General features: G+C 38.3%; 2 protein-coding genes across 7 annotated transcripts; one reads left to right on the forward strand and one right to left on the reverse strand.

Moving 5' to 3' along the window:
- Positions 1–23,103: 23,103 nt before the first annotated feature.
- WDR17 (WD repeat domain 17) lies at positions 23,104–102,133 on the forward strand (the record flags this gene model as incomplete). 6 transcript variants are annotated; one of them, XM_080928898.1, is made up of 30 exons in its annotated part: positions 23,104–23,169; positions 34,674–34,802; positions 37,468–37,651; positions 39,931–40,165; positions 41,723–41,970; positions 43,861–43,983; positions 47,426–47,610; positions 52,076–52,244; positions 53,427–53,518; positions 55,494–55,576; positions 57,125–57,211; positions 59,402–59,566; positions 61,354–61,556; positions 63,728–63,877; positions 63,964–64,094; positions 64,384–64,509; positions 65,724–65,879; positions 74,220–74,284; positions 76,997–77,129; positions 78,328–78,419; positions 82,492–82,591; positions 83,220–83,359; positions 85,483–85,503; positions 87,370–87,505; positions 89,194–89,335; positions 89,654–89,756; positions 95,299–95,400; positions 97,086–97,184; positions 99,837–100,020; positions 102,014–102,133. In XM_080928898.1, 30 exons carry the CDS (start codon positions 23,104–23,106, stop codon positions 102,131–102,133), a joined length of 3,969 nt encoding a protein of 1,322 aa, XP_080785024.1. The 6 variants fall into 6 exon arrangements, with proteins under 6 accessions (XP_080785024.1, XP_080785026.1, XP_080785028.1 ...); XM_080928900.1 differs by having other exon boundaries at positions 87,394–87,505; XM_080928902.1 differs by having other exon boundaries at positions 39,931–40,161; positions 41,770–41,970; positions 87,394–87,505.
- A 9,066-nt stretch (positions 102,134–111,199) lies between these two features.
- On the reverse strand, positions 111,200–120,261 carry SPATA4 (spermatogenesis associated 4; the record flags this gene model as incomplete). Its single annotated transcript, XM_080928612.1, has 6 exons — positions 111,200–111,348; positions 114,795–114,911; positions 118,328–118,548; positions 118,668–118,786; positions 119,153–119,282; positions 120,053–120,261. The coding sequence occupies 6 exons, from the start codon at positions 120,259–120,261 to the stop codon at positions 111,200–111,202; spliced, it is 945 nt and encodes a 314-aa protein (XP_080784738.1).
- Between the last annotated feature and the right edge of the window lie 13,837 nt (positions 120,262–134,098).

Here is a 134,098-nt window from a genome sequence, read left to right on the forward strand (position 1 = left end):
TTCACTTGACACAGATGGTCTCACTGGATTTAACAAGAAGGAACTCGTGGTGGACTCAGGTTGGCTGGGTCTCTGATAGTTTAATGAAGAACTGGAGGGCTTGCAATGGCTTGAAAAACAGAAAGTTCTGCCAACTGTTGGCTTCTGAGCCTGGGAAGCAGTGGGGGAGTTATTTTTTTTGAATAAAGTCTCATGGGAAAGGGTTTAAAAGCCTCCCTATAGGGAGTGGAGCAGGCTGGAGCAAAGGCAAGGAAGGAGGCCTAGCCATCCTTTGCTGGACTCTAATGAGAGTTTCATTAGAGGTTTTGTTTGGTTGCTTTTTATCCTGCTGCTTTTGGTGGATGTTTGTTTTGTTCTATTTGTTTGTTTTTATCTGCACAGAACTCTGAGTTCTGTCTGCAGAATGAAGTTTTCAATCTATGTCTAAAGTTTTAGCTATTAATTGAGATGCTTTGGCTATAGAAGCCAAAGTGTTGGACCTCATTGTTAGGGGGAGGCTCAGAGAACACTTCCTCTAGGAGCTATTAATCTACTGTTTGAACAGTTTCATTCTGGTGTGGAACACACTTACCCACACAGAAAAGCTATGTATGAAAACTATCAAGTGATTTTGCCTTCCCCCAACAGGACAGCTCATGGTGATGTCAGTTTTGCCAAAGTTCACTGGGTAGTTGTTTCTCATTTAGACCCATTCCTGGGTGCTTTAGGGTTTTTCTGCTGTGAACAAACACCTTGACCAAGGCAACTGTTATTTAACTGGGGCCGGATTCCAGGTTCAAAAGTTCAGTCTGTTATTATCAAGGTGAGAACATGGCAGCATCCAGGTAGGCATGGTGCAGGAGGAGCTGAGAGTTTAATATCTTGCTCAAAGAAAAACAGAGAACACTGGCTTCTAGGCAGATAGGATGAGTTTCTTAAAGGCCCCTCCCACAGCAACACACTCCCTCCAATAAGATCATACATATTCCAAAAAGACCACACCTATTTCAGTAAGGCCACACCTATTCCAACAAGACCACACCTCCAAATAGTACTACTCTTTATGCCAAGCATACCCAAACCATTACATTCTACTCTCTAAGTCCCACAGGACTGTTCAAACATGTGAGTCAATGGGGGCCATACCTAGCCATAGCATAATAAGATACATTTAGTCCAACTTCAAAAGTTCCCATAGTCTATAGCAGTCTTCTTAATAATGTTAAAAGTTCAAAGTTCAAAAATCTCTTCTAAGATTCATCCAATAGCTTGACTGTAATCCCCAAAGCAAGAAAGGAAAACAGCTGAGCAATCTCCAAATTCGGCATCTCTATGTCTGATGTAAATTGGTCTTCAGCTTTTCAACTTCTTTTTCATCTTTGTTGACTGCAACAAACTTTATTCACTTGAGCTTGTTCCACTCCATGTTAGCAGCTTTCCTCAGCAGATATCCCATGGCTTTGGCATCTGGCATCTGGTATCTTGGGGGGGCGGGGGGGGGGAGGTCTCCAAGGCAAATTCAACATTAAAGCTTTTTGCTCCAATGTCTGGGATACACACATGATCTTCTGGGCTCCTCCAAAGGACTTGGGTCACATTTCCAGCTCTGTCCTCTGTAGCAGTCTAGGTTCTGGTTGACCTCACTGTTGCCGCTGCTCTTGGTGATTATCCCATGGATGATACTGGCATCTCCAATGCATTAGGGTCTTCAACTGCAACCTGGCTTCACCAATGGCCTCTCATAGGCCCTCTTCGTGGTGCCAAGCCTTAACTTCATTACATGACCCCTTAGGTCCTGACTGTCAACTGCAACTGAAGCTGCACATTCACCAATTACTTCCTTGACCTCTCACATGACCCCTTTATACCTTCAAAACCAGCTCCACTTTGGTGACTCTTACACATTACCAAGTCCAGTATGAGGTACAACCTTGGCTATTTCTGGAACACAGCTTCTTTGTGCTCTTAAAAAACACTTCTCAGAAGACTTTTCCTCAATAAGGCTGGTCTTTTCTTAATCACTGCTAATTTCTCATCTCCAACTAACCAGCATCAATTGTCCCAGTAGTTTTTTTCTATTTTTGACTCTAAATCCAGAGTCACATGGCCTAAGCTGCTGTGTTCTGCTGCTTGCTGGAGGTAGACCATGTTCCCTTCTTTTATTATATTATCACCAGCTTTCTGTTTTTCCCTCACCTAAGCTTGGCTGTCCTAGAACTTGATCTGTAGATGGACCTTGATGCCAAGAGACCTGCATGGCTCTGTCTTCTGGGTGCTGGGATCAAAGATGTGTACCACTGCATCTGGATTTAAGCTTTCCCTACTTGGAAATATTTTTTTTCAGGTTGGAATAGAAAATACTTCCAAGTGATAGTCTATCATCCAGTGAAACCAAGGCAGGAAAAGCAACAGGACCATGGAGGAACAATCCTATTGGCTAGCTCTCAATGGCTCACTCAGCTTGCTTTCTTACATAACTGGGACCACCATCCCAGGAATACCACTCCCTACTGTGGACTGGGCTCTCACTCCATCAATCAAACAAATGCTGAGTGGTGGTACATGCCTCTGACCCCAGTCCTCAGGAGGTAGAAACAGGTGGCTCCCTATTAAGGCCAGCCTGTTCTATAGAGTGGCCAGAGCTACACAGAGAAACCCTGCCTCAAGAAAGCCAAAAGGCAGCAAAACAAAACAAACAACAACAGAAAGAAAGAAAATCTACATTATAAAATCCATTAGCTTTTTATTTTGTTATCATGAAAAATATAAAGCTATATGCTACTTTCACATTTTATATAGTATATTGGAGAGACCTTCTTTCTGGCGAGTGTTCTCTGAATTGAAAATACTGTGCTGTGGCACAGAGGCAATGCCCTGAGGCTTACTTCTTTAACATCTCTGCAAAGCACACCCAAAGGGAGTCAGCCATACTCTGAACAAATGTGTATGAAGACTGGATTTTTGCTTGTTGTTACAATTTTAGGATTAGGAAATTAGGTGAAAACTTAGCTTCCCTTCAATCTTGTGACATTAACAGACTTTAACCTTGAATTAAAAATAAGTGCTGGCAGCCGGTTTTAAGCAAAGATGGCTGTATCTAGGGACTCGAGGTCTTGTGAAATATTTTCCACAAGTTGCTCCATCTGGGGTTCCCAGACACAGCAACATCTTGGTTTGTTTTCATAGCAAAATAGCTCCAGGTAGACTTTCTGGAAGCAGATGCCTGAACTTTGCTTTTACCTTTTGTACTGTGTTAGCATATTTTATGTACTTCTCAATGATGAGCTCCGTGTACTTAAAATGTCAAGAACTAATAATGACTCAGAAAATGTCATCCTGAATGACTGGCACCTCCCCCCCCCCCCATGAGATGGGAACATCACATCAAGTATTAGCTGAATAAAAGACTAAAAAGCAAAGTGAAGCCATCATCCTTTAGAGAAGAGATCTTATTGTTTCTCTGGATCTATCTCTGGTTGTAGGTGTTTAAATCTTCTGTGGGAAAACTATGGAACCAGACTATTAGACAAACAGCCCAGCTGGTAATGGTGCCCACTAACAAACCAGACCACCACGCTTCAGTTCTGGGGGCTCAAATAGTGAAAGGGGAAACCAGCTCCCACAGCTTCTCTGGCATGCACATGTGTGTTGTATGCGTGCGGTTTTGGACATGGGGGTGCACATGGACATATGTCAATAATCTTTTGTGCATCAGTATTTTCTTTGTCTTTCAAAGCTGCCTGCACAGCTAGGGACCGCTGGGTGTGGGTGTCTCATTCAGTTATTTTCTTACATAGAGAGATTCTTTTTCTCTTTAGATCAAGAATGCATTTCTCTACTTTGAAGATAAGCCAATTCCAGAACTTGGAACATATGTCCCCATGACGTTCTTGTTTTCTTCATTGTAGTGCAGACAACTGACATCTTTTCCCTTGGTCAGCCACACCAGTTTTTCTCCCAGTCTGTATCCTTATACCCAAACTCCTAGACACCATTCTTTAAGAAAAAGGTTATTTATAAAACTAATTTTAATGGATTCTCTTGCCCAGGAAAGATGTTTATATTTTACCTAAATGCTGAGGACTGTGTTGGCTCAATCTGGTTTTTCTAATTTAGTAGTTTTATTTTTCTTTTTACAGACTCTGGATCTTTTCATATCTGTGGATAGCCACATTCACCTTCCACAGAAAAGCAAGCAAGACATAATCAATTAAATTCACGATGTGCTTTTCCAAATGATGTTCATATTGCATAGTTCGCCCATCTTCGCTTCTGTCTTACGAAATTCTATTTGCTTCTATTTCCTGAATTATCTGAAAGATTTTCTCTAATAATCCCTTTTCCGAATCAACCCATAGTATCATTACAAAACTACATTTATACATAAAGCTATATGTATAAACTCTTACAAATTTTCAAGATATTATATGCCATTTAATTTTCATTCATTCATCAAACACTTATTTGTTGGAGGCCTGTTATTGTTAATCATTTCATTATGGAGTAGGGCAAACAGTTGTAAAATATAGTCTTAACTTTTGACAAACTTACTTTCTACAATGAGAGTTTACTTTTAAGTAAATTCTGACTTACAAATATAGCATAAGTGATTCCGAGGAAACAGAATCTCTGGAGAATATGTTGGAAGAAAATGGTAGGAATATGTATTGTGAAGGTGAGCAGGAATTATTTCCAGAGATTTCCTCTAGTGAGGGTAGATAATTATTCTACTTGACATTTGATTGACATGCAAATATCATAAACCAAATACATTTTGTGAGATAATTTTTTTTCTGAAAAATAAAAATCCAACAGTTATGTATAAGAGTCTGAAGATGAATGTAGAAAGGTTCATTGCCAAAATTATTTGGCACCACCTTACTCTCTTTAATAGTTGTTTATTGTTCCATATCTGATATTCCCACCTTTCACTATTATTTAAAAACCTTTCAAATGAATTAACTTGGCAGACAATTCTACTAACCAAAGGCTAAGGAATGTCCTTAGACAGCATCTAGTAGATTTCCCAGGTTTGTGTAACCTGCTTACCTGGTGTTCTGTGACTATGGTTTGTTAACTACTTCCATGGTGGAACACACTGTTGGGAGCAATTTGGATCCATGTTCCTTGGATTCTATAATGATCTCACACTGAACATCTGCTTACTCCCTTTGGAGTAAATACTATGCTTTTACAGGTCACTTTCAAATACACAAAGGGCTAGTTCCTCTAGTGTGTTGACTATAAAGGACCTAATTAAAGAAGCTACTTTAGAAATATAGACCCTGATTACAAGAGTAACGGCAGTAAACATTTGCTTCCCACCAGCGCCCACAAGGCATTTGCTCACGGCACGGACAGATATATTAATTACATGCAGGTGAACTAATCAAAACAATCGCATTCACAGATGTGGTCCGTGGGGCTACTTGAGCCTATTCTGCCCCTGTCGTTTAAAATCTCAGTGTACACACTCTATTTGAAGCTTCTACCCAAAGCTTAGGAATCACATCTTCTGCACTGCAGCCTCGTTGCTAGGTAACCAACTTGCTCCCAGAGCTGTTTTCAGAGGTCACCAGGGACTTCCGCCTTCATGTCCCATGTGCTCCAATCAGACACTAGTGTGCTTGTCACGTGCAATTATGGGGCGGGATCCAGAGTGCTTGTCTGCCCCACCCCGCACCGTGGAGGGAGGGCGGAACCCACCTCTGGCTCAGGGATGTTCAGGGCCGCCCCGCCCCCGAGAGCAGAGTGGGCGGAGAGGAGGGCGTGGCGGGTGAGTGGGCCGGGGCGGTCCCTTTGGCCGGTCCTGCTTCAGTACCTGCTGTTGTCCATATCTGCAGCCGCTGTCTCCTCCAGGTAAGCCTCAGGTGGGGTGGAGATGTAGGAGACTCTGGTCAGCACCCAAAGAGGAAGATGTTTGAATGAGTTGGCTTTGCGTCGGTGACCGGGGCTCTGAGCCTCCTGCAGTGCTCGGCAAGCCATGATGCCTAAGAAGCTAATCCCAGGAGTTCTGCAGCCACACACACCTGAATATTACAAGGCAGAGTTAGAAACAACATGTATATGGATTCCCCATGCGTGGAAGCTGAGACTGTTTCTAGACACATTTTTGCTGTTATTTCTAAGGTTAACAAGTACATGGGTGTCTAGAGCCTAGAATGTTATAACATCGGTGTGCAAGGCGTAGATTACTTTCTCCCTTTGAAATGGTTGTGCCAAGAAAGCTTAAAAATATAAAATAAAATAACTGTTATAATAGAAAGGCCAAACTAACCCCAAGAAAAGATTATTGTATATTAAGGAGATCATAAAATTACTATATTTTTTCTCTTACCAATATATCCATATTTTTGCATGTAAATATTCACAGGAGCAAAATCTATGTTTCATCGTGTCACATTTATTTCATATAAATGCCTTTAACATAGGTTTGAAGATAAGTTATATTTCTAACTTTCTCAGAACGAACTATCCTCCAAAGGATACTAAGAAATGCACATCCACTGTTTAAGAGATACGAAGTATTCGATTTAATAATATTATGTTGTAACTGCCAATGTTAACATTAGTATATCATTTCTAGATTACAATGGCCACAAAACTAGTTAGATACATGAGAATTTATGAGGATTTTGAAACTTGAACTAAAAACGGGGGAAGTATTCTGTACATTTTTTGGATCATGAATTCTCTTGTCATTATTTCGAATGAGGAGAATTTAACACCAACACTGGTGACTGAACCCTATAAATATTTCTTTATTCTGCAAGGTGCTGCAGCAGCCTGCCTGTGCAGTGCCATGGCTACAGTTCTATGCTGGGAGACGGAGATCTGAGGCTGTCTGACGAACCTAAGGAACTCTCAAAGCTTGTCCATTCAAGAAAGTTTGGACAACTTGCTCTAGTTGATTATTTATGGGCTAATCTAACAAATGGTAGTTTTAGCACATTAAGAATTCTTGGAAAGTTTCCTAAGCTGAAATCAACTAAGGATCTATTTCAAACGACACTCATAAAAGGAAAACATTTTTTGAGTGAAATCTACAAATATATATATATATATATATATATATATATATATATATATATATATAAAGACTAGTTGGATTTTTAAAATTTGTGTTGATTTTGACATCTCCTTATATTGATTAATAAATAAGATGCATAAACAATTCTGGGAAAATATTATTTTTAGTTGTCTTTTTAACAACTTCATTCTTTTTAATTTTATAATTAAAAATGTCATATTGGAATTCTAAAATACATTTTATGACAGCATATAATAGCATCATGTATAGAAATCTACAAATGAATTTAGCTTAGAAGATTGAATTTAAAACCCATCTGCTCTAAATATAGACTACTATAATAGTTAGGTTGCTTTTGTTATTGTTTTCTGTAAATGACTTTAAAGTCCTTACTTAGCCTGAACAGCGGTGGGCCAAGAAACTTTTTTATAATAATTCAGAGAAGAATATGGCCATTTAAGGTTATTTTACTTATATGTCATGTTTGCTTTAACTTGCTGATCCATAGAAGGCCAACATGAGTGGCTACAGTGTTGGTACTAATAAAATTATAAAATTTCTAATGTAACCTAATTTTTTGCTGACACATTGTAATGAAGGCCACACTGATTGCTCCATTAATCTGAAGGATTAACATTTTTGCTCCAACACTCAAGATCTAGTTGAGATTTGACATATGCAAGAAGGATCGCAGTAGCTAATATTATTTGCATGAACAGTTTAGCTAACCATTCCTGGCGATGCCATGTCTATGCATAGAAGACCGAAGAATTAGCCATGTGATTTCCAGTGTATTCTCATAGATGAATATCCTATGAAGAATCTTTGTTTTCAAATAAACCTTATCAGGAGATAGGGAAGGATATTTTACTAACTTACTAATCGTGCGCCTTCACTTGTGTTAGAAGCACAATAACCAAAGTGGCAATTCCAGTGCCCATGTCTACACAGTGCCCTTTGATAATACCATGGCCCTTATTCTTCCACTGATAATGAGACTGTGCCTTTGAGATTGGAGAACGAGCAATTACATGTGATTGCCTCCAGAGAATTTTAGAAATTTCCCTAGAGAAACTGCTATAGAAACAAAACCTAGAGGACACCGGGTTTCTCATCTGACATCAGTTAAAAGTTCCAAGAAGGACTCAGCTCTCTTTGGGCACTGCGAAGCTGTTAATTCTGTTAAAATCATTGTTAGTGCTGTGTGTCTGACATGAAGCAAGAACTCTCTTAACACTGAATTTGAGAGCCCCAGAGACAGGCTTCCTAGCACAATGTGTGAGCAATCACTGTGTCGGTGCTGAAGGAACAGTGGAGTGGAGCCCTTAGGGATGGCACAAACTACCCACCCATGAATCCTGCTGCAGGTGGGGAGGGGAACCCCGTGCCTGATGGATTCCAACCACAGGTGACACTCTAGTTTTTTTAAACAACCTTCTGGATTCTCTGGCTCTCGAGTAATTTGAGACAGAGACAGATATCCATCGCCAGCTCTGGCAATGAAAACAGAAATTGGAAAGTGCAGCTGAAAGTTGTAGGGTGGCCACGGCTGGAGGAGGGTAACCTGCTGATGTGGAGCACAAGAAAGGTTTCAGGGGGCTCTTGATCTTCAGGGTCAAAGGTCTCAGAGCAGAGTCTGAGAACTGTTAGCACTTGCTTACACTTACTGCTTACTTACTATACACTTACTACTTCCAACTACCCACTGTCACAGCCCCAGATGCCAACGCTGACAGAACCAAACACTCCTAGAGCCAGTATTTGAAAAGCTTATTCACCTGAGGCTTCCATCCAAGCGGGGCAGAGAACCGCAAGCAGCCTGTTAGGGACCGTTGCCAATATAGAGAGAAAGCAAATTTAATTATCATTTTTAGAAAGGTTGAAGGAAAATTCAGTCATTTAAGACTTTCTAGACGTTGCCAAAAAGCAAGGGGAAGGGACATGATGACTTTAGAGCCACAGCTGACTCTCCATGCTGTCACACTAATGGCTATGTGGACTAGATCCCCTTTGCAACGATAAAGATGCTGCTTTTATTACCTACCAAATACTTAAGGGGTATGGCTTGCTGGGCTCCCTCCAACTCCTGGAACTCTGCATTCCAATTTATAAAACCCAACAACACAGGGACAGGCAGTTATATGTCCTCACCAGGAAGACATAGCTCATCAATCAGTGTCATTTGCTTTCTCAGGGTTGCCTGATACATATCATGTTTAGGGAAACAGTCCTCACATGTCCTCGCGTGTCCCTGAGTGTGTCAGAACATTCAGTGCTTATTTTATATCAAATGCGCAGAGATGGGGAACTCAGAACAGAGTTCCTTCAGTAGATTTCCATGTACTTCAACTTACTGTTTACTTCTTTCATATTCGTGACACCTTAAATTATGAGCATTGGTAGTTTTCCAGGGATGCTGTGTAAAGTAAGAGACATGTCATACTATACGTGCAGAAAATTGTAATTGGAAAGTAAAAAAAAAAAAAAAAAACATTGATTATAGAGAACACTCATGTTTAATGTGGTATAAAATAGCTTTATTTTCTTATACAAATATCTGCACTGAAGTCTTAAATTTTGCGTAGTTGTTTAATAGTAGTTTACATTTAATTCTCTATCTCAATCTATATTTGAGAAAATCTCAATGGTAATTGTAATTATACAGTGTTTTATTTTGAGATAGAATCTCACACTGGCAGTGAGCATGACCTCACACTGGAGCCCAGGCTGGTCTGAAATTCTCAGCAATCTTCTGGCGGGAGCCTCTGAGTGTACCGATAGGTCACCTTACCCTTCTACCTACTAACTTTGTAAGATGGAAATATGATGAAAGATTTGAGGGAATCAATCACTTCAGAATCTACGATTCAAGGATATGTAGAGTCCAGATATTCTATGGTTGAGGAACAAAGTCATTCAGATTGGCTCTCAACATTAGACATGGAGACTTGTTCTAGAACTGCTTTGGCTCCAAACTTCTATTCCTCTTCAGTCCATCTCGAGAGTGGCAAAGACTGCTCTTGATACTGTTTTCTCCCTCACTGTGGTTATCCCAGTACGAATTCAAGTGTTTTGAATAGTTCAGGTTTCCATTGCTAAAACATTGGATGTGTCTCACAAACAATATAGCATGTGCCTGGTCTCATCTTACAAGACTTCTTACCTAAAATACTAGTCAAAAAAGCTTCCCTTCCAAGATCATCATAACTTGTGAATGAAAGGAAGCAAAGCTTTGCCTTCAAGTCTTTTGTGATTGCAATTTGGTCCTTCAACCCAGTGTTAAATTGTTTAACAAATTAAACAACCAGTTTAAATTGTTAAAGTGAGATGTGCTTAACATCCAGGCTTGTCACTTGCTTTGGTCATAACAGCCTCTGTAACCCTCTTTCTAAACTTTCAGCCAGCAGCATTAGCATTCCTGAGAGCTTAATAGACAATAAATCAGCATATTTTTAAATCGGAAAATTTTAGCAAGTTGCCCATACAGCTTATGGTTTTTGTTTATTTGCTTGTTTGTTGGATTTTTTTTTTAAACTAGTCTCACATAACTAGTAAGGTAGAGACAGGAAGGCCTCTGGGACTCACTGATCCTCTGAACTTTAGCCTAACTGGGGAGCTCCATGCCAATGCGAGACTTTATCTCAGAGATGTACCTCAGTCCTGAAAATGAGTGCCAAGACTGTCCTCTGGTATCCACATACACTCACATATGTGCAGGTAAACCCATGTAAACACATATGTGCATGTTCACATTAAAATATTTAGTTGTATGGTGAAAATAACGAATTCACATTTCTAGCTCTTTGAATTGATTTTTACTTTTCTGGTTGAAACCAAGTGTTAGACCTCACACACAACTCCCGGATCTTGCTGATCACATTGAAATTTGCAGGGGTTTGTGTAAGTGGTTACCTTGTGAGCCCAAACCAAAACCATTTAATAACCTTACTCTTTTCTACTCACCACCTAATCCTGGATTTCAAAGGAGGCTAATGCTACACTCATTGTGACCTATTTTTATCATCTAAGCTTTTAAGAACATCACGAATTGGCACACACTGAGAATGCTTACACAAAATGTTGTGTCAAAGCATCTAAAACAGAAGCTCAAGAATGACAGAGATGTAATTCTGTAAGAGATTATTCTTTGTTCTTCAGAGATACTAGATGGACCTTTTCTGATAACTTGCCTGCACTAGTTGACCTTGGTCAGTAACTCTCTAGCTTTGTTTCACACATAAATCATGTGAGGAAAGGCTGACATTGCCCACCTATGGTGCTGACTCATTAGAATTAATGTGAGCCAGGTAACTTCATTTGCAGCCAATTTCTAACTAAACTGTGCTGCGAGTCGCCTGAGACACACATATGGTAATTAGCTGATTTAGAGAATTATAAAATCCTCTTTATGTTTAATAACATATCACCATGAGGATAGTAGTTATTTGGAATAATGAATACTCAAGACAAGAATATTTTACATTTATGAGCCAAAGAATGATTAAAATTAGTCCTTCCAATTTTCTATAATTTTCAAATGTTTTAGAACACAGTAGCAAAATATTAGTTACATAATTATTTTCATGTTTCTCTTTACATTCATATTTAAACACTGCTTTGTGCTATTTTTATATCAGCAATCATCTTATTATATATTTATACATTTGAACTTCCATATATAAATAAATATATATATTATATATTGATTGACTTCTTTGATTAATTATGGCTAATAGCTAAGTGTATATATATACATATGTATATAAAACACTTGCTAATTTTGTTCATTTTATGCTATGAAACTACAATATGTCTTATTATACTGTATATTTAATACCTGTTTTATTTTATAAACATTCTATAAAACTAAAAGACATATAAAATAGTAACTTCATTGATTTTATTGAGTGAATATTCTTGCCTAAGTAATATATATTTATTGGTTGATGAACATTTGTTTAAAAAAATATTTGAAAAGTGGTCAATAAAATTGTAAAGAGTCAAAAGCATATTATATTCTCCCAAATCTTATCACCCAGAAATAGCACACTATTTTGTGATCTGTATATAATATTTAATGTTTGTGCACATTTCTATACATACATAAAATTATCTCAATAATATGCTAGTTAGGTTACCTGCTGACTTTTTCCAAATAAATTTACTTGTGACAGTTCTTTGCATATTAATATACTTTATTAAAATGTTTCCATTAATTTAATGGCACACTTTAACATACATTTTTAAACAATCCATTATTTCATAATTGTTTGTAAAATACCAAATAACTTTGAATCAAAATTTTCTTAATAGTCTGAATTAGTTTCTACTTAAAAATAAAAGTGTTTATCTAATGATTATATATTAGATGATAAATTATTATAAATTATTATCTTCTTTTCCTGAATGCCACTATCTATGGAAACAAAACCTAATATCTGACCGTCTGTAGCTGACCCTGTGCCATTTGTCTTCTTTCTAACTTCACTGTCTTGTGGTCCTCACAATAATGCTCAGGGTTCCCTACTCAATATTTTTAAAAAGCTACACTACCTCCATTTTCCAGATTTTTGTTTTTCTTAATCTCCAAAAGCCTAGCATTTTTGTTCAAATACGTTTAGCAAAAAAAAAAAATAAGAACATTTTTTTCCAAGTTGTTGTATTTATAAGATTACTTTCTGATCTTTTCCTTTGTAGCTGAATGATATTTACTCTATAAAACAGTAACATCACAACAGTTCTTCATTTAAATCTATGGTGACTTAGCTCAGATTTTATATCTGCTTTCTTTTCTTTCCCACTTGTTCTTTTTGTTCCAGCCTTAGTCTTTGAACCTTGTTGCCTCACACATGAAACATACTACCTCTGTAACCCACTAACTCTTTTTGACTCTTTTATTTTGTGGTAGAATTTTACTAATTGCCTAGGCTGGCTCAGAACTGTTCTATAACCCAATACAAGCCTCAAACCTGAGATACTATTATGCCTAAACTACCCAAGTAGCTGGGATTACAATCCCCACCAACAGGGCCAGTTATATCTATGGGTTCTTAACTAAGTATAAGTAATGAGTCCAAAATGAATTTCCTCCAATTGCATGCAACATTTAAAATATATTTTTAAGCTCAGAAAACTGATGTATGAGGGAGGACCATGCCATGAAGCACACATGGAGATCAGGCCTGAAGCAGGCCCTCTGTTTGCTGTTAGGGGTGCATATGGCAGACTGCTTGGTATATGAGCTTCTGGAACTCTCCAGTCTCTTCATCCCATCTCTCTGTAGCAGCACTGAGATTATAGGACCTGCTGCTGTGCCCAGCTTCACATGGGATCTGCGGATTTGAACTCAAGTCTTCACGCTTGTGTGGTGAGTGTTTTACTCACTGAGTCAGCCTCCAACCCCTTTACAGGTGGTGGTGGTGATGTTATTTTGCGTATTCCTACGTCGAGGGCATATAATGAGTTATAAATAATTAAATTTATACATTCTTTCTGGGATTAAGGCTTTAAATTTTTATCAGCATTCTCTTTCAGTGGCTCATTTCAGATATATTACCTTTCAAAGATCAGCTGTTACATCAATTTTATTAATTATCTTTAGTGAGAATTCTTCTTAGATTATAATGTAGTGCTGAAATATTATTTTCACCGAGATGATGCTATTTTGTGTTATTTAAGTACAAATGAAGTTTCTTTTAATTGGCGACAGCAAAAAATTCAATTTGTATTGATATCTCACATAACTAAATTTGCAATGACTGTGTTTGGCTAGCCTTAAGCTCACTATAGATCCCGGAAATAAAAGAAGAATAAAATCCCCAGGCCAGGCACCACAGGCCCAAGCAACCATGGTACCACCTCCCTTTTAATCCTTGGACTAAGGCAATTGCTTTCAATTATACTCTTACTTCATATGAGGCCTCTCAAAATGTTCATCTCCGAAGCATACTAGTTTTTCAGTGTTTTCATTTCTTTGATTAGTTCTTTCATTCCAGTTTCCATCCTTTTTAGTGTTTCTTCTACGTATTCCTTAGCCTCTGGAGTTGTTAGAAATTACACACAAATGTTTCTCTCTACCTGTTCTCCATCTTTGGGTCTAAACCCCCAGTTCTGATTTAGTTCTGGCAGATATCCTATCTACTATCTGCACTCAGTGTATCTGCTCTAAGCTGGAGCTTGGTTGCTTCCCCAGAGGTCTGCATGGGGGAGACTCTGTCAGCAATTGGGCATTGCTGAGACACAGTGACATCTTCAGATTGCTAGGCTCATGATTGGAGAGAACAATGGGACTGTAGCCCCCTCTTCCTGCCTATCTTGTCTCCTGTCCATGGGGTACATTGTTTGGTTTACCCTGCTTCAGCCCGCCTGTGATGCTTTTAAAGAGCAGCAGAGCCAAGCACTCACTGGCAAATAGCATCAAAACTGTAAATGCAATAAAGCTGGCTTGGGAGCTGATTCTCCCAGGAACACTCTGCAGAAGCTGGCACACTGTCTTAATGAAGCTCTAGTCTATATATGAAATCCCTTCTAAATATCAGATCTATAGAACCTTCCTTGAGTCTCCCCTATTCTTCCTCTTCCCTATTCAGTGTTACGAGCTACAGTATTTGCCATCATCTTAGCCTCATATCTGTTGGTCCGTTCTCACAGGTACTCTTTTCTCTTTGTGTCATCACATCGAGGATGTGAAAAAAGAATGTTTATCTGAAAATTTAAACCTCTTTTTGATACAGCCTTCTTGACTACCTAAAGAAGATGAAGTTACTTTCCCCCTTTCTGTTCGAATGTCTGGTCCATACTCTTGAAGTAGCTGCTCCTTCATACCATACATACATGTGTTTTTGTCATTAGAAATGAATTCAAGGGCACATACATAACAGAAATATTGACTAAACCATCACTCCTATATAGCTCAGTAGAAGAAAACAGTGTGTTCGAGAGTGGTAGAATTGTGGCGAGCCTGTAGTTTTCTTGCCTGTCTATCTGGATACAGTAGTTGGTTTTGAATCATCAGTGTCTAAGGCAAAAGTGTAGGAGAACGGCTCCACAGGTTTCCACTTATCACTCATCACCAGAAGCAGGATTAGATGTGCGTGTTTCACCTGAAAACTGCCTATTGAAGATATAATTACAACCGCTTTAATTCATCAACATTTCTCTTTGGAAAATGGTTAAAAAGCCTGTCTTCCTAAGATGGGTTTAGTTCCATTTATTACCAAAATCCTTTGAGAGTCTGTTGGAAAGGGAATGTCCAACTGTCAATGGTTATTGGTTATTGATTAGGTAAAGCACAGTATCTGCTGTGCATTTCGTTTTTGTGCTGTAAATTTCCCGAAGTAGGACTTTGTTTCCTCTCTGCTTGGTGTCATCGAGAATTTTCCTGGGGGCTTAGCCATTACACATGCTTTCTATTTACTGAAGGGAATGGGGTGAGACAAAATGGTGGAGGGGAGCCTCAGAGATTCACATATTGTTTTCTTAAACATGCTTTGTTAGGACCAAGATAAACGCATGGCCAAGTACAGTACGTGGTGGCAGAAACTTTACTGTGTTGTTAAAGAAAGCAATGCCTGGATTTTTGTAAGAGTGTATCCAGGAGTGCTGAACCCAGAAGGTAAAGGGGGGAAGCTGTATCTGACATTGTTGATGACTATTTTCCCATCATAAACTACGTTTTAATTATGTGCTGTGCTACCCTTAATGGGGTTTTTTAAATCATGGCTCATGTTCTGGACCAGCGTTCCCCAGTTCTTGGCTTCTTATACAAATAATGGAAATAAAGATTCACACGGATTTCTAAATATAACAGGGAAATTATTCAAAGCACAGCAATAGGAAATTCAAATTACACTCAGAGCAGTGGGCCACATGGCTAATACTCAAACACCCAATGGCGTAGGGTATTGTTTGAGGCCTTCTTTCAAGAGGAGGAGTTTGGTTACTAGTGCTCCTATGATTTAGTTGATTAGATGCCTTATGCAATTACTTTTCTACTATACCTGTCACTTCCCAAAATGCATCTGATCTTAGTAAAATGCACCACTGATTATGCATAAGCATATTATAATAAATAGAGGATTCTTGCAAAAACTCAATTGAGGTTTACTTTTCTATGAGTGCACCCAAAACCAGTTCAAGTCAGATCAGGCTTTCTAGTCTCCTACTCAGACATGAAGATACTTTTTCTCGGGATAGAATTTCTCCAAGCTTCATTGTTTTCAAGGGGAAGAGAAACATCCCGTTGTTCAGGGAGATGTGTATGTGTATGTGTAACCTGGTACAAGTAGAGGTCTACGTTTGCTAGGCATGTGCTTTACAGAGAGGTGACTAGACAGGCCTCACAGGTGAAAGAGCTAGCTGCAGAGAAGAGAATTTAACCTCAACCAAGTAGAATCCTAAGCTGCTATCCATGTAACAGTGAGCATGCAAAATAATAACAGATTGAACAAAAGGGAAACTAATTTCTCCACCATATTTTAAAAACATGGTGGAGGTAGCAAGTCTAGGTGTTCATGGGTTCAGATTTCTTCCAGTTTGTTGTTCTGTCTTGCTTTGGCTATAGCCTTCAATTGGATGAGCCAAGATATTTGCTTGGAGCCTCCTAGGACAGGGCTAAGTCTCCAGGGGCAAATGGTGAGGTGACAGGGAATTCTCTCTAAGTGGGAATGATAGGCACTGTGGTATTTATTATGGAAATGTGAATATATTTAGCATAGAGCAATACATTTTCTTTAATGTGTAAATTTATTTTCTCTGATATTAGATTCATCTTCAGAGGTGTCCGAACGTTTGTCATAGTGACATGGTGTTACCCTCTAGAAACGTGTTAGTGCACATTCGTGGCTATCCTAAGACATACGTGGGCTGAAGCTGCATACATAAAGCATTCTACAAAACGCTTTACTGAGAACATTTTCAATTTCTTTACTCTGAATTTTATGAAACAGCAAAGGCTAAGGTGTGTTTTACATAGGGAAGTACACCCTAAATAAAAACTAAAACAGCTTGTTATATTTCCCTGCTGAATCAAACTGACTTTCATAGAAAGCAAATGCTTTTCTCTGATGTTTGCTAGAATGTACTCATATGTCATGTAGAGTATCTATCAGGAGTTCAAGACAGATTTCTTTGGAAAAAAAAGGAAATCATAGGGCTCTTGTAACTTCATTGTATAATATAATAGCTCAAAATAACAAGTCTGTGGCATATCATAACGCTTGCTGGATATTTTACTGTTCTATTAGCATTAGTATGTTATTACCAAGATGTAAGTATTATATTATTTTTGTTTGTTTCCAATAGTTTTAGTTTCAAATGACTTAAATATTCTAATAAAATTTTGCTGAAATTTTGAGAGATGATCATTTAGTTAAACTTACAATTAAACTTCTGAGAAATAGATGACTAAACATTCCTTAAATATTTTTAAACTAAGACAGAAGTCTAATTATTTGTGCAAATGATGTCACAGCATCAAGACAATTTATTAACAACATGTCAGTTTAATTAGTGTGTTCTGTCAATGGGGAATTACAATACAGTGTTCAATTTCTAGTCTGAGATCTTATGGAAGATTGCTGAGGCTCTTCCCCTGAACCCAGGCCCACTCTCGTCTGTGTCAGCCTTGTACAGAAAAAGTTTCTTATAGTGCATCAAGCAGTGACAAACATCTTTCATTTTGGTAGAGGATAAGTCCCAAGATATTTTCATGAAGAAAAAACAAACCAGGAGATGGAATTTAGGAATGTGGGTGCTTGTTTCTCTCTTCTCTCTCGCAAACTGAAGAACTGGTTTTCAATCAAAGGGCAGAATTTAGAAACATGTACAGCTCTGTAGGGCTATTAGCATCAAAAGGAAGTTGGACTCCACACATCAGTGCCATTGAAGGATTCTCCCAGATTCTCCCCCAGCCTTTCCCAAGGCTCCTAGTTGAAGGTTGGCGGAAAGGTTGTGAACACAAACACAGACTCAACCTGGTTACTTCTAGGAATTCCAATCCAATATTGTAGTTTACACTTTACATTTAGGAATTCAGTGTACTTCTACTACAGCATGGGAGAAAAACACAGTGTGGAGGGAAGAAAGTTCGTGGTGTAAAAGGGATAGGCAGAAAATAGAAATGTTTCAGACTCATATTCAGTATCTGGGTCTGAGACATCGAGTAAAATGGGACTGATAGATCTAAATGTAGACTCATTGATGTAGGCCAAGCGTTAGACAATGAACCGAGTGTTACTTTTCTTGATCGTCCTACGTAAGGTAGGGGAATAGGCATAGAACATGGCTCTCAGCTGGTGGGTCACGGTGACCCTTTCATAGAGATTGCATATCAAATATCCTGCATATCAGATGTTTAAATTACAATTCATAACGGCACCAAAATCACAGTTATGAAGTAGCAACAAAAGTAATTTCATGGTTGGGTTGAGGGGTGACCATATCATGAGGAACTGTATTAAAGGTTGTAGCATTAGGAAGGTGGAGGAGCACAGCTATAGAATGTCCTTGTCATGCTGATTTGAGAACCACAAAGATGTACAGGAAACAGCCCCTTCAGTCATGGACTGCTATGGAATCAATCACTGGACAAAGCAAGGGAGGTTGCATGGCAACCGCAAAGGCAATGGCAAGGGTTGTGGCATCTGCCCATGATGGAGTTATAAAAAGATTAAGATGCAGAGAAAAATATATAACAATCATGATTGATATTTTAAGATTTTAATTTAATATTAGGATTTGAATGCTTTATGCCCACAGTATTTAGCCTTAAAAATACTGTATTTCATTTTTTAAATTTTAAGTGATAACATTGAGCATTTGACTTTCATCATTTTCTTTCATGGATAATCTCGACAATAATCTTCTGACAGGTGTGGTTAATAAATATATGGCATTTATAGAGATAGACAACGATTCTGAGGTGCAACTACGTGGGGGAAGCTCTCATTGTGCCTTGTTCCAGCCTGTCTCTGTTCCCACTGATTGGCTTTGAAATGCATTTTCTTGGAGGTCAACCAAGGGTTTCAACTCTGCCCCTCAGAAAGGTGTAAAGAGAAACTCTGCTTACTATTGTGACATAAAATGAGATAAAATAAAAATACTTGGAATATGGCCAAGAAATACATGATAAATGTATTCTGGTATGACATGACAGGGAATAGTTTGCCTTTAATATTGGAAGTAAGGTTACATTATAGGGCTGCAGTTAAAAGCACTTGCTTCTACTGAGGACCCAGGTTCAGTTCTCAGTACACATAATGTGAACCTCACAACCACCTCCAGCTCTAGCTTTGGGGTACCTGATCTGAGGGCACCCTCATTCATGTGCACATACTCATAGACACACACATACACACATAAATAATACAAAAATAAATCTTTAGAAACATTAAGTAACTCTACTAGTGACTTCTGTTGCTGTGATAAAGCACCTTAAGAAGGCAACTTACAGAGAGAAGGGATGATTGGGGTTCACGGGTCCTGGGGGTTAAAGGCTATACCGTAGGCACAGTGTGGCAGCAGGTGCCAGTTTAGGTGCAGTAGAGACAGAAAGCTAACTGGAAACAGCACCAGGTTTTAAAGTCTGAAATGCACCCCTGTAACACAATTCCTCCAACAGAGCCGCGCCCCTAAACCTCTCAGATGCTCCACCCAGTGTAGAACTAAGTACATGAAGTGGGTCTTCACGTTCTCATCCAAAGAGCTAAAGTGGTGCTTTCGAAATGTATCAGTATCTGCATCTACACCTTCTTAGAGACAAAAGGGAGGGGGCGGGGGGATAGGACTGGGGTTCGTGGAAGGGAAACTGGGAAAGGGAATACCATTTTAAATGTAAATGAATACAATTATTAATAAAAAAGGAAATGTACATAAGACGTACCTAAGACATAGCTGTTATGCAGTAACTAAACTCGGGTTATATGAACACCATGTGCAGTTGGTGTTTGGCATGATTACAAAACATATTTAACAAATCTAGGCTTTTGTTTTAACCTGTAAAACTGTCGAGTAGGTGACTTGGTTAGCCACTGCAGTACAAGAGAATGGATCGGAACTCCTATATGATTGCAATCGCCTTTCACTCCGAATACATCATTTGTATCCTTTCCACGTAGCAGTACTATGTGCCGTTTATTCATGGGTACCACCACTAGATGGCAGAGTTCCCAGACACCAAGGGGGCCGGTTCACCTAGCAAATATTTTCCCATCTATACAGCGTTTGGGAGAACTTACAATTTATATGAACACAAATGATAAACCTATTTTTCTTAATATTAGATATTGCTATACCTAGAAGATGAACTTTGGTGACATGAGAAAACATTTTAAAACATTTTAAGCTGGGTCTTGAACAATGACAGAGCCCATTTCTCACAGAATAGGATGAGAGGGTACATAAAGAGCTTTAGGATGAATAGCAACACATATTTAACGTACTGGTTAGTTTTGTCAATTTGACACAAGCTAGAGTCACCTGGGAAGTAGGAACCTCCACTGAGGGTTGCGTCCGTCGGGTTGGCTTGTGGGAATGTCTATGAAGCATTTGATTAATTTCTAATAGATGGAGAATTGCCCACACTGCTAAAGACAGTGCAATCCCTAGACATATAAACCTGGACTGTGAGGCAAAGTATCCGAGTGTCACGGGTGGGTGCGTGCACACAAATCTTGTAACAACTATAAAATTGTGGATTCGCAAATGAAAGACATATACACCTAGCCTATTTTTAATATGCCCTAAACAGCTCAATGGCTAGGCTCTTACACATTGCTAACACCTCCCCTCAGATACTCCTGAATTATTACTTACTAAAATCTATATCCCACCTATGCTACCCAAGACCCAGTCGGGGCAGGGCCCCTTGGAGCTGCTTCCTACCCCCTCCCCCAAACCCGGCTCTTACAAGATTGTTACTCTGTCTTCTGTAGCTCTCTTGCCTGGCCCTCCTGCTTCCCTGGCATGGTGGTACTAAAGTATTAAATCCTCCTTCCTGAGGTTCCCTTGCCTGTGAAATCTAAAGTCCCTCCTCTTTCTCCCAGCTCAGCCATTGGCCGCTAGCAACTGTATTTACCAATCAAAGCCAACTGGGGGCAGGGACCCTCAGCATTATATAGGCAGAGGTACATGTCCCCATGCAAATTTGGGAACTGGATTAACACAAATTGCATTAGAACCAATTAGAACAACGGCTGAGAAAGCCTAAGAAAGCAGCTACTAAGTAGCAATATGAGTCTCTGCTCTAGGTCCTGGTCCCAGGTTTGGAGTTCTTCCTAGACTTTCCTCAGTGATATACCTATGAGCAAAACGCACCCTTTACTTCCATCTTGCTTTTGGTCACAGTGATTATCACAACAACACAGAAGCACAGGAACAAATTTGGGAATTGCGACAAAATCAGGGCACTAGTAATTAGCATATCTCAGCAGTCTGTGTCAGCTATCATGTGAGGTTTTTTTTAAAAAGCAATGGCATTAAAACGGTAAAAGGAGCTTTGTAAAGGTTTGATAAAAAGCTTCTTGAACAAATATAATGGGAAGGGAAGATACATGAATGAAATGACCAAACGATGCTTGACGTTTTTCACTTCTGGACACTTCCTAGAATACCATAATAATGGCTCAAATGAGCAATAATAGGAGAAACAAAACATCTTCGTTGGCAGTGAGAAAGAAACCATCCCTGGAGAGAGGGAGACCGGCTAGGTTTGAATGTGCTGGAAAAAAAAAAAAAAAAAAAAAAAAAAAAAGGAAGGAAGAAAGGAAGGAAGGAAGGAAGGAAGGAAGGAAGAAAACCAGGTAAAAATCAGAAGTTTCTCGGTTAAATAGCCATCTGAAGTTGGTGAGATTTACATGGTTTGAGCCGGGTCCCAGCATCGGGAGAGAAAGCATTGGCTCTAGAATGTAGTCACTAGAACAGGCGGTGCTAGCTAAGATTCAGTATCAGATATGTCGTGTGGCAGGACTCAGGTCAGAAATCGCAAGTCAAAATAGCATAAGGAAGAGAGGAGAGTGAGGAGGGCAAGAAAAGGCCCGAGATGCAAGCTCTGAGCTATCAGAAGCAAAATCCTCCGCGTGAACTAGAGAGCCAAGGTCCAGATTCCGGGACAATGGGAATGCACCTGAGGCCCACTGTAGAAGCAAGAATCTGGTCATCCTTTTTATCTGAAGTTGCAGGCACACATTAGTGAAAATATTTCTAAAGAATAAAGATCTCTGTAGGGATTAGACTGTTCTCAACTAAGTTGTGATGCTGAAATCTCATCTTTCCACAGGAGAAAACTCTCTGTTATCCTTTTTATGTGGAAAAGGTACTCAAATAGAAACACAATGCAACACACACACACACACACACACACACACACACACACACACACACACACACTCTACAAATATGTATGTATGTGTATAATATTTATAATTATAAAGTATTATAGCTACTAATTGTTTTCCAGAAGCAAACAAAACTAAACAGATATTAACTTATGATTTTTGACACTCTCTAAAGCATAACACTGTGTTACGTGCTGCACAATCTTTCAGTTCTCGATGCCGCCACCTGATTGGTAGTTCACTAACTGCAAAGCAATCTATCGCTCAAGTACTGCAATAAAAACAGACAGAAATGTAAGACGGCTGAATTCTGCTCCCTGTTTGTTATTTTTGTGGAATTTAAAAACCTTGTTAGCCTTTACAAATCACTGGTTTGTTTATTAAAACAATCGGATCTAAAGTGTTTCTAGAATGTGAGATTAAGGCCTAATATTTGGTTGTCTTTTCTGGAACTGCACAGCATCAATCGGTTTTCATCTTCTAATATAGGATTGTGCTTTCTAAGTCATCTCTCTCTCTCTCTCTCTCTCTCTCTCTCTCTCTCTCTCTCTCTCTCTCTCTCTCTCTTTCTCTCTCTCTCTCTCTCTCAACAGCTATTTGTAAATTATTAAAGCTTTCCGGTTGAAATATTTGTTAAATATTCGCTTCTTGTACTGAACATGATCTCACGGGGTGGTCCTGCTGAAACTTGTCTGCTTGAAACACATTGTTGTTACTTTAGGCGCTGACTATTCTCCAGCTGACTTGATTAAAGTGCAGTCTATGGCTTGGATGACTTGCGTTTCCCATTGGTTTGAGCAAGATGATTGGTATGAAGGACTACAAAGAGTAAGACACTTTTACCTTCCGATTATAATTCTCTGTCAGGTTTGCTCTCTTTGCCTGCTTTGCTTCTCTTAAAGCTCTGTCCCGCCCCCTTACATCGCAGACATTTCTGTACTACAAAATTCTGAGGATATGATAGCAATTTTAAAGGTAAGAATGTAGTTTATAAGGAGAGCTATGATTATATATTGACCAAGAGCTCCCCTCCCATTCCAATTTTCTTTTTCAGTTGCGAGTGAAACCTGAAGCCTCCTGCATGCTAGATCAGTGCTCCACCCTTCGTCTGTATGGTCAGCCCTCTTTCCTTTATGTATTTTGAAACAGGATCTCATTAAACTGCCCAAGCTGGTCTTGAACCTGTGGCACTCCTGCCACAGTATTCTGAGTAGCTGAGATTACAGGCCTGAGACATCCTACCTGTCTAGATAAACTCACAGTAATATTTTAAGACTGTCTTTGATTGAACTATTAAATGCTAATTTCTATGTGACTCATGTATAAAAATAGCAGTGATTACAAACCTTTTCCCAAAGAATAAATCACCAACCAAAGAGTACACCTGGAGGGACCCATGGCTCCAGCTAGATATGCAGCAGAGGATGGCCTTATCTGGCATCACTGGGAGGGGAGGCCCTTGGTCCTATGGAGGCTTGATGACCCAGGATAGGGTTCTGAGGCAGAAGGGGGGGGTGGCAAAGCAACCTCATAGAGGCAGTGGGGAGGGATTAAAGGGTTTCTGGAGGAGAAACTTGGAAAGGGGATAATATTTAAAATGTCAATAAAATAACCAATAAAAAATTACATACTGATTGTCTCAAGATTAAAAATGAGATTTATATTAAAAAAACAAACCTTTTCTCACGAATAAAAATGTTTAATTAAATAGAAGGCAGTTGTATGTTAATACTTAGCATTATGATACTATTATTAGAGGAAAAACAGAGATCCTGAGCACAATATGATATCTGATAAATTTTATGAAAATTAAAATGCTTGTAATTATGTTTCAAAGGGAGTCAAACTGTTACCACGGCAACTTGGCCCATTATTTTAAAAAAATCTTATTTTAAAATGTATCATGTCAAAATGGATTTAGAGTAGAAAAATTAGTTTTAATTTTACTTTTCAATGGAGAATTTATTGCTATTTATTAGACAACTGTGAATTTTCTTCGCATTAACTTGTGAACAGAAGAGCCAGAATCTCATTATGAGGTTTAAGCGTAGTTCTTCTCATTGCTGTTCAAGGACACAGACTACTGAAGATATGCAGTAATTTTTCTCTTTTCTCCACTTCTTGGCTTTCTGTTCTAATCACACCAATCACAAATTAGTTTCTTATTATTTTACTTCTTTTTAAAATAAATTCTCAGCAGTACACAGCCTCTGGGGATTTTCTTTCCATGTAGTCTTTTTTGTTTTTCTTTGCTGTTGAACAACATGATAAACCTCTCTGGATGCAGTAGCCATCTGCCTCTGAGGAAAATCACTCATAAAGAAAACAAGAAAGCATTCTCCAGAAAAGAAAAGTGGCTGTGACGTAGTAAAGAGTGGAGTTCGGAACTTCAATAATGGCATAATACAGTAAAAAAACAATGGGAAAATTTAAGCCCAGGACTTTTAGTAGCAAGACTTGAAACTCCACTCACTGCACAAACACCGCACTAGAAAGCTATTGACCCCGTTTATGTGTGACCACACCTTAAATACAGTAACACACTCATTTTCATGTTTCAGAAAAGATTCTCTTTGAAGTGCAGCCCAGAAGGTGATTGTATCATTTGGAGTCAAGAAAGAATTGATTTTAATAAAAATGCTTTTTACTAAATGGGTGTTATTTAAAGTACCTTTGGAGCATCACATAGTGATTTTGAAGGTTCAAATTCTCTTCCTTTCAGTCATTAATATTACCATTGGCCTTTGTAACTTAGCCAAGACATTAAAAGAAGTATTTTTTTGTCACAAAATTAGTTTATCCCTTACATTGGCCCTATGATCTTTGGGAGTATGGGCTCCTTCTTCCTCAAGTCTCATTCATTTGTGTACAAACAGAAATGAGATGAAACTCAGAGTCAGTGAGGAAAACCAGCACATGAATATAGGCTTTTACCACTTCTAAGCATCCAGCTTATTTTCCAGGTTTCATATATTTATGTATATCATATACAACCACCATTATAAATGTTAATAAGAAAATAATCAAATGTTTGATTTAAAAATTTCAAACTTGAGTTTGAAAATTGACATAAAATTATTATATTAATATTGAGAGCAATAAGTTAACACTTGTACTATATATGACATAAATATATAAATACAAATATACAAACTTTACTATTATAATTGATTTTTGGCATTATTGTATTTCCATATAATTTTTATTAATTAATTAATTTATTTATTTTATGATTAAAATATATTTATAAGGGTCACTTGTATATGCATATCCCTTAGATTTATATTATGTGTTTGTTTTTAAAAATAGTACCCTGCTGGGGGTTTTTTGTTGGATATATTTTATTTACATTTCAACTATTATTCCATTTCCTGGTTTCCCCTCCAGAAGCCCCTATCCTATTCCCCCTCCCACTGCTTCTATGAGGGTGCCTCACTCACCCTACCTATCACCACCCTGGCGTTCCCCTACACTGGAGCATTGGGCCTTGACAGAATCAAGGGCTTTTCTTTCCATTGATGCCCAACAAAGCCATCCTCTGCTATAGATGCAGCTAGAGCCATGCGTTTGTCCATCTGTACTCTTTGGATAGTGATTTAGTCCCTGGGAGCTCTGGTTGGTTGATATTGTTGTTCTTATGGGGTTGAAAACACTTTCAGCTCCTTCAATTCTTTCCCCAACTCCTCAATGGGGGAACCTCATTCTCAGTTCAATAGTTATCTGTGAGCCTCTGCCTCTGTATTTGTCATGATCAGGCAGATCCTCTCAGGGGACAGATATATCAGGATCCTATCAGCATGAACTTGTTGGCATCAGCAATATTGTCTGGGTATGGTGGCTGTATATGGGCTGAATCTCCAGGTGGGGGCGGTCTCTGGATGGCCTGTTCCTTCTTGAGCCTCATGTGGTCTGTGAATTGTATCTTGGGTATTCCAAGCTTTGGGGCTAATACCCACTTATCAGTGAGTGTATACCATGGGTGTTTGTTTGTGATTGGGTTACCTCACTTAGGATGATAGTTTCTAGCTCCATCCATTTGCCTAAGAGTTTCATGAAGTCATTGTTCTTAATACTGAGTAGTACTTTATTGTGTAAATGTACCATATTTTCTGTATTCATTCCTCTGTTGAAGAACATCTGGGTTCTTTCCAGGTTCTGTCTATTGTAAATAAGGCTGCTGTAAACATAGCGGAGCCTGTGTCCTTGTTATGTGTTGGAGAGGAGAGTCTTTTGAGTATATGGTCATGAGTGGTATATCTGGGTCCTCAGTTAGTACTATATCCAATTTATTGAGGAAACGCCAAACTGATTTTCAGAGGAGTTGTACCAGCCTGCCATCCCACCAACAATGGAGGAGTGTTCCTCTTTCTCCACATCCTCACCAGCATCTGCTGTTACCTGAGTGTTTGATCTTAGCCATTCTGTCAGGTGTGAGGTGGAATCTTGGGGTTGTTTTGATTTGCATTTCCCTGATGACTTAGTATGTTGAGCATTTCTTTAGGTGCTCCTTAGTCATTCTGTATTCCTCAGTTGAGAATTCTTTGCTTAGCTCTGTCCTCCATTTTTTAAATAGGGATATTTGATTCTCTGGTGTCTAACTTTTTGAGTTCTTTGTATATATTGGATAATAGCCCTTTATCGGATGTAGGATTGGCAAAGGTCATTTTCCATTCTGTTGGTTGCCATTTTGTCCTAATGGCAGTGTCCTTTGCCTTACAGAAGCATAATTTATATTTACATTTTAACTAAACTAATTTTATAATAACCCTATACATTCAAAAGTAAACATAATGACCTAAAATCTAATATGTAAAATACTTATACGTCTTATTTTCTGTTACATTTTATCCACTGACTATCAAAGAGTACATTTTCCAGAATCTCTGTGTGTATTGGTGTGCCCGTGTGCGTGTTTTGTACATGTGGTTGAGAGCTAGCTTAGAACACAAGTTAACAAAATGAAAATAATGTCCCTATTGTCAGCCACTAGCAGTCAGTCGCATGTAGCTCTAACCATACAGAGGCTCCCTTCCTGACCCCACCACAAGTCTGCATTACTCATTGACTCTGAGGCTTAGCATCCCACAGTGAAGTGCAGGTGTTCTTTCTGTACCAAAAGGGTTGCTTTGCTCAAGTAACCCATGCTTAAAATGCACAAGGAGTAGGAGGAGGGAAGGAAAATGGGTATTTCCTCTTCCATCTGAAAATGCTACTTGTCACAGTGAGAAGCTTGTCTTACAGGGGGATGTTTTACAGTTTATGCTTAAATCATAAAAATAGTTGTTAAAATGTTTCTTAGGTTGGATTTTTTTATTTTTAAGGATGTAGAATCATTATTCATATTGATAACAAAAATTATAGCTTCTGGGGTTTTATATTGTCTTCTAAATAACAGATTTGCTCGAATAAAATCTATGTAAGTCTTAGATTTATTTTATGATCCTGTTGATAAAAGTCTTAATGTTCCAAATATTAGGATTTATTTGCATATCCACTCTGGACTTTTTTAATGCAATGATATTGATCTATTTATTGATACATGCTATTTTAAAAGTCATTCAAAATTATGAACTTTAAAAAATAAATGTTGTTATTTTTATTTATTATTTTAATAGCTAGCTTATAAAGATTATTCTGTCCCAAATTTTAAAGGTAGTTAAGATTGGGAGTGGGTTGCACACTTATCATCCCTGTGATCTTCAGATAGATGCAGGAGAATTGCTGTAATATGAGACCAGCCAGTAGTACACAGTGAATTTATAGGGCCTACTGGGCAATATAACAAGACCCAGTCTCAGAAAACCAAAATAAAGGTAAACAAAAATAGCAGATAAAGGAATGTAATCTACTGCTCCTTGGATTTTCAAAACATAATTAAGATGGAAGGCATACTGAATTTTATATATCAAGAAGGAAATTCTAATATAATTTTTGAAGAAAGTAAGGATATAGCAACAAATGGTTCCTTCCATACACGAGTGGTAAATGAACTATGCTACACTCAAATAAAGGAATATTTTTTGTCCTAAACACCTCTAAAGGTAACGAGTTATCAAAAGAATTAGGAATCTGTTCCTCTATTAGCCAGTTGCACTAACATAATTCGTTATGGTATAAATGTTTTGGAAAACTGAACTTTTGGAAAACTAAAGGCTGGCTACTTCCGTGAAGAATGACTGTGTGTAAAATGTAAATTAATTCCAGTAAGGTCAAACACTTAGCACAAAAACAGTTGCCTGTCTGTGACTTCAAATTTCAGGGTAAAGAGCCATGCATATCTTCCAGAATCTGATTTAATGAGGCAGAGTGTCCCTTTAATGTCATGGACGGGTTCTGAGCAGTAACTGCTGCTTCAGAGGGATAGACGGGGAGGACACCAGCATGCTGCACCTGTCCCTGTCCTGTGAGTTTGGAAACCTGTGCCTTCCTACCTGCAGCTAGTTGAAGAACAATTCACTTTAGTCATAGGATTCCTATAGTTTTCTTTTAACAGTTTTTGAAGCCATTTTTTAAAGTCTCAAAATTTTATTTTATTTTATTTTTTAATTGAACAACTATTTTAAAAAACAAAGATAGATAAATGTACAGATTTTAAGCATTTTTGCATAAAAGTATATGAATACATTTTTGTCAGTACTTGATTTTTTTAAAGGTTTGATAGTATGCATTAAAATCTTACTAGTTACAATGAGCATAAAGTACATGTAAAACAAGAGGTAACCTGGAAATAGTCAAAGTTTTCTTGGTGTGTAAAGATTAAGCATAAAGATTTTTTTTTTTTTGGCCTTTGTTTTTCTTGAACTTCATATAGTCTGTGATTTGTTTCTGGGGTGTTCAGAGCTTTCTGGGGTTAGTATCCAATTATCAGTGACTGCATATTATGTCTGTTCTTTTGTGACTGGGTTACCTCACTCAGCATGATATTCTCTAGATGCATCCATTTTCTTAAGAATTTCATAAAGTCATTTTTTCTGATAGCTGAGTAGTACTCCATTGTGTAAATATACCACAGTTTTTGTATCCATTCATCTACTGAAGGACATCTGGGTTCTTTCCAGCTTCTGGCTATTATAAATAGGGCTGCTATGAACATTGTGGTGCATGTGTCTTTGTTGTATGTTGGAGCTTCTCTGGGGTATATGCCCAGAAGTGGAATAACTGGGTCGTTAGGTAGTACTATGTCAAATTTTCTGAGGAATGGCCAGACTGATTTCCAGAGTGGTTGTTCCAGTTTACAACCCCACCAACAGTGGAGAAGTGTTCCTATTTTTAAGGCAGTCACATATGTAAAAAAATTAGAAAGTTGATATATATGTGTGTGTGTGTGTGTGTGTGTGTGTGTGTGTGTGTGTGTGTACAGGTGATGGCTTAAACAACTCTGAAACACATAATTTACATCCAAAGCTGATCTTTGTTATATAAGCAAACAAAACAATAAATGAAAACATTAACAAAATTGAAAGCACTGGGCAAGAAAGAACCTAATTTTCATAACTATGAGATCATCTAATTCAAATGTCAAGGTTTTAACCAAAAGTACCAAGTCTCAACAAAGAGGGGTTATAAGCATATAATCCCAACTACTTGGGAGACTGGGGCAGATGATTTACATGTTCCAGTTAAAGGCCACCCTGGGCAACTTAGTGAGACATTGTCTAAATCAAAACAGAGGAGAAGGGCTGGGGCAGATGTACCTTACTGGTAGAGTACTTGCCTAGTATGCATGGGATCTTGAATTCAACTCCCCCAAATTGCAATACATACCTACATACATGCAAACATACACACACATATGCATACATACTATAGAACACACAAACACAAAAAAGGACTTTATAATAACGATTTTCAAGGTCTCCAAAGAACTAAAGTAGACAAAGAGAAGATCAAGAAAGTGGCGTATGGAGACCATGGAACCATCAAACAATTGGGGAAGGTAGTGTTAGATCTAAATGTCTTATTACTGAAAGAAAACTTTACTATAACAATTTGAAAGACGTTTTGATAGATAAGCGAAAATATACCTGCTGATGTGAAAGCAGGATAATAGAACTTACTAATTCAGGACAAAAATGATACTATTAGAGAAGTAAATAGAACTAAGAGCCCTAAGAAATACTGTCCGCCGACTAACATGCTCTCATGTAGGAATGCAGAGAGGGAAGAAAGGGAATGCCAGGACATGCAAGTACAGATCCAGATGAAAGACATTACCATGAACCGCCAAGAATTTCAGCAAAACCCAAATGACCTGAATTCTCGTAGTTTCAATTAAGTAAGTATAATAAAAATTTAAGGGCAGAGACAAAGCACAAAATCTTGAAACGCAAAGATAGAAGCATATCGTCATATATCCAAATCCTCGCTAAGGTAACTATCGAGATTCCTATTAGACATACTGGAGACTAGAAGGCAGCGGGACAAGAAATTGTCACAAGATAAATGTTTGTTGAACAAACTTTCCAAATCTGGCCAAACTCTTTTGGCATTCATTACCCTCCAACTATCCTGAAACATGTTCGAGGAAATCCCACTGACTAAGAGAGAGGGACACTCAAACATTACCACGACACAACATGGTACACTGATAATATCAATAAAGTGGGCACATGGGTAACTATACAGCTAATGCAATAGAAAATGGTTCGTAATTTTACTACCCGGGATCTTCAGAATTGATGAACAGAAAATTTAAGCTCCTAGTCCACAAGAAATGTGACCATGACTGATAATTACTTAAGAGATTAAAATGTCTGAAAGAACGATGAGAAGGAATATTTTTATATGTCCAATTATGCACCATTTTTGTAAAATATATTTCATCTATACTTGTGAGAACCAGAGCCACAAGTAGATACTTGTGCTTTTTAAATAGAATATTGTCTAAGCAAAAGATAGAGACTGACAGAGTAGGTTAGAAATCTTTGCATGGGTTAAAAAATTTGAAAGTGGCTTGGTGTCCTCATTCTCTACTGGGGGCCCTGTGGAGCTAGTGGAGGTAGTTTCCCTAGCTTTCACATCCCCACTGCACTCTTGGGCATTTTGACTAAGCTCCCCTAAATTAAGTTCTGTAAGCTTCCCCAACCCCATGTCTCTAAGACTTTCTAGAGGTACCCTCCACCCCCACCCTTGGCAGCTGCATATTTCCATTTATTCTTCTAGCTTTCTGGGCTTCTCTCCTGTCTCTGCCCATCCCCCACCCCATGCCTGATTCTGTCCCCATTTTCCCCTTCCCCTCCTCTCTCCCAGCTAGATGCCTCCCACCATCTGTCTGCCTCCCATGTTTACAACAGGGGACTGCCTTGTCTGCCTCTGTGGGAGAAGATGCACCTAATCCTGTGGAGACTTGATGCCCCAGGGAGGTGGGATGCCCAGGGTGGGGGCCACCCCCTTAGAAGTGAAGGGGAGTGGGCTGGAGGTAAGTACTCTGTGGGACCCAGAAGGGAGACAATTTCTGGGATGTAAATAAATAAAATAATTAATAATTAAAAAATTTAAAATTTGAAAAAAGTGCTTGTATGCTGTCAACAGCTGATCCACTTTAACTCTAAAGACACCAACTTCATGAATGGGAAACAAAAGTGAAAGGGATTTTCATTCACATAGTAACTAGAAGACCATGACTGTGTTAATAGCAGTCAATACTGTCAGTGATCCCAAAGTGCTTAGAACAGAAAAAGAAGAACATTGTGAATAAGAATTCGATGCATGGTAAACATTACACCCTCCCCAGGAGATCATGATAACATATGAAGCAAATTCCGAATGGAAGAAACACACAGTGCATTCACCAAAAATAGTTGCAGAACCAAATAGTCTCTCAGTATTAAAGAATCATAATGTGTCAACTAAAACGAAGTCAGAGAAAGGGAGCACTATGGATATCAATCTAATTAGGTCCATAGACATGATTGTAGAATATTTCATTCAGAGACTTTGTATATATTCTTTTATGAAGAAATTTCCGAGGACTGGAATATTAGACAATGTAGACAATACACATTCTCTAATCATGCCGAGAGGTTTGAGTTTGTAACAGAAAAGAAACTTTGAAATTGTCCAGTCTGTGTAGATTAGGCAAACACCCTCTTATAAAACCAATACATGAAAATCAGAAATATCCAAATAACATAAGATAGACTTAAATATAAAGATAAGGACACAACATACAGAAACATGGGATGCTATGCATCAAACAATTAGAACTGGACATTAACCATCAAGAGAAATCTTAAACCACAATCAAATTTTATATCTTCATGTAATGAGAAAGTGAATCAACTTTGTCCAAATTACAAGATAAACAGCAAAGGAATGAGGAATGTTATATGAATCAGAGACTCGGGTGGTATTAGAGATACCTCAATGAGTCTAAAAAGTATTCCTTGAAAAGGGGATCACAGTTGATCAATGCAACAAGATGGAGTAAGAACACAAAAGCAGAGACAAGTTATTAACTTCATAAGTAAGTATCAAGATGTTATTATAGAAATTAAAATTATTATGAACAATACTAAAGATAGGTGTACCCAAACAAATTGAATTAACTAGATAAACTGAAATTTTCCTAGAAATAGAAAACCAACCAGCATCACACCCTGAAGAAATACAACTATAAACAGCCCCATAGTTAGTAAGTGGGTTGGATCAATAATCTACATCCTTCCAACGAACAGGTGTAATGACTTACTGTAACAATCACTCTACCCCAGAAGCTGAGGCATGGAAATTGCTGCAAGTTCAAATCAGGGCAACATTTTCATTTATCATAGCTTCAAAACTGTAAAATATCTAATACATAGCTTAACCACAGATGGAAAATACTTTTTCTAGTAATATTACAAAACAATACTAAAATAAATCAAAGACATAAATAGAAATGCATCTCATGTGATTAGGATGACAGTGTAGATTTTAAATTCAATGTATTCCCTACCAAAATATAAATGATGGTTTTTGCAGAAATTAAAAAACATCCTGACATTCATGTAAAATTACAGGGTACTCTTAGAAAAATTTCAAGTCATAGGATAAAATCATAGAATAAAATCACAATGATGAACAAGGTACTGCCTTGTAATTACAGAAGAAACACAGTCATCCAAAGAAAAAGGTGAACATATAGGAGTTCATTTAAAACATAAGTTTTGTGCATCGGAGGAAATTATCAACCTGTCAAAATGTAGCTGCATGAAACAGCCACCCAAGGTTCACGCCGGATTCTAGTTCATAATCATACCTGGAGTAGAGCTGGTCTTCATTTCACGTTCCTGATTTCTGTCCTGGGTACCATTTGCTGTACTGCAGTTCTCCACTGCAGAGGGTTGTTGTCATGGTTACTGTTAATTGTCCACTTGACAGACTCCAAAGTCAACTGGCAGTTGGGCCTTGGGACATGCCTGTAGGAGATTTTCTTGATTAATTGATGAGGGAAGGTCCATCTTAATTAGGGGTGTGACCTGGGTTACCTAAGTGAAAGAATCAAGGTCAATAACAGCATGCTTATCTTCATGGCTCTCTGTCCATGATTATGGGTGTGATGTGACAGGTTCCCTCAAGCTCCTGCCTCTGTGGCTCCCCAGATACCATGAACTCCAAGCAGGAGCTGTAAGCTAAAATAACCTCTTCCTTACTTAAGTTGCGTTTCTTGGGTTACTTTATCATGGCAATGAAAAAGAAACAAATGATTTACTGAAACATTTATTCTCCTGTTCCATTACTAGGACATTCAAGCACAGTTTTTAATTTTCTTTTTCTCCCTCACAACAACCGTCAGTGTTGCTAGCCCTGCTTTTTTACCCATCTTATCTAACATTTATGCTTCAAATGCGCACACGCTCCCCAGGATAAAGAGCAATGTAAAAACAGCAGGCTAGGTCACGGTTGTCCCAACATTCGCACACTGTATTTTAAATTTGACTTTGCTACCTTGATCGACTTATGAATATTTGAAAATCGGCATTTCTGGATGTTGCTGTTTTTATGGGATGCTCTGCCTACCTGGGCATCATGCGTGACCTTCTTCAGTGGGTCTAAGAGAAACATGTTGATACACGATTACTTCCCCTCTACTCCCTATCAGCCCTGAAAGGTTTCTGCATAGGCCCATGTCTTTTGCCATTCATCATTTTATGGTCTCGTTTTCTATCTCCAAGTGCCTGCTTTGATGTCAATTAGATATTTTAAACTATTTTCATCTGTAAATATTAAGTTGAGATTAATATTACTACAAATATATGTTCAATGCATAAAGGCATTTATCAGGGAAGATAAAATTAAAACTTTTATCAAATGATGAAAATGATTGACATTTCTTCACATTTTCTTTTAAGCCAAACATGTCCCAGGTCAGGCAAGTGGGACTGCTGGCCGCTGGATGTCAGCCATGGAACAAAGATGTGTGTGCTGCCAACGGAGACCGGTTTGCATACTGTGCAACTCTGGCCATCTATATATACCAGGTCTAATAGCACAGATTGTCTCAATATATGATTATAATGCATATGGTTATTTTTAACTAATGTTTGCCTTAAGTTATTCAATTGATATATGTATTTTCTCTTTGAATATGTATATTAGCTGTGTGTATTAGAAACAATGACATTAATCTTAATTAAATTGGTATTTTTAAATTTTATCTAAACTTCATTTAAAATTATGGTATTTGAATTAAAATATTTAAAATTATTATCAGGGGGTGAAGAAATGTGACTGTGGCTAAGAATACTTACTGCTGTTCCAGGAACCTGAGTTTGTTTTCCAGATTCCCACCACGAAACTAACAGTGGGCTATGACTCCAGCTACAGGGAAGCTGATAAATTTCTCTGGCCTCCTTGAGCCCTGTATTCATATGCCCCCACACAGACACACATACATGTACATACATGTACAGAATTTAAGTTCCTTTTTAAAAAATAAGTTTGTTCAAAGGCTGTTTATTAAATGGCTCCTCACACCAGTGTGCACTGGTCTTATGGCTAAAGCGAAATAATCAGTCATATACTAGATAAAGCAATAGTTTATTATCACATTTTTAGTGTTCTTAAGTGACTTTTTTTCTACCTGGCATTAGAATTTAATACAGTTGTTCAATGAGAGTGAAAAATATGTTAAGCTCAGTTATTAAAAAAGCAACTTATGATCCTACAAGTGCAATCTCATAATACTGTTTATGTTAGGAAATGTTAAATAAGTTAGCATTCTACACCGTTCTAGTAAAGTTAGTGACGATCACTGCTATAGGACATTATTTCCTCTAAGTGCTTGGATGGATGGATATTTATGCTGAATCTCTAACACATTCAGCACGTTTGTTGTTAGATGCATTGGATATATTTGCAGTCTGTACTACAGATAGCTTATATTGCAAGGGGGTTTTCTACTTAAAACTTATTAACCACACAAAATACACAATATGTAAACAGGACAACTTAGAAAGATTATCACCTGCAGCGCTGACCAGAGGTAAGTGTTCATGTCATCAGTGTTTGCCAAATAAAGCTGTATTTGTAGAAAGAGACAAAATTACAAAGAAGAAGTAACAAGAAACAGCGATGTTACTCAAATTTTGATATGCCAAGATTATTAGTAAAGCAGAAAAGCAAAGATATTGGAATGCTGAGCAATAACTATTTCAGAGAGCTAGAGAGAGAGAAAGACAGAGAGAGAGAGACAGAGAGAGAGAGAGACAGAGAGAGAGAGACAGAGAGACAGAGACAGAGAGACAGAAACAGAGACTAGAGGCCAAGAGAGATGCTGACTACAATGGCAGACTTATATAGAAAAGAGAAGCCAAGGAAAGGGCGGGGAGGGTCCTGGGATGGCCAGGTTTAGGGGAGGTGGCAGGCCAGGACTCTGTAACAAGTACTTACTGAGAGAGCTCTAATAGGTACCACCGAGTTACCCATTTGTCCTGAGTTCCTCTGGGACCTGACAGATGCATTCAGAGAGAGGGGCAGGCATTACATCCCTTGTGTTGACCCCACCAGGTCCCAGTGATTATCCTAATCCAGCGCTCACTTGGATGGCTGTGGCTAAAATAAATAAATAACACACACACACACACACACACACATACACAGACACACATACAGATGGACACACACACACATACAGATGGAAACACAGACACACATACATATAGACACACACATGCACATACAGACGAACACACATACACATGGACACACACACTGACACATACAGACAGACACATACATATGGATAGACACACACAGGTAGGAAGAAAGAGAGACTACTGGCAGACTAGAACTACATGCATTATATTCACATATAAGGTAGTAAAATCAATTTTAAAAAATATACAATATTTTGAAGATTGTTTTTGAACATCATTGAAAATATAAAAGTTGTTATAAACAGTTAATTGATTTTTTATATAAACTGATTTAAAATTAAACTCCAAAACCAATTCATGTTTTTCTGTAAAAATAGGTTTGTTTATTTAAACAAATTAAATTTTTGTCTAAATATTTGTAAAAAACTGATTTTTTTTTGTTTTTTAGGGATTTGTTTATTTTCAAGGCATCATTTTCCCCTGTAACCCGGGCTGTACTGGAACTCACTCTGCAGCCAAGACTGGCCTCAAACTCAGAGATCTGCCTGCCTTTGCTTCCTGAGTTCAAAAAGGGTTTCATATTTCATAAAATACATTGGTAAAAATACAGTGAAATGGCCTGGAGAGATGGGTCGGAGGTTAAAAGCACTTACTGCTCTTCCAGAGGTCCTGAGTTCAAATCTCAGCAGCTCACAACCATCTGTAATAAGATCTGATGCCATCTTCTGGTGTGTCTGAAGACAGCTACAGTTTACTTATATGTGATAAATAAATCTTTTACAAAATACAATGAAATATAAAATATGCAGGTTTAAAATGTAAAAATTTTATTATAATAATATGAAACCTTTGTTTCCTCTGTTTGTTTTCAAATAGTTTTGCTCAGCTTACTGAATTTGGTTGAATGAAAACCAAGGCATGAAATGAATTCATATTTATTACTCTGTAAACCAGTATTTCTGTGCATAGCTTCTGTTTTATATGATTATTAATAGAGAACAGATTATTTAGAAAGAAGAACTCAGCTCTTTGACATGCTTTGTTTTAGTTGGATCGCCGTTATAATGAGTTCAAACTTCATGCAATTATGTCAGAACACAAAAAAACAATCACAGCAATTTCGTGGTGTCCACATAACCCTGACCTGTTTGCAAGCAGCAGTACCGATAACTTAGTGATTATTTGGAATGTGGCAGAGCAAAAAGTCATCGCTAAACTTGACAACATCAAAGGTATGGTTGCCATTAAATTTATTTTGTCAAGCAAAATTTTTATATTTCAACAATCTCAATTTAATTAAGTTTTAAAACAGCATTTAAAATTTCTAGTAGTAACCTGTATAATAATGTATATATAAACATGTGTAATAAATGAATTTTATGCCATGACAAATATGAGGATACAGAACTGAAAAAAAATTCAAATCTTCATAGAAGATATGATTAGCTAAAGATGTAGCCAATTAAATTAATACTGAAATTGAATATAAAATTTTCAAGAATAAATACTTCAAAAAATTAGAAAAAAATAATTAGATAAATATCAGGCCTTGCCTGTTTCTTAGTGTATTCTAATCTTTAACATATATGGGCAATAATATGTGCTAATAATCATCTACATGATAGACTGAAGAGCATGTTTTATGATTATGTGTGATTTGGTAGAAATGGAAACTTGTTTCAAGGAACTTGGTATCTAGGGAGTTAGTAATATCACCATCCTTTTGTTTGTTTGTTTGTTTGTTTCTTTGGGGTTTCTCTGTGAAGCCTTGGATGTCCTGGAACTAGCTTTGTAGTCCAGGCCAGTCTTGAACTCACAGAGACCACATGCCTCTGCCTCCCATGTGCTGGGGTTGAAGGTGGGCCATTACTACTGGTCACAATCCTTTCTTTTACTCAACACTGAGAATCCTTTAATTTTAACTGTAATGATATTACTTAATTAAATATATAATTAATATATTATTAAATAATCATTTTATGCTAAACATCAGAATTTCCTTTATTTTTAGTACCAATGATAGTTAAGTGATTATTTATAATTATGTAAGATATTTCTAGATATAATATGCACATTCAGTTTCTTTTAAAGGTCATATGAATAATTTTAAGATAGAAAACTGAGACGCAATTATTGGGCTAGTTTAATTTTGTTCAAATGTTTTTCCTACATTTTAACATATAATTGCAATATTGATAATTCATACACATTCATCCCTATGTTTTCTGTCAGGATAATGCCCGTGTTAATGGTTAGCCATATTTAGCACATTGAGTATAGTGTTTTTTCAATTTAGATCATTAAAAATGTTTAAAAGGTTAGTGAAAGGAACAAATTTTGTTTCACAATGGTGTTTTTAAGGTAATTCCCAGATTAGAGTAATTTAGAACTATAAAAAGTACCATTTATTTCTAAATTCATGGAATCTGTTTTGTATTGCTTAGTATAGCCAGTTTTTAGAGAGCAAATAAAGTTTGTGCCAGCCTTTGGGAAAGATACATATAAATATAAATATATATAAATCGAGCTCCTTAACGAACTTCTATTAATATAGTTGAGTAGTTTTCTATGGGTTTTTAGTGTATCAGGGAGAAAACAAAATCCACATTACTTCCGGCAGTGAGCATTGTGATGTAAAAATGGCTATGTGTGTTTTCTGCTAGGAGTTTTCATGAATTTCCATATTTTCTAATAATCTGTTAGTCAGAAGTCCTATCAGTGCTGTTTACATAAATTGCAGTGCATATTATCTGATGTTTTACATTTTTGTGGATAATCTTATATAACAAACACTCGACTTGACGTTAATTTTGTATTGTATGAGAAAGAAATTGAAGATGTGCAATGCATCGTTCTTCTAAAGGCACAGAACAGACTGTCCTAGCTTATGTTTGAAAATAAGAATTTAGGCTGGGCTTGGTGGGGCATGCCTTCAATGCCAGCACTGGGGAGGCAGGGGTAGGTGGATCTTTATGAATTGGAGGCAAGTCTGCTGTGCATAATGAGTTTAGGACAGCCACAGCTACATAGAGAGACCCATCTAAAAGAAAAGCAAAATACTAAACAAAACAAAACAACCTTTAGCCAGGTAGCAGTGGAGTATACCTTTTGAGCCCAACCTGGTCTGCAGAGTGGGGTCCAAGGCAGCCAGGACTACATGGAGAAACCCTGCCTCAAAAGAATGAAAACAAACAAACAAACCACTGACAAGAAGGAAAAACACAATTAAATGCACATCAGAAGTACAGATAATTATTACTCAGCTTTGTCAAATATTACTTACCAAACATTACTTGCATCTGATGTATTTCTGGGCTAAGATTTTAGTTAGTTTATGCCATAGCCTCTCATGTCCCTTGATATACAACATAAAAGGACTTCTTCACTGATGTGTGTAGAAAATTTGAATGACTACATGACAGTTTGGGTAAATTCTATTTAATTGTTTCTTTGAAAATTCTCAAAGGCGTATTGCTAACTCCTTACTGTGCTTCTGTTTAACCTTTTCCAGAGACCCCTACCTGTCTCGGCTGGTGCTGGAACACGAACAATACAGTGGGGTTTGTTTCCCAGAAAGGCCCTCTGCTCATTTGGACCATCTCGGGACCAGATAGTGGAGTGTCTGTACACAAAGAAGCCCATACTTTTGCAGCTGATATTTCTATATTTAGGTGGCACACCCAAAAGAAAGGAAAAGTTGCATTTGGCCATATTGATGGAAGCATATCGATTTTTCAGCCTGGTAAGTATGAAATTGTCTGGATCCTGTCTACTTTCTTTCTTTTTTTTTTCTTCTCTTTTTTGTGTTGTCACTTACTTGTTTGTTGGATATTTTATTTATTTGCATTTCAGATGTTATCTCCTGTCCAGGTTTTCCCTCTGGAAACCTCCTCCCCCTGCTTCTATCTATGAGGATGCTCCCCCTCCCACACACCCACTCCCACTTCCCCACACTGTCATTTCCCTATACTGGGGCACCAAACCTTCCCAGGACCAAGGGCCTCTCCTCCCATTGATGTCTGACGAGGTCATCCACTGCTACATATGCTGCTGGAGCCATGGATACTCTTTGGTTGATTATTTAATCCCTGGGAGGTCTGGAGGGTCTGGTTGGTTGATATTGTTGCTCTTCCTATGGGTTGCAAACCCCTTCAGTCCTTTTTCTACCTCCTCTATTGAGGAACCTGTTCTCAGTTCAGTGGTTGACTGTGAGCATCTACCTCTGTATCTGTCAGGGCCTCTCAGGGGACAGCTATATCAGGCTCCTGTCAGCATGTTCTTCTTGGCATCAGCAATAGCAGCTGGGTTTGGTGACTGTATATAGGATGCCTTCCATCAGTCTCTGCTCCACATTATGTTCCTTGTTTCCTTTAGATGGAAGAAATACTAGGTTAATTTTTTGAGGAGGATGGGTGGCTCCATCCCCCAAAAGGGAGCCTTGCCTAACCTCTGGATGTGGTCTCTACAGGTTCTCTCTCCCCTTTGTTGGGCATTTCAGCTAATCTCATCCCTGTTGGTCCTGGGAGCCTCTTGCTTTCCTGGCATCTGGGAATCAAAACATATTTTTCTACGTTGCTTGTTATATACGTAATTTGCAGAAGCGAGGATGATTTCTGATAATTCCTTTGTATATTTAAGTGTCTTTATTTATCCTTGCAGTTCTTTAAAGCTCTGGTGTGAATTGTAACAACTAATGACAACTGAGGAAAGGAATTACCGTAAATACTGTTAATACTACTTATAATAGACCCTATGTAATAGCTTGTTAATGAAGTACTCATGTAGGGATTTCAAATTCTCTGCGGGAAAAAAAAAAAACACTGAATTCTCCATTATAATACCAGAGGTGCTCTGACACCAATGAGTGTGTCTTGTCCAGGAGAGCAAAACTAGTCAGGGATAAAACTGGATGGTGGACTACGCTGTCACCTCCAGAGTTAATGCTTTTACTCTTTATTGATTCTCTCCATCCTCTCCATCTCATAACTGCTTCCTTGTCTCTGTCCTGTCATGAGAAAGTGAAAGTTCTTTCTGGTGAGATAAGCCAGTTGTTCCCTTCCATATTTTCAGTGACAAATATGAAGAATGCTGAAAGCACTAGACAGTATCCAAGCAAAGCTGATGACAGTGACTTGTATCATCAGGATAAACTAATTCCCGTGTTCACATGTTAGCCATCCACATGAGAAAGCCAGACCATGCTGTCAGGAGTCCCAGAGACAGGCGGCAGACGTTAGACAACATGAGAGAAACCTGATCTTACGATGCTCTGTGAAACGATTTTCTTTGTATGAAATAGGTAGCAAAAATCAGAAACACGTTCTGAGACCTGAATCTCTTGAAGGAACAGATGAGGATGATCCAGTCACAGCCCTGGAGTGGGATCCACTATCCACAGACTATCTCCTGGTGGCTAATTTGCATTATGGAATTCGTCTCCTGGATTCTGAATCTCTTCACTGCATCACGACCTTCAGTTTCCCCAGTGCTGCAGTGTCTGTACAGTGCTTAGCCTGGGTCCCCAGTGCCCCAGGCATGTTCATAACTGGAGGTAAATGCGTCCATATTCCCGAAAGCTTCAAATATAGGAACTGTCAGTAAGTGAGCTAGCTGCAGTGTATTTTGTTAGCTGACTTTTATAAAATGTTTTAATTAAAATCACAAATATTAATTAATATAGTGAATGTCTAACTTATGAAGTGTGCCATTGACATTATTAAAGTGAAATTAAGAAAATATGTATGGAAATACATTATAGTTATACACACACACACATACACACACATGTTCTTGTTTTTATATATGCACCAATAACTAATGGTCAGATTCCAGAGATGGGAAAAAGATAATAAGCAAAGGTATCGCCTGGAAAACAATTAATTTTCCTGATAGGAGTTTGATTAGTCTCACTACTTTTGACAGGTCATCACCAGATATGCTATGGTAGTTAAATTATTTTCAGTTAAATTTAGAAATGAAAGTAGTATAAAATCCCATGGCTAAAAGGTTGCCTGCTCCTGTCTGAGAGAATTTGCCAAGGCAGATGATGAAATCTGAGAAGCCACGAGAAAATGTTGGCATAGGAATGAAGAATTAAGTGACAACCAGCTGTCACCATTTACTAAAGCTCGGGGGGGGGGGGACTGGGGGGGTAGAGAGGGGGAAGATGAGGGAGGGTAGTCAGAGACAGAGAGGGGAGAGGGGGAAAGGGAATGGAGGTGAGAAGAGTGGGGAGGGGAGACTAGAAAGCCCTATAGAGAAAAAAGAAAATCAGCCATTCCATTAGAGTAATACTTACTTAACATAAAATAATACTATTTTTCTTTGCAAACTTTAGTGGGATTCTGTACTAGTTTGCTTTACTTTTACAATTTTAATTTAAATAAAGAAATGGATTCCTACTTTATACATCTGTGTAACTTGTAATTAGGTTTCATGAATGATTAAATGTATTTATCAACTGCTAAGATAAACTTTACCTGTTTCACACCATACTTTGGTGTTCCCTAGCCTGTTCTCAGGGTTATATAGCCATTGTCTCAACCCAGAGTATTTTATTTTTTCCCCAGTAAACCCTGGACCCACTAATAACCAAATGCCTCCATTCCTCTTCACACCCTGTAAAGCACACAAGCACACAAACCAATAACGTACTTTCTGTCCCTGAACTTGCCTGTTTGAAGCATCTCCGGCAGTCATCCCAAATGTGGTCTTTAGTGTTTGCTCCTTTCACTTAGCACAATATTTTCAAGATTCAATTGTACTGCGGCATAGATCAGTTTATCACTTCTCCCATCATGGGCCCTGACAGTTGTCATTGGTAGTGATTTATACAATTCACACTTTAGGTGATTAGAAATAGTATTGTTATTATGGTAATCAATGTAAAACTGTTATGTAGATTTATGGCTGTGTTAACTTATAAACTCTATTAAATTTGGTGGGTGTTAAGGTGATACTCTGTGTGGTTGTTTGAAGCACAGACTGTCCTTTCTCCGAGGCACCTACTGAAGGATTTGGAGGGAGAGAGGAATTTTCTAACTGGTTTTCAAGCATGTTTATTTAGCTGGAAGAGGATCATGAGAAGTTGGTGGATGTTTCAGTGTACAATGATGGCTTTCTGTTGGAAGTGGACATTTTCTTTACCTGACCACTTCCTAGAATGCGTGCTGCCAATGGATGCCCTTGTTTGTGATCATCCTGTTATAATGACCATCACAGTGGAAGGCAGTTTCTACCCATGACAGAGTATAATGCGATAAAAATTAAACGTGGCCCTGTATTTAAAAGTAGAGCAGGATATCAGTCATTTTAATTGTGTCAATAATATTTAAATGATATCACTGCCTGCCTTTGGAGGTCTTTGTTGTTACTTTTATGACTGGATTTTTTTATGTCAAATAAAACGTGTTGACATGTACATTTCTGATGATCTGACTAGATTCTCAAGTGGGTGTTTTACGAATTTGGAATGTTTCAAGGACAACACCTATTGATAATTTTAAATTGAAGAAAACGGGATTCCACTGCTTACATGTAGTTAATTCTCCTCCAAAGAAAAAATGTAAGTAAAAATATAAAATTTTAATACTTCCCAGTATCATATTTTCTGCAAATAAATTGATACTACAATATAAATATATTACAGTTCTATATCAAAGATAGTCTTAATAATATACATACTGAAGGAGGCATTAAACCACAGAATAACTAGCATTCCTAATATAAACTATTTCTAATGTAAACTATTACATTGAATAATAATATTCTGATAATCGTAAATCACTGCCAATCATTGATTAGCAATGGATTTATAGAATTTTGAGGCATCTCTACTGTCTTCATTTTTTTTACTTTGTTTTCTGATTATTCATTGATTTTCTAATGTAGGATAAGTAGGAAAACACATGTTCTAATAAAAATCTGAAATTTTGGGAAAAGTTTTTAATTAGATTCTTTATTTTAAATAAGGAAGAATAAAATGACTTTCTGTTAGGTCTTCATGGACATTTTGCATAGCTGGTAGTGTAAACATATTGTGACTGCAAAAGCTGTAGATTGAGGGACATTTTCTCCAATTAAAACAGAACCAATTTCTTCTACTCCTGAGATGTCTCACTCCTGCAAATTCATAGACCCCTCCTGTTTAAACAATTGTTAATATTGATATACGTAAAAGAATGAACATAGAATCAGCTAAGTTCATTCAATGTTGGCTGCATGTATATGTTTCTAGGGGTCATGGAGCTTTTGATAAAATAAAATAATAACCTAGGATTAGGGCTTAGTGGTTTGAAGAGAGCTTTCTGTTCTTCCAGAGGACGTCCATTTCCCAGCACCCACATCAGGTAGCTCGCTCTACATGAAATTCCAGCTTCAGGACATCTGACACCTTCTAGCCTCCATGGGGTCTGTACTAATATATACTCAGACACACACACACACACACACACACACACACACACACACACACACATTTGGGCATAGAAGCACACACATGTTGATCTAGGATAATCATTTCCTCTCCTTACTGAAGCCTGTTTCCACATACAAAGATAAAAAATTAACAGTGACTGTTCAAATTAATATTTTATTTTATAATTTAAATACTATTGACAGTCAGACTTGATGATATTAGAGCCCCAAGTTTATTTGGTAAATTTAAGCCTTTCTGTAGAGACCCAACATTTCAGGGATTTAAAACTGATTTAGAAAAATTAGTGGTGGATGATGTATGAGAGGCCAGCATATTGCACGTCGCTTCTAAGTGGGTTTTTTTTTCTAGCTGTACTAATTTCTTTATTTCACTGTTATAGATATTTTTATCTTGGAAAGATTTGGACCTCATAATCTTGTTCTTTAATATTGTCTGAAAGTGCACGTCTATTAGTAAAAAACCCTGAAAATGTAAAGAAGTGCATACAAATACTGTCATTTTTTTGAAAAGGTTCATTCAGATACTCTTTTGGTAGCAAACTTTCAGACTTATTACTAGTTTGCATTAAATATAATAATATGAACTAAGAATCATTATGAAATAAAATTAAAACATAAAGACATTTTATTATAAACAAGAATTCTGAAGAGATTGATGCATAATGTTTGTCAAGACCACTTATGGTGTTGAGTAATGAAAATGTCACATATCACAAAACATTATGGATCACATTAACTTTTACCCAGATTACATGTCATTGAACTAGATGGATTACTACAAAATGCCCATTTTATCACAATCCATCCCAGTTTGCACTTCCTGCCACTCTCAGGTTCAAAGAAATGATCAACATCTACAATGAATGCATCAAGGACTTTCTTATAGTTTAACCAGAAACTAAAATACCAAGAGGTATTTATGCAAAGTTCAATATGCAATTACTAATAGGTTATATGAATAATTTACAGTGGTATCAAGTTGTTCTCGCCGAGTTGAAAATTAATTCATAAATTTGTTTGCATTGACTAAAAACTATAACATATATGTGTGGTTGGATGTGGAGCTTTGTACTGCTTATGTTATTCTGTGTGTGTGCCTGTTTGTATCTATGGGTTTGTTGAGTGTATATGCAGATAGATAGATAGATAGATAGATAGATAGATAGATAGATAGATAGATAGATAGACAGACAGACAGACAGACAGACAGACAGACAGATAGATAGATAGACAGACAGACAGACAGACAGACAGACAGACAGATAGATAGATAGATAGATAGACAGACAGACAGACAGATAGATAGACAGACAGACAGACAGACAGATAGACAGACAGACAGACAGACAGACAGACAGACAGATAGATAGATAGACAGATAGATAGATAGACAGACAGACAGACAGACAGACAGACAGACAGACAGATAGATAGATAGATAGATAGATAGACAGACAGATAGATAGATAGATAGATAGATAGATAGATAGATAGATAGATAGATGGATAGATAGACAGACAGACAGACAGACAGATAGATAGATAGATAGATAGACAGACAGACAGACAGACAGACAGATAGATAGATAGATAGATAGATAGACAGATAGATATTTTTGTGTGTAGAGGCAGAAGAGGACATTGGATTCATTGAAGATGGAGTCTCAGATATTCGTAGGACACCAGATTGTTGCTTGGGTACTTGAATTCTGATCCCAGTTCTCATGACTAAACAGCAGGCTCTCTTCAGAGCCATCTCTTCAGGCCCCATGACAGTGTTTTGAAAAGAGATTGTTTTAAAAATAATCACATTGTAGTTTAATTTATGAAGCATTAACAAACTACATATTCATAAAAAGCTATAATGTAAATTAAATTATTATTAAATTTTGTGTATATTAATTACTGCTAGAAATTGATATGGTGGTCATTATTCTTTAACCAGTTTATTCCCAAATAACCACACAACACAGAGACCTTTTAATATTTCAAAGCTCTAGCTGGACAGACACTCACCTAGCTTATCTAAGTTAACCCGACCACCTAGCCACACAGCTAACGATGCCTTCTAGGCCTATGGTCACGTCAATCTCCTACCACATTGCCTGGCCAAACCCTCTTCTCCTCTTCTTCCTTTTCTTCCTCCTCCTCTTCTCCCTCCTCTTCTTTCTCTTCTTCTTCCTCTTCTCCCTTCTTCTTCCCAAGTTTCCTTTCTTCCTCCCAGGAAGTCCTACCTTCTACTTCCTGCCTAGCTAATTGACCATCAGAATTTTTTTTTAATTAAATCCAATCAAAGACTGCCTTAGGTGGGTGAGGAAGAATAGAGACACAATTTCACACAATGTACCCCAATACTGCAATTCCTGCCTAATTCTCAGATACATCAATTTATACTAGTATATACTTCTTTGTGCTAATTTTTCCACATTTTTTGTGGTTCTGTGGATGTAGAAATTGTGTTCATGAGCACAGGTTATGAATGTAGAGCAAAGCAGAAAGTTGAGGTATGTATTAGTTCCTGTGATTTTATTCTAAAGAAAAGTGATTGCTAATTTCCCCTCATATTTTAGTTTCTGTCCAGTCTCCAAACAAAAATCATTATACATCTTCGACAAGTGAAGCCGTTCCACCCCCGAACTTGACACAGAATCAAGCCTTTTCTCTACCTCCTGGCCATGTTGTGTGCTGTTTCCTAGATGGTGGAGTTGGGCTGTATGACATGGGGGCCAAGAAGTGGGATTTCCTCAGAGAACTGGTATGTCCTCGGGTCAACTTGTGATGTTTACTTCACCTATGTATCAATACTGCTAGACATTATCATTAGGAAATAATATACTGACCTTTTGTTGTTGAAACACTTTAAAAAATAACTAATAACTGTAGTAACTATGAAGTATGTAGTAATAACCATAACCATAGAGACTGGAAATATGACGCATTGGTACAGGGTTTGTCTTACACCTCAGTCCCGACTTAATCCATAGTTTAATCCCACTGAAGAGAAAGAAATTAGACAGCAGTGTGTTATTGGAAGAAAAATGGTCAGAGTGCTTTTGTTTTTCCCAGAAGGCTTGACAAAACCTCTGCCAGTCATTTCATATCTGGGGCTCCATTTCATTGGTGCTTCATGACAAGTCAGGTTAAGACTTTATAGTTGCTTATGTTGAGACACTGTTACAGTTACATAATTCTAGGACTTGACTCTGATGATAAGTAAACTCCCATTTAATATATAAGTGTTGGGGGGTCCATTAGTGACCAACAAACCATGCAAAGACTGATCTTAGTCAGACAGGGATGGTTTATTGAATGCAGGCTAATACCAATCAATCAGGAGAATAGCTCAGAATTATCTGAGATTGTGACCCCGAATATCTTTCTCTATCAGCTTATAGCGGATTTTTTAAAACCCATAAGAGAACTCATACATGGGTGCAGGAAGGGCTCCCCAGTGGTCCACTCTGACTGGACATTGTAGACATAAAAGTTCATAGTAATCTTTTATTTCATGGGCCGTACATAAAGCTTTGTGGAAGTTCTTAGGATTAACAAACCTCATGCAAACATAACAGGGTATGGGATCAGCATGACCCTGCTCTGAGTCAATTTATTTTTCTGTGTCAGTGACTGGCAGGCAGATTACAGCACCAATATGAAATAGCTGGAAGGCATGAAATAAAATGGCTACAGCTGTGCTGGGGTTGGGGTCAAGCCGCAGCATGAGCAACCCCTTTATGCTTGCACATTTTGGCCTCATTCACTTCTGTACCATGTCCTGACTGTGCAGTACAGTACCTTGAGCAAGGCTTGCTGTCTTGAGTAAATGCGGACATGTTTGCATTATAATTTTTACTTGTCGAGCTCACCTCTTTATTCTTCCTTAGAGCTTATGAACTCCCTAAATTTCCTACAACTTGATTTATATTAAGGCATACATTTAACATGCTTAAGTAGCCATTGCTCCCCTGTGATCTTACCTTCAAAAAGAACTTGTTTTCTGTTTCTGTGACAAAGCACCAGAATGGGCTCAACTGAGATTTATTTTGGCTCATGGTATCAGAGATTTCAGCCCAGGGTCGCCTGGCTCCATTGTCTCTGGGTCTGTGGTGAGGCAGAACACCACAGCAGGAACTTGTGATGGTTTAAAGTTGTTGACCCTATGGATGCTCACAGCAGGGGCTTGAGGGGAAGAGAGGGAAGATGGGGTAGGGAGGGGGTAGTGAAGCAGACTTGGGTGTGGTTAAGATATAGCCTCAAACATCATTGTTTCAAAGATCCATTTCATCCGATCAGTTCCCACCCCTTTAGTATCCACCAAGTCTGGGTAGCTGTGTGAATACCTGTGAGTACATAACTGGATTACTTCGCTGCTGAGGATTGAGCTCATATTTAGTGGCCTTTCTAAAGCACCTCCTCTGGATACGGAACATGAATGCTTTAGAGGATATTTTATTTGCAACAATGGTTTACACCTGCTCCAAAGCTCATATCTGTTTCATGATGCAAAAATATATTTAGTTCATCCCAGGACCTCCAGCATCTCAAAATTCCCGATCAAAGCCAGTCCTGAAACTCAAAGCAGCTCTTTTCATTTTCTATAAAATCAGTAAATACGTTGCGCACTTCCAACATATAATGGTGAGAATGCCACAGAATACAATGTTCTTCTGTGAAGTGGTGAAATGGGAGTGCCAGAAGGAGCGAAGTAACCAAAGCAATGCTGAAACACAGCGTGTTAGCCAGTCGGAGCTTTTGGTGGTGTAATATGGTCCCTGAAGGGCTTAGCTCTCTTCTCTATTGCACTGCTGGCTCAGCCCATGTGACAACGCCCTTGGGCTGGCTTTTTTCCTGCCTGCAGCTAGTCATTTTCCTGTCATCTCCCCTTTCCAAGCATCAGCACTGCAGTTTAGGATTCATTCTCCTAGCCTCCTGAGTAATCCTCCCAGGGGTTACCCAGAGGGATCACAATCATGCCACAAACTAACTCTCAGCCCTTCCTTTGAAACGAGTCAATGTCTCCACGACCTACTTCTGGTACCAAATGTCTTCATTAGTCATTGATATAGTAAAAATTCCCAAGGAAAAGAATTGGTCGTTTAGGTTTAGAGTTCCAGATACTCAAGTTGATAGTCATGTGGATCCATTGACATGAGGCTATGGTGAGACAGGGACACCAAGACAGCAAAACATGCTTTGAAGTGCTCTCTTCTTGTGGAGCCAAGAAGCAGAGAGAGGGAAGGAAGCATGGAGGTATGCCCTTTTAGAACAAGGTCCCCAAGACCTACTTCTGTTCATGAGACTTTCACCTCCTAAAATTTCTACCACTTCTGAGTAATACCCAGGGATTGATCTATTGACGAGGCATGGCTCGGGCAGCACTTAGCATTTGGAAGGCTGGATTCTGATGGCTGCCTCACCGGATATCAAACCCTTTGAAAAAAGTTTTTAAAATTAAGAAAAATTCTACAATATTTTCTCTCACATTTCTTTTCCTTTTGGCACAAAGAAAACACAAGAAAGCTGAAATTTGAAAGCACACACACACCATGAACAAAAATTTAAAGTATAAATTACAGAAATTATCATATTATATTCTCACCACTGTAAATGTCTACTTTGAATGCTATAACCAGGTGATCCAGAGATTGTTAGTCTCTTCTTCCTGAATTCAAAGTCTTGAGACTTTTCCACCTCTACCTAAAGGAGGGATTTTTATTGTTTTTTAAAGGCTTCTGAAGAACTAAAAACAAAACAAAATAAAAAAAGCCCAAATGCTAGGACATATTTTAAAACCAAATGTAGTTAAGTGACAGCAAGCTTGCATTCATATTTATCTGTAATCCAATTTTATAGTCTTATGGTAGATTACGAATGGCCCTATGTTTCAGGATATTTGATCACACTGAGATTTTATTATTTATTGAATAAAAAAGCTGTTTCTAATTGTGATATGGCTCAACCTTAGCATACAACTGTGATCCCTCTGGCTGGAAAACAGAGACATCCTTCTTAGAGTCCTTTAATCCCCAATAATGAAGGCTAAGTTAGCTTGTGGAAGGGGACACTAGTCTTTGAAAGTGGTGTCTAATTTAGTGGTAGGAAAAATCTGAGAAAGATTTGACATAATAGGGTATGCCCAATTCTCATGAGAAGATGGGGGCGGGGGAGAATAGGCTACTTAAGAAAGAGCTGCAGAGAGAGACGACAAAGAAAAAAAAGAGGTTTACTGGGACAGGTATAAAGAGACAGGTTGCAGAGAGAAAACAAACTAGACACAGCTGAAGACAGAATGAGCCAGAGAATGAGGAGCCAGAAGATCAGAGCAGATTGCTAGAGTTAGTTTGAGGCCAAGCAGAGCAGTTCAGGAGAAACTAAGAGAAGCCAGGTTGAATCTGTCTGTCTAGAAAGTTTGAGCCAGAACAGCTGAGTTGAATCAGCCAGCCAGGTGTCAGAAAGAATGAGAAAGGGTGAGTTTATTCATGAATAAGACTCAGAAGCTGAAAACATTTTAGAACTAGATTAGATTGTAAGGTTAGAAGCTTCTCAGACTAGACATAGGTTACCAGCTAGAGGCAGGAATCCTCAGAGAGGACAGTTAGAATAGGAGAGTAAAAGTTGTATTTACAGCCCGATGTTAGGGACAGGTATTTCATGTTTTAAATCATAGGCTGTTAGGAAGGTGTTCATGAATAACTGGGACTATACCTGTTTTTGTCTATTTCTGCTATCATATTATATCACCATATGAAAAGAAATATTTGATTAGTTGACTTTTAGTTTACCTTTTATCCGATCTTCACTTATACAGTTGGAATAAAATTAATAATTAATTAATAATTATTTAGAGTTAATTCTTCAAAAATTACTGTCCTACTGTCCTGCACTTAAGACAAACAAGCAAACAAAACAAACAGGAGAAGGGGGCAGGGGAGATGACTCAGCAATTGAGAGGGTGAACTGAGTTTGTGTCCCAACATCCACAGCAGACAACTCCCAACCATGTTTCATAGAGAAACATTTTAAAGTCTAAAAGAAATCTGAAATTCAGAACACTTGGCCCTAAGCATTTTCATAACATAAGCAATGATACAATAACAACCTAACACTCATTCAGAGCAATGAATGCAAAATTCTGTATTCTTTCAACTGTGTATTTTTGCACTAATAGTTGAGAGACTACTGTATGTCTAAAGTTTATTGCATATTATGCTTTATCCTAGGGACATGTGGAAACTATATTTGACTGCAAATTCAAACCTGATGATCCAAATCTCTTAGCAACAGCTTCATTTGATGGCACCATAAAGGTGTGGGATATAAACACATTAACAGCAGTACATACTTCTCCGGGTAACGAAGGGGTCATTTTTGCTCTTTCATGGGCTCCAGGTAAGACTGTCTTTTATGCAAACCCAGCATGAAATCAATGACTTTCCTAAATGTTATTCAAATTTATCTTCTTCTCTCAGTATTAATCTTGTTCCAAATAATAGTTGATGCAAATTAATGACCATATTTGGTCAGCTGGACTGCTATGAGCTGTAAGGTTTTAGCATAGCTCATGGGGAGAAGAACTATGATTCTGGACAAGTGACAGCCACCTAGAAAACCTACAGTCTAGATGATTTGAAGGTTATTGAATTTTGGCTTTATTTATACAGTGAGTTATGCCTTTAAAGCTTAGCAGACTTTGCATGATAAAAATCTTTCCTGATATTTTTTATGTAATTTGGATTTGTGAAAATAAAAACTTCCTAGCAATAGTCTCTTTTTTAAAAAATATTAAATTTTCCAAAAAAGAAATATGTTTTCAACTGAATTTATTTCATTTGACCAGATTACAAAAATACTTTTCTTTTCTAGCCATTAAATATCACTAGATGGTAAGGAAATATGAATAGTAACATGCTAGATGTTAATGTAGTACTAGTGAGCTAGTGATAATTCAAGGGATTTTAACTATGGTAGTAGTTGGCTTGATAATAGAACCATTTATGTCTTTTTTAACTTCTATACTGAATTATTTATTGATCTAAAAATGTTATCAGAGGTTTGTTCAAAATGATTCAGTAGTATGAGCTATAGACTAACTAAATTGACCATAAACTATTAAAGTTATATGAAAAATACATTCACTGCATTGTTCTCTTTTATATTGACACAATAATATATATATTATTATATATAATAATATAATATAATTATATAAATTATATAATTTATATTATATAATTACGCTTTAAAATTTTTCAGTTATAAGTATTGTCAGTTATGGGTTGATAATGGAATGAAATGGTTTGTGGGTAACAGTGACCTGAGTTTAATCACCTGGTACCTGTACCGTAGACCAGAAGAACCAATTCCTGTAAATCCTCCTCAAGTTCCAAAGGCATGCACTTGCTCTTTCCCACACAAGTTAACAAAAATTAAAGCATCAATTACTATTATTAAATACGTTTTAAGTCTTAGCTTTCCAAACATTACATCTTAAAAAGAAGCACATTTACAAAATATTGCACATGTAATCAGTATATGAAAATATGTAAAATCTTCAACAAATTGTGTTTTAAGGTGATTTAAATTGCATTGCTGGTGCAACTTCCAGGAATGGCGCTTTTATTTGGGATATTCAAAAGGGCAAAATGATACAGCGGTTTAATGAGGTGAGATTAATTTTCTACTGTTGAGTAGCAGCATATCATACTGCACATCATGCAAATGTTTCATCATGAAATCTAAACAATCATAAGAAACAGACAGGAGACTACACTCAGAAATTCCAATGTATTCTGGTGGTCTGACTTTTCCTATGAAATCCCAATGAAATTTCTGTTCATATATTAAAAACCAAATTTAACCCAAGTCCAGCTTTGGGAACCTTTAGGTTTATTGTGGTCACGTAAAGAACAATGATTACCCCCCAAAAAACTGTTACACCACTGAGAAACTCCCTCCCTAAGTGGGCTCATCTGGTAGCACTGTCACCGAGGGCAGTGTCACCAATGACCCTGTCCTAGTTCAGCTTCCCCTTCTTCCAGGACAGAAGACTAACACCCTCATTGACACTAGTGTTGCCCTAGCCTTCACTGGCTTGTGCTTATTTTGTTCCCGACATATGAGCCAAGGTGTTTCCACATAGCAGTGGCTTCTGGTGGCAAGGGCCTGACTGAGAAAATTTCTCTACTACAATACTTGGTTAACAATATCTCTTTGTATAGACTCATTATTGTCTTGAACCACTTTTTTCACCTATGAAACGATGAAGTTGAATTTCACAGTCACATTGATCTATTAAATTCATGAAGAGGCCATTCAGCTAGACTATTAGTAGGATAAAAAAACAAAGGACCATACTTAGACATCGCTTCACAGATATATTAAAAAAATTGAAGTGTATGCATGCCCCTCTCTCCCTCCCTCCCTCTCTCTCCCTCTCTCTCTCTCTCTCTCTCTCTCTCTCTCTCTCTCTGTGTGTGTGTGTGTGTGTGTGTATGTGAGAGAGAGAGAGCGAGAGAGAGTTCAATACAGACTTCAATGCAGATTCTTGGGATTGTTATCATAGATTATTTCCTGGGGTTCATTGGCAAGGCATATAGGCCAATAAGACAAACATATAGGTCACAATGTAAGTAGAACCTCACCATGGCCTTCCCTAACCTTCCTGGAGATCCTTATAACTGCTGTTTAAACAGTTCAGAGAAACCATATAGATCATGGTGACAAATGTGAGGTCATTATAGAGTTGTATGAGCAAGTACCCTTATGAGACAAATAGATACTCAAGGCACCACTGTAGACAAAAATGCTCTCATGGTATGAGACTTGACCACGAACAGAGGGACATCTGTGCCAACTTACCTATTTAAGTGGGCTTTCTTAAAGTCACTAGGCCAGATAGCACTTCTAAAGAGCATTTTCCTGGACAGATGATCAGCACTACCTCCTAAGGAAGAAAATAACAGTATGTTTCTGTTCTTTGCCAAAAAGCCTCTGAGCACTTAATAACTTAGGATCTTTTGAGCAGCTTAAACAGAATGTCATATATCCACCCAGGGTCAGATAGATTCATATGCCATTATTCTGACCAGAAATCAAAGCCCTGCAGTCTTGGAGGTTTGGGGATCACACAGTGTGATAGATACATCTGGAAAAGTAAAATAAATTCTTGCTTTAAAAAAAAGCGTGGCTCTTGCATTCTTGCTCTCTTGGTCTCTGGGTCTCTTGCTTTCCCCCTTCCCTTTGTCCCTCCTCTCCCCATTCCCTGCCTCCCTTCTCTGTCTCTACTACCCTCTTAATTCCCCTCATGATCTGAATAAACTCTATTCTAAAGAATAATGTGGAGGCCAAGGACTGATAAATGAGGTTGTCCTCTGAACTCCACATGTATGCCATGCAGGTATACCCTCCATTCACACACATGCACATGCATGACCATACACACATCACATCACATCACACACATATACATACCACACGAATAAAATTATGGATATTTATATATCGCATGTACATATTCCGATTTTTGCCATTGAGATAGCTATCATATTATCATCTGGAGTAAGAATAAAATGATTCTTATAAATAAGTAAGATTTTTTAAATGGATAATTTTTAATCAATGACTATTTTGTATTTTAAGCATGGAAAAAATGGAATCTTCTATATTGCTTGGAGTCATAAAGACTCGAAACGAATTGCAACCTGCAGTGGAGATGGGTTTTGGTAAGTGCTGTATCTGATATTTTGAAGTTTGCCTTTCTAGATTGGACATATTTGATCATCTCAGTTGTATGTCTTGTTTGCACTACTGTACAATTATAAATATTATTTAAAGTCCACATAGGCACTGGCTGTATTGGTATGACATATCATTATCACAGAGCAATGGAATGCAAATGCATTTCAAAATACAAAATGAACCAAATATAGATGGCGGTTTTTGTTTGAGACAGAATCTCTTAAGGCTTAGGCTAGCCTTCAGTTCCCTAAATAGCTATGGCTGACCTTGAGCCCTGATCTTCCTGCTCTCACCTATCAAGTTTGGGAGGATAGAATACGCTGCCATGCCTCGCACAGTCACTGCCTTCTAAATAGGGACACTAAAGGGGAAGAATGAACTGCTTTATGGAAACTCAATTTCCAGAAAATTTAAAAGACACTAAGCCATATAAAAAGATAATGCCCAGATTTTGAGATTCCACCATAAGCTGTTGAAAATGGAAACATGACAACGGGGTCAAAGGTCCTCCTCAGGGGGTTAATTTCACTGTGATTCTGCTATACATGCTTTCTTAATTCTGACATGTCCCAGGCAAAAGTGAATTTCCAGGTAAGACCCCATGCAGAAATAATTACTTTAAGCCATGGCTAGCCTGCATTAGGAATGAAGTCATTGTTGAGAGTTGCTCATTAATAATGGGGAGACTTTTCTTTATCAGACAGGAGGAAACAGAAGAAAGGTAAACAAAAACGCCTTCCACAGGTTAACACCATTGGTGACCTTCCTCCTTCAAGAGTCCTTTTGTACTTAGTGTACACTAAACTCTCAATGATGTGCTTAACATTTCGTTAACTAAGCACTCCATCTTTACTATAGCACACAGTTAGAGCCGTGTTCTGCCTCATCAGCATTGGCTTTCATAGGTATGCAAGCACCTAGCAAGTTTCGACAAGCTCTGCAGTTTAAAAGCATCTTCCAAAGAGTTCTGGGACATGGAAGGTGCTGGGTCATAAACAGCTTCTTGCATTCCTAAGGAGCCAATGGCCCATCATGGCAATTATGAGATACGTGGTCAGAGATTGCTTCATTTCTTGTGATCCAGTTACAAGGCATACTTTCCTGCATCAGGGATCTCCTCTGAGTTTAAGTTGCATGACTGACTATATGCCAGGAAAATAAGTTTTCATCTTGGTGTACTAACACTGAATGAAGCTTATGAATGAACAAGCAAAATAAATTTTAAGCACTTAAATGTCAAGCTGAAAATCAGTGTGTGTGTGTGTGTGTGTGTGTGTGTGTGTGTGTGTGTGTGTGTGTGTGTGTGTATTTTACAGGGCTTCTCTGTGTAACCTTGATTGTCCTGGAATTTTTTTGTAGACCAGGCTGGCCTTGAACTCATGAGTATGTATATTCCTCTGTCTCCTGAGTTAGTTAGGATTAAAACACTTTTTCATTCTTTAAGCATTCTGTGCAATTTTCGGAGATGGCTTTCTATCTTAGAACACCAACCTTTGCATCCTACAGTTACAACTGTGTTTACCCAATTTCAGCATCATTCGAACAGTTGACGGTAAACTCCTGCACAAGTACAAACACCCGGCTGCAGTGTTCGGCTGTGATTGGAGCCAAAACAACAAGTAAGTTCTTGTTTCCGAAATAATAATTATGCTTCAGAGCGTGAAAAACACTAAACAGCAACAAAATCACATCTACTCCACAGACCTCAGCTAGTCTCCTTGGATACTTACCCGAGATGGGGAACCCTGTAACTACTGTTATTTTGGCTGTTCATAGTCCGTGGTTCTTTCATGTATGGCTGAAAAATACTGCTTTACAGCCCTCAAAACCATTTTATAATACACTGGGGAAGCAACATACTGCTAAGAAATGAAACTATTCAGCGTGAGACCCTAGAGTAGAAATGTCCTCCTTCCATTTTAATTTCTTCTAGGCATCTAACAGTTGGACATTGGCTTTCTCCCGCCCCCGGCTTGTGCCTCAGCCTCTGCACTGAGTAATTTTGCAGGATGCAGAAATGCAGTGGGTGGATCTGAAAGACAGGCTTGTGTGAGAACTACTTATCCCGTAATAATCAGCTTTCGTTTCAAGTTAAATCCAAGTAAAATGCCACTAAAACTGGACTTCCAACTGACTGAATTTCAAAGAATTTTGTAGTTTGGGTTTAAAACCTCCTTTTGATAAGGCAGAAGTATGAAGCTTTCTGTAGGTGTTGCCAAAAACCACATGGATTCTTTTATGCTTCCATGTACTAAATGCAGAAAACATAAGTAAATGGTAAAAACATACTTTCTGAATCAAATAACATAAAATACAAAACAATAAACCTGTATTTCTCCCAGTATGTATGACGCAGTAGATAACAGAGATTTTTTTAGCACGTACCCAGGTGATATACAAAATTAGATGATGACCTGGCCACCTTCCTCCATCATTGAAGACTAACTATCACTGACAACAAAAGCCACCATGCAGGGGGCCTCCGTGTTTTGTTCTGTTTTTCATGCTGTCATTTTGCAGTTACTATATTCAGTAAGCCACTAAGACCAGCTATACTTGTAAGAAAAGTGAGGCAGAGAAGCAGACTCAGTCTCAGCAGGCTGAGACTGCTATTTTAGAATAGCAAGCATCCCCAACCATTCCATGACATAAGGTAGATCACATTTCAAGGGGCTCCCGTCATACACACACACACATCCCTACCGCACCCTCATACTCTCATAAACACACACACAGACACACACACATGCACAGTCACAAATACACACACACACACACACACACAGAGGCACACACACACACACACACACACACACACATACACACACATACACACACAAACACTACCAGGAAGTATCAGGACAGAGCTAAGCAGTTTTATTTGTTTGTTTTATACAGCTTAGGGTGTTTATCCAATACAGGCTAACTCGATTCCTTTTGACCTGAGGTTAATACTCTATCTGAATAGCTTTAACCAAGCCTGCCCCTTCCCAATATGCAGGGCCTGGGTATTTAATGGCTGGTTTTGGATTCCTTCACAGTCCTCTCACAGTAACTTCACAGAAGTTACATGTCTTATCATCTTTTTCTCCAGTCTCCTTTGCTATGTTGTAATCAGGCTGCAGAGACAGCTCAGAGGTAGGGTGCTGGCTCAGCATAGGTGAGGCCCTAGAACATCTACATCCAGTGCAAAGGACAAAAGGAAACCACAGATATGCACACATGATTCCTATTGGACAATCCATAAATATTCTCCTATGGACTGTGGATAAAAAAAAATGCAAGCTCTCTTTTTAAGCATAAAGAACATTAAATCATAGAAGACAACCGATGTTGACATCTCCTCCTGCTTTCATGTCACATCTGTCCTACTGACTTCCCAAGTTGTTGTCCCTTCCTCATGGGCTACCTGACTCATAGCCCCATATCTACTATATATATCACCCAAAGTTATATACATCCCACTAGCCATTTAAGCCAGAATCTGAATATGAGTCAGCCTGGATTGCCTAGCTTAACACAATACTTTCTAGATCTGTCTATACCAAGCAGTACAACACTACAGGCCCTACAGATTATCACTGTCGAACTGATCTGTCTGTGCTTCCTTCCAGAGCAAATGATCTCTGTACCCGTTACACACACACACACACACACACACACACACTCACTCACTCACTCACAAAAAAAAAAAAGAAAGTAAAAGAGGTTCCATCTTTAGTAGTCAGAGCTGTGACATACTTTAAAAATTGTTGGTCGTAACTAATCTTTGATGGTCATATTTTAATATTCCATTGGTGGCATTTCAGAGACATGATAGCCACTGGCTGTGAAGACAAAAACGTCCGTGTCTTTTATGTCGCCACCAGCTCTAATCAGCCTTTGAAAGTATTTAGCGGGCACACAGCAAGAGTGTTCCACGTGAAATGGTCTCCTCTGAGGGAAGGAATTCTCTGCAGTGGTTCTGATGATGGGTATGCATGTTTGGATTCTAATTTTCTTGTACTTTAAATCATAGACTTACATTTTCCCAGAACTGCATGTGTAATATTAACACATTATTTATAAAGAGTTATAAAGTAAGTGCTGAGCACATAGACAACTAATAATGAGACAAAATAAGTGTGAAAACCCAATTAAAGCCTATCTGGTTTATACTGCTGCATTCCTGGTTTTAGTTTTTGTTTTTGTTTTTCTTTTTCTTTATTTTGCTTGAGGTAGATGGTTGTTTCTTCCTTATTATCAAGGATATTCATAGAAAATGATCTTAAAGTAAAGGAAGATCTGAAACTAATCTTTATAAAAGAATAATCTTTTATAAATCTTTATACAGAATAATGTATAACTTTTTGGTGTTTGATATCGAAAACATTTGTACTCTCATGGAAGCTGGCATGAAAAACTGCCTATGCATACTATACATCATGGCATGAAGCAAAACATCTGAAATGAGCGTCGCTGTGTACTTTACACTCTTGGCAAGATTTTCTGAAATCTTAGTTTATGTCTTCTTTTTTGATGTAGTTTTTTTAGTTACTATTTGAAGACAAGGAAAAGTTATGTTAAACCACTGTTTGGAAATAAAATAATCTTGTGTTAAAAATAATCTTTATTTGTTCAAATACAAGTCATAGTGCATACCTCCAGAGTTCTATTGAATAGCTGAAGATTTTCATTTTCACTCTTCTGGGTTAAATTTCAACTAACTAGGAAATATTTGAAGTGTGACTTTCGGTATAATTATTCTGTGAACTGGAATATACTTTTATTAATGAGACTATCCCAGTTTCTCCATATACACTTTAATACTAGATTTTATCCTGCATGAAAAATAGTATCATCTGGTAATATCTGAGAAATATTTTTCAAAAGCATCATTTTACTGACTGATGACGCAATTATAAGTCTTTACTAAATTCAATTTATTATTTCCATGGGAGTCATCATTAGCATAGGTGACATTTGTACATCTCGAAGCTGTGTTTCACCTTTCACCCTTAAAGCAGCATGTCCTCAGTATTCTAGTTAGTCTTAATACATGTAGCAGTTCATATTAAACCCCTTCTCATATATATATTCTGAAACATTTTCTTTTCTTTCTTTTTATTTAAAATTTTTCATGTAAGATATTTTGATCATTTTTCTTCTGCAGTTCCTCCAACATTGTCCTTACCTTTCTACCTTCCCAACTTCATGTTCCTTTTCTCTCTCTTTTCTATCTCTCAAAACAAAACGAAAAACAACATAAAAACCAAAACAAAAACATAGAAATGGTACAAAAAATTACCAAAAACAAACTTAAAACTTTCTGAAACACTATGTTTCCTATCAGTAATAAATTTTCCAAAAAGTTTTTTAAAAATGTGAGAATAGATAGCCCTAATGTATGTCTGCTGTAAGGAGAAAATTCACATGTATGAGATGTAAAACACTTTTTAAAAAATGTTATTGTTTTATATGTATGGTTTCTTTGCTTCTATATGTGCAGCGTGTGCGTGTTTGCTGCCCAAGCAGGACAGAAGAGGGCATCAGATCACATAGAGCAGTAGTTAGAGGTGGTTATGAGCCATCGGGTGGTTGCTAGAAACTAAATCAGTATCCTTTGGAAGAACAGCTGTTGCTCTTAACAACTCTGAGCCATCTCTCCAGCTCCATAAAAAGGCTCTTAAAAAAACAATAAAAAATAAATAACCATAGTGTTCCATTGAGACAATGCTAACATTTTGGATAAGCTACGATTTAGACTTAAATTGTCTTTCAGCTCTGTTCGAATCTGGGATTACACTCAAGATGCTTGCATAAGCATTCTTAATGGACACACTGCGCCTGTGAGGGGATTAACGTGGAATACTGAGATTCCATACCTACTAATATCTGGCAGCTGGGACTATACTATCAAAGTATGGGACACTCGAGGAGGAGTTTGCCTTGACACTGTGTGTGACCACGGTGCAGATGTCTATGGTAACCTCTTTTCCACGTATCTGTTAGTTTGATGTACTTATGATGCTTTTTTACAATGTATTATTTTTATTGGATATTCTCTGTATTTACATTTCAAATGTTACCCCCTTTCCCTCCACTCCCATCTCCTCTTTCCCTACCCTTGCTTCCTTGAAGGTGCTCCCTTTCCCAACCACCCTCTCCCACCTCAGTGCCTTGGCATTCCCCTACACGGAGAAATTGAGCCTTCACTGAAGCAAAGGTCTCTCCTCCCATTGATGCCAGACAATGCTATCCTCTGCTACATATGCAACTGGAGCCATGGCTTTCCATGTGTACTCATTGGTTGGTGTTTTTTTTTTTTTTTTTTTTTTTTTTCCCTTGGGAGCTCTGGAGGTTGATAATGTTGTTCTTCCTGTAGGATTGCAAACCCTTTTAGCTCCTTTAGTATGTTCTCTAGCTCCTTTAATTGGGGTCCCCCTGTTCAGTCCAATAGTTAGCTGCAAGAATACTCATTTGTATCAGTATGACTCTGGCAGAATATCTGAGGAGGCATCCATATCAGGCTCCTGCCAGTAAGCACTTCTTGGCATCAGCAATAGTGCTTGGATTTGGTGGCTGCATATGGGGTGGATCCCCAGGTGAGGCAGTCTCTGAATGATCTTTTCTTCAATTCCTGTTCCTCTATTTGTCCCTGTATTACCTCTCATGAGTGTTTTGTTCTCCCTTCTAAGAAGGACTGAGGCAACCACATTCTGGCCTTCCTTCTTTTTGAGTTTCATAAGGTCTGTGAATTGCTTCTTGATTATTTAGAGCTTTTTGGGCTGGTAGCTGCTTATCAGTGAGTGCATACCATGTGTGTTTTTTTTGTGACTGTGTTACCTCACTCAGGATGATAGCTACTAGTTTCATCTATTTACCTAAGAATTTCATAAAGTCATTGTGTTCAATAGCTGAGTAGTACTCCATTGTGTAAATGTACCACAATTTTGTATTCATTCCTCTGTTGAAAGACATCTGGGTTCTTTCTAACTTCTAGCTATTATAAATAAGGCTGCTATGAATATGGTAGGGCATGTGTCCATATATGTATATGTGTGTGTGTGTGTGTATATATATATATATATATATATTATGAGCATCTTTTGGGTTTATGCCCAGGAGTGGTATAACTGGGTCCTCAGTTTATTTTATAAACCTATTAGAATCACCACGACATAGCCAAAGAAGACATTAAGGATTATTCAGAAGATGAGGCTCATTAGCATGTAGAGCTCATTTGTCAGGAAATGAATTTCTGTGCACATGTATGTGTGGCAAGTACATATGCAGATTGGATCCTGTCAGTTCCCTGAGTCGAGATCATGAAATTAGTGCTGATTAAACATATCTAACATTATCTTATTTGAAGGTATCACAGGCAATGTTTGTTTCTTGACTATAGAACAACTGTTAGTTCAATTAAGCTTGTGATAGAAAGCACATTTCCCAATTACATTCATATTTTTTGTCATTCTTAAGCCTTGATGGGATTGAGTAGGCATGTCCTGGACAAAAAGGACCTAACCCTGTGCATTCACCGCTGTTTGCTTTCCTTCAGTTGCTTTTTTTCTAGTTGAGGCTTTGTAGCCCTACCTCTAGGCGATGAGCAGTCTGAGTGCTGAGAGAAAGAGAATCAGTTTGTTTCCAGAGATGAATATCTAGTCGGTCTTAAGATCTCTAATGGTCAGCTCTGAACATGCGCACTTACAGGCAGCGCTAAATAAGATCAGTAGATTATGTGTGTAGACAAATGCACACATATGTACATATAAAGCAACAATTACAGAAGAATTTATCTGAATTTTCTGGTGTCTAAAGTTAATCTTTTCATTGTGAAACCTGAACTTTCATTTATTCATCTGTTAATTCATAGATTTTATGAACCCTATTAGAATTGCAGTATATTTAGTGCTTAACCAAATGAAATTTTTTGTTTTCTCATAATCATATATTTCTAACCATATTTACAGAACATACTAAGCAATGTTAATTAAATGCAAGTAGAGACCTGGCTCAGAGAGCCTTTGAGTTACACTTGTCCTTCAGAACCTCAGTTTTGTCACAGTTTAATAAAAAAAGTAAATAAAATGTTTTTAAAAGCCTTTTTTAGGTTTACTTTTGTTAAATCAGGTTTATTTTTGTTTCATCAGGTTTAACATGCCATCCAAGTCGTCCCTTCACAATGGCTTCCTGCTCCCGAGATTCTACAGTGAGACTCTGGTCATTAATACCTTTAATCACCCCTTTACAAATAAATATTCTGGCAGACAGAGCTTGGGAAGAAATTATCGGGAACACTGGTATTGAATATGCGCACGCACTTGATCTTATCTTTAAGTAATATTTTCTAAGTAAACATCCTCAGTGAATCCTGTCTTTTCACCAGATAACGCGATAGAACAAGACTCTCTTCCTCTACTGTGTGGCAAAGTGTCACGAGACATTAAGCAAGAAGTAGAAAAACTAACGTGCAACCCTCGGGTGAACAAACTAAGATTGTTTTCAGAATGTTTATCGGTAAGTATTTTAGGAATTGTAAGTAGACGTCATCTCATATAATGAGACACTACAATTGTTATCTAAACTGTACCCTGTTGGCATTTACCATCCCAGCTTAGGATATGAATTGTAACATTATCTGTACAGTATTAAGACGTCTAAAACCAGAAAAAATAAAGGAGAATGTGTATTTAGTTTGCTGTTACGTTTGGATTTAGAGAACTGTACGGCATAGCACCTCGGAAGGGAAATGCCTAGAACCTCTCCTCTGTGCTGTTGTGCCTGATCATTCTGTACCTACTTCCAGCCTCCAGGTGGCAGTGACAATTTGTGGAACTTGGTGGCCGTGATTAAAGGACAGGATGACAGCTTGCTTCCTCAGAACTACTGCAAAGGGATGGTGCATTTAAAACACCTGATCAAATTCAGAACAGTAAGTGAAGTACACAGGCCTGTTATACTCCATTATATTTCCATTTTTTTATTTCTATCAAAGTAAAAGTGCTGGTAAGCTAAAATAAACACCAAAAAGATAAAATGGTAAGACCAATACTAAAAATACTAATTATTTAAGAAGAGGTTAAGGTGGGTTGTAGAGATTGAATTCCAAGAGTCTGCAAGTTGAATTTGAACTCCATAAAAAGTTTTATTTTTATTCTGTGACCTCAGGTGGTTATTGCCTATGGATACTTGTGACTTTTATTCATTTTATGTCTGAAAGAATATATTTTATCAACAACAAAATCTGCCCTGTGAACTAAAAATAAAAAAGCAACAGTTTATATGTTTTAAAAAAAATATAAACAGTTCAGATGGCAACAAAATCTAAATAGGAATAAGACTGATGGTTACCTTCATAACAAAGAATTCTTAAGTTGAAAATGAAATGCCTGATAATTGTTTTAGGAGTGTATTTACAATATTGGAGATTGGAGGGCATCTTTGAAAGATTTATTTGTTTATTTTATGTATGCAAATACACTGTCACTCTCTTCAGACTCACCAGAAGAGGGCATCAGATCCCATTACGGATGGTTGTGGGCCACCACGTGGTTGCTGGGAATTGAACTCAGGACCTGTAGAAGAGCAGACAATGCTCTTAACAACTGAGCCATCTCTCCACCCCCAAGGAGAACATTTTTTATACAACCAACTAGTTGTCATATGTCCCAACACCTTTGGCCTCTAGAATTCTAAATAACGTACACTGAAAAAGGATAAGGACAGTAAGAATGGTACTTGTTCTTCTCAAATGTGTGTCAGATGTTCTAGGACAATGAGACAACCCTCTTCCAAAGTGCTTGTTCCATGACCTGGTCAACATTGCAATGACTGTCATATCTTACAGAAAAAAAGTATTACAATGTTGGGGAGGGAGAGGTGGCTGAGAGAGCAATGGCGACTCTTCAGAGATCCCGAGTTCAATTCCCAGCAACCACATAGTAGCTCATAACCATCTGAAATGAAGTCTGGTTCTCTCTTCTGCTGTGCAGGCATCCATGCATGCAGAATTCTGTATATTAAATAAATAAATCTTTAATATGCACATATGTATGTATATATTACATTCAGACATTTAACTTTCAATGTACATGCTTTAAGAACATCTGTTCTTCTATTCATTCGTACACTTGTAATTTTCTTCAGTCGGAAGCTCAAGAACTAACGACAATCAAGATGTCTAAGTTTGGTGGTGGTATTGGTGCACCTACTAAAGAAAAAAAGCTGAAGGAAGCTGCTGAAATCCACCTGCGATTAGGACAAATTCAGAGATACTGTGAACTCATGGTCGAACTTGGAGAGGTAACGTGCTATTCAAGGGAATGTAATGTGTCTTCACAGCACCACACACATTAGAGTTAACATGGAAATTAATTTTGCCATATAGAATTCCTTCATTGCCAAGATCATGCATACCACACGGATTTCGTAAAGTGAGGTGTCCAGGCTAATAACATCAGCCCCACTTAGGAACACCTATGTCCCACGCCAGACCTACAAATCATAAATTCTGGTGTGCAGTTCAGCTATCCATTCATGCCTTTATTAGCCGTCCTGGATATTCTCACCTATGCTAAAACTGGAAAATTGCTGCCAAGATCTTTAATGTGCATGTGTTGTTGGCTGATATCAGAGAAGGATATCCTTCACGTCTTGCAACTAGATTTATTAACCACATGATGAGGACTTTTAGAATTCCTAAAGGAGACTAAAGCAACAGCACAGATTTCACAAAGCTTAGAGTTTAAAAAACAGCCTTCCTTTGACAGGTGGGTACTGACTGCCTTGAAATATGGAGAACAGCGGGGGCTTCTATTCTTGGAACTGGGAACTGGGTACATAGTTGTGAACGTTCATTAGTCTTTTCTCTTCTCCTTTTAAAATTGTATTCTAGATTAGGGCAAATTACTTCTCTATCACAACAAAATGAAGGGGAAGGTGGCATGAATGCGAGACTTTATTACTTTGTAAGAACCTCTAGGTTATTAACATTTTTATTACAAAGTCTGAAATTAAGAACACACACACATAGACACACATAGGACCTGCAGGGGGCTTGATGGTTTGGAGTGCTTGCTTCTCTGCCACAGTGCTAGAGTTAGGTTTCATCATGCTCACAGTCACCCAACCCTCCAGCTCCAGGGGATCTGATACCTTCTTCTGGTTTCTGTAGGCACCCACAGTTACACAGCCTATACCACAAACATATATCCATAAATAAAAATCTATCGAAAACAAAAGAACACATAATTAACATTAGTAAAAATTAAACATGCAGTTGGTTAAAGTGTACCAAAATTCAATTTAACCTACCTTCTTCTAACCCTTGATTTATTTATAGCTAAACAATGAATCGCAGATTGACCCAAAATAATAAAACAATCCTATTACAAAAATACTTAAAAGTATTAAAAGTACTAAAATCTTTTACTCATCACATAGCGATAACTTGATTAAATTTTAAATTTTCAATAAAGCCTTAAAAGTCAGGATGACAAATGGGTCAGTAAATTGGGGGATAATGGTATCATTCTTCCTGAAGGTTTGCTTCTGTTTGTAATATGTAATCTTACACTCCCTTAACACATTCTCAGGTGGGAATCTGTTTATGAAGCTGTATGGTTGTTCTGCTGGGCTCTGTATGGTGCTCTGGTGAGCTTGACAATTCCCAGAATTCCTGAATTCTTCAACACTCTGAGCACTAATAAGTCCTCATCATCACCATCAAGTTCCACTACAGCAGCTTAATGCAAAGGGTTCAGGGGAGCATTTGACCTTTGAACTTACAAGACTTTTTTTTTTTTTTTTGAAACCACTTAGTGAACTCAAAATTCATCTACATTTTAACTTTTATTTTTCCATTCTTCCTAAAATAAAGACATTTTAAAAAGTAAAATCATATTTAAAGTACCTTTTTAGTAATATGATTTAAATATGCAGTTTTAAAAACATGATTCATTCAAAATTTAGCATATCATACATACCAACATACATGAAAATGTATACACACAAATAAAAATAAATTATTATTTATTTAAAATTTACCTGACTATTGTTAATTACCAGTCTTGTAGTCTTTTTTTTAAACGACTTTATTTTACAAAACAAAGATAAATGTACAGATTTTAAACATTTTTTGCTTAAAATTATGCATTTTTGTCAGTACTGTTTTTTCAGATATTAAAATAATTTTTACACAAAACTATGTGAATATATTTTTTACTCAGTACTTGATTTTTTCAAGGGCTTGACAGTATGCATTGAAAACCGAATAGTTACCATGAGCTTAAAGTACATGCAAAGAAAACACAACATGGAAATAGTCAAAGTCTTCTTGTTTTGTAAATATTTTTTTTTCTTTTCTTTATTTCTTGGACTTCATACAGTCTGTGAGTTGTTTCTGGGGGAGTGCAAGCCTCTGGGGTTAGCATCCCAATATCAGTGACTGCATATTATGTCTGTTCTTTTGTGACTGGGTTATCTCACTCAGGATGATATTCTCTAGATGCAGCCATTTTCTTAAGAATTTGGTCAAGTCATTGTTTCTGGTGGCTGAGTAGTATTCCATTGTGTAAATGTACCACAATTTTTGTATCCATTCATCTTCTGAAGGGCATCTGGGTTCTTTCCAGCTTCTGGCTATTATAAATAGAGCCGCTATGAACATTGTGGTGCATATATCTTTGTTGTGTATTAAAGTGTCTCTGGGGTATATGCCCAGAAGTGGAATAGCTGGGTCTTAAGGTAGTACTATATCCAATTTTCTGAGGTATCGCCAGACTGATTTCCAGAGTGGTTGTATTAGTTTGCAACCCCAACAAGAGTGGAGAAGTGTTCCCCTTTCTCCAGCCTCTCAAGCATCTGCTGTCATCTGATTTTTGGATCTTGGCCAATCTGACTTGTGTTAGGTGGAATCTCAGGGTTGTTTTGATTTGCATTTCCCTGATGGCTAAGGATGTCAAGCACTTCCTCAGATGTTTCGCAGCCATTTTTTGTTTAGCTCTGTACCCCATTTTTTCATAGGGTTGTTTGATTCTCTGGTGTCTAGCTTTTTAAGTTCTTTGTATACCTTGAATATTAGGCCTCTATCTGATGTGGTGTTGGTAAAGATCTTTTCCCATTCTGTTGGTTGCCGTTTTGTTTTCTTGACAATGTCCTTAGCCTTACAGAAACTTTGCAATCTCATTAAGTCCCATTTGTTAATCTTTGACCTTAGAGCTTGAGCCATTGGTGTTTTGTTCAGGAAATTTTCTCCTGTGACTATGTGTTCTAAGGTTTTCCCTACTTTCTCATCTAATAGTTTAAGTGTATCTGGTTTAATGTGGAGATCTTTGATCCACTTACACTTGAGCTTTGTACAAGGAGATAAGAAAGGGTCTATTTTCATTCTTTTGCATGCTGAGTGCCAGTTGGACCAGCACCATTTGTTGAATAGGCTGTCTTTTTTCCATTGAATGTTTACTGCTCCTTTGTCAAAAATCAGATGACCATATACATGAGGGCTCATTTCTGGATCTTCTACTCTATTCCATTGATCCATATGCCTATTTCTGTACCAGTACCATGCAGTTTTCAACACTATTGCCTTGTAATATAGCTTGAGGTCAGGGATAGTGATTCCAGCAGGTGTTTTTTTGTTGTTGAGGATGGATTTCGCTATTCGAGGTCTTTTGTTATTCCATATGAAATTGCACATTGATCTTTCCAGTTCCATGAAGAACTGGGTTGGAATTTTGATGGGGATTGCATTGAATCTATAGATTGCTTTTGGTAGGATGGCCACTTTTAAGATGTTGATCTTTCCAATCCATGAGCATGGGAGATCTTTTCATTTTCTGAGATCCTCCTCAATTTCTTTCTTTTGAGGTTTGAAGTTCTTGTCGTACAGGTCCTTCACTTGCTTAGTTAGAGTCACATCAAGGTATTTCATAGTTTTTGTGACGATTGTGAAGGGTACCTTTTCCCTAATTTCTTTCTCCACATGTTTGTCCTTTGAGTATAGGAAGGCTACTGATTTGTTTGAGTTAATTTTGTATCCAGCCACTTTGCTGAACTTGTTTATCAGCTGTAGAAGTTCTCTGGTGGAATTTTTGGGGTCACTCAAGTACACTATCATGTCATTGGCAAAGAGTTATGTTTTTATCTCTTCCTTTCCGATTTGTATCCCCTTGATCTCCTTTTGCTGTCTAATTTCTCCAGCCAGGATTTCCAGTACTATGTTGAATAGGTAGGGGGAGAGTGGTCAGCCTTGTCGAGTCCCTGATTTTAGTGGGATTGCTTCAAGTTTCTCACCATAAAGTTTGATGTTGGCTGTTGGTTTGCTGTATATTGCTTTTATTATGTTTAGGTATGGACCTTGGATTCCTGTTCTTTCCAGGACTTTTAACATGAAGGGGTGTTGGATTTTGTCAAATGCTTTCTCAGCATCTTGAGAGATGACCATGTGATTTTGATCTTTGAGTTTGTTTATATGGTGGATTTCATTGATGGATTTCCTTATATTAAATCATCCCTGCATCCCAGGGATGAATCCTACTTGGTCATGATTAATGATCGTTTTAATGTGTTCTTGGATTCGGTTTGCAAGGATTTTGTTGAGTATTTTTGCATCAATGTTCATAAGTGAGATTGGTCTGAAGTTCTCTTTTCTTGTAGGGTCTTTGTGTGGCTTAGGTACGAGGGTTATTGTAGCCTCAAAAAATGAGTTGGGTAATATTCCATCTGATTCTATCTTTTGGAATAGTTTGGCGAATATTGGTGTTATATCCCCAATAAATGTCTGATAAAATTCTGCACTGAACCCGTCTGCACCTGGGCTTTTTTTGGTTGGGAGACTTTTGATGACTTCTTCTATTTCATTAGGTGTTATAGGGTTATTTAGATGGTTTACTTGGTCCTGGTTTAACTTTGGGATCTTGTATCTGTCTAGGAATTCATCCATTTCCTCCAGATTTTCCAATTTTGTGGAGTATAAGTTTTTGTAGTAGGATCTGATGATTTCTTGAATTTCCTCAGTTTCAGTTGTTATGTCCCCACTTTCCTTTCTGATGTTGTTAATTTGTATGCTCTCTCTCAGCCCTCAAGTTAGTCTTGCTAGGGGTTTATCAATCTTGTTGATTTTCTCAAAGAGCCAAATTTTGGATTGTTGATTTTTTCAATGGTTCTTTTTGATTCTATTTGGTCTATTTCTGCCCTAATTTTGATTATTTCTGCCATCTACTCTTTTTGGGTATATCTGCTTCCTTCTGTTCTAGGGCTTTTAGCTGTTCTTTCAGGTTGCTGATTTAAGCTCTCTCCAGCTTCTTTTTGGAAGCACCCAGGGCTATGAGTTTTCCTCTCAGTACTGCTTTCATTGCATCCCATAGGTTTGGGTATGTTGTGTTTTCGTTTTCGTTGAATTCCAGAAAATCCTTAATTCCTTTTCTTATTTCTTCTTTGACCCTGCTATCGTTTAAGAGAGCGTTTTTTAGTTTCCATGTGTATGTGGGCTTTTTGTTGTCTTTGTTGTTGTTAAAGACCAGCCGTAGACCATGGTGATCTGAGAGGGTGCATGGGAGTATTGCAATCTTCTTATATCGATGGAGGCTCGCTCTGTGTCCAATTATGTGGTCAATTTTCGAGAAGGTGCCATGGGGTGCTGAGAAAAAGGTGTATTCTTTTACTTTAGGATAATATGTTCTGTATATATCTATTAATTCTAGTTGGTTCAAAGTCTCTGCTTGTTTTGCAGTGTCCTTGTTCAGTTTCTGTTTCCATGATCTGTCCATTGGTGACAGTGGGGTATTAAAGTCTCCCACTATTATTGTGTAAGGTGAAATATATTTTTTGAGCTTTAGTAGGATTTTTTTTATGAATGTGGGTGCTTTTTTATTTGGAGCATATATGTTAAGGATTGAGAGTTTCTCCTGACCGGTTTCCCCGGTAATGAGTAAAAAGTGTCCTTCCTTATCTTTTTTGATAACTCTTGGTTGGAAATTTACTTTGTTCAATATTAGAATAGCCACTCCAGCTTGCTTCTTGGAGCTGTTTGCTTGGAAGTTTTTTTCCCACCCTTTAACTATGAGATAGTGTCTGTCTTTGTCTCTGAGATGAGTTTCCTGTATGCACCAAAATGCTGGATTTTGTTTATGTATCCAGTCTGATAGCCTGTGTCTCTTTATTGGGGAGTTGAGTCCATTTATGTTAATAGATATCAAGGAATAGTTGTTTCTGTTTCCTGCCATTATTGCTTTTGTGGGTTGAGTTGTGTCTGTGTCTTTTTCTTCTTTTATTTTTCTTGCTTAGGAGTTTTCTTGTTTTTACTAGGCTGTATTTTCCCTCATTGTATTGGGTTTTCCTCCTATAATTCGTTGTAGTGCTGGGTTTGTGGTCAGATATTGTGTAAATTTTGATTTGTCTTGAAATATCTTCATCTCTCCATCTATGGTGATTGATAGTTTTGCTGGGTATAGCAGCTTGGGCTGGCACTTGTGTTCTCTTAGGGTGTGCATGATGCCTGTCCAGGCTCTTCTAGCTTTCATAGTCTCTGTTGATAAATCGGTTGTGAGTCTAATTGGCATGCCTTTATATGTTACCTGACCTTTTTCCCTTACTACTTTTAGTATTCTTTCTTTGCTTTGGACACTTGATGTTTTAACTATTATGTGTCGGGAGGTATTTCTTTTCTGGTCCAACCTATTTGGAGTTCTGAAGGATTCTTTTATGCTCATGGTCATCTCATTCTTGAGGGTAGGGAAGTTTTCTTCTACGATTTTGTTGAAGATATTTACTGTGCCTCTTAGTTGATACTCTTCTCCCTCTTCTATTCCTATTATCCTTAGGTTCGGTCTTCTCATTGTGTCCTGGATTTCCTGGACATTTTGGGTTAGGAGCTTTTTGTTTTTTGCATCTTCTCTGGCTGTTTTGTCTATTTTTACAATGTTGTCTTCTGCCCCCAAGATTCTCTCTTCCATCTCTTGTAATCTATTGGAAATGCTTGCTTCTGTGATTCCTGATTCCTTTTTTAGGTGTTCTACCTCTAGTGTTATCTCTTTTTGTGTTTTCTATATTGTGTCAATTTCCGTTTTAAATTCCCTCTTCCATTCCTTCATCTCTTTGATTCTGTTTTCCTCTAGTTCTTTGAGTTTTTTGAGTGTTTTTCTTGTTTCCTCTTTAAAAGCTTCTGAATCTTTTTTGCTTTTCCTCCTGTTCTTGTTTAAGTATCTCTATCAGCATCTTGAGGTGTGATTTCAGGTCTGTGTCTTCCTTTTCTGGAGTGTTTGGAATTCTGATGTTTTCTGTTATGGGAGAGCTGGGTTCTGGTGTTGCCAGGTTGTCTTGGTTTCCTTGGGATATACTCTTTCACTTTCCTCTTGCCATTTTGTTGTCAGTGATATGTTCTTGTCTTTCCCTTGTATCTGGTCTGTGTCCCTGGATCTCCACTGGTCCAGGTGGCAGATGGGTTGAGCCCTGTTCTATGCCTCAGAGTCACCCGGTGGGAACAGAAGTTCCAAAGTTCTATTCCTGGTCACTGGATCAGACAGGGCGGGGCAGGGCAAGGCAGGGTGTGCACTTTCCGTGTGCAATCTGCAGGGATCTCTCTCCTCCCTGGCATCCCAGGTCTCTGATCCACCAGTTGCTCAGCCTCTACAAGCCGCCCTTCCGGGTGGCAGATGGGCCAGGCTCCACTCTGTGTCCTGAAGTCGCCTCCGTGTGGAAACAGAAGTTCCTAAGTTCTGTTCCAGGTCACTGGATAGGGCAGGACAGGGCAGGTCAAGGCAGGGGGTGCACTTTCCGTGTGCACTCTGCAGAAATCCCTCCGCTCCCCAGCAGCCTAGGTCTCCCACTCACCAGTTGTTCAGCCTTTACGTGCTGCCGTTCCGGGTGGCAGATGGGCCAGGCTCCGCTCTGTGTCCTGAAGTCGCCACCGGGTGGAAACAGAAGTTCGAAATTTCTGTTCCTGGTCGCTGGATCGGGCAGGGCAGGGCAGTGCAAGAGAGGGGGTGCACTTTCCGTGTGCACTCCGCAGAGATCTCTCTGCTCCCTGGCAGCCCAGGTCTCCCACCCACCAGTTGCTCAGCCTCTACGAGCCGCCATTCTGGGTGGCAGATGTGCCAGGCTCCGCTCTCAGTCTTGTAGTCTTAATCTTATAAGTTCCAGTGTTTTGGAAAAGATTATGTAAGATGAAGTTTTTAATTATGCATTGATATTTTAAAATCTTTTCTCTTCCACTACTTTCTTAGAGCTCAAACCCATATTTAAAGTAACAATAATAATCAGCTTTGATTTAATAATATGCTTCTTCAAATGCTGTCCAAGGTACAAAATATGACAGGCTTTCATTTTAAAGAAAGTGATAATGGTAAAACAAAATTTATACAATAGATAATACGATAGAATTTGGGCATTTATTCAACAAAAACCTGATTTTCTTTCCAAGTTTATAATTAGATTTTCCCAGAAATAATACAATTTAGTTTATTTTATTTTGCAATAAGTTGGTATTTATTCCATTTGGACTATACTGAATAGTTGACAATTATACTCCTGATAATTTGACAATTTTAAAAATTGTTAATTACTAACACAAATCTCTAAGAGGTCTGCTTAGAATTATGTAATGCTATCTAAATATGTATATTTCTGTTCTTTGTTCAACTTTAGTGGGACAGAGCCCTATCAGTTGCTCCCGGTGTCTCTGTGAAATACTGGAGAAAGTTAATGCAGAGGTAAAGCCAAGAGTCCATGTCCAAAGGAAGGGGTTAAAGTTATCTATTGACGTAGAAAGAATACATAAATATAGCAGCATTGTAATATTTCTTATATCTATGTTATATTAAATGATAAAATTATTTTGTATATGTAGCTGTAATAATTAGATGAATTGGTTCCAAAGCATGAGGGTATTCTGTTTATCCTGGTTGCTTATGAATACATTACGAGAAAGTTTCTCCTTATTTATGAAAAAAACAAATCCCAAAGACCAGCAAATTACTCAATGTATAATTGTCACAAGTTGGGTTATTATTTCACAATTGTTGAGGTCAAACATCCGATCAGCCTATCGGCAGAGTTGCTTTAACACTGAAGGTTCTGAGGGAGATTGTTCTGGTGGCCTCAGCAATCTTCAGCATTTGCTAGCTAACAACATATAACTGCTCTCACTTGCTTTATCCACTGTGTCGTGTTGGCCACATACATTTTTTTGCCTTTAAAAGTGTACGGATACTGGAGTTTAGGCTTACCTTAGTATAGGGTATAATCCCCTGTTAACTTAGTAAGGTATTAGGGAAAGATTGTAATTCAATATAAGTTTGCACTTGAAGGTCCCACGTGTTATGAGTTAAATGTATCCTTTTCAGAACACTTTTATTCAGAACACAGTCTATCTAACCCTCCAGTCAGCAACTGGTTTTTACTTGGCACTTGCTAATCCCTGTGCTAAGACTGTAGAGTTCTATTCAGGAGCATTATCTTCCTTTTGATATTATAAAGAGAAATGTGAGAGTATTTTTTCTTTTGAAACATGGTTTAAGAAAACGTCTGTTGCTTATCATGCATGTAAGTTAAAATTAATAAAGGCTAAACATGAAAGCTAGAAGGTCATGTACAGTTTGCCATGGTATAGTAGACTGTTACCTAATATCCTGACTTCCAGAAAACGGGTGAGTTTGAGCCTTCAGCTTCGAGAGTGCCATATCCTTTTGTATGACAAATCAAACTTAGGAAGGATACTATTCCCATAAATGCTTAATAAATTCAAATTAGTAGTAACTACATAAAACAGTGCTTTGCATTAATATAAACTTAAATGAAGTCATTTAGGACCAAGGTATTGTCACTCACTCATTGTTAATAGCAGGTAAAACTAAACAGCATTTGGTCCTTCATGCTTATTGATGTGCTTTTATAACATTATCACATTAGTATTTGAATACAATATTTTAATGGTAGGTCTTATAATATATATGTTGGAAACTTTCAAATGCATTGCAAAGGAAGGTACCTGGCATAGACTTGCATTTGTCCAATTACAAATCAAGAGAAACTAAAGGGAGGCACTAGAAACGTGTTTGAAGACTCGTCACTAGAGAAAGACACTAGAAGATGCTGTGTTTGCAGTACTGAGTCTCTGGCACCAGTGCCTAGTCGGAGTAAAAAGGAAGCAAGACTTAACTGTTCTGGGCCTTATGGACATTTAGGCTTTTTGTCTTGATTCTCAGATCAACAGAAGACATTAAAGAACTTTGAGCAAGGTAGAGAATGACCAGATCAAATTTCCATTTTAAAAATTCACATAAGATGAGGAATATGGCAGACTGAATAAGGGCAGCAGCAGATAGGAAAGCAGCCGAGGCATCTCCTCCTCCTCCTGTGAACAAGCGCCATTGCAGCCTTACACAGAGATGGGGAAGAAGAAAGCCAGACAGCTCTAACGTGCTTAGCACTGGAACCTTACACAGTGTTGGGATAGAAAATGAAATGCCAATAGCTCTTACATACTTAAGCATAAAAGTGAACTGGTTTTAGTAAACAAGGCAAGGGGTTGCTTAAATATTTCTTGGGCTTTAGTTGAAAATTAATGGACAGATGTTTTGGCCATTGACTGAGATTTCAGAGCAAAGAAAAGTACCAACAAAAACTTACGAGTGTTTGAATTAAGTAACACAAAGTATCCTGAGCTTTTTTTGAGCTCCTTGAGCTGAATGTCCCTTTGTTATCTTCAGAGCAATGTAAGATAGGTAAGCACGTACAAGAGATTTGGACCACACACGCATATTATTTTTTTTTTTTTTAGTGGAAGTTGAAAGGTCAAAAGCTTTGGGTATTTAATAGATGAATCAAGGTTAGAATAAGTTGAATGGAACAGGAAGAGAAATGAATAGGTGGATTGCAAAGCAGAAAACATTTTGAAGAAAATATCTGTTAGATTGCTTGCCCAGAATGCACAAAGCCCTGGTCTTGATCTCGAGCACTATAAACTGAGCGTGTGGCACATGTCTGCAGTCCCAGAGCTCTGGACATGGGACTAGAAGGAGCATAAGTTCTGGATCATTCTCAGCTATATAATGAGTTCAAGACTAGACTAGGATACAAATAACCTTTCCTCTAAATTGATAGGTAGATGATCAGTGCATGCATAGATAGATGATAAATAGATGGATACATACATACATACATACATACATACATACATACATACATAGACAGATACTTAGAGATATACAGATTTAAAGTGATTCAAAAGAAAAACAATGGAGTATTTTATAGAGCTTTTATTTGCATTCCATACATGATCTACTTTTAAACTACAAATTCAAGTCTTTATAAAACCTAAAAAGTTTAGACATGTTTTTTGAAAATATCAGTCCAATTGACAAACATTAAGACTAATGTTTTAATTAAATTTGGTATAGTAAAGGTAGTCTTTATTTCTTTAGGAGAGCTGACCAGTTAATTCAGGAAGATAAGGATGATGTCATTCCATACTGCATAGCAACTGGTGATGTGGAAAAACTCGTCAATTTTTTTGTGTCCAGGGGTCAGCTTAAAGAAGCACTGCTTGTTGCGCAGGTATAGCCACCCAAGCATGTCGGGAAAATACATTGCTGGGTGGATTTGAGGAATGAAGAAAGCCATGCTGGTCAGCTTCATGTGATGGACAATCACGGATGGCCTCTTAAACTCAGCTCACATTCCCAGCCTTCTACCTCATTATTCCTAGTGTGTTCACATTGGATTTATTCTAGACTTCTTACTCAAACAAAGGTGTCTTGACATGCAACTGTCTCTGAGCCCTGAATATCTCACTTAAAGAACAACTATTTCTTGTTACTGTTACTTGACAATTTATGTTAACACTCACAGTAGACTTAATGCTCTCTTTTTTAAAAAACATTCTAAGGTTGTTTGCAAGATGTGCTATAAACACCAAACATAGTTTAAGTATAACTTGTTCAAAACAATAGCCTGGGCCCAGCAAGATAGCTCGGTGTCTTAGAAGTGCTTTCTACACAAGTCCCACAACCTGAGTTCAGTCCCTGAGACTCACAAAGCTCTGTGGTTGCTGTGGTTGTCCATATCCAAGCACTATTACTTCTTAGATGGGATGAGACAAAATAATCAGGTAGAAGCTAGAGTGTGTGGTAAAGTGCAGTCCCAGACACTAAAGGGAGCAAGCTTCAAATCAGGTGGAAGCAAAGAGGTGACACCCGTGGTGCTCTGTTCTGCATGACCAAGCACCTATACACACACACAAACACACACACACAAACCAGACACACACACACACACACAGACACACACACACACAGACACCACACCACACACACACACACACACACACACACACACCACACAAACACACACAGAGACACCCACACACACATACAAATACACACAACACACACATACACACACACAACACACACACACCACCCACACACACATACACACACACAACATACACATACAGACACCCACACACACACCACATACACACACAAAACCACACACCACACCCACACACCCCACACACCCACACACCCTACACGCACAGACACACACACACAAAACACAGACACCCACACACACACACACCACACACATACACATACCCCATACGCACACCATAAATACACACACACACACACACACACACACACACACACACACACACGGGTGGGTAGTAAGGTGGTCATCTTCCAAAAGTAACATGACATTGGTTATCAGTATTAGCTAATGATTAATTAGAACTCCAATTGTATTCTAGGCCGCCTGTGAAGGAAATATGCAAAATATGCATGTTTCTACACAAAAGGGAGCTTCACATTCTGTTGATGTCCACAAGGAAGACTTTAATAAGTGAGTGATGTACCTTTGTTTCATGTCACTGGTTTTTGCTTGTTTATTGTTTAGAAGTGTTGAAGGTGAACTAGTTCAGCCTTCTTTTGTGAAATGATTAGCACTTGATGTCTAATCTCAGGTGTATTCATTGCTATCCTCTATTTCCATGACAAAAATCCATCCCTAGGAATGAAAACTGTTGGGCAGGGAGACACAGCCTCCACACACTCATATAACTTCCAGGGGGAGAACAACTGGAACACCGAACTGTTTTGAAAACACAGGAACCCGAATGGAGGAGTTAGGGGAAGGACTGAAAGAGATGAAAGGGTTTGTAACCCCACAGGAAGAACAGCAGTATCAACTAACCAAACCAGACACACACACACACACACACACACACACACACACACACGAGCTCCCAGGGACTAAATCGCCAATCAAAGAATACATATGGAGGGACCCATGGCTCCAGCTTCATATGTAGCAGAGGATGGCATTGTGGGGCATCAGTGGGAGGAGATGCCTTTGATCCTGTGGAGGCTTGATGCCACAGCCCAGTAGAATTTCAGGGCAGGGAGACCAGAGTGGGTGGGTGGGTGGGTGGGGGAGCACCCTCATAGGAGCAGGGAAAGGGGTGGGATAGGGGATTTTCAGAAGAGAAACTGGGAAGGGAGATAACATTTGAAATCTAAATAAATAAAATGACTAATAATTTTTTTAAAAAAGAAAAATAGACTGCTTCTAAGTTTGAGAAATAAAAAAACTGAAAAAAAAAAAAAAGAAAGCAGATCAATACATATAGTGGAAGGTGTGGCTTTGCTGTAAAAAGCAAAATACACACTATCAAAGACCTCTCGGTAACCCCTTTTTGCAAGTGCCAATGCCTAGGATACCATTTATTATTTTTAAAGAAGAAATCAAATATTTGTTAGCAAAAAGTTACAACTTAAAATTTTTTAAACTTTCAACTTTAAAAAGAAAATGATTTTGCTTCTCTGTCTTCCCCATGGCTCTTTTATCCGTTCCTGTTACTTCCCAAGAATATATTCTTGGTTTGTTGTTGTTTTGTTTTGCTTGTTTTGTTTTATTTCTCAGGCTACCCACCATTTAGCAAACAACTGAGAAATGCTGAGCAAGTGCTTCCTTATGTGTCTTAGCTGGTGTTCTTTCTTTTTTTCTTCTAAACTTGAAATGTTAAATATGTGTGCATGCACATCGTAGATATTGACTAAAATTTGAAAAAAAACTGTCATTTCAGCTTTGATTTTTGTAAAGCCAACCTATATATACTCTTTACAAATTATCCAATGCAGAATAAGAGACAACATGCCAAGGATCAGCCTCGGCTAAGAGAGGGGTGCTGAGGAAGGGGTATCTAGGAGCGGTGAAATTGATGACTCCTAGTTAAGTCTGGGTTCAAGCTGGTGTCCTATGTTCTGCTGGAGACAGCTCTGCAGCCTGCTTTTTCTCTGGTTTGCTTTCTTTCTCTCTGATCTGCTTTCTCCCTGGAGATCTCCAGACAGCTTCCTCTTTTCTTCTGCTCCAGACAATTCTTATAGTGGCTCTCTCTTACAATCCTAAAAAACTCCTCTGGATAGCTCCTCTCCTGCAGATGGCGATAAAGATCTTTTATTTTACATATCAATCCAGGCATTTACTTAGGTATCCTGTGACCCCAGACCCTTAATTCTCTGGAGACAGAAAGCACACATTTTCTTTGAACATTGCCAAGGAATTTGGAGATCTGCCTGACTCTGTTAGGCCCAGACAAAAAGATAGCTAGGTTGGATCCTGCCTCAAATTACCATTGCTACCACACCTGGACTGAAATTAGCTATGCCCCAGCCTGGCCTTGAATTCAGGAATCTGTCTGCCCTCATAACCACAAACAAAAAACTTAGCTGGGTGGGATTTTTCGATGATCTCCACTCCCTAAATATTTTTATCTCCTTCTTTAGTAAATTTCTCAAATTGGCTCATAGTGTAGTTGCCTCTGTTCCTTTAGATTCATAAAGCTGCTCATATAATTCATATTGATTCCTTGTTTTTTGCATAGCTGAGGATATTGAGCTCATGATTTAGAGTTCTCTTTCTTCCTTTCTTTCTTCCTTTCTTTTTTCTTTCTTCCTTTCTTTCTTTTTATTCTTTAATCTTTTTTTACAATCCAGTCTTTTTCTCTCCCCCCCCCCAGTCCAACCTCTGACTGTTCCATATTCCATACCTTCCTCATCTCTGCTTCTTCCCCACCCCATCCCTAAGAGGATATCCCCAAGCCTCGATCCCCACCCCACCAGGCCTCCCTACTCCCTGGGGCCTCAAGTCTCTTGAGGGTGAGGTTCATCTTCTTTGAGACTGCTGGTCTTCCTATAGGATTGTCCTCTTCCTCATCTTCTTTCAGGTTTTTCCTAATTCACCCAGAAGGGTCACCAGCTTCTGTCAATTGGTTGGAAGCAAATATGTAAATATCTGCATCTGACTCTTTCAGCTACTTGTTGGACCTTTCAAAGGGCAGCCATACTAGGCTGTCTGTACGCACACCATGGAATCAGTGATAGTGTCAAGCCTTGGGCCCTCCCCTTAAGCTGGATCCCAATCTGGGCCTATCACTGTACTTCCTTTCCCTCGGGCCCTTCTACATTTTTAACAGTGCAGTTCTTTAAGACAGAATTAATTCTGGGTCAGAGTTTTTGACTGTGGATGGCAACCTCATCCCTCCACTTGATTCCATGTCTTCTGCTGAAGGTAGACTCTACAAATTTCCTCTCCCCACTGTAAGGTATTTCATCTAGGGTCCCTCTCTTTGAGTCCTGAGAGTCTTTCACTTCCTAGGTCTCTGATACATTCTAGAGGGTCCCCCCACCACCACCTACCTCCCAAGCTTGCCTGTTTTCATTCTTTCTGCTCTCCCTCAGGGCTTCAGTCCTGTCCTTCCCCAATACTGACCATGTTCCCCTCTTCCCTCCTTGTCTCCTTTCCCACCCCTGCCCCTGCCCCATGATTGTTTTCTTCTTCACAAGTGCGATTGAGGTATCCTCACTTGGGCCCTTCTGCTTGTTAACCTTGAGTTCTGTGCATTGTGTCCTGGGTATTCTCTACTTTTTTGGCTAATATCTATTTATTATATATACTTAGTGAGTATATAGCATGCATGCCTATGGGTCTGAGTTACCTTACTCAGGATGATATTTTTGAGTTCCATCGATTTGATTGCAAAACTCATGATGTCTTTGTTCTTAATACCTGAGTAGTATTTTATTGTATAAATGAACTTCATTTTCTTTATCAATTCTTCTGTTGTGGAACATCTGGGTTATTTCCAGCCTCTTGCTATCACAAATAAGGCCACTATGAACATAGTAGAACACATGCCTCTGTGACATGATAGGGCATCTTTTGGGTGAATTCCCAAGAGTGGTATGGCTAGGTCTTCAGGTATATCTATTTCTAACTTTCTGAGGAACCTCTAGATTGATTTCCAGAGTAGTTATACCAGTTTGCAGTTCCACCATCAATGGAGAAATATTCTCTCTCCACATCCTCACCAACATCTGCTGTCACAAGTTTTTGATCTTAGGCATTTTGATTGGTGTGAGATGGAATCTCTTTTTCATATCCTTATGGGCTTGCTAAGACATTAGCCAGACCCTTGCTTCCCTCATGAGTGCTCTCTCTGATTATCATGGAGTTATTAATGTTAACAGGGAGGACATTCTTCAGAGGAACATGAAAATATGTACATAATTATGTAAACAAACCTTATGCCCATGGCAGCCATCCACACTCCTGGAGACCCATGTCCACTGATCCTGTCACATAGGTAGGAGCCATGTCATTCTATCCCCACCAAGGTCATGGTGGATAACATGATAACACAAGCCTTTCTGTTTACATTTACAGACACATGAATAGGGAAGAGCTTTAGATCATTCTTTCTGAATACCGATCTGCTGACTAAAACCTTAAATTGGCTTTTAATCTAAAGCAAGGGGATAAAATGAACTCTATGCTCTCTTTCAAATTGTGTTAATTCGCATTTATGATAGAATTACTAAGTTAATATTGAATTCTTTTTTCTTTTTCTTTCTAGACTGTTACATAACGTCATAAATGAGCTGGCAGAGTGGTATTTTCAGGACGGCCGAGCAGTGCTGGCTGCGTGCTGCCATCTCGCTGTAGATGATATTGAGGTACCATATTTCAAAGTGATGCAAATAGATGAAAAGCTCTCAGACGTACTGTGGTGTTTGGTGGGGGGAGATCAGACGGCATCTGGTGCCGAATGCCTCTAAGTCTCTTGGTGAATTTTCACTCATACATACTGGCTACTTTGTGCTTTCATGTTTTATCTATGTTTTTAACCAGATATATATTTCAACAACATAGGCAATAATTTAGCACTGTTGTATGACCTATAAGGAACTTTTAAGGTTTCGCGTTTTCCTGTGATGGAGACTAAATGGCAGGTTCTGGATTCTGGACTATAGGAGCAAAAAGACTTGGTAGCATAGCTCATTGGCAAAACACTTGCTTAGCATGCATGAAGTCTTGGGTTCCAAAACTAGCATGACAGAAAATTAATTATAACATTTTAAATTCTAAGTCGCGTCACTCGTTTTATGTCCCATAGTCAGCATCAATTTTTCCACCTGAAAATTGAAAAGTATTTTTGCATAGGCTCTTTATTGAAGTACTGTAGTGGATATATTGAAGAAAAATCAGTACCTAGGGTAATGTTAGTTTATATGCTTATGAGCTTGAATGAGAATGATCACCCAGCATCTGTGTAACTGAAGGAGCTCTTTTCCTATGAACAAGCTTGCTATGGCATACCTGATCCGTGGGAACGAACTGGAGCTGGCAGTCTCAGTGGGCACTGTCCTAGGAGAAGCTGCAGCCCCAGCAATGCATTATGCTATGCGGTTACTGGCAAGAAAATGCATGATGACTCCAATGTGGTAAGAAACTTTTCATTGAAAGGGTAATTTTGCAGTTACGGCATGCATTTTAGAATATTATGAACTACTTTTAAAAGATAAGGTGAAGAACGGAGCATGTGTGATAATAGCTCTCTATAATATCTGTGTCGAGCATCGTGTGTGTGTGTGTGTGTGTGTGTGTGTGTGTGTGTGTGTGTGTGTGTGTGTATTTGAGATATCATTGTGAAAAGTGTGGCAGGGTAAGGAAATCTATCCTGACCCTTTCTGAGGTAGACTGGTTGTAATTTTGTAGTGGTTCATGTATATTTTTCAATATTATCAGGACCACTGGTTCTTACCTAATGTGTTTCACATCTCCTCCTCTTTTTGTCATATCTTTTGTCTTACTGTAAGGCCAAGAAACAAGATTACTCTGACTGAAATCTTAGAGAAGTCCTTGTTCAAACTCTGTATTTGAAGAGGTAGATCACCCAGGGCGTTAAATGGAAATCTAAGCCTCACTCTTTCTTACTCAGTTCTCTATCACCAGATTCTTACGGGCAGGCGATCTGTGATTGTGTGGACACTTTTAGTAGCTAATTATTAAAAGCTGACCACAGAGTGTTTTGCTGTTTTGTTTTGTTTTGTTTTGAGAGATGTTTTGATTAGAGAGATGGCCCAGCAGTTAAGAGAACTTGTTCCTCTTACAGAGGACCTGGGTTCAGTTCCCAACTCACATGTCAGGAAGCTTACAACTACCTCTTACTCCAGTTCCAATGCCCCCTTCTGGTCTTTGTGAACATCTGTATATACAAGGTACACATACTTACATTTAAACACAAACTGTCATATAAAATTGAAAATTAAATATAAATCTTCAGAATTGGATTTATCTTTCCCCGAAATACATAAGTTCTGCGAAGGATCTAAATTTTTTAATGAAGATCTTGCCCTCCTCCTAGTCCACACTTCATATAAACAAACTGGGAGGATGGAGTTTTGCTGGTGACCGCAGCATGCGATGGTGATGAGGATGGTGGTGGTGGTGATGGTGATGGTGGTGGTGGTGGCGGTGGTGGTGGCAGTGGTGGTGGTGGTGGTTTGGATGCAGATAATAAGTTTAAACTTCTTACTGAGTGTCAAGCCATAGTTTAAATAGTTTACATATCATGGACTACTGGGTCCTGTGAAGCAGATGCTTTGCCAGATGCCTCAGTGAATCATAATTCAAAGTTTCACCGTATCACCGTAGCGATAAAGTTTGTGCCCTTTACTACTAAAGTGTATCACTGCCTCATTGAAAATGTTCTATTCTTTTCCGGATCCTGGAATTTGGTAGTAAACTATTATTATCCTTATTCAGAGTTGACTGATTTCTTATAGTGATTTAGGAGCACTCTCCACTAACAAAATATTGTGGTACCCTATGATAGACTCAAATATTTCTAATATTAACTGTCCTCTGAGTGTTTCAGATGACCCCCACATATATACATTTGTGGATATATGTGTACATATGTGTATATTTATGTATGTATGTATATATACATATGTGTGTATCTGTATGTGTATATATGTATATAAACATGTAACCTTATGTGTACTGAGATGGTTGTAGTCATGAATTTAGAAATGTATATGTATATGTGTAACAAGAAACAAAAAAAAAGGCATGAGTTTGAGAGAAGGAAGGAATACATGAAAGGATTGTATTGTAATTCTAATTTCAAAAAGTAAAAGAAAAATACTTTATGTATTTAAAAAATGAAGAAAGTAAAGATGAAATGGTTGCTAATCGCTAATTGTTATTGTTTTACCCACATGTTTAAATCATTTCAGTCAGCTAATATATGTCTTCCTTCCTTCTAACAAAATCACACTCCCCTCACCTGACTACTCCTCCCCAGGTGTACTTCCTTTCCATAGCCAGAGACCAGGATAAAGTTCAAGTTCCAGAAAATAGTCAGCTAACCATGATATATAGCTATTAGAATCCGACCGATTAAAAAGTAATAATTATCTAGTTTAAAGAAGCTAATCCTTATTTCGTAAATGACAACAGTTAAATGATCTATGTGTCTTACTTGCATTTACCAGTGCAGTTTTGCCTCTTGGTATGTATAATGTTTGTCTGATATTCACATCCAGTCTCTTCCCTCCAGCTTCCCATCTGTTGTGTACAGGTATTGTCCAGTTTTGTTCTTACTAACATGTCACTTTAAAACTTCCCGCAATCTTAGTTAAGACTACCCACAAACTATTTGTTTTTGCAGCATTCCAATTTGTATATGTTTAAGTTATATATAGCATATAACAAATAAAAGCCTAACCATACAACAATAAAGATCAATTTTATAGCTTAACTATATGGCTTTATACTTAAAGTTGTATAGAAAAATGGTTTATTAACTATGGCTTTGTACAATTCTAAAAGTTAACTAACTGTGCTAAGCAACTTAAAGCACATTGTAGTAATGAAATTTCAGTTGAAATGGTTTAGGTGGCCTATGTTTGTTATTGAGTACACAATAATGTACTCAATTTTAAAGAAACGGTGAAATAAACAATGAATATAATCAGCAACCCTAAGTAAATTTTTTCTATATCATGATATATAGTTTGTGGGGGAAAATCAGGTTTTATTTGCAGTTGTTGAAAGTTTTTATATAGTTTTAGTATAGTTGTTTTCAAAGAAAAAATCAGAATGTAATTCTGTACTTTGAATGTCATTAATTTATAAATTTATTTATTTAATTAATTAAAATATTATCAGGGGCTGGAGAGATGGCTCATCTGTTAAGAGCACTGACTACTCTTCCAGAGGTCCTGAGTTCAATTGCCAGCAACTACATTGTAGCTCACAACCATCTGTAATGGGATGTGATGCCCTCTTCTGGTGTGTCTGAAAACAGCCACAGTGTGCTCACATAAATAAAATAAATATACCTAGGGGGGGAAAACAGTCTTTAAATAAATAAATAAATAAATAAATAAATAAATAAATAATATTATTAGAAGTGGGAATGTGACTAAGCAAATAAAAATGCTTGCATAAATATGATGACCCAGTTTAATCCCATGGCAGGAATATGCTCGCATGCAGACACATACACACGTACATGCACACACACACACATTTTGTAAAACACCTCTAAAATTATCTTTAATTCTAAAAAACTTCAATATAAGCTTAACTCAAATCACTACTGTTCTGTTTTGGAGGGGTGTTGAGGTAGCTGGCTTGTATACTGGTTGCAAGTGACCTATATACCTATTCTTTATTTTTTTGAAAGCTTTTCTTATATTTTAAAAGTTTGATGATCATATAAATGATTAAACACCACCGTGTAAAGCTAATTTATGAACCCTCAGCTTATAGCACTACAAATATCCTTTAATATATTGTTCATTCTAAAGACACACCAAATATACATATATAATCTAGAGCCACTTGAAATTTAGTGTTTTCTGAGTTATAATGCATGAGACGAAGTTTTTACCTACTGCTTTGCAAACAGATTCTTTCTTACATCTTTGTGCACAATGTTAAGTCCCTGTCAATTTATTCTTGTAAGCAATTTATTACACTACTTTCAAGCCTTTAAAACATTTAAAAACTGTATTTCTTTTTTCAATTTCCTCCTAAACTTTAAAGAAAAAAGAAGCAGAACACTAGACCAAAGAGTTGAAGCAGGTAATGTCTGCTACGCTGTTAATGTCAGAGTGCAGGCTCACAGGACTCCCTTCTGATGAGAAGAATGGCAAAGAGGTGAAGCCTTCGCGCTACTTTGTGATTTTTCTCCAAAATCCTAACTATGACTGCTTGATCTGGTAGACGGTTCTTCTCTGGTGATAATTAAAATTGAGTGCCATAGTCTGGGAATTTAAGTTACGCAGACTTGGCACTGTGCTTTCTGCAACCCATACTTGCAATGGTGTGATACACATAACTGAATAAGCACTGTAGGAAGGGAAGCCAGCGTGGTAGAGTGTGTTGCCTTCTTCTGAAACGTCTGTGGGTCTATTTTTGGATCATTTACTCAATGGAGTTTTCCCCTTTGTTACACAAACAGGAACTTGGCAGCCGATCTTCTCCTGATGACTCCTGATAGCGAAGTGCATTTAGTAAAACTCTGTGCCTTCTACCCTGGCTGCACTGAAGAAATAAATGACCTTCACAGAAAGGTAGCTGGCAGTGTATTAGTAAGTCTAGCCTGGAATAAGATGCGATGATTCTAGTAATTTGGGGTTTATTTAAGTAGAAACTCATGCCCAAAATTAAATAATCATGTATCCTTTTGGGGATTCCTGAAGATTCAACAAGAGAAATAAACAAAAGAAAGAATGTTTATTGTTTATTCTAGTTGCAAGCCCAAATTTTACAAAGAAAAGTAGCCCACCAAAGTAAAGAATCTGCCCAAGTTAAAGATGAAATGAGAATTTCAACTCCAAAGTGTCTAACCAACCCATACTCCTTTTTACAGTTCTACTTTCTATCTGGGGTTTGTGTACAAGTTAGAACTGTATCAGTAAGGCTTTGGCAGAGTCTTTCAGGAGACATCCATATCAGGCTCCTGTCAGCAAGTACTATTGGCATCAGCAATAGTGATTGGGTTTGGTGGCTGCATATGGGATGGATTCCAGTCTACTTAATTTTTAAACCATAAGAAATGTGAAACTATGAAATAACTACTTTACTAAATACATTTAAAAGCATTAATCTATTAACTGCTTAGGAGAATGCTTCAGTATTCTAAAATTTTATTTAAAATATTACTTCATTTTCTCAAGCCTACTCCTCTCATAATATCTCCTTTCCAAATTCACAGCTTTCTGTTTTTAACAGTTGTTGTTCCAAATACATATAGAGGAATAAACATATAAACACAACCTGTAAAGTCTGTTCAGTGCTGCCTACATGTATATTCATCTTTATGATTGTCAGTACTGACAAACCAGTCCTTGTCTCCTTGCTGGGGAAGGCTGGTTATTCACATTCTAGCAGCTCTTAATTGCTTGTAGCTCTTGATCTCATCATGGGCCCCTGTGCGATTTCACCCATCTATATTGAACTGTTGTTGGAATTGTTCAGATCTTAGTTAGGTAGCAGTATTGTTGAGATTTTATGGGTGCCGCTTTCATTTTTTATCTTCAATAATCATGTGTATTTTACATACATTTTAAGTTATATACATAGTAATTCATCTAATCTGTATACTGGAAAAATATCTTCACTAAGAGGACATAATTTCTATTTTTACAGAGATGCCTATTTATTATATTGATGAGCATTGTTTTTCATTTTCTAATAATGAATTTTGGACACCCAAACTTTCCACACTGTGCATTTTAAACTGTCAAGCTTTAGAACTTACATAGGTTTAGCCTTTTTGGAGTGGAGTTCTTTTGCCTGGAAGGCTGATTTCAACTGTAGAATAAGAGAATGTATGATGATGATATAGTCTTGAAGTTGTTACATTGTTACATTTAATGTAGTTTTGACAGTGTCTGTGTTATATATTTACTCTAGAACAGCTGACTTCATTGTGGACAGTTTTGTTCTATATTTGCTTTTGCTGAGCTGCTTTAATAAGTACTGGTCACAGCATTATGATCACAAAATTAAGTTCTATGTGTTTATTAAATATTTGTGTGGTGAAAATTACCTAATTAGCTAATGACCTCACCTTCATTCTATGATCTTAAAGGTACTTCCATAAATAATTTTATTTATAAAAATTTTCATTCAAATATATTTGAGACAACTTTAATAAGTGAAACAGACAGAGAACATAGCAATAATTTGCATTTGTACTATGGCTTTGATCCATGTAAATCTTAGTAACATTGTCTTTCAACAAATTATTTCTCAGTGCAATCTACCCCCAGCAGAAGAATGCATTCAGTTGGCTGAAACAGCCCAAGCAGATGGCAATATATTTGAAACCATAAAGTATTATTTACTAAGTCAGGAACCTGAAAAGGCTCTTCCTATCGGGATTGACTTTGTCAGAGGTAAGTTTCTAGTTGGTAGTTTGGATTTTAGATTGACATGTTCATTTGGTATTTTCATACACCTTGATAAGCTGCCTGAAGATCAAATACAAGTCATCCCAAACTTCACAAGGAGAGAGAATACTGATGTAGAACATGATCTATCTCCTGATTTTATATTATGGGAAGACCTAGACACAATGAATGGATGAATACTTTGTGATACAAAGTACAAACTTATGATTAACCGACAAAGAGTTGATTATATGATTTTTACAATTGGATGGACAAAACTTGACCCTAATTTAAAATACATCTCATTTGGTTTTATTTTGCCAGGATGTATCAGTAACTCAAACTGGACTGTAGATACTGTTTACCCTGTCCTTGACCTAATGAGTTATATTCGTACTGAAAAATTACTTTTACACACGTGCACTGAGTAAGTACTTTTCTTCAAGATGAAAATATTCAGTATAATGTTTCAAATGTCAGTATTGGTTTTGGTGTTCAAATCAAGAAATAGGATCATCTTGGGTAGCTGAACTTATAAACAAATTATACTTTCTGTCGTTGCTTTAGCTGTGACAACAGTAACAAGAGAGGACAATAAAGTGAAATTGTAACAAGCAGTAATGATTAACAATAGCTAGCATGTGTTTGTTTATGTGTATGTACAAGCTAAAGTTTCACTTAAACACAGCTGATCCAAGAAGGCTGAGCTGAAACCATTTAGATGGTTATAGCCCGGGAGTCCATGAGAAACTAAGGGTCATATTTATTCAGTATCTACCATACATAAAAGTCATACGAAGCCGAAGTGTATTTACAGGTGCTAGAAAACAGAAAATGACACCATCCTTAAACTCAAGGACCACTTAGGCATTTTTTAATTATTTTATTGGCAATTCTCTGTATTTATATTTCAAATGTTATCCCCTTACTCCCTCCCCTTCCACTTGCTTCCATGACTAAAGTCTTCAGAGAGATGAGGCTAATTTGTAAGTGAGATTTTTCAATGGAACAGCTGGATAACTGCCAAGATGACCCTGCAGGAAACAAAACTGATTTTGCTGGTCCTTTCTTAGAGTCACCATAATGTGTCATAAGCTCCTAAATCTGATAAAAGCATTTACTTAGAAATATATGACAAGAAGAGAAAACCAGGCATGGCCTCAAGGTGCAAATTAACTAAGAACAGTAGGGTGGTGCTTGCTTTGTGTGACGACTTAGGTTTAGGTTCCAGCACTAAAACACAGAAGTGTTAAATATGTAAAATAAGCAGGACAGTGGGGCCTAACTTCTGGCATAGGGAACCCAAGGATCTGCCTGGAAAGCCCATGTTTGAGGACCAAACACAAACACTTGGACCCTTTGCCATCTGGAATAGCAGAGATCCAGGGACATAGGCCAGGTGAGAATGTGCTGTGAGTGACCAGAGTGTGGAGAGGGCTGGGCAGAGCATGCAGAAAATGAACCCCTGTGGCCCACGGTAAGGCTGGAACCCTGGAAGAGGGACTAGGTATCTGCCCGGAAAGCCCAAGCTCACAGACTAGACACACAGGCCCACAGTAAGGCACAGGCCCTTGTCAGTGGGAATCTGGGTCTACCCAGGAAGGGCAGTGCTTGAAGTTCAACTGTACAGGCCCTCTTACACCTGGACCAGAGGGGAGCCTGGCATGTGGGCCCAGAAAGAGCACATTGGGAGTTCTCAGAAAGCAGAACGTACTGTGCTATCTGGAAAAGGGTCTATTTTGGCCTAGAGAAAGAGCCATGTCCCTGCCAGTAGTACTCAGGACCTGGGGGCACAGGGCTGAGCTACCACAACAGCCTCACAAGAGCTCCCACACCTGATCCCACAAAGACAGAGCTGAGTCACTGATACCAGAACTCACTGCTTGCCCACTAAAAGCCAAACACTCAAAAGCGGTTTTCTTCCTGAGCCCATGGGCCCTCAGGTCCATGGGAGAGATGGGTACCAGTCACTGACAACAAGACCACATATAATCACAGACAACAAGATGGCAAGAGGAAAACAAAAGAATTTAAGCAATGGAAACCAAGACAACCTGGCAACATCAGAACCCAGCTCGCCCACCACAGCAAGCAGTGGATTGCCAAACAGAAGAAGACTAAGACCTGAAATCATACCTCAAGATGATGATGGAGATCTTCGAGAAGAGCATGAATAACTACCTTAAACAAGTACAGGAGGACAAGTATAAACAAATAGAAGCTTTTAAAGATGAAACACGAAAATCACTCAAAGCACTACAGGAAAACACAACCAAAGAGATGACAGAATTGAAAATGAAAATGGAAATGGAAATAGAAACAATAAAGAAAACACAAAAAGCGACAACTCTGGAGATGGAAAACCTAAAAATGAAATCAGGAGTCACAAATGCAAGCATCTCCAACAGAATACAAGAGATGGAAGAGAGAATGTCAGGGGGCTGAAGATAAAACTGAAAACACAGAAAAAACATTCAGAGAAGATGCAAAAACCAAAAAGCTCCTAAACAAAAATGTCCAGGAGATCCAGGACACAATGGGCTGGTTCTTTAAGACAATTAACAAGATTGATAAACACTTAGCCAGACTAACTAGAGGGCAAAGAGAGAGTATCCAAATTAACAAAATCAGAAATGAAAGTGGAGACATAACAACTGAAATAGGAAATTCAAGAAATCATCAGATCCTACCAAAAAAGCCTATACTCAACAAAACAGGAAAATCTGGAGGAAATGGGTGAATTCCTAGATAGATATAGATACTAAAGTTAAACCAGGATCAGGTAAACCATTTAAATAATCCCATAACACCTAAAGAAACAGAAGCAGTCATCAAAAGCCTCCCAACCAAAAAAAAGCCCAGGCTCAGATGTATTCAGTGCAGAATTCTATCAGACATTTATTGACAACCTAATACCAATAATCTCCAAACTATTCCACAAAATGGAGTCAGATGGAACACTACCCAACTCATTCTTAAAAGCCACAATAACCCTCATTCCTAAACCACACAAAGACCCTACAAGGAAAGAGAACTTCAGACCAATCTCCCTTATGAACACTGATGCAAAAATACTCAAGAAAATTCTTGCAGACTGAATCCAAGAACACATCAAAACAAACATTCACCATGATCAAGTAGGCTTCGTCCTTGTGATGCTGGGATGGTTTAATATATGGAAATCCATCAATGTATTCCACCATATAAACAAACTCAAAGAACAAAACCACATGGTCATCTCACTAAATGCTGAGAAAGCATTTGACAAAATTCAACACCACTTCATGTTAAAAGCTTTGGAAAGAACAGGAATCCAAGGCCCATACCTAAACATAATAAAAGCAATATACAGCAAACCAACAGCCAACATCAAACTAAATGGTAAGAAACTTGAAGCAATCCCACTAAAATCAGGGACTAGAAAAGGCTCCCCACTCTCTCTCTACCTATTCAAGATAGTACTGGAAGTCCTGGATAAAGCAATTAGACAGCAAAAGGAAATCAAAGGATACAAATCAGAAAGGAAGAAGTAAAAACATCACTATTTGCAGATGACATAATAGTATACTTAAGCGACCCCACAAATTCCACCAGAGAACTCCTACAGCTGATAAACAAGTTCAGCAAAGTGGCTGGATACAAAATTAACTCAAACAAATCAGTAGCCTTCCTCTACTCAAAGGACAAACATGTGGAGAAAGAAATTAGGGAAAAGATACCCTTCACAATAGTCACAAACAATATGAAATGCATTGGGGTGATTCTAACTAAGCAAGTGAAAGACTTGTATTACAAGAACTTCAAATCTCTGAAGAAGAAAATTAAAGAAGATTTAAGAAGATGAAAAGATCCCCCATGCTCATGAATTGGAAGGATCAACATTGTAAAAATGGCCATCTTACCAAAAGCAATATACAGATTCAACACAGTCCCCATCAAAATTCCAGCTCAGTTCTTCATAGAGTTGGAAAGAGCAATTTTCAAATTCATCTGGAATAACAAAAACCCTATAATATCAAAATCCATCCTGAACAACAAGAAAACCTTTGCGGGAATCACCATCCCTGACCTCAAGCTATATTACAAGCCAATTGTGTGAAAAATCTCATGGTACTGGTACAGAGATAGACAGGTTGATCAATGGAATAGAATAGAAGATCCAGAAATGAACCCTCACTCATATGGCCACTTAATTTTTGACAAAGGAGCTGAAAACATTCAATAGAAGAAAAAAAAAGCCTCTTCAACAAATGCTGTTGGCTCAACTGGCACTCAGCATATAGAAAAATGAAAATAGACCCTTTCTTATCTCCTTGTACAAAGCTCAAATGCAAGTGGATCAAAGTTCTCCACATTAAACCAGGTACACTGAAACTATTAGAAGAGGAAGTATGGAAAATCTTAGAACACATAGGTACAGGGGAAATTTTCCTGAACAGAACACCAATGGCTTGTGCTCTAACACCAAGGATTGAGAAATGGGAGTTAATGAGATTGCAAAGTTTCTGTAAGGCTAAGGACACGGTCAAGAAAAGAAAATGGCAGCCAACAGATTGGGAAAAGATCTTTACCAACCCCACATCTGTTACAGGTATACTATCCAATATATACAAAGTACTCAAAAAGTTAGACTCCAGAGAATTAAACAATCATATTAAAAAATGGAGTACAGAGCTAAACAAAAAATTCTCAGTTGAGGAATATCGAATGGCTAAGAAGCATCTAAGGAAGTGCTTGACATACCTAGTCATCAGGGAAATGCAAATCAAAACAACCCTGAGATTCCACCTCACACCAGCCAGAATGGCTAAGATTAACAACTCAGATGGTAGCAGGTGCTGGTGAGGATTCAGAGAAAGAGGAACACTCCTCCATTGTTGGTTGTGTTGTAAGCTGGTACAACCACTCTGGAAATCAGTCTGGCGGTTCCTCAGAAAATTGGACATAGTCCTACCTGAAGACCCAGTTATTTCACTTCTGGGCATATACCCCAGATATACTCCAACATACAACAAAGGCACATGCACCACAATGTTGATAGCAGCCTTATTTATAATAGCCAGATGCTGGAAAGAACCCAGATGTCCTTCAGTAGATGAATAGATACAAAAATTGTATATTTACACAGTGGAGTACTACTCAGCTATTTGAAACAATGACTTTATGAAATTCCTAGGAAAATGGATCCATCTAGAGAATATCATCCTGAGTGAGGTAACCCAGTCACAAAAAAAAATTAAATAGACATAATGTGCAGTCACTGATAATTGGATACTAGCCCCAGAAAGCTCTGAATACCCCCAGAAACAACTCACAGGCTATTTGAAGCTCAAGAAAAACAAAAGCCAAAAAGTGGAAGCCTCAGTCCTTCTTAGGAAAAAAAATAAGTGTATAGCACCCTCTCAGAGTGTGGTACACCTGGACCTTAATCATTAATAATCCAAGAGCTAAGATTATAGCCTTGTGGCAATTTTTGGTGTTCAAAGATCATTATGTTTAATCTGTACACACCAAGTAAACTCTTGTTTCCATGTTACATTCTGTCCTACATGTACTTTATGCTTATGGTAACTAGTGGGATTTCAATGCATGCTATCAAACCTCTAAAAGAACTAAGTATTGACAAAAATATATGTATATAGTGTTATGCCAAATGCTTTTAAAAACATAAATAAAATTAAATAAAATAAGCAGAGAAGAACTAAATATTATTTAAAAACAGTTGTTTTAAATTACAATTTATAAAAAATAAATTATGATTTGTGTTATATCATTAATTTTGGCATAAGAATTCTGAATTAATTTTTATCTAATGAATAAATTATTTCCTCTAATTTTATAAAACTTTCTAAATGTATTTTATAAGTGTCATCTATAAGAATATAAATAGACATGTTCGACTTAGGTAAGAGAAATAATGGCTTACACTTCAAATTATAAAGTTTAAAAATAAATATGTTCTTTTTCAGGGCTCGAAATGAATTACTTATATTATGTGGTTACATTGGTGCCTTACTGGCTATCAGGAGACAGTATCAAAGCATTGTTCCAGCACTTTATGAGTACACAAGGTAAAAATCAAAAGACTTCACTGAGAAATTCCTTTTACTAAGGTAAACAGTCTCTAAGAAGACCACAGGCACTGGATGTATCGTTGTTAGTCCACTTGCTCACGAAGCATGAGCTCTGCAGTACAGCAGGTTTGAAGAGCATGAACTGTGAATGTGCCAGTCTACAAATGGCAGAGCTGCTAAGAGAAAGTTACATACTCAGGGCATGTTGACATTTGCCCAGTAAAACACACCAGAGACTTTGGAACTCTGCTCTTTTCTGCCCGTGTGAGTTTCCCACAATCACAAGACAGATGCTAGCCCTCTACATAGCATGTCTGCAGTTTAGGGAAGACACAAAGGGGCGGGAGAAGGGATCTTAAAGGTCTTCCTCAGTCTAGACATCTTCACTGTGTTCTGAAAAGTCTCCCAAGCCTACAACACTTTACTCCCACCACTGTGTGACGCCATTGCTGAGACTCAGGAAGCCATGTCCATTAGTTCTCAACCTCTATGGAAGAAAATTCCAGAAAAAGTCGTTTGTTAGTAGTAACGAAGGTAGTATTTTACATTTATGGCAGATCGTGTTTAATAACTCATTAGCTAAACATGGGCATTCTCTCACAGCTTGCTAAACGTTACTCTTTATCCATTATCATTAAAACTTAAGTTAACCTCATTAAAAAAACAAGATCCAAGCCTGATCCAAGGGACCTTCGTTTCTAATCCTTCTCACTGCTTAACAAGACACACATCACTGTATGATTCAGTAAATAAATTCACAAAATCTTGAAAATGAATTTCTAAGCTCGTTAACTTGCTAAATTGTAGCGCATTCAAACTTGTGATTCTTGGTGCTTGTTATCTAGGTGAATCATTTTTCTGAGTGCCCTTTACAGGAGATAGGAGAGCTTGAGAGAATGGGATGCTTTCTTGTTCCTAAGTAACTGGTAAAGAAGTCGCTGTTGCTGCATAGTACAACCTAATCAATAAGCGCTACCACTCAAGTGACTTTGGTTTGTACAGGCAATAAACCAAACCTCAAAGCCCACTTTCAACCTTTAATACAGGAACCGTGGGTGTATCACAGACCTTAAAATAATGTTGAATCTGTCTAGTTACTTGGACCTCACTGATGACAAATGAGAGAAAAATGCTCTCTTAAATTAGAATTAATAACCTGGGAGGTGGTCTCACACACCTTTAATCACAGTACTTCGGAGGCAGGAGCATGTGGATCTCTGAGTTTGAGACAAGCCTGGTCTATAAAGTGAATTCAAGGACATCCCAGGCTACACATAGAAACCCTGTCTCAGTAAACAACAACAAAATGTTAGAATTAATAAGAAAGAGTTGAAAGACAGGAATAGCAGCTCATGTCTGCATTCTCAGCATGGGATGCAGGTGTAAAGGGATTCTCAATAGTTCAAGACCAGCATTGCTTATCTCACATGCCCCAGATGCTACGCAGGGCACTTTACTAGCGTCACTATTCCAACCACATGTCTTGAGCATTTTTGAGTTACCAGGGACTTAAATGATAATCATGTAGGTAGGCACATGTGTACATATGTCTACACAAATGTATACACACACACACACCCTGTTGAACAATTGTGATAGATAAAATTTCAGCTATTATAGTTCATGTGTGGTGTCTGACATTTTACTGTTACGCCAGATGCTAATTCTTTCTCGTGTTTCAGTCAGCTGCTAAAACGCCGAGTGGTCTCAGTACCTTTAAAAATTGAACATCTCTCTGAGGAACTGGATGCATGGAGAGCTTGCACACAGTCTGCCAAACAGTGAGTGAATACAGTCTACCACTCAAATGCAGAAGGAATTTACAGTTACCAACAAAAGTGTTGGGGATATGTTATTGTTTTTAACCAAGTTTAGAAAAATAGTTTGTCAATTTGTTTAGCATATATTTGTGATGCTGTTGATTTCTACTTTTTTAAGTCTTTTGGGTTTCTTTCTAATTTATTTATTTACTTTACATCCTAGTATCAGCCCCAATCTCCACCCAGTATCCCTTTATACAAGATCTCCCCCAATTCCAACATGCCCTTCTCTTTTGAGAATTGGAAGCCCCTCTGGGTATCACCTCCTCACTAACTCTTCTTCCCCCACTTCCCATCAAGTCCCTGCAGGACTACTAGGTACATCCTCTACCACTAAGGTCAAACAAGGCTGTTCATTTAGTGAAGCAAGATCCACAAGGAGGAAGGCAACGGGTTTAGGGACAGCTTCTGCTACAGGTTTTGGAGAACCCACATGAAGACCAGCTGCTCATCTGCTACATATGTGCAGGGAGCCAACTAGGTCTTGGGTTGGTGGGTCAGTCTCTGAGCTAGTTTACTATGTTGGTCTTCTTGTGGGTTCCTGTCATTTTGGGATCCCTCAATTCTTCCTCCAACTTTTCTATAAGGCTCTGCAAGCTCCACCTAATGTTTGGCTGTGAGTCTTTTTATCTCTTTCCATTGACTGTAGGATGGAGCCTCTCAGAAGACAGTTATTCTAAGTTCCCGTCTACATGCAAAACAGAGAATCATTAATAGTGTCCAGAATTGGTTATTGCCCATGGGATGGGTCTCAATTCGGGGCAGTCATTAGTTGGCCATTCCTTCAGTCTCTGCTCTATCTTTGTCCCTGAACATCTTGTAGGCTGGTCTTATTTTGGGTCACAGGTTTTATGTCCTTATCCTTGCACTGGGAGTCCTGCCTGACTACAAGATGCATATTCTCCGCTGCTAGGAATCTCAGCTAGAGTCACCCCCACTTCTATAGACCATCTGGGGCCTACATCCAGGTCTCTCCTTCCCCTCATCCAATCACTTCCCTCCATCAACCTCTGATATCTATTTTGTTACCCCTTCTGAGAAAGATTCAACCATCCTGCTTGTTATTTGATTTCTTTGTGTCTGTTGATTATCCTGGTACATGGTTATCCTGTCCGTTGTGGCAAATATCCATTATCAGTGAGTACATCTCATGTGTTGTCCCGCGCTACCGTCTCGCCAGCAAGAATGCACGAGGAACACCAGGATCCTTCTGCAGCAAAACCTTTATTGCATCATGAAGAGGAAGACACCGGGCAGGAAAAGGCACCCTAATTTATACCCGAAAGGGTGGCATGTCGCTGTGTGATTGGCTGCCCACTAGTGGTCTGATCGTGCTGCCCCGGGATGGGTGGTGACTTGGCTCGCACCAATCTTTGAACATGTGCCCAGTGGTTATTTACCACACTTTAGCTGATTCATGGCACCTGAAACCAGCGCCATCTCGTAAGGGCGCAGCTTTCGGCCCTCAACAATGTGTGTCCTTTTGGGTCTATTTTACCTCACTCAAGATGATGTTTTCTAGTTTCATCCACTTGCCTGTAAAACTCATGATATTGTTGTTTTTAATAGTTATATAGTATTCCATTGTCTTTATCCATTCTTCAGCTGAAGGACATCTAGGTTGTTTTCAGATTCTGGCTATTATGAATAAAGCTTCTATGAACATAGTTGAGCTCATGTCCTCGTGAGATGATGGAACATCTTTGGTGTATATGCCCAGGGGTGGTATACCTGGGTCTTAAGGAAGAGCTATTTTACTGTGCTTCCTTAAGGGATTTAATCATGTCCTCTATCATCTTTATAGGATTGGATTTAAGATCTTCTTCTTGTGCTTCAGTTTCATTAGGATATGCAGGGTTTGCTGTAGCAGGATTACTGGGTTCTGGTGGTACCTTATTGCCCTGGGTCTTGTTGACTATGTTCTTATGGTGTCTTATGCATCTGGTTTTCCCTGGTGTTAGCTGGATTATCCTGATGGCACCAGAACATTTGGGAAGGTTGGGGAAGCCATAGTCCAGACAATGAGGTACAATCAGCAGGTACCAACTCTGCTTGTGGTGCCTCAGACAGAATCCAATGGCAAGGAATTAGTGGGAAATGTTCCAAGATGATAGTTTGTGGAGTTTCTGCAGGCCTGTGTGAAGTAGGAGGCTCTTAGGGTTCTGCAAACGTTCTCAGCACCAAAGAGCAAGCTCTGAGATAGACAGTGGAGCTCACATCTGCAAACTGTGTCCCAGGAAGACCAGACTAGGATGGGATTGGTGGGGCAGGGTTCCAAGTTGGTTAGTTGTGAAGCCCTTGAAGGTTTACGTAGAGAAACAGGATGCTCTTGGTATCCCAAAAGGCTTCTCTGAATGCTTGACAATGGGGCTCAGGGGACCATGTGCAACTTGTCTCTACAGGCTATGTCCCAGGCAGACCCAGCTGGAATGGAGATGTTTAATGAATGTGACTGGGATAATGCTTTGGGTTTTTTAATATAATTTAAATTTAAATAGACTTGCCTACATCTATATAGGATAATGACCTAATCAGAGACCATTTCTCGACTAAATCTCAATAATTTTATAATTCTATAAAACAATAAAACCTGAATGTTTATTTAAAATATAGATCATCAGAAGATTCTCCATGTACACCCCCTTCTGATTCACAAAGAACAGTTTATGAAACTTTATTGAAGAGACTGAAAGAAGAGCCACTCAGAGGAATTACTGGGCCAGATTATGTGACTGGATCAAATCTTCCAAGCCATTCAGACATTCACATCTCTTGTCTTACTGGACTAAAAATCCAGGTACAGACTTCTATTAGATATTAACTTTATCATTCTATTATGAGCTTGTTAATGATAACCTAAAACTAATATAAACTCAGTAAACACAGCAAATATAAAGGTCTCAGTAAGAAAATATTGCCTTTGGTGCTTCCTTGATAATACAAGTGAGCCTTTTTTCCCTTAAAATAAATCCAGAGAGATGATCACTGAGCTATATATAACTGAAACAATTGTGTAATACATACATTTAGTAACAACTATTTTGCATATGTGTATAGCAACAAAGATGTTTTAAAGTAAATATATGTCACAACTTAATGAAAAGTAAGTCAGTGGAATAATCAACAATTGCACTGATTTTATCAGAGAAGATTATATTTACTTTCTGGTCTCCATTTGCATTACATAAGCACAATTAAATAAAACTAATCTACATGTATTACTGATACATCAAGTGTCCTTGTTTACTGAATTTTCAGCAATTAAAATTTACTGTGTTTCATCACAGAGGTTGACTAATTCCCAAAGAGCATTCTTGAATGTTTAGTCAAGTTAATGAGGAAAAACTCTGTGTAGAGCCTCTGACTATAAACCAAAGTGATTGTAGCCCAAAGGGATTGTTATCTTGCAGAATCAGAGAAGTTTTTATTATCCTAGAGTAGTTGTCACTGTGAGATAACAAAAGCCAATTCCACAGAGTGAACTAACACAATCTGCCGCGATGTATTCCAGCTGCCAGCATTTTTCATGTGTAATGGACAGTTCCTCAGAGTTCTAATGTAATATTTAAAATGTACTTATTATGCTGACATGTTAGGCCAATGAGTGATCCAGTCACTCAAAGTAAGCAAAGTCACTGGTTATTAATACAAACCCTGACTAATCTTCAAAGTATAAGGCACATAACTGCGTACACACATATCATCCACTTGTGCTTAGAGATAAAGACAAGCAAAGAGAAACCAAATCAGTGAACTCAGTAGGTTAGAAGTGAATCATGAAACTTTAGAATTCTGAAAGTCAGTTTCTGCTCTCATGGTCTATGTAATCCCTGTTCCACAGAGCCCCTTTACTCCACACAGGACAACCAAGACACCAGTAGACACCAGCTGAAGTTTTTTCTTCACACAGGCCCACATTTACAAAAGGATCTACTAATTATCCCAATGCACACATAACAAATGTAGAGTCATTACTACCCTCCTAGTGTATTTTTAATCTGAAATTAATCTATTTGTGTTTGTGAATCTCAAGGATTTAATAGTATGAACTTAACTAATGATTAACTTTGTCAACTCCAAAATTAAACTGCAAAAAATAAAGCATAGCATTAAAAATTGTGACTAGAAATTGATAAACTTGCCTAATCAAAGACATTAAAATTGTACTGCTTGTATGACTTTTTGATTTTTTTATATCATGCTCTTCCTAAGAGCTAAGACTGTTGACTTCAGAAAACTACTCGGGGTATGCTAATACCTGATGGAGCTAAATTATAAATAGTCTGTCAAGTCAGGTGACAGAGAGTAATTTTAAATCACACACATGTAGAGCAATAACTACTTCTTGTTCTATGGAGAAGTACCCGAGTTTCTGGCTTCAGTTACTTCTCTGACATCAACTATAAAACTAATGTAATAAAGAGTACCCCCAATCTGTTACCTCACAATATGCTTTCAAAAAAGAAGTATGCTTTGCCTCAATTAATAAATTAATTAACAGTACATGTTGTAATTGATAATACTGTTGTATACAGTTATGAAAGTATAACATAAAGCTATATAGGAACAGCCACCACAGAATATTGGAACATTAATGAGGTACTTGAAGATGTTTTCACAGTTAATAGCACTTAAGAAAAAATACTTATCTTTTTTCTTCTATTATTAAATTTCCTACTACCATTGCCTAACTGCACAATAGTTTTTCATTGTGGTAATTGCTTCTGAAACTTTAAGTTAATGCTGCAAATTTATAGTCTCATCTTCTCTTGTCTCAACTCTGCATTCAGGGTCCTGTGTATTTCCTGGAAGATGGGAAATCAGCTATCTCCTTGAATGACGCTCTAATGTGGGCAAAGGTGAATCCATTCTCACCATTAGGAACTGGAATACGACTTAATCCATTTTGACTGAAGATTTTTCTTCATACATAGTAGTTTTTGTAAAAAGTAAATTTGTGGCATTTATAACCTACATTTTGGTTGTCCAAGAATAATAGGTTGGGAGGAGGTTTGATAGTTGGAAGACATGAGGAAATAATATTAAATTTTGTAAATTTCAAAAATAAATTATTTATATAATTCTAAAGAAATATGTGTGTCTCATTGATAAATGGTATTATTTACATTTAGAAGGAAGTTTTAATTGAATTACAAAGACTAAATAATCTGCGAAGCAGATAGGCTTCAAAAGACATGGACATCAACAAAATACTTGACTGTTAAAACACTGAGACTCATAGGACATCATGTATAAGAGTTCGTGACCTATATATATATATCATGTAGAAGGTGTTTAATGAACATTTGAATGAATATTTTGAAATAACAAAATTTGTGTAATTGACAGATGATTTGCAATTCAACAATCTCCCGTATGATTCTTTATAAAACTTAGTTTCAAATAAATTTCTGTATTTAAATAGGATGCTACTTAAAATATTGAGTACATTTTATAAAATAATTTTTATTCATTTATGTAATTAATATTTACTCAAAGCACAAAGCCAAGAGGAAGCAAATGTATTATTCTATTTCAATTATAGTAGAATTTTGACTTTAACATATATGAAGTTAATTCATACTAAAGTACTTCAGTACTCAAATGTGTCACTTAAATTTTATACACGCTTTTCTCTGACTAAATAATGAGTTAAACTAAAATAATTGGGCTTTATATTATCCTTGATATGTTATATTTGAAGCATTTTAAAGTCTTAAACATGCTTCTCAAAACTAATATAATGAGCATAATGATCAATAATAATGAATCATAAAGACCACAAGCTAACATCCCTGTTTACAAAATAACAGTAATAAGGAATATGGAAAATCATATAGGGAATTCATTGATACAGCAACAGTGAGTATCTGATACGTGATATGTATAACTCAAATTTGTCTCTGTTAATTAGCACACATGCACTAAAACACTACACTTCAAAAGGGGAGAGTAAGCTCTATACCTAATCTCTTAATCTGACTTTCAAATAGAACTACATGTCTGTCTTCATTGTGCTTCCAATCATTCAAGTAATAACATTAAGTCTGATTTATAGTTCCTTCATATTTTAATGAATGCAATAAAAAAATTTATGTGCAAAGTATAAAGAGAAAATTATACACCTCTTTAATATATGAGTAAAGTCAAAAATTAACTCAATTTTTTAGTATAAACTCTGAAGAGGATTAATTCAGGTTTTATCTTATTATATGCTAACATGTACATTACTATACAATTTTTACACCTTAATATTAATTATAAATTTGAATTATTTGCACAATTATATGACTACATCAATCTGTATAAATCATGTTTTAATATTAAACTACAAAACATATGGAAATTTTTTTTAGATTTCATATAGATAAAAATCCAAGTGCTAATATGAATTTACTTTATTATCTGCAGAAATTTATATTTCTAATAATGTGGGAAAATACTCAATAATTTGGAATACATTGTTTTAAGTATAAATATAAGTCCTATTAAACAATAATTTTGAAAACAATAGAAAAGTATTTTGCTTGTAAAAGTTATAAAGTTCCTAACAAAACTGCATCAAAATGACAACTCCTGCAAAAGTATATAATCTAACATCACTCAAAATAAAGTATATAGTTGTATCAATATATACATATGCACATATTCTGTGAAACTGCTCATATGTGTTCAAGATCCTGGTTTCATTAGAACACTGACAGTATTTTGTTTTCCTTATGACAAGAAAATTTTTTTTTACTTTAAAGTAAATGCATTCTAGTCAACTACTACTAAATGCTTATTGTACTATACTGTCAAGAAATATGTTGAAATATGTTGAAATATGAACTTTAAAGTGAATATATCATATATGACTGAGATCCACTACAACATTTCATTATCAACCAGCTCTATACATACACATATATTACCGGCCCCTTAACTTAATTCATATAATTTCTGTAATAGACAAATGTAACATAGTTCTCTAAGATAAGTAACTGGAGAATAATTTAACACATTGTCAGGAAGTATGAAGGCCTAAACATTTAACTTGTTAACCCATTCAAAAAAACTTGGAAAATCATTTCATTGGATTGTTCCAGAAGAGAGCTGACTGCTTCTTGGGTTAATGGTTGGGGGTCCTGTTTCTGCTCCCCCACTGGGCTTGAGGCACTGGGAAAGGCAGGGAGTTGGACCATGCTTACCCCATGCTGGGTGGGTGTCCTGCTGTGGGAAGCCTAGGGACACTACTCTGGGGGTGGGGAAGTGCAGTCTGAGGTGTGGAGACAGACAGTCTGAGCTCTCTCCTGGGTCCCTGGGTCTTCAACAAGGCCTCAGATCATCAGGATCTTAGACACCCAGGTGCCTCTGGATGCCACAAGAAAATTGAGAACCTAGTGGGGATCCACGGGATCTAGGGATATATTAATGAGGAATATACAGACTCACCACTCATAAAATTATGCAAAAGAACTATCCCAGTGAATGATGCTTCATCATACTTTTAAAAATGTCAACTTTCTGTAGTTTTTCTGTCTTTATTTTCAAAAGTATCTGACATAGTTATTGGTAATGTTAGGTCTTCAAGACAGGCTTCTCAAAATGGTAGAGCTGACAGTCGTATTTTAGAGTAATGGTCTTAATACAACCAGGTCATGTCTGTGCTTGTAAACTTGGTTTTCGTGAAAAAGAAAACCTGAAATGGTTCTCAGAAAGCGCTGGCTAAGTGCTGGTGACCAGGTTATTCACCCATGACCACAACTTGGGGCCTGCAGACATGGTTACCCATCTGGCTATTTCAGTGTCTGAAATGCACACACACACACACACACACACACACACACACATCCCACCTGGATGCTGCCTTCTAATTGGATAGCCAAGGCACCATGGCAAGTCCTCAATAAAGCTCCTATTCCTGTCCCAGAATCTGGCTGTGTTCGGTGCTTTCTTGCTACACTCATCTGTACTTAATATCTTGGTAATCGATCTCAGTAACAGAAAATAGCACATTTTACACTCAGGTTCTCACAGATCTTAACTGTTTCTGGCAACCAACACACTGGCAAATGGTCTAAAGTCCCTAACATTTGAGCTTTCTACACTCTTCACAGTTTCATTTCCCTGACCTACCACCACCTAACCTCCTCCACCTCCACAGAGGTCATCACCTCCCTTGTACCTACCAGTGACACCTCCAGATCTGGCACTGGTGGGATCTACCCTCTCAGGGAGGTGGCAGATACTTTGTATGCCCATGTTCCTTTCTCTTTGATCTTTCTCAAGCAGAGAAATGTCTAAGATTTTTCTCAAATGACCCCAGTAATTTCATTAAGGAATTCATATACTGTATCTAGTCATATAACCCTGCCTGGCATGGTTGCCAAGTTTTTCTTTAACCCACCCTTACCCCACAAGAAAAGGAAAGAGTATGGATGACTGTTCAGGCTCACCTAGATGATGTCCACTGATGACTCTCCTGCTAGACAGTTGCTGGCCCTCATGCTGTCCCCCACTAGAACTACCAGTTCAATGTAGAAAATAAGTCCCCTGGCAGGACGGTCTAAGACAAGAGAATTATCTGCTTCCTGGCTCCAAAGGGCCTCCCATATAGTGGTCAATTTTAACAAATTGAGAGAGGTTTCATGGATACCTGATGCAAACATTGTGAGGTTTCTGAACAGACTCACACAGAGGCTCCTCTTTATTTTATTAAACCAGATCCAAACTCCCAGGAGGGCCTGCTTATCCACAATTCTTATTCCATCAGTCATGCCTTGACACCAGAAAGAAACTGAAGTGCCTAGTAGAAGGCCCTCAACTTCTTCAGACAGATTTTTTTTCTAAGACTTTTAAAGTGTCTAATAGAAGAAAGAATCAAGAAATGACAGAAGGCCTCATGTAATAGAAATACCAGTTTCTGGCAATGGCTGTGAAGCCTTTACTTCCAAAGGAAATGGGGCAGCAAAACCCTTTATACAGTCTACTTTAAGTGCTACAATGCTGGCACTGGGCAAAGAGCTTTCCCTTCAGGCACCTGCACCTGATCCATGGAACGACAGGACACTGAGGGTTTCACTGTCCCTCAAGGTAGGTCAATTCCCCACATTACTTCTCCACAGACCAAAGATTTACATAGCCCTGGGACCTTGTCCAGCTCCCTCTCCTCCCACTGATACTATCAAGAGAACTACAGAAGATCCCAGAGAACTGTCCAGATATCTGGTAAGTCTCTGTCAGTTATGATCCATACCAGGGCCACTTGGTCTTTATTTCCTACTGACTCTGGTAAAAGCTTCTCAGTTCTCTGTTGTGGTTGTTGATGGCTGCCCCTCACCCCCCCCCCACACACACACACAAGCCTAGGGCTACTGTCCCACTTCTCTGCTCTCTGTGGTCGCCTAATTATGCATTCTTACCTCACTGTGATTAGCTGCCTTAACTATGCTTACATATCATCACGACTAAGCTACATTTCTCCTCTTTTCACTCTTTTAGCTAATCCCACCTAGAGCTTTTCCTCCTTCTGGCCTCTGGGCCTCCCACCAATAAAACCTAATTCCTCAGCTCACACCCTTTCAGAATATAAAAGAGATGGGGTGGGGGTGAGGGAGAGGGAAAGAACTGCCAACCCTCACTATCGCTGGCATAGTGGAGCCATATGGCATTTTTGAGGTATTTCTATCTCAGTGACAGTTGCCCACCTATGACTCTCTGCTGCAAACTCTGCTCACATTCCCTGCAACTGCCCCACTGTGGTCACTGTCACAATTCCCCAATAGCCCGACAAAATCAAAACTCTAGAAACTTGTAATTTTTCAATCATATTTATATCAGTAAATTCCCACTCCACAAAATGTCCACACAATAAACTCACTGCCCATTGATATGATGCAATCTGCCCACCTAGACAAGACAAATCACGCCATAATAATCCATCCCTATTAAGACATTTATAACTACCTGTGGCTATCCAAAGTCACATGGAGATGGGTCATTCTCTTCCTCCTCCATCTTGGCTTTCTCCCTCTCTCTTGGTTTCTATCCCCTTTTCAAAACTGTGTCCCTGCCTTTCTTTTTCACTGTCCAATCATAGGCCTTGCCTTATCTGGTGCTTGCCCTCCTTGCATATGAACCACAGCACCCAAGTTGTGACACACCTCCTGTTCTTCAGTTGCCTCCCGTTTACCCACCAACACCACCATAGGATCTTATTCTGAGCTCTGTTTCCTTTCCTGTCACTCTTAATACTTTATCTCCTTAAAATATATACAAGGTTTTTCTCCTATCATGCAATATCTTTGAAGTAAAGGTATTCTTAAACTTACCTGCTAGTCCTATAACATACTGTTCTAAAACCTGGAAGTTCTAATTGCCTTGCTCAAAACCACAGGATCATTAATATGATGGTTCTCCCTATCCACCCCTACACTCTACTTTCTCAGCATCCCTCTTCTGCTTCTCACTTCATTGTCTTAGATTTTAAGGAGGTCTTTTTCACTATTCCTCTACAGTCAGATTCATATGATATCTTTGCCTTTTCTGGAGAAGACCCAGACTGGGAACAGGGTCTTAGCTGACTTGGACTGCCCTACCCCAGGGGTTCTGACAATAGCCCTTACTTTTTCGGTAAGGTTCTAGTCATTGACCTCCTTTCTCTTAGACTGTCTTCCAGAGGACATATTCAGTATGTAGATGACATCCTACTCTATAACCCCTTGCTCCCCCTGTTCTAACAGCATACAATTCAATTCCTCAGTTCTTTGGGAAGCAAGAACACGTGGTCTCTTTCCATGGCTCAACTCTCCATCATGTCAAGCGCACAGGTTTTCTGCTGTCTGCTGGTTCTCTAGCTTACTCTTGATCTCAGGTAGTACCTGAAGTCTCTTTCTCCTCCCACCACTAAAGATGAGACTCTCCTTCCCAGGTCTAGAAAGGCACCTCAGAGTCTGAATTCTCAACTTTGTTCTTCTCACTTGGCTCCTCTATGAAGCTAAGGATAAGAGTGCTATCTGAAGCTCAGGACACAACTAAATCTGTCTTGAGCCTGCCTTCTCTTCCCTCTGAGACACACTCCTACAGGTTCCTGCTTTGCCTCTCACGGGGTCTTTATCAGCCCTTTACTATTTATAGTACTAGAAATAGGGAATGGCACTGGGCATCTTTGGAATGATGAGAGGACCCACCTTTGTCCCTGTTACCTATCTTTCCAAATAGCTATATACAAAAAGTAGGGGATGGCCACCCTCCCTAATGGCACTATGCCTCCCTTACTAGTCCAAGAAGCTTCTAAACTCATCTTTGGCTTCTCTTTCCATGTCATCTTCTCTCACGGTCTCAAAGACCTACTGATACACACACACACACACACACACACACACACACACACACACACACACACACACACAGTTCCTACTTTACCTTTTCCTACTTTACCTTTTACCTCCAAACTCCAACAATCCCATATCACCTTTCCAGAAAAATCCAACATTTCTCTTGACTCTACCTTCCACCATAATCTGGCTATGCTTCTTACTAAATCTTGACTTGCTTGCCTTAAAACATTCCAAAATTCTTTATTCCCCCTGTACTACATGCCTATCATACCTAGTTTAGAGATTGAAACTCATCTCTCAGCTCCTCTGGCTCCTGTAAAGCAGGCTATGCCACACTATCTTCTGATCAGGCCAGAGAAGCTCCTCCTGTACCACAAGGCACTACTTTCAGAAGGAAGACCTCATAACCTTTACTAAGACCCTCATGCTGACATAAAGCAAGACATATATGTAGATTTGATGTATAGATTTGATGTTCTATACCAGCATGCTTCCATCTGTCAGGAGATAGGCTACCTCACCACCAAGAGAATATCTATTAAAATATCTATCACTAATGAGCCTCATTTTCTAAATTGGCTGGAAGCCTCTTATCCTCCCAAACAGGCGATAGTTGCTCACTGTTGCGGTGATTAGGCCCTTGCCAATGACATAGCTATGAGAAATGATTTCCTTGACAAATGCTCCTACCTACTGTCCTCCATTTTCTTCTTGGCCCCTCCAAACTTCACTTCTACCTACTTTGAGTCCCAACAAAAGCTTTGCAGACCGTGGGAGCCATTGTAGGCAGTTGGGGCAGGCTTTCTCTACAAAACAGATGCTTCTTCCTGTTGTTCAGGCAAAGCCCTTCCTGAAAATATGCACATGTCCTTTCATAGTGGGTCTTGACTTTTTCCCTGCTCCCTCCCACCTCTCTTCTTACATCCTAGCCTTTCTGATCTTCTTAAGTCCATCACTCTGGAAAGCCCATATCCTCTACTCAACTTTCCCACAGGGAGCATTGCAACCCCTTCTTTTAATCCACATCAGTTTGGAAGTATGCTTTCTATGGAGTACTGGTAGATTTCTCACATAGTTTCCTAATTAAAAAAAAAAACAAAAATTTTTTATATCATTTATTTTCTTACTATGGCAGACACTTTCTGAGGATGGGTGGAAGCTTGCCCTACTATGGCTGAGACTACAGAAGTGTTATATCTCCACCTCATGAATATCTTGATCATATTTGAACTTCCTAGATCTATACAGACAGATCATGGCCTGGCATTCATCTGTTAAGTCACCTAGCTGGTGTCAAGAGCCCTGGCATTCCCTAGTGCCCTCAGTCCTCAGAAAGGTGGAGAAGGCTAATAGACTTATTAAAACTCACTCACAGAAATTGTCTTTTGAACTTCACCTTCCTTGGAGTCAACTCTCACCCTATTACCTCTAACACATGGCAGGCTCAGGGCCCCCCTATCCACTCAGCTGTCTTATCCTAGAAAATTTACCTCTAGACCCAAGCCCAGTCTATGACTATTTACCTTCTCTTACTCTCTTAAGATACTTTCTCAGTGAACACACTAAGTGTGACTTCACAAAGCTCACCCTATCACCTAGACTACCCTACTGAGGAACTGAGTTGATTTGAAAATCTCTCATTCACATGCTGACTATCCAGGATAGATGGCTCTATATCTTGGTACCCTAAATACCCAACAGTGCCAAGATTCATGGAGTCAAAGACATGGGTCCATCTGTTACAGTGCAAATAGGCCCTGAATCCCTTCTCCAATTAAGTACTCTCAGTAGATGAGATCACTAAAGCTAATAATCACGTGCTTGCCTCCTGTAATGGCTATTCTTGGTTGTTCATTTGGAATACCTCCAGAACTAGCTAAAACACCAGTGGCTGGGTACGCCTATGAGGGGTTTTCTTAATTAAATCACTTGAAATGGCCAGACCCAATTTTAATCCCCAAAATTTAAGGTGGTAAGATATACCTCTATTCCAGATTTTGAGATTGGTTTCCAATCTATTTAATCTGGGCTACATTTTCTGTAGGCAGCCTAAATAAAGAACATGGAAGAAGAAAGCTTTCTCTCTTTGCCTGCTTCCTGTCGCTCTCAGTGACAAATCTTTTCTTTATTGGCATTAAAGCCTACTTTTACTTACTAATGTCTCTGGCATGTACTAAAGATCAGCCAGGTCTTACCAGGGCCTGGCTTTCCCAGGAGCCTTGGTTTTGCTGAGAAACAACTATCTGAAGCATTCCCAGAAAATCCCCAACAGCTGCCTGAACATTCTTGACCAGAGTAGTCACATTTGAACACTCCTGACCTTAGCAGCAGTTGGAACCTGAATGCTTCTGATCAGTCTCCAGAATTTCCATAGTTACCCACCTGGCTAATCCAGTGCTTGAGTTCTCCCACCGAATTTTCCTCTATGGAATCTAACAACCTGTTTCAGCTTGCTTCTTTCTTATCCATAGAGTTTGGCTGTGTTCAGTGGTGTCTTGATGTACCTACTTACAAGCTAACTATTTGTTGAACCACACACACACACACACAAAAACAGCAATGCTTTCTAGCTGAGTTATGGTTAAGACACCAAGTTATTTATTATTTAAATACATCCAAGACTGGGTGTGTCATTATATACCCAGACTGTGGTAGTCAGTAGTTACATTTCTTCAAAGCTACTTCTTCTGTGTCCTTCATTGTTTCTTTCACTTCTGTCACAGGTTTTGGAATGACCTCACAGAATTTTCCACTTTGCTTCACATGGATTTTGCTATGTGGATGGACATCATTGCCTGATTTTGCTGGGACATTTAAAGTAACAAAGAATCAATTTGTGGTTATGAAATATCTATACCACGGTCACTATCTCTCTAATATTCATAATACCAAGTCTGTGAATTAATTATAATCAATGAATTGATAAACAGAATGTTTAAATCATACATCTCATACATATCATGTGTGTGTGTGTGTTACCTCCTCCAAAATTTATTAGCAATGCCTAAAAATATCCAGGGTTTATTTTGGTGCACTTGCTATGACTCGTGTATTTTTAGATATTGCTTCAGAAGGCAGCTGAGCAAACAGAGACATGATTTTGTACTTAGCTTTGGCAAATATGCATGGCTCATAGCACAGTTTATACATCTCTGGTTACTCTGTCATCCCATTTGGGTGCCCAGACTCCAGGTCATTCTATTCTAATAAGATGGGCCAGTGGCAACTGAGAAATCTGCCTTTGTTATCCCTTCAGACAACATTTGGGCAAATTTGAGTATAACATTTTAAAATATGAACTTGTTTTCAGTGTTACTTGGGATTTGGTATTTCAGAGAACAGCCTGTAACTTCAGTGAGATTATGACCAAAGCCAAACAGCAAAGTTCCTGGAGTGTAGAACTTGTTTCTCCTCCTTTTATTAACTTTCAGCTGATGAAGTCTGACATTAAGGAATAGTTCACATTCATTTCATCAAAAACAACTGAACTGGAATTAGTTGAATTAAAACAAATGTTCAAAATAGTTTCCATATATTAAATTACACAAATCAAATTTACACCATTCCTTTGTGGCTAGAGTAAGAATCGAAGTAGCTAGAACAGGATTAAGAATCATAAAAAGTGATAGTATGTGTTCAGCATCCCATTCAAATTGGCCTTATCCAGTGAGGGCATTCTTGGTCAAACCCATAAGCTATTTTGAAAAAAAAAAAAAACCCACAGGTCTTAAAGGCCAAATAGAGTCACTAACAGCAACACTGGAGGAAGAGGTGAGGATAGGTACCCAGCACTTCATTTTTCAAATAGGAAAAACATTTCATTCTCCATGAAGTGCTTTCTGGAGTAGTGAGAAGTGGCCATGTTCATTCCCTTGTTTCTTTTGTGTTTTATTTTCTGATTGATATCTTTAGGCACAGCATCTCACTATGCAGTTCAAACTCTAACGACTACCTCAGCCTGACAAGTGATGGATTTAAACACAGACAGAAACCACCTTGCCTAGCTTGGCATTCAGTTTTTCTAAACACTTGGATGATCTTTTAGAGGGTCACAGAGTAAAGAGTCATAGTCAGATTCTTTGATTCTGATTCTGAATTGACTTTGGCAGTTGAATTAGAATGTAGCCTTTGGGTTCTTGTTTTCTTTTGTTGCAGTTAACTAGGTGTCAGGCTGTCTTGGGTAAGGTTCCTACTGTGGTGATGAAATGAAATGAGCAGAAAAACATGGAGAGAAAACGGGCTTAATTTGTTCACAGTTCCATATATCAGCTCATCAAGAGTAAGAGCAGGAACTCAAGCAGTGCAAGAACCTGGAGGCAGGAGCTGCTCCAGAGGCCACGAAAGGGTGTTGCTTACTGGCTTGCTTCCCATAGCTTGCTCACCCTGCTTTGTTATAGAATCCAGGATCACCAACCCACCCCAAGCATGGCACCACCCACCAGGGCTGGGCTTTCACTCATAAATCACTAATTAACAAAATGCCTTTTTAGGCTTGCCCACGGCCCAGTCTTACAGGGGCATTTTCTCAAATTAAGGCTCCCACCTCTCTTAGGACTATAGCCTTTGGCAAGTTGACATAAAACTAGCTAGCACAACACAGGCCCAGTTGTAAGTTTTTAATTAATGAATTAATTAACTCATGTGTGTACCACTGTGGGAATCCGGAGGTCCAGCAGTCTGAATGCTATTCTCTTTCTTACACAGGAAGCAAACCATGCTGAGTGAGAATCCACTGCTTCCTTCCAACATTTCCCATCCCCAGTCAGATCCAACAGCCATAAGCAAAAAGAAGCAAGGAGATGAGGATGAAGCCAAACTCTCCTGTGGTCCTCTCCCATTCTATAACTCTTCCCAATTCTTCCTCCTAGTTCTATACTGTCCCAACGGACAGCGCTACCAGGCTGTAGCCTTTATTATAATTCTCAGTCACATGGAGGAGGCTTAGGGAAGTTGAAAGACAGAGGCATTCCTAGAATCCAAAGGGAAAATCTGTATGTCTGCTGGATTCTAACATACTAAGTGCTGTATGTTTCAGGTTGATGATGAGTTAGGGTGATTGATGGGCAGCATTGTGTATGGATATTACAATCTGGGCTCTGAAGGATATTTGTTCTACAAAGACATTAAACAAAGCAAAACTGAATAAAAAGTAATTTAGGAGTTTTTATAAAGGATTGAGATGTTTTGAAAAAAATAATCACAGTGCGTATTAGTATATTAAATGCTTCCAGAAGTCATAATTTGTTTTCAATAGATCTATTGAGATTGTTTTACCATATGTGATGGAGAAAAGAAATATCCCCTACCTATTAAAATTTTACACTTAAAGAAACTTTTTTCAACACAAACAAGTATGTTCTATAGTGAATTTGCTAATATTTTAGAATTGTCAGATACAATGCAGATTACATGTAAGCAAATGTTCAAGATAAGCATTACCTTTTAGGTGAAAATAGATAATAAGCAAATATGCTATTCATTGTAGCAAGGTATGGTGGTAAATGTCTGTACCACTGACACTGAGAAAGCTGAGCAGGAAGACTGCGATAAATAAAGGGCCAGTAAAAGAAGTCACAACAAGGCAAAAGGGAAAGTGGGCAAACATGTCTGTTCTGTATAGTTTATCAAAAACAGGAACAACACCAACAAAAAAAAATCCCAAAAACCTCGAATTCCATTATATGTTCTTGTGTCTAGAAAAACTGTTTAGATTTTTCCAGCCATCAAAATGTAAAAAAAGAAAAAAAAAAAAAAAAAAAAAAAAGAAAAAAGCTTTTTTAACTGATTAGCTACACAGTACCTGGGTGCGAGCTAACCTTGTTCTCACTGACTGTGGTTTGTTGTAATTCACAGGTTTCTGTGATGACAGGTTTAATTAAGTGTCCCCTTGTCTTTCTGCTTCTGGGACATTCAGATCTCCAAGTATCTTCCAGTCACCTCTGTACTGGCTCATTACCCAGCTGTGGGTAATAAATTTTGAGCTTGGTGAAGCATCCCTTACTTCAAGCAGATACACTTGAGGATATATGAGAACTCAGACTGTTTGTGGAATGTGTGTTGGGGAAGAAAGACCTTTGACTATGTCACTCCACTTGTCAAGAAGTAGGAAAACACTAAGTTAATACCTTATTGTAAGATGAAGTTCAATCCAACCATTTAACTTCTTATAAAACTTTAAAGGAACAGTCTTAAAGGCTCAGCAGACAAAAGAAAAAAAGAACCAAAAAAAAAAAAAAAAAAAAAAACTTACATAAAGAAGTCACTGCTTTTTCCTTTAAAACTCTTGGTTTCCCTCTGCGCCTGTAGCTATGGGCAGGAAGACGGTCGATTGTGATTTCTCCGACTGTTGGTTTGACATCAAACCACCCTATAAAATACAAACACCAAAGGCATTTTTTAAAAAATTCATAACAATTAATAGCTCCATGCTGTGAATTTAACTCAGATCCTCAGGAAGATCAGCCAGTGCCCTTAATTTCTGAGCCACATCTCTCTATTCCTGCCCCACTGATAAGCTTTGATGAGCAAAGTAGTCACTGTATTTTAAAATGTTACTTTAAAAGTAGTATCTTTATGTTTCTGTGATTTTGTATTTTGTTGCTTGCATTTGTTTACTTGAATGTATGTGTGTATGTGGCTGGGGGGGTGAGTATCATGGAAATCAGAGAAAGGTTTCCAAGAGTCAGCTCTCTCCTTGTGGATCGAGCCCAAGTCATCACGCTTTGTGACACACTTCCTTCCCCACAGAGACTTCTAAGTGGCCCCTTCTGTTTTAATATGGTTTAATTAGAAATTTACATTAAAAGATAAATCATAACTCATTCCAACAATCTTTTTGGGAATGAATACACCTGAGCCATCATTACACAGCTCAAAATAAATCTCATAGGGCCTCTCAGCTCTCCCTCCGCTGCTGCCCAGAGCATCCTACGAAGACATTGACAACAGTAAGTTGGTTTTACCTATTTCTGCTGTTCATGTAAATAAATCAAGCTGCGTCTATTTTGTTTTGCTTTCTTGACAAAATTATTTTCACATTTTTCAAATTGTTTTTAAACTTACCCTATAAGTTGTAGAATTCGAACGTTTTCTCTTTACCCCTGACGGCCCTGTCTATCCTTGTAGCTTATCTTACAGCAAGTTTACCCACTCCTCACTCGTGCTCTCGGGGTGAGGTGGGGGAACAAACAAACAAAAAAGCAAATCCACCCTCAGGAGCATTCCTAGAACAATCACTAACAGCATATTTGGGGATAGATTTTAAACAAAAAGAAAAATATTATAATCAAAAGCACCAAAAATCAAGATGAGCTCACTGAAAAGTCTCAGCCTGTTAAAAGGCACAGGTGAACGGGGAGAAGTGATGTCACAGTTTTCCTCTAACCTTGTGTCATGGGGTCTGCATAGAGCCCTAAACACACACACACACACACACACACACACACACACACACACAGGCATGCACACTCTCTCTCACACACACTCTCACACACACAGACACACATACACGCATGCTTACACACACACTCAAGCACACTCACACACTTATAAAATAAAGTAATACGAATCACCATAGGAGACTTGAATATTGATTATTTAAAGAGGGAGAAAAATGATCGTGGTTGTATGAAAGCACGTTCAAAAGAAAACAATATACAAGAATAAAGATGGACTTTTAAATAAGATGAAACATTCAGTAGGGTCTGGTTGCTTGTTTTAAAAGTAACCTAGCTGGGATGTGAGACTCATGTCTTGTGCTCCGAGCTTTTGTTTTTATGTGTCATTTTGTTTGTCTTTTTTAATTTGCCTGCTCTTTAGAGAGAGGGAAGGAATGTATGGAGTTGAAAGTTAGAAGGGTAGGGAGGATCTGGGAAGGGATGTTGGAAAACTGAAATCAGGATGTATTATATGAAAAGAACCATTTTCAAAAACGGGAGGAAAGACAAAGAGGAAAGGGGGGTTGAGTGAGGGGAATTGTATCAAAATATGTTATAAAAAGTATACTTTTCAATAAAAGCAAAGAAGATCAAGAGATTCTCTGAAAGACAACAAAACAACAAAAGTAAAGAAACCCACTTAGCATAAGGCATAGAGATATAACTACAAGGTATCAAACTTGCCTAGAATATAAAACCCTAGACTCAATTGCTAAGACAACACACACATATTATGCAAACACAAGTGTGTATGTGTGTGGCCAAAATTGAGAATAACCTGATAACACACATAGCTCACTTAACTTTGTTTTAATTAAGGAAACTTCCAGCAAAAGCAAGAAGGCATTGCTTTCTGTGGGAGGAAGGTATGGTGAATTCAGTCAAGAAGGGGAAGGTATTGGCAATACTCCATGTTTTAAGCTTCATCAAGATGACAAGTGCTTAACCCGTTCATCAGCTTTTTAAATTGTTCCTGTATCATATGCATGGGTGTGGGACACATTTTGCAGTAAACTTGTAATGTTTAAAACACACACATTTCAAATATAAAATTCTGCCAAAGGATTAATGACTCCTATTCTTGTTTGCTCACAAATTCATGAATACGGCCAGAGACCATAACAAGTAAAAGAAGAGAAACAATATAGGAGTCTGAAAAATGAACACAGTAGGGGGTTGACAAAACCCCACAATGCATTCACCACGCAGGCTATGCAAATAGCCCATGTAAAGAAGAATTCAAGGTGTAGACACCCGCCTTCCAGATACTTGAGAGAAAATGGCTCTTTCCTTCAGGAAATATAGTTCAAAAAAAGAATGATTCTAATGACATGTATGTTTCTTGCATAGTTGAAACGCTCAGTTTTCTATGTGTGAAATACGGGGAGTGGATAAGGAAAGCCAGTGACTGGGTGGGACGAGGGAGGTGGACAGGGAGAGATCTGAGGAGGTCAGAGGATGGAGGATGAAGGTCATGGCAACATGGAGGCTCCCAAGGATCAGAAATACACAGGTAGGATTGATTGGAGTTAAATAGCTATGAACATTAAGGATTTTATAGGTCTACTATCACATATAGAAGGTCAGTTTGTATCTTTGTCTATTTGATGTAATCTTGTTGTGTAGAGGGTTTGTGGATTGAGAGTTGAACATATAAATCTGTATGAAAAGTTATCAGGCTGTAAAGTTGTATTTATGTGGGATTTGGGCGTAGAAAAACACCCCGGGACAGAGGCAGAGAATAGGTAGTAGAAAACTGTCAGGGTAGGGAGTGTGAGGCTCCATATCAGGGTTGAGCCTGAGGAGTGAGGTCACAGGGCCAGTAATACACCATATTTTATGTTTTAATATTTCCTGCAACAAGAGGCAAAAAGGGAGCTAATGCTAAAGACAGAATACTTCTTTCACCACCAGCCTGGGACAACTGATGGGCAGTGTGACAATAGTTGAGAGGACTTAATTATTTGGGTAAGCCTTTGGAAACCCGCCTTCCATCTGCATAGCAACAAATACACTGTGAAGAAAGAGATCTCTGACCATTTTCTTCCCAATAGCATCCAGAGTGAATCATGATGAATCCAAGCTTTTCCCAGCAGCTTAAGAATTACTTTAGTCAAATGATCCTGCTCTCTTGAGTTGATATGTGTTTTCTGCAAAAGTTTAATCAATAGACTGACAAATTTTGTTCTATCCCTATGTAACTTGTGCTTCTACAAAAATGAATAGACTGAAAAGTAATCCAATCCAGTGATAATAAATCATTTACTGCATGATATTCTCTCATTTCAGCTTAGGAAGAACCTTGCTGATTTCAAAAGCACTCACCCTATCTGGAGGGAAGGCTTACCTGGATTCAATTTTCGGCTCAATTTTCTTTGCAGCATTTGCAAAAGGAAGAGGAATTCTATCTTGAGTTCATTGCTGAGTATATTAGGATTGCTTAGTAGTTCTGATAACCTAATGTTATTTTTAATAGACTTGGATACTGTACTCCTGGGAACGAGGGGCAAGCGCATTTGGTAACTATAGTCTGTGAAATTAGCGAAATCATCCTGGATAGTTCTAATTCTGGAAATAAGAAACAAAATATTGTTGGCAACCATGTCTTAGCAGTGAGCTACAAAATTTTACATTAAATTATTAGAAATTATTTACATTAAATTGTTAGAAAATTTCAAACTACTTACTCTTGATGTGTTAGTAAAGTGTAAATCTCCTGAATCAGTATCTCAGGCACCCCAGCCTTACAGTGAATTGTTCCATGAATTAGTTCCTTAGGTAGTTTAATTTTTTTTTTCGCTAAAAACTTTAATAATAGAAAGAAAATATTTCATCATCAGAAGTTATAGAAAAATAATCAAATGCTATGAATTTACTTTAGCCAACTGTTTTCTCTTTTGAACTATTTTTATGTTAATTATCAACATTCACTCTTGTTATTCAAGAAAGCCACTAAGTGTCATATATTAAGTTTCATAGTTTACTTACAGTTTGGTAATGTAAACAACTGGAATTTGACTAATCAGTTATATCCTAAACTTGACAGAGCCTGCCTCTATCTATCTCTCTGTCTCTCTGTCTCTCTCACACACACATGTGCACACACAGAGAGATATATAGTGTACTTTCTAAAACAAACTTCACAGTAAACTCTTTTAATTTGGTGCCTTACCTTCTCAATTTGTGCCCAGTTATCCAACTTGACTTTTAATGAGGTACCATTTTCAAAGGATGATAATTGAAGGTCCCAGGGGTAATAGATACAGAATATCTCTGCAACTAGGTAGCCATTTGAAAAATCCCTAATACATAACAATAAGAAAACGGAGGGGGTGTAGTTAAGATAATTATATGACTAATGGTAAATGAATTATATGAACAAACTATCTGAAAAATTTGTATTGGTTCATTTCTCTGAGAAGGACTGTCAATAGGAAAGCAGTTTGCTAAAATTGCTAAGGCTTTGGTGCTCCTTTAATGAATCTTCCTGGTTATTAGATTTAACAATGTTGCCGAGTAATTAAAATGCTTATTGAAAGTTTCACAGATGTTTGAAAAACCTGATGCAGGCATTATTAGTTTTCCTGCAAAAGACCTACGATTTTCATTATTATGGAATTTTGTTCACATTCTATAGTAACAGCTAGCGCCAGTTACATTCACTGTAGTTTCCGTTAAACAGCAGCTTTTAAAAAAAAAATCAACTAGATATATTTTCTAAAGGAGGGTAATACCTTTACTTGGTTAATACCAACAAAACAAAAACCTTGTCTTACATGATTATCAAAGCATTACGGATTAGCTTAACTCTACAATTTAATGATCAATGAAGAAAATGTTACTCTTTTTTTTTTTTTCTGGAGCTGCCTGTCTCGATGTGTATGCCTTGTGGCATTAGTGAGCAAACAGTTGGAGGGGGGTTGGGGGGTGTCTCAATGAGGAGCAAAACCAAGGCCAGGGGCCTTTAATTCCAGGATTAGAGGAGCCAGAACTGAGCGCTGCAGGCTGCCTAGGGGAGGGTGGGACCTGGGGAGGGGAGGGTGAATCACTTGGTCCAGTCTGGCTTCTGCACCTGGTGACATTCCTAGGGAAGAAGCTGAGATCCAGGCCCTGGAGCCAGCGCAGGACAGAACGACACAAGCGGGAGCTCCTCGGGGGATGTGGATACACCAGGCATTTCTTAGGCTTCTTTCCGGCGGGAACTTTTGGTGGTGTAGGTAAGGCTGCCTTGGTTGATTCTGCCGCCGGTAAACACTCCTCTGCCTGGCCGGCGGCAGCCATGGTGCTTTGTGGGTTTCTATGACAACAGACCAGCTGTGTGCTGATTGGGTGGGGAATGGAGGCTCCAGCGTCGAGGGGTGTGGGGCTTCTGCCTCTAAGAATCCTGTTAGTAAAGTTTAGGATGTGACTCAGTGTATTGGGGTCAGCAATCTCCTGATCAGCTGAACTTTAACAGTCTGAGGAACTTAACTCGAAGACAGAGCTTTAAGTGTTACTTGCTGGTTTCACTTGCACTATGCCTATAAATCTTTCTATATCCATCCTGGTTCACATTTTTTATTGTACGTATTATGGTCTGCCAGCCAAAAGCCATTGTTCAGGAAAACATTTTGAAGAGGAATGTGAGAAAGCTCTAGAAGACAGTGAAAGAAGCTGTTTGGGGGAGGGGAGGGACGTGGGAGATACAACTGGAAACCACAGAAAGTTTGTTTTAAGAAGAAAACAAAACTTTAAAACTTATATCTATTTCCTTAATGATCACATAAAATGTACATTAAAGTCACATAGTATTTTAAAACAATTTATAGATTACATTCATATACTTTATGAAATCCTGGGATGGATTAATTTCATTCAACAAATATTAAGTTTTTCTTCTATGCCAATAACTGATGTAGACATTTGTATTTTATTTGTGAATGATGCAGAATATGAAAAATCATTGCAAAGTGGTCATAGCAATTGCAAATTAAATAACTATGCAGAAAGATAATAGTATCCCTTTATATCTCTATAGCAAGAATATATTCAGTGTTGAATAATAATACATATCCCACGCGTAAGACATGAGCTGGATCTTGGTGGTGCTATGTAATATTTTATTGAATGCTTATTTGGATATTTGATTATTTATAAAACTAATGTGACTTTGTACATGGTTAAAATGAGGGTTGGGGAGAAAGCTCAGATGGTTAAAGTACTAGCTACTAAACCTCATTTCTTCAGTTTGTTCAAAGATAGAGGGAGAAAACCAACTACTCAAGTTGTCATTTGACAACACATGTCCACATGGTACATAATTACCCATACAAACCCACACAGGAAAAAAAAATGTGATTCTTAAAGAGTAGACATGAAAGAAAGCAAACATGAAGGGATATGTTTCCTCTCTGCCCGCTGATATGTCTTATCAATGACTCATTCCTTTAATGACTGCTTTTAAGAAACTATCTTAAGCTATGAAGTAGACCATCACTGTCAACTGTTCTAGTTCCTACTTTTGCAGGACCAATGCCCATGTGTGAGCCTCTCTATCATATGCAGTAACCCTGATATGGGCTTTTCCACTTCGGAGACTCCTTAGGATGTACAGATACATAAGTGACATGAGCTGCCATGCTTGTATGTGTATATGTGTATGTGTATATGATGTATATGTATATACATAAAAGTACACATACATACACATATTCCATATATAACATAGAAATATACAGACATATCCACGTAACTACACTAATATTTTTCAGTCAAGCCTATGAATTGGTTCTTCTAATTAGCTCTATGACTTTGATCAAGATTATATATATATGTGTGTGTGTGTGTGTGTGTGTGTGTGTGTGTGTGTGTGTGTGTGTATGTGTATGTGTTGTGTGTGTGTGTGTGTGTGTGTGTGTGTGTGTATACATGTGTATTTGGGTCTGGGAATCACCACCCAACCCACTCAAATGCCAATCTCAGTCAAATAGGGATACAATGATTTACTGAATGCCACATCCCAAAACTGATCAGGGCAACATTCCAGGAGCTGAACTGCCACCTTGAGTTAAGATCCTACAGGGTTTTTAAGCCTAAGATCCAAAAAATTTGTGCCAAGTTATTCCACCAATCAGGATTTAGAGATAGGGGATTTCCTCAGGAACAGGTCTTTGTTGTATATGTATCATTCTCCCATCGATTGGGGAATACAACTGTAGCAGGGGACTTGCTTTGTCTAACATTCCTGTCTTAACTTGCCAACCAGGATGTCAGTTACCCATGTACATGTCTCTTTTTTGCCAAGTAGGATCTCAGTTCCCATAGAGGTCTTCTAGCGATACAGGTGTCTCTCTTTACATCAGGGTCCATCCAGGGGCAGCTTATCAAAGCAAATACCATAAAAACTTATACACAGGTGCAGGAAGTGCTGCTGGGTGGTTGCTTTGAGTCCAAACTTACTGTAACTATACAAAGCAGCTCTACTAACTGCTATCATGATTGGTTTCCAAGAGCACAGAATATAACAAAATATGTAATCAACTTGGCCATGAGAAAGTTTTCCAGTAACAGCAGAAACAATATATGAGAAAGTTTCCTTATAATATTAATAACAGCACAAACTAGCAGGCTAGACAGGTGACAGTTACCTAGGCCTAAATATTATTACATAGATCCTAACACACATATATATGTACATTAAGCATTAAATATATAATACATTATATATATATATGTATATAGTGTGTATGTGTGTGTGTGTGTGTAAGTGTGTAGGCCAAGTGGGCTGTATTACCAGACAGGCATACATAAGACCTGGGGAGATTAAGTGAGTTCAGATGTGGAGAGCATTTTGGAGCCACTGGACAGTTGGTGGCGGGAATTTTTTACATCACCATGGACAATCAGAAGCTGGTCAAGGTAGAAATCTGACTCTGGTCCTATACTCAGGAAACTGGCCTGGATTAAAAACATTTGCATTTGAAGTTCAGGGCAGAACACTTAGAAGTGAAGGTCTGGGCAGGACTTTTATACTTGTAGCTCAGGGCAGGTTGAGCAGATGTAGGTGTGGCAGTCTCTTTGTCTCTTGGGATGCCCACTTGTCCCTGATCTTCACACCTGGCCTCCAGAAAAAAAATTTTTTTTTTTAATTTGATGAGTGAATTACTTTATTTGCTGAAAATTAAGAAAACAGTATAATCTGACAGTTATTTCAAAGTAAATCTCAAAATACATGTAAATAAGAATAAAATTTTATGAAAATAACTGGATAAATGTGAAATGGTTTATCAATAAAATATTATAGAAATAATAAATTTGAACTTGTGTGAATAATGTACACTTACATATTATCACTTTTTTTTATAATTTAAATTTCGAACCTTTATAAGACAAATAGTTTTGTACAATTCTGTCCCTTAAAAACATTCATTACAATCTTATTCATGAACAGATGCACTTCATTCCTTTGGAATATCCCTTTCCTCTCCTCCTCTTTCAACTTCCTAGACCTTTCCCTACCTATCTCTATCCTCTCCAACCATGTATCACCTTAATGTAAATCTACATACATCTACTCTTACATTTTTTTTTCAAAAATTTCCATAAAATATGCTATCAGTATATTTATTCAAGACACTGTTGGGCGAACGCATTATTAAACTATAGAAGAGTGAATTTGTTCAATCAGACAATAAGCCAAAATTTCACAAGTTTTCTCTGACACTTATAAAAACCCAGACCTGAAATGTTATTTTCAGTTTTTTTACCCCTTGATCCATATACTTTGTCTTTATATAACCAATGGGTTTCCTCTGCATATTCTCTAGTTTCATACAGCTGGCCTACTGATAGTTTTCCTATTACAGACTGCTTCATGTTAAGAGTTATTCAAATCCATTGCATTTCCTCCAGAAAAATTTTTACAGGATTTTTGATTATTAACTTGTTTGTTCCCTGACTCAGAACTGATGTTATCTTTCTGCATGTAATTAAAGTGGTTTAAAAGAAGACTGAATAAAGAAGGCTTCATGTCAGCCTCAAGACTGGCCGAAGTCATGTTACAGTTTTGACTGTCTCTTTTTTCTTTCAATCTTCGCTCCTGCCCTGGGGAACCTGTTGTTTGATGGAGCTGGTCTCTGACACTCAAACCCCTCTCATCTCAGAGATTTAAAAACAGCAGGAATGGAGCTCTCTACCTGTCTCTGTACTTGTCATGGAACAGATATCTAGGACATGGAACTGAGAGGAACACGGATACTCTGTCATGTAGCATGGTGCCTGGAGTTTTTCTTCATGCTAATGTGGTATCCAGATAGCCTTATCCTACAGCCAATGAGCTTCCCTTTTTGGATCTTCCTGTGCCCTTCCTCCAAAAGTATGTGCGGTTCACTTGGAAGAAAGTGTGCGAGTCTACATCCACCCCCAATAAAGCAATATGGCCTATCGAGTATTGTCTCTGACTGAGCTATGATATTAAGACTTACAAAGGTCTTTCCTCTTCTTCCGCCCCTTTGGTACTTGGTACTTACTCCCTACTGGACCAGATCCTGCTCATCCTTGGGTCGTCTTTCACCTTCTTCTCTGCCTTACAGATGCCCTGAGGGGAAACGAAGACTTCGGACCACCTTTCCCAACTTTCCTCTTGAGGCAGTATACTAGTGGTGTCCGGGTATCCAGAGACCAAGAACCATAGCATAGGTCCCAGACCCTCCTTTCCCCTTCCAGTATTGCAAGCAGTGGCAGGAAAATGCAGGCAGACTGCCTCTCTCCTCTATGAACTGGTGAATTATTGGTGGCACCCAAACACTACTGGTGAAGAGAGGCAGAAGTTTGTACCTTGTATGCATACATTCCAGCGTGCATGCATGTGTTTGCATGCAAATAAGACAAAACTTAGGAGGTTTTTGAGGATTAAAGATAAAAGCCAAATACATAGTTCTTAGAGCAACAGAGGAAACAGGTAGTAATTTTTCATTAGTGTAAATCCTTATTTCTATGATTCTGGAAATATGTTTCATAATAGGAGAAAGGGCAGTCTCACATGGAATGAGAATGAGGGATGGATATATATGGTTTTTAAAAAAACATTTTTAATGAAAATAGAATCACAACACTTTTTCCTTTCCTCTATTCAGCCACTATCAGCTATCCTCCCTTGAACTGAAAGACCTTAAGCCTTTCTCTCGGGACCCTCACCCAAAGACCACCTAGGAGTCGAGGTTCATTGTAAAAGCAAGAGGATTTTATTATGCCGACATGCCGGGGTTCAGCAGCCTTCTGGAAGGAGTGAACCCTGGAACAGTAGTTACAGTGGGTTTTTAAAGCTAAAAACTACAAACAGGCTGGGGGTATCTAGGGGAGCAGGGTACCAATGCCAGATGTTCTGTTTCTGCTGATTTTGCCCTTTGTCCGGTAGTGGCTGAGACACTGAGGTTGGCCTTCTTCTAGGACCTTAGGCTCTGGGGAGTGTTTATCAGGAGTGCAGCTTCAGCCCCAGTCTGTCACTAGCTCATCCAGAATGTTATCAGGTTCCTGCAGGGGCTCAGCTGCAGCTCAGCATCAACTCCTCCTGAGGACACCGAGGGAGCAGTTTGTATTTTTCCACTACTGGGGACTTTCAGAACCATCTCATGTCTGTACTCCCAGGTTGATAGCTTCCTTTTCTTTATTTTCATCACACACACACACACACACACACACACACACACACACACATATATATATATATATACCTGAAGTAAAAATTTCCCCCACAGCTAGTTTACCTGTCTCTTACTAAAGATATCCTGCATCCTGTTTATTGGGCTAAGTTAGTCTTGTATCTTAAATGGAAGTAATATAACACATATACACACAAACACACACTGCTGAATTTGTTTTTCTTAGTAGTACATATATTGTAATTGTTGCAGCTTTGAAGGGAACAGTATCCTGACAGTTGGAAGCCAAGAAATACCAATACAAAATCATACTGCACAACATACTTCACACAAAAGATTTATTGGGAGAGGAAATCTCAGGAGCATGGCTGCTTCTGCTATGGTGAGAAGACAGCAAGGGATTAAATTATATAGAGAGATTTATATAGAATTTTTTAAGGGGTGGAGTTTTCCAGGGCAGAGACTTTCAGGGTGAGGATTGGTGGGATTTCAAATCCTAAACTTGAAAAGCTTAGTAACTGGAGGGGTTTTTTTTTTTCAACCATTTTTTTCCTACATCAGGCCCATGGGTCATTTTTCATGGGATGGAAGACAGTCCCTGCTGTAGGCAGCTTTAGCTAAGGTGCCATTGCCACTGACCCTCTTGAGGAGGCTGGAGAGGAGGTGACCTCATGGCTGTGGCAGCTCTTGAGGTGTTACCTCACTGGGCAGAGGCAATGGCATTCCCTACAGCTCACCACTCATGAGCTACATATATGATTTCAAAGCTGGCCACTTGGCGTTGGCTAACCAATAAAGGGGTTTGCCCCTGAGTAAAGCTGCCTCCTCTCAGCACTCATGTTTCCTTGAGTTCTTTGTCTAGGTTTGGGGAACCTATAAGATTTTCAACCTTTCTTGTTAACCTGTCCATGGATATTTTCATTGTTCTGTGAATATTGAAATAAGTAACCCATTAGGCTTACAGGACGTATTTACACAGGAAGACAAACACACCATTTGGTGGCTAAGACCTATAGATGCAAATTAGCTACCCACTGAGGTTTAATTCTGAAGGCTTACTCTGAAGCTAGAATGTCCTTTCTGTAATGTGTTGGTCATTGAGAGCATGCGTCTCTGGTCCAACACACTTTCTATTCTGCTAAGCTGGGGTTCTGACATCTCTTCGCTAAATGCATGTAAACTCTGCTAATAAGAGACTGAGAAACCTAGGAGACTAAAGGAAGAGAAGCTGGATTTGCTGGTCCCCATCTGCTTGCTAGTCATTTCAATGTTACCATGACAACAAAGTCATACCAGGCCCTGGCAGTTGCTTCCTGTATCCCAACCATTTCTTCTTTCTTTCCTTTCTTTTCTCTCCACTCTTCCCTGGTCTCATCTTCATACTCTCACAGGTATTTTAGAGATGCCCCTCAAGTTGTCCTGGGTGGTTTGAGACGCAGATTTTGTTCTCAGATGGTCCCCCTGGAGTTCCTGCAATTAGCTGCAGGCAATCTCTGCTCAGAATTCTGAGTCTATAGATCTTCTCGTCCAAGCCCCAGGCTCTTAGAACTTCAACATCCACAATGGTGTTAGTAATGCTTTTAGAAGCATGAGTAGCAGCAGTAACTCCTTGTTCCTGTTTCAGTTCCTCAGTTTTTAAGCATCTGCTTCCCACATTGTACATTAGGTTCTGAAAGGATGCTGACTGGTACCTAGAGAAGAGATTCTCCTACTACTAGTTCACCTACCTTTGCAAAGGCATTTAAGGAACTACCTGCTTCCTGCTCATTGGCCTTTTTTATTGTAAGTGTTAATGACAATTTCCTGAGTCCAGCCATCTAAGGAACAAGTTTTATCTTGCTGGCAAGGCCAGAACTGAGTTTATGTTCAGAGACCCCAGAACCCTTTCTCTCCTATCCTGTTTCCTCAGGTTTCCATCTTTGTTAAACAGTAAAGGATATAAAAAGGGAAGTTCCCGTTATCACATTATCTAAACTAAGGCACAAGTCGTAAATATATTATTGCTTGCCTTGACCTAATTGACTGTGTGCAGTTTGCCGACTTCTTGTTCTGAAGAGGCTCGAGGTATTCTGCCCCATCTCTGCTTTAATCCTTGGCCCACACTCTCTTGTTCCTGCATTGAGCCAAAGTGACCAGCACTCCTCTTCCCACACCCCCAGCCCCCGGAGATGCGGGTCTTGGAAGCAAGCAAAAGGCAGCCTACCCTATCCCCCTAGCCTCCACATCACTGAAACTTGCCCTCCCTCCCCTGATTAATGACCAGCATTTCTCCAGTGCAGATGCCTCCTGTCCTTGAAGGAGGCATGATCCAATATTCGTGACATGATAAAAGCCCACTCTTGGACTATAGGGAAGGCTTGCAATCCGGGTCAGACTCAATAATACTCTCCTTGTTCTTGCATCGACTCAAAATTCCTGGTGGTCTCCTGGGCATCCCGTGAATTGGGCATAACAGTTCTCTGATCATTCTAAATTCCAGACCAGAGTCCAGGAAGGGATTGACCGGGATAAGATTCAATCACCAATGTTGACTTCCTTGCTTAACCCCTTGTTTCAGAATATGATTGGTCAATGCAGTAGTCCATCCTGCCCCCTCCCCTGTTTACGTTCCCATCCTATAAAAATGTACCCTTCATGGATGCGGTGTAGATCCCATACTGGCTGTCTCCCTGCCTGTACAGAAAATGAATCTTTCATTTTTAAACATTTGTCTCTGAAGTGAGTTCTCTCCCCTCCACCCCAAACCCAACAGTAAACCCCTTGAGATTTAACTTCTCTAACAGCTGTAATGGTTATTATTAGCTCCTTGGTGTGGGTGAGTTGCCAAGCCCCGCCCTAGAGAGAAAAAAAGGCCCTAGAGCAGGCCGAAAAATCCCACAATTCCCTTGAACTTGCTCCAGAGTCAGGCCACTTGAAATCCGGGCCGTCCTGAAAAGCCCTCCCCTCTCTTACAATAAACACACACACACACACACACACACACACACACACACAAACACACACACACACACACACACACACCTATGTAAAGCCTGTCTTTGCTGCTTCTCTCCCAAGCAAAGGCAGCCACCCCTTACTGATTTTCCCAAAATTCTCATGTGTGAGGTTTTTTGTTTTGTTTTGTTTTTTGTTTGTTTGTTTGTTTTTTGTGCAGTGTAACTTCGTGTTATTATTTGGCTCCCTGACTGCCAGGATCCATTTCCCTTCAGAGCTGTAACACTTTAAGTGTAGTATCCCAAATGCAGGGGTTAGTGTGACTGCCCATAAGATGTTAAGACCTCACAAATTCTTGCTGGCCTTAGGGGCAGAGGACAAACATCTTTGTACCCTCACTTGAATTTGGTCAAAAAATAGCATGGCATATGATTACTAGATCCCTCCAAGATCGAAGATCAGGAAAGTTTTATTTTGAGTCACAGAGAACAATTTACTTGCATTACATTAAAGGTGACAGTAAGAGACAGTGCTGTCAAGCATTGGGAAAGGTGTGACGGTTTTGTTTCTTTCTATGGAGTCTTGTTTGTTTTCTATTTTCTGTAGAGATCATCTGAAGAGAGTTACCCTGTCTGTTTTGTGGATTCTGCAGAAGGCTCCAGAATCTGGGAACACTTAGAAAACACTTCTTATAAGTGATTATAAGACTTAGTTGTTTACCTAAATATTTCAATCTCTCAAATGATATTATTAGGCTGAGTAATTTTGAAGCTAATATGTCAGGAAACAATTTTTCATTCATCTACTCATAGTATGAATCCAGACTAGATGCATATCAAAAGCATTATCTATAATAATATTTGAAAATACATTCCTCCCTTTATCTGCAGAGATTAAACTGGATAATGTTAACTAATGGCTGCTGACTTCTCAGCCAACACGTACACATTTTTTCTGCTGGACCTGGGGTCCAAGGACCTGAAAGAATGAGGCAGACTGTAGTCTAGTGTTGCAATCTTGCTTTTATTTTGATGTAATTTCAGACATGAATGTAACAAAGAAAGCAATGAGCCAAGAAAGGTTGTTTGAGTTCAGAAAAGCATAAGCAAAAAAAAAAAAAAAAAAACAAATGTAAATTAAACATTAGTAAGCACATGCTAAATATTACCACAGTAGCCCTTCCCAAGAACTTTCTCAAGACAGACCAATTTAAACAATTTCCTGGCTTGTGCTAATAGATTATATCTGGAAAAGCATGAAAACAAGGCAGAAAGCTATATGAAGGTACAATGACCAGATTGGGTTCTATAGTTAAATTCTGAGCTCTAACAAGTATAAACATGCCTTGTAAATTGAATGTAAAAGTTTGTCACAGGAGGCGTGAAATCAAGTCCAAGAACAATCCAGGAAACAAAATTCGCCTGAGGTAAAAGACCCTCTGCCCTTTTCCCTGAAGCCTCTCTCATAATACCTCAAGGCCACCCCAAACCCATGAGTCGTTCATCATGGGTCGTTCTTTTTTGCCTGTGTTCCAACAAACAGCAAGTCAGCTCTAAGTGGAAGAGACTATAATGAGCTATATAATAACTGTCAGTTTACAAATGAAAACTCCAGTGGGAATAAATACCTATTTTTTTCTTAACTCTACAGACTTTCCAGTGGTGTTTTCAGGAAAGTGAAGTAGGAGCTGTAGAGTGAACAAAGCTCAGCTATTGGATCTTGTATTATTGGGGGGGGTTGGGGGATCCCCTTGGGGTTTAATAATAAAGACAGGGCATGGAGAGAGCTGTAAGGTCTAAGGCTGTTGGCCTGTTTTCTAGTGCAGTCTGTTAGCCAGCCCACCATTCTCAAACCCACTTCCCTGCCACCAGGTCTTTCCATGTCTCGCTCTACCTCCCTGCCCTTTCTGCTTTCATCTCCCTGCCTTTCTCTTCCTCTCTCCTCCCCAGCTTCATCCACTGGCTCTTTATTTCTCAAATGCCACATGTCTTTCTCATGCAAAAAAAATAAATAAATAAATAAAAGAAAAGAAAAGAAAAGAAAAACTGGGGAGGGGGTTATTAACATAGTGGGAGGATTCTTCCCCACCAAGGGAGCTTGTCTTGCTTTTTATGTAGGTGTGGTAACTACAAACATTTATTACACATCCTGGCATCTCTAGCATAGCATTTAAAAATAGAGAAAGCAAGGGGACACCTTTATGGCCAGGTGATACAATATGTGTGAGGCTACATTACCCCAACATTGGACTCTGATTACCCGAGATGAAATACTGCTGTGTGTTGGCCATAAGTTCTGCAACAGAGAGAGAAGCTCACCAAGATCCTAATCCTTACAGCCTCTCTGGGAAGACTGACACCCAGCTAGTTCACTCCAGTTACTTTATTCAAACATCATACAAGGTTAATTGGGGCTGGGAAGGGTTCCAGCCACCAAAGTTATCTTGCCCTTGCCTCCCATGAGGGCAAACAACCCACACAAATCTCAATCCCTTTTGACCAGGGCTATCCATAATCAAAAGTAAGAACTTGAGCTTTGCTAAGACTGTCTTGGGATCAAGATTAGTGCAGCTTCAAGCTCTCACCTAGCACAAAGTACAGACTTTCCAGAGAGACATTTCTTCAAGGTTCAGTCTCATAACAATTTTCAGTTGCTATTGATTTACCCAAGCACAGAAAAGCTTTGCTGAAATACTTCACTCAAAGCCAGACACAAAGACTTTACTATACATTTCATTTAAAGCCAGACATGAAGGTTTTACTGTACATATCACTAAAGTTCAAATATGAGAGAATGTGTTTTATAAGGGTCCAAAATAGCTGAAGGCAAACCCCAGTCTCAGACAATATGCAGAAACAAAAAATGATTACTCTGCAGAAACAACCAGCACATGGGGGAACATGGAGGACAACCATTCTTTGAAGTGGTGACCCCAGACAAACACACAGGTCTTCCTATCATAATCGAAAGCATCTTGAGAAAATCGCATATATTAATTTCCAGTTCCATATCACCTTCATTAATAATGGAAGTCAGGGCAGAAAAATGGAAGACAGTACAGAAACCTGGAGACAGAAGCTAATGCAGACAGAGGTCATGGAGGACTGGTGCTTACTGACTTTTTCTTCATGCTTTTTTGCTCAGCCTGTTTTATTATAGCACCCAGGACCACCAGCTTAGGGGATGGCACTACCTACAGTGAGCGGGGACTTCCTACATCAATCATCAAGACAACCACGCACCCTTGCCTACCGACAAGTTTGGGGGATTGTTTGCTATGCTTTATTTTTTGCAATTTCTTTTTGGAGCTGGCAAAGTTAATCATTAGTTTCCTCAATTAAGAGTCCCTCTTCCCCGATGATTTAGCTTGCGTTGTTGACATAAAATTAGCTAAGCACAGTGAGCCAGGAAGGTGCGGAAGGACCCCACTGGGTCACGTATCCTCTGATGTGGGAAATGGAGAATATACAATGGCTGTTACTCTGCAAAGGCTGCAAGTGGAACACATCACTTACATTCCATACATTTCAAATAGTTTCAGCCATGTATGAAAATCTAAGTTAATCAGAGGAGCCTGGGCAGTATTTCACCAGTATGAGTGCCCATTAGGGCCACTGTCATTGCTATTTGTTTGGAAAGGAGACTAGATCCTCATCTGTAGGAATAATTTATGGCAATGAATGAATATTGGGTTTTTCTGTAGATTGTCCATGCATTCAACCACAGATTAAATTTTGGGGATTCTAGGTGGGAAATGGTCTCCAAGACATTATGTCAACAATTTTATTTCTTTGTTTCCCCATTTTATTCTTGTTGGGTTACTTCAAAATTCTGACAGTACCAAACTGGATGATTGAAGGTGTTAAATGAGTGAAGTTTCTTACCAGTAAGATGACAAGACTTTAATTTGTCATTAATTGAATTAAATTGACATTTAATTTGCTGTCATTAAGGAGTAGTAGGTACTCTGTAGAACACATACACTTGTAAAAGTTCCTTACAATTTCTTCTGGGGAAAGGTAATAACTGAGAGGTGAAGAGAATGAGATGGAAGTCTTCATAAAACCCTAACATGAGATAGTTCTAACTTATTGTCACCTACTACTATATAATTAAAACTATTTTTATCCTTACTGGTTAAATCATATAAACATGCATTTTATACACTCTTGTTTTTTTATTCATTTATAATAAATGTTTTTTTATTGGATATTATTTTTGCCTACATTTCAAATGTTATCTCCTTTTTCTTTTTTCTCCCTGGAATCCTCCTTTCCTATTCCCCCTTCCCTTGCCTCTGTGAGCATGTTCCCCCACCCACTCCTTCCAATCTCTCTGCCCTGGCATTCCCCTCCACTGGGGTATTGAGCCTTCATCGGGTCAAGGGGCTCTCTTCTCACTGATGCCTGATAAGGCCATCTTCTGCTACATATGAGGCTGGAGCCATGAGTCCCTCTATGTGTCTTTTTCAGTTGGTAGTTTTGTCTCTGGGAGCTCTGGGAGATCTGCTTAGTGGATATTATTGTTCTTCCTGTGGGGTTGAGAACCCCTTCAGCTACTTCAGTCCTTTTTCTAAATCTCCCATTGGGGACCCGGTTCTCAGTCCAATAGTTGGTTGAGAACGTCTGACACTTTATTTCTTAGGCTCTGGCAGAAGTGGGATTGCAAGCTGGTATGACCACTCTGGAAATCAGTCTGGCGGTTCCTCAGAAAATTGGACATAGTACTACCTGAGGATCCAGCTATACCACTCCTGGACATATACCCAAAAAAGGCTCCAACTTATAACAAGTATACATGCTCTACTATGTTCATAGAAGTCTTATTTATAAAAAGCCAGAAGCTGGAAAGAACCCAGATGTCCTTTAAAAGAGGAATGGATACAGAAATTTGGTACATTTACACGGTGAAGTACTATTCAACTCTAATAAACAATGACTTTATGAAATTTTTAAGCAAATGGATGGAACTAAAAAATATCATTTTGAGTGGGGTAAGCCAGTTACAAAAGAACACACATGGTATGTACTTACTGATAAGTGGATATTTGCCCAAAAGCTCAGAACACCCAAGAAACAATTCACAAACCATATGAAGCTCAAGAAGTTACAAGAGCAAAGAGTGGATGTTTCAGTCCTTCTTAGAATGGGGAACAAAAATTCACAGGAGGAAATACAGAGACAAAGTGTGAAGCAGAGATGGAAGGAAAGGCAATCTAGAGACTGCCCCACCTGGAGATTCATCCTATATACAGTCACCAAGCAAAGACAATATTTCTGATGTCAAGAAGTGCATGCTGACAGGAGCTTGGTATAGCTATCTTTTATACACTCTTGTGGGACAGCATGTGGGCTGGGCTGAGCTTGTTCTGTTTGTTGCTTAAAGTCACTAATATGACTTTAGGTCTTTGTCTACTGCATCTGAGCATCATGACCTAAGATGGCCACATATGGTTGTTTTAATGAGAGTGCCTCCCATAGGTTCATGCATTTGAATATTTGGTTTCCAATATGTGTCCCTGTTTGGAAGATTTAGGGAGCTATAGT

The sequence above is a fragment of the Micromys minutus genome (genome assembly GCF_963924665.1).
Source record: "Micromys minutus genome assembly, chromosome: 14".
Classification (NCBI taxonomy): Eukaryota; Metazoa; Chordata; class Mammalia; order Rodentia; family Muridae; genus Micromys; species Micromys minutus.